General features: G+C 50.2%; 3 protein-coding genes and 1 long non-coding RNA gene across 7 annotated transcripts in view; 1 reads left to right on the top strand and 3 right to left on the bottom strand.

The window, feature by feature from the left end:
* Positions 1–1,413, bottom strand: part of RAC2 (Rac family small GTPase 2) — a 9,875-nt gene extending 8,462 nt beyond the window's left edge. For both annotated transcript variants that reach the window (XR_012994466.1, XM_076328727.1), the window contains exon 1: positions 1,247–1,413. Coding sequence is in view for 1 of the 2 variants with exons in the window: in XM_076328727.1 (XP_076184842.1) it covers positions 1,247–1,281 (35 nt within the window). In the remaining variant the exon portion in view is untranslated. The remainder of the gene's footprint in view (positions 1–1,246) is intronic.
* Positions 1,414–11,505: 10,092 nt separating this feature from the next.
* On the top strand, positions 11,506–31,281 carry CYTH4 (cytohesin 4). 2 transcript variants are annotated; one of them, XM_076328725.1, is made up of 13 exons: positions 11,506–11,573; positions 17,481–17,563; positions 19,894–19,994; positions 20,251–20,317; positions 22,589–22,707; positions 23,091–23,171; positions 23,842–23,954; positions 24,520–24,668; positions 27,786–27,897; positions 28,331–28,407; positions 28,779–28,850; positions 29,694–29,848; positions 30,177–31,281. In XM_076328725.1, the coding sequence occupies exons 1-13, from the start codon at positions 11,555–11,557 to the stop codon at positions 30,247–30,249; spliced, it is 1,221 nt and encodes a 406-aa protein (XP_076184840.1). In that variant the 5' UTR covers positions 11,506–11,554; the 3' UTR covers positions 30,250–31,281. The 2 variants fall into 2 exon arrangements, with proteins under 2 accessions (XP_076184840.1, XP_076184841.1); XM_076328726.1 differs by lacking the exons at positions 19,894–19,994; positions 20,251–20,317.
* Positions 31,282–87,846: 56,565 nt separating this feature from the next.
* ELFN2 (extracellular leucine rich repeat and fibronectin type III domain containing 2) lies at positions 87,847–90,913 on the bottom strand. Its single transcript, XM_076338210.1, has one exon. The coding sequence runs from the start codon at positions 90,559–90,561 to the stop codon at positions 88,135–88,137; it is 2,427 nt and encodes an 808-aa protein (XP_076194325.1). The 5' UTR covers positions 90,562–90,913; the 3' UTR covers positions 87,847–88,134.
* Positions 90,914–91,013: 100 nt separating this feature from the next.
* On the bottom strand, positions 91,014–142,091 carry LOC143160487 (uncharacterized). Of its 2 annotated transcripts, XR_012995390.1 has the most exons (4): positions 141,621–142,091; positions 125,854–125,933; positions 124,471–124,651; positions 91,014–91,211 (listed from the first exon to the last, which is right to left on the bottom strand). It is a non-coding gene; the product is annotated as an uncharacterized LOC143160487 (long non-coding RNA). The 2 variants fall into 2 exon arrangements; XR_012995389.1 differs by lacking the exon at positions 125,854–125,933.
* Positions 142,092–142,378: the final 287 nt, after the last annotated feature.

Genomic DNA, 142,378 nt, shown 5'->3' with positions numbered 1-142,378 from the left:
TAAATGATGGGACAGAAGACATTTAAGAGGAGTTGCAGTCAGAAGGGTTCAGAGCAGGACGTGTTGTGGGGTTAGCCACCAATATGAGGGGAATGCTGCCTTGAGGGATGGCTACAGAGTTGGTGCAATGTGTGAGGGGGAAACTGGGGGGTTAACAGGGCAACAGATAAATGCCCAATGGAGTTATTCATCCAGCTCTAGCTTGCAGCCTTCAGGGGACTTTTATTAGAGGTAATGGTGTTTATCTGGGGCTCTGTCCTTCCTTGTCCCTTCTCCCCGTCCCCTTGCCCCGGCCCCTGAGAATATGTCTAACATGTACTGTTATGTTTGCAGATGTCTTCTTCCCCGGGCGAGTTTTGAAGGAGGAAGTGACTGTGGGGAACAGGGCTGCTGCAAATGTCTCTTCATCTGCTACCTGATAGCTGCCCCAGATAACAGTCTGGCCAGCTCCTAGCTGGGAAATGAATTAACCTACTCCGTGCCAAATGTGGACTCTCCTCCCCTCCCTCCCTCCCCTGCATCTACTCATCCCACAGGGCAAGAAGAGGCCCTGTCCACCCCATCCCTCCTGCCCCCAGCAGTACTGACTGCTTCACTTATTGATGGCTTAGATCGGGCCATTTCCAGGGATCACAGGGCATGGCCAGTGGTGCCATCATGCTGTGAAGGCAAGGTTGTGTTACCTCCCACTCCCAAAGTGGCATACACTTGTGCCTATCTCAGCAGAAAGAGCTCCTCCTTCTTGTCCCCACAGAAACCCCTTGCCAAACAGTCTCCCCACATCTCGATACAGAGATAATGTGCTGAGAAAAGCTGAACACAGAGCTACTGGTGGACATCTCATCAGGACCATAGTGCCGTGCCCTCTCCCAGTCAGTCCCAGTGAGCAGATGGCTTTCAAGGAGTCATTCACCTGCAGGAGAGCACTTGCGCCTCTCAGGTTTTAAATCTGACTCCTGCCTACAGGTTGAATCTGGCAGCAACACCACCACCTCCTGTGCATGGGACAGTCCTGCTCCACTTTCCATGCCCCTTTTGCAGATGCCCTTCAAAATGCTCTCTTCCACACCCTTCCCAGAGGAAGGTCCCTTGCCCTCGGGAGAGAAGGGTGAGAGAGAGAGGGAACGCAGACTGCAGGAGGTCAGAAGCAAAGCTGGGGAATTTTCACCAAGCAGCCACCTTCTTTCTTGCCCCTTGTCACCGCCCCTCCCTCCCTGCATCCACAGCAAACCAGTGGGGTACCTACCCATCTCCCACCACGACACACTTGATGGCTTGCATGGCTCTGGACCCGTGGAGGAAGACAGCGCCTGGGGCAAAGGAAAGTCAGGCCAAGGCGAACAGTAGGGAGAGACGGGCAAATTTGGGTATCAGCCCTTGCGCTGCAGTGAGCGGCAGGTTGCAGGGAGGGAGGAAGTGGAAGAGGGAACTTTACTCGACTCTCACCCTTCGGTCCCTCCTCCCCTCCCACCACAGCAGCAGCTCTGCAGCCGAGGCCGTTAGCTGAAGGCGGGGCATGCATGACTTCATGGCTGGGATGATGGCTGCTGTCATTTTTTTTTTCTCCCCGTGTGTCTCACCCACTCCCTTCCCACCCCATCCCAGTGAACAGCTGGGGGCACCAAACTGCTTTTACAGGGGAGCTGAACAAGGGTTAGAAGAGGGATGAGAAAGTGGAGGGGTGGATCTCCTCCTCCCTCCTTTATCATCCAAACTTTGGAGAAAATGTCAGCAGGGAAGGGAATCTGAAGTGGGAGTAGTGGGGTGATGTGGGGCAATGAAGATTTTTCAGGTCTTCCCAGTGCCCCTGAGTGACAATGGCAAAACATCACAAGGAACAATGTTTTCTGTGAAGGCTGAACAAGGAAGTTAAGCAGCCTCTAGGAAGAAGCAGCCACCCCATGGCTGCTCTATCCCTCCTCTCCTGTGGTGATAAGGTCCTGCCGCACTTCCCCACCTGCCCAGATTACTAGTACCAAGTATTGTGTGAACCTGTGTGTTCACCATGAAGTGGAGCAAATGCATCAAGGGATGTAATGAACTGTTTTCTCTCCGCTGCAAGTACTATGAGAGCCAAGACTGGTAGCTGAGATGAGCCCTTGCAAACCAGCTTCTCCCTATCCACCCTCTCCCCTACTTCTGTGCAAAAGCAGCCAGTGGGAGCTGCTGCCAGGCCTCTTCCATCTTGTCATAGAATCATAGAATCATAAAATCACAGAATAGTTTGGGTTGGAAGGGACCTCTAAAGGTCATCTAGTCCAACCCCCATGCTGTGGGCAGGGACATCTTCAACTAAATCAGGTTGCTCAGAGCCCCGTCCAACCTGACCTGGAATGTTTCCAGGGATGGGGCAGCCACCACCTCCCTGGGCAACCTGTGCCAGTGTTTCACCACCCTCAGCGTAAAAAATTTCTTCCTTGTATCCAGTCTAAATCTACCTTCTTTCAGTTTAAAACCATTGCCCCTTGTCCTGTTACTACAGGCCCTGGCAAAAAGTCTTTGTCTTTCTTATAAGCCCCCTTTATATACTGAAAGGCCACAATAAGGTCTCCCCAGATCCTTCTCTTCTCCGGGCTAAACAACCCCAGCTGTCTCAGCCTGTTCTCATTGTCCTCAGAAGATAAAAGAGTTTTAGAGCTAAGCAGCAAGGAGAAGGAAGCAATCACCCTAAGAAAGAAGAGACAAGGAGCAGAAAGATCCCAGGAGACTCTACTGATTCCTTTCCCTTCTCGAAATGAGGGTCTGCCTCCTCTTCCTTCCTTCTCCTCCCATGCAACGCTAAGTCTGGAAAAGTGTGTATGTGTGCATGTCTGTGTGCTCCAGCCTGAACTGACGAGTGGATGGGCAGGAGATGCATTTTATATAAGAAGGGATGTGGTGACACAGGATTAATTAGAATTTCCAGGCTTTGTCAGGAGGCCAGTTAGACCAAGAACAGTGGGTTTTCAGCTGGGATGTTCCTGAAGGAAGGAACTCTGAGGGAAATTGTTTCTCCAAATGTTGGTGACCTTTGCACTGCTGCAGCCATGGGAGGCTGTTGCAACTGACCTGCTCAGGAGGAGACCTCTCCCATCTGTCACTCAGCGCTGGCCGCAACCCAGAAACCTTCAGCTGTGGAATGTTTCCAAGTCTTGCTGCTATTTCAGAAGCACAAAGCAACCAGCTGTACTAGGTGTTCCCTCTGTGGGTGGTAGGGAAGGGGGTGGAAGGAAACCCACTGGCTCCCCTGCAAGTGAGAGCAGGAACAGGCCATGGGAATACAGGTCAGAGAGGGACAGAAGGGAGAGTGACAAAGGCTGTTACAGGGAGAGCAGCAGCAGGAGCTGGAAAGGGCAGGCAGGTGCAGAATATAGTGGGCCAGGAGATAGGAACTCAGTCAGAAGAGAAGGCAGGTATATCTGGCTCTAGAGAATGCTACTGATGGATGGAGAAAAACCATTGGAGCTCCCTGGGCAATTGGACGCATTGAGAGCTCTCTGTGGGAGACATCTGGGTGACAAGTGAGGGCCCTGGGAGCTGGAGCTGGTAGAGCCCCCAGGGATTCAGGGAGCTCTAGGTCCCTGCCCTGATTGGGCAGGCAGCCTGGGACAGGCAAGCAGGAAACTAACCCCTTTCTGGGCATTGTTGAAACTGCATTTAGAATCAGCTTCTCCAAAGGAACATTTCTGTTTTCACCAGATCTTTTCTCTGAAGGTTTCCAATAACCCTTATGTGCCTGGGGAGGAGCAGGGTGGGAAGAACAGAGAGCGAACACCCGAGGTGGGAAGGATGGGGACTGAGGGGAAAAGAGCTGGGAGAGCTGGAGAATACATTGAGTCTTACCTGGGACAGAGTGACAGTCATGTGAAGATACTGGGGGTAGGGATGGGATTCAGGCTGAGGGAGACTGGATGGAAAGCCGCCTGGTGGCCCAGTAGGACCTGGTGGCAGGGATGAACAAGGACCACTGACCTGCTGAATGCCCTATGTGCTTTTGCCCTTGTAGTCTGGCATATGGGCTTGTGGGACTGGCAGCACGGGAGGGAGTGGGGAAGAAGACAAGTTAAAATGGGTCAGGGAGGAGGGACTGTTGTTGAGACCCCATGTCCAGGTAAGCCCCACGTCAAAGACACTGTAGTTCTGTATGTCCAACAATGAGCTGTGGAAGTCCTGGCAAGAAGGTTATCTCCAACCCACTTCTGGGCAAATTACTTTTGGAAGATAATTGCCTGCTACTGCTATGGATAGTCAGTTCTCGTCCAAGTCAGAGGTCTGTGCTGTGAATCTATAAACATGCCTCCGCTGCCAGTGCCTCTGTAGAGGGACGATAGGGATCTACATAAAGGCTTTCAGGGTGTTTCTTATTATATTCAAATAACACATATTGTAATCACTCTGAGAACAACTGGCACCTGCTACATTAAAACCTCTTGGTTGTACAGGCTGCAGGAAAGGGAAGGAAACTGCAGGAAATAGGCCTGTAACCCCTAACTGAGCACATACAGATCTGTTGCTGCTTTGATGTCCTCTCACACCACCAAGAGGTGCTCTTGACATGAGTTTCCTTCTGCATGTGCAGCGGGGCTGAGGGAAGGCAGGCACCCATGTGAGGTTTCTTGCTCCCTTTGCTGATTTTGAGGAAGACGCTAATGGGAAAGAATTGCTCAGTGAGACAGTTTTGCTCTGAGAGACTTCCAGGGCCCTGGGCTGGGTCACCTCCAAGCGACCTGTCTGTGCTGGGTTTGCACGGCACCCATGTGGGATGGCGGGCAAGGGCAGAAATGCATGATATCATTTTTCTCCCCACAAGGATCCAAAGCTGCTCCATCTCTCCCCCTCTTTCTGTGGGGTTCTGCTCCCTCAGGGAGGATGGGAAAAGGGTGAGGGGGCTCTTTCAGAAATGATGTTTGCACTTCACAGCCCTGCACAGGAGGGCAGGAGCTGAGCAGGAGGCTTGCCCTTCAGCACAGACGGAGTAGCAGGGGGAATCCTTTCCTGGGGGGAACACGAGGCTCATTTCTTTGTGCACACAGGGCATGGCCACAGCAGATATTCTCATTACCCTGGGTCCTGATAGGATTTATTTTATGTAAGCTATCGCTCAGGCAATCCTCAGTGGCCATGAGGCCTTTTCTGTGTGTGCTGGGCCTCCACCAGGGAAGAGAGTAATTTGCTTCAACCTGGCTGGGCTGCAAACTGTCCCCGTTTGCTATATTCCCCTTTTGCGTCTTCCCACTTCCCCATTCACACAGCTTCGTACCATCTACCTCCTGCTTTTAGTTCTTGCTTTGCTGCTCCTCCAGAACTCCCACCCCTCCCCGTTGCTGCCCGCCTCTCCCCTCACTGCTGTGGTTTCTCACTGACTGCCACGCTTGTTTGAAAAGCTCTGCCCTGAATTCAAAGCTCAGATCATAACTGAGCTGGGGCGATGCACCTCAGGCCGTGATGTTCTGCAGTCCCTGTCAGAGAGGTTATGGAGTTGCTTCATACAGGGTCTGTTTTCTAACGTAGCCATACCAAGGGCTTCTCCAGCCTAAATTTACCCCGTCAGGCAAAAGCTTAGAAAAAAAAATGAAGTTTCCGATCCAGCCTCACTGAACACAAACTACCTACATTTACAACGTAACTCATAAGCAACTCAACTTGCAACTTGAGTCTTGGACCTGTCTTACTCACGGGCTTTTCTGGAGACCAGCCCTACTGCAAGAAGATGCAGTAGGGCTGATGTATTCCTGATACATTGTGTCATGGAGGCTCCTCTATCTTCAGAGTGTGACTGCACTCAGCCTTTCCAGTTTGGGGCAAAATAGCAGGTCCACTGCCATCCTCCTACCTGGAGCACTGAAAGAGGTTCACCTCCTCCACCTCTTCTCCGCTATGTACCTGGGTAAGCAGAAGACCATGGCACAGACATTTGGGCATCGAGTTCTTTGTGACGGCTGATTCACACTTGCACTTCCCTCAGCTGAGAAGCTGTTCGCAGACTCTAAATCATACTGTTTTTTTATGGCTTGGCCTTATCTGGTTCTCTGTACTTCTGCAAGTCCCCAGTGATTCTGATACGGGTTTCCATTCTTACAGACATTTTGTTCTCAGCCAGTGACAACCCCCATCTCACTGATACCACTCTGTTACTTAATGGTGATAAATACAGATCGATATCTGACTGTGCATCCTTTCCCATGAGGTGCTCAGATGGTTCAACAACATCTTTCACCTGCCTGCTGTAGAGGGGAGGTAACAAGGACTAGAGATTACACGTGTAAATTCTAACTTGAGTGTCAACTGCTTGACTTGACTCCCTTGCCTGCTAGCACTCTTCATACATTATCAGATGTTAGATATACTATGTTTTGTAAAACCAGATCTAATACATATCTTTACTGGTAAGCTATGGTATCTTCTAGGAAGGCTGCAGCAGGGAAGTGAAAAGAGCTGTTTAGAGTACTAAGGAAATCTATAGCTACTCTGTTTTACAAGACTAATATTTCCTGAACTACCAAAGTAAAATCTTTTGCTTGACTTCTACCATTTTTTTCAAAGGCATAAAGCTTCAATCTTGCTGCACTTCTGAGTCCAACAAAAAAATCCCTCTGGCTCTTCATTCAAGTTTATCAGACTCTAAGTGACCCTCCTGTAATCTTTATAAGAGGGTTTGGGTTTTTTTTTCCTATGACCTTTTATAATGACCATCTTTCTACCTTTAAAGTAGACTCCAGTTCCTTGAATTCATAAAAGCAGTTGAGAACAGACTATTCCAGGTACTCTGCACTAGTAGCTTTACTTACTGCCTGCACGTTTGCATCCTGAGCTACTGCTCTGGCTATCACAGTCTGTGTTGCTCCTCACACTGGACAAGGATTATGTTATTCCAGTTGTTATATGAAAAATCCTGTTACTGTCTTTGCTCTAGTGCTGTTTTACCTTGCATCAAAATACTGTCTGTGCAGCTCGTAATCCGCACAATACTGTGTAAGAAGTGCTACACTTGCTCCTGACACACTGCAATCCCTAAGCCCAACCTGAATGGCAGCCTAAACCTCCTGAAGGGGCTATTGAATTTGTACAGACCTGTGCTTTGTCTCTCTGTGGATAGCTGTGGGAATACAGTTGACATGTTCAGCAGAGAGAAATATATGGCACTTTATCACTGTCTTTATCCCCTTGAAAGTATTAGAAAAAAATTATATTTCCTTTTTATTTACACAGTTATTTTAAGCCTATACCAAGTAGTAGAAAAGTGCACCCACGCTGTTGGTTTGATATTTTCCTTTGTGACCACCGGATATTTCCAGCTCCAGTTTAAGTCTCTGTGTACAGTCAGGGAGCATCCTGGGAGAAAAAATTGTTCGTGGCACAGGAGGCACAGGGAGCAGCCTGGAGTATTGATCTGCAGCAGACTGCCTAATCTGCCCATGCTTTAAGAGATGAGAACTGCTGGACCAGCCTGGATGCCCCCATTGCACACACTCCCACCTCTTGCCTGCACAGCCCCAGCCTGAGATAACCACAGCTGGGAAGGATGTGCAGTGGCAGAAGCAATTGCTGGATCTAACCCCAGTCCTGTATCAGGAGCGCTGATTTCCAGGGATCTGCTTCTTCCTGTCCCTGTTCCAAACAGCTCTGGAGGCACAGGAGAAGCACTGCTTTACCTGTGGGGTGGTGGATGTGAAGGGGAGTGATAGGAGGGGACAAAAAGGGCCAAATCCCACCCCAATCCAACCCAAGCCATATCTGACCTGTCCCAGTCCCCTTCGCTTACCCTGATATTATGTAGGCCCCTCAACACCCCCTCCCACCCAGTCCTCTTGTTCCCTTGTTGACACCTCTTCTTGCAAAGAGAACTTTCTTTGCACCCCTGAGCCGGGTACGTCTTGGAGCAAGGAGTGGCCATTCCCAGCTCTACTCTTTGCCTCATTGAAATAATCTCTATCACCTGGAAAATGTTCTTTGGTTCTTCCTCCAGTCTCCCACTTTTCTAAGGAGTGCATTCCCTGATGAGATATACCCTTGATCTCATCTGGGTTGCTCTTTTCCCAGATGTTGCTGCAGTCATCATAGTGGGGTTTTTTAGTATATAGGCCGCAGGTTTCTCTAGGAGGAAGATGCCAGAATCAGTGCCCAATATAAGAGTCAGTCCCCTGGATGTGGGTGTCTTTCAGCATAAGTTGATTTTTGCTGCATGTCAAATTCTCCTTGCTTAGTCTGTATTTGACCTAGGCTGTATCTATGCTGACCTTATTGACAACACCAGTGGGAGAACCCATGTGCTCTGAGCCACTGGCTATGGGCTAGCTCTGACCACACTGTATAACATTTAAATCTCATCTGCCCTCAGATCCATTTGATGTTTCTATACCCCTGGGGCATAATTAATTTTTATGTGTTCTTGCTTGCTTGCTTGCTTGCTTTTTCTTGCTTGCTTTTTCCTGCTTTCTTCCCCTCCTTCCTTCCTTCCTTCCTTCCTTCCTTCCTTCCTTCCTTCCTTCCTTCCTTCCTTCCTTCCTTCCTTCCTTCCTTCCTTCCTTCCTTCCTTCCTTCCTTCCATGTGTTACTTACCTTAAGGGCATTTCCAGATGCATTGCTGGCTGGGGCAGTGTTGGTATCCACCTGAGTTCACTACAGATCCGTACTGCCTGTCTGGGATGCTCAAGCAAACTGACCTCTCATCTGGGCCTAGGTTTCCTCAAGAGAGGAACTGGTTGTTTTGTTCCAGGGTAAGCCTGGAACCAAACTAATTTGTGCACCATGTGGATGAGTGGGGGACTAAGGACCTGGAGAGGGAGACATACTTACCCTGCACTTTGGAAAGAATGGGAGATGCTCTAGGCTTAGCTTAGTTATACAATCCTGTCTCACTTCTTGTGTACCCTCATGAGAAAACATCTCACAGGTGTTTCATTTTTATATGAAATAGACTTATGCAGTTTTTTAACGGTGCATTTCCCATTCAGACTCCTCTGGTTGAAATAACTGAAAGCATTTAAAGTGCATCAAGGCCAACCACTGTTAAAAGCAAGGCTACCAGAACCAGCAGAATGCAAGTAATGGAGGTGATCATTGAACTGAATTAGTAGGTAAGGTCTCAAAACAGGGCAGTCAGGGATTCCAACAGACAGGCAGGAAAAGCTGTGAGAAGAAGGAAGCATCAAGGAGTTAAGAGATGAAGCAAGTATGGATTAGAGACACAGGTACAGGTTTTGCATTGCTCTCTGTTGGAGTGGCTGAGAGTACTTCTGCAGTGCACAGAGGCATCCATTTTGGTATTTGCAGGGTGCTTGTGGTTTGACCTGCTGTCGTGGTTTAACAGACACATGTATAAGAACAGCCCTGATCAAGCTGCCTGTATATGTCACCTGCCTTTGAGGCAGGCAAGATCAAGTCTTTCAAGGAAGTGCTTTAGGTTGGTGTGTCCGCTTGATGTCAGCTGCAATACTGCTGAAACAATTTTTTTGTGGAAAACAATGATGGAAGGACTGGAGGTGATATGCTGGACCCAGCCCCAGTGCAGTAATTGGGACATTGGGCCGGACTGTGGGGCAGTGAATTCTCCTCTGATGTGGCCCAGAATCTCAAGACAGAAATTGAGTCTACAAGGGGTGGGCTCTTGGCAATTTGTGACCCAAAGGCAGGCCTCTGATAAATTTTAAGCATGGGCATTGGGTGTAATGAAGGTCAGGGCAGACGTGGGTGTAATGGTTTGAAATCAGTTTGCATTAATAAAGCTCGCTCTCTTCTCCTTCCTTTTATCCCTCTCATATAAGCTCCTAGCTGCTGCTTTGAAAATGTTGACACTGACCATGGAAAGTGAGTGCTATATGTTTGCCACTGACTCTTCCTAAAGATCATAGGCAATTTGTGACCCTGCCTACAGCTGCCTGTGTGGATTCATTCTGGATTTCTGCCACCCCTTGACATCTTTAAGGTTGGGATATCTCCCACTCTTCATTGGAGGTTCACTGAAGCACTTGATCTCTCCAATAACAGCACTGAACCTACAACATAACCACAGGTTAGAGCAAATGCAAGAGGCAGAGGAAGGGAGGGCAATCTGTGTCTTTCTTTGTGAGGTTGAATGGCCCTAGAGCAATGGACCTTAGCCAGAGTGTTCAGGCGGATCCTACCTTTCACATCAAGCCTTTTAAAGGGCCAGTTATTCTCTCCAGAGGATCTCAGACCAGATGATCTGAGATGGGGATGTTAATGGGAATGTCGGAAGGTAATAGCTCTTCCTTTCCTAGTGAGTCAAGGACCTTCAGCCTCACAGGAGCCTATTCTAAATGGTGGCAAGTCTACATAGATGCTAGCTCTGACTGCATAACAAGTCAGAGGGTCATTTCTTATTTTTCTACACATGCAATGCTCTTGCAAACTCTACCTTGCTGTCATATGGAAAGATGGTAGGTAGAAGTCTGGACCTGTTTTGCCATCCTGCTCAAGGCCTGCTGTGAGTACAGCAACAGATCAGGGAGCTAAGGATGTAGAGTGCTTCAGAGGTAAGTGTTCATGCATGGAGAGGAGCCGTCCCTCTACAGCTTCAGTCCTGCTAAAGGAGGCAAGAGCCCTGTTTGGGCATCACACCTGGTTTGAATTTTACCTTGAACTATTTATTCAATCACCAGTTCTTCTGGCTCTGACATGGTGCTCTCCTGCATGCTTTTTTTTCCCCACATTGCCTACATCAGAGATCTACCACATAAATCATGTGGCAACCAAATACAACTCAGGGGGAAGTGTGCAGCCTTCTGGGGCTGTGTGGAGGGGATGGAGGAAAAAGAGCACCTCTCTGCCTCGCAGGTGAACAGAGCAGCACAAGTGCCTTCAAAACTGCCCTGCTAATGCCAGCTCTCCCACCAGCAGGAATATTGCTAAACCTGAGAGAGGACTTCATTCCTCCTCGGTTCACCCCATCCTTGCTTACAAGGCTTCCCAAGAAAAACAGTTTGTTAGTGGAAAAAAAAGGAGCCAGACTTAGAGTACAAGTTACTTAGTGGGCACTGAGAGAGGGAAAAGAAGACGACGACTCTCTTCTCCCCTCCATCAACCAGCCTCCAATTTTAGAACGTTCATCCCCCCACCACCTGCTGCAGAAATAACACAGGAAAAATCTTTCCCTTAAAATGAAACCACTTCCCGAATCAGATGGGTTTTCTGAATCAAGAACTTCCTTTTCCCCCCCTCCTCTCCTCAGAGTACCTCAGACAAAAGCCCAAAGTACTATCAGCCTCTCACTGCTCATTTCAGTCCCCTCAAACAGAGATGCGTGCTCAGATTCCCCAAAAAGCTGCTGGGATGGAAATGCATTTGTGGATTTGCATTTCAGAAGTAGCCAAGGAGCCCTTGTTAGCTCGTAGCAGTATGCACATGCAGCGATGCAAGCTCACTGATGCAAGCTCATGAGATGTGGTCGGAGGGACGAGGATAGGAAGGGCGGAGTCACAGGGCAACCCGCCCCCCTAATGCTGCTACAATCTTGGTCACTGGCTCCAAGTTGTTTCAGTTCTGTGAAGCATCTGAACAAGCAGAAAGCAAAGAGGAACAACACTTTTTTTGAAAATATATTGCACTCTTCAGGATGGACTTCTGTCCTGCTGGTAAGCCTTGACCACCTTTTGCCTTGTTTTCTGTGAGGGCTGTGCGCTCAGTTTGACAGGGCAGATCACACCATGAAATCCCAGCAGCTAGAGGGGATGCTGCAGCTGGTGGCTGGAGGAATGAGATGGTGGAAGATCCCTGGCGGTGCAGTTAATTGCTTGTCAGCCTTCAGCATTAGGCATGGTTTTCTTTTTACTTGCTCTCCTGTAAGCAAACTCCTTTCACATCGGGAGAAATTTTCCCACTGATTTAAATGGCCTCCGTGCTGAGACCGTCTACTGCTGTGATCCCTTGTGCTGGTGATCCTGAGCTGAGCTGGAAACTGACTCAGGGGTATCAAGGGAATATATGACACTTGGGATGAGCACTTACAAGCTTTGGCTTCTCTTCATGCAACTCTGGCATGGCTTGCAAGCTCCTCAGTGGTGTTTCCCTACAGGCCCCAGGAGCTGGTTTGCCTTTGCAGAGCCTCTCATGCAGTTGGGCATCCCAGTGCAACATGCTTGCAAGGCTTTTGGTACTGGGGCCTCTCTTGCTTATGTCCACATTAAAGGTAAATGACTGTATTAGGGTTCTACCAAGTCCAAGTGACCTGCAGGTGGGCCTGCCTGGTCCTGAAATAATCTCAAAAGGCAGATGTGGGTGGGGGGAGATAAGTCACATCTGAGGAACTGAGAGAGATCTCAGGTTTTATTTCCTACTTTGGCAGGTGGTGGGTAAAGTGGTTGGATGCAGCAGGGAAAGGCATACTGCCAGACTAAACATTTCTAGCCTCTGGCTGAGGAAGCTCTGAGTTGTGTGTCTGTGCAAAGGCAGCAGATAGGGAGAGCTGAACGGGAATAGGCTGAACAAGGGCCAGGAAGAAAAGCGATCGTCTTGCAATGGCCCTGCTGTGTCTGACTCTCTGTCCTCACAGGCTTTTGTGTATAGGATATAGAGCACAAAGCGAAGGGAAAAAGCAGTTCCCAGCTTCAACAACTGTTCTGCACTTTTTAGCTCCTAGGTGGGTAGCCAAGGAAAGGGCATGCTCAAACCGCATACCAGCTTGCTTGTCAGGGAAATTGGTGGGACCTATGGGAGCTGAGCTCTTTCCAGCATCTGGCTATGAATGTTGGTGAAGGTGAGTCTCTTCAGATCACCCAGCCCTCACCACCTGAAAGCAACTATGGACAAAGCTTCTTCAAAACAAGCTGGGCAGAAGGAGGGGGGGTACCTCATGTTTTGCTACTTATTTTGGGGTGTGCTTTCTACAGAAACTGAGGCTTTCAGAACTGATGGTCTGACAGTCATTCACTCAAGATATGTGTTACTGAGTTAATTATGTCTTAAAAGTTACACACTGCAATAGCACAATGAGATCCTGCTCAGGGACAATGCAGTTTTGCTCAGCTCTGGCTAGAGGCAGAGCCTGGAGACAGGCAATGCCTGAAGAGATGTGCTAGTTCTGACGGATGTCTTTGCTCAGTCCCAGCTTGTCACTTCACAGCTGGGTGGGAAAGGGGGTTTGATGCTGCTCTACTTTGGGAGCCAAGGCTGCTGCCAGATACAGTTTTCCAGTGAGCTTTAGATCTCTGGATGTGTTTGAAGTTGCTCAGTTGTGGCATGATTTTCCTGAAGGTCAGAGGTGCACATACACCTCTTCCTGGAGTCACTCCTACCTGGAGACGCAATGGTCCTGTTAGGTACCTGTCTGCCCCAGCTGTGTGCAGATGAGACCTATGTCTGTGGGGAGGCTGCTCTCCCTGCAGTGGATGTCCTCTTCCAGCTTCCTTCGGGACCTTCTAGTGACTGTCTGGGTGAGGCCACAGAGCCAGTATCCCAAATCCTTGAGCTGGGTGTGTGAAACATGGGAGAGCAGACTGGTACCGTGGTATCATGTGCTAGAATGTGTGGGGTCAGAGCCATAGGGAAAAGTGGCTGGAAGCTACCCTGATCGCAGTAAGTTATCATGTGGGATAAGGGGACCAGGAGACAACATAAATTCTTCTTCACACCTTTTCCCCCATAGCTGGAATGTGCAAATTAAACCTGTGTGAGTTCCATGTTGAATTTCTTCTGACACAAGCTGGAAGAGAACTGTGGAGTGGCTGCAGGAGGGAGACAAATTGGGCTGGAAGGAACTGAGGAGCTGGAAGGCTTCCTATTATCTACCTGGTACCTGGCTGGGGAGATGGTGGTCTATGCTGGAGATGACACAGCAGCCATATCAAAAAAGAAAAGGAATTTCAGGTGAAATTATTCCACGAGACAGCCTCATCCAGGCAGAAGGTGCCCATCAGGCTGCTCTGCTTGTGTGTTGCCGTGGGTGGAGGTGCCCAAACCCTTTAGCAGCCACACTCAGAGCCCTACATTGCCTTGCAAACGGGCCAGCTGAACCTCTGCTGTTACACTGTGGGTGGGTAGCACATGGATGGTCTGTAACAGTGCTACAGATGCAGTCATTCTTCATAACCTTCCCCTGCTGTTTCTGCAGTCCATCCTTCCAGCTCTCCTGGGTAGTCGCTTCCCACTTATCTCTGTGCTCCAAAAGCTATCTTCATATACTTTTGCTTGGGATTGAAAGCCTTGCTTAGCACCTGAACGGCTCTGCACAGCCCTTTGCAATGGGAAGTGAGACCAGCAAACACAGTACTCTTTGCTGGCCACATGAGTACCCAGACTTTTGGGTAACTCTGACCTGCCCTCCAGATGGGGAGGCTGAGGGCATAAGTCACCACAACTGGAATTTAAGTCTGTGTTCTGTTTTGAGTGACAGCACTAAAAATACAAGCCTGGGCAATTAATGAAGAACTGGCAGGTCTGTCTATCTGGGTCTACCCTGAGAGCGGGAAAACAACCTCAAGAGCAGGTGTAAGCCTCACAAATGGATGCTGATGTGCTTTCCTTTCAACGTTTGCTCTCTGAAAATAAATTCCAAGCAGCAACCATGTCTTCTCTGGAGATAATGCTCTCCAGTTTTTTGTCTTGTGTCTGAATTGGAAGACTTCAGCATTGGTTTGGCTGACAGCATCCCCCTGAAACCTGCGGGTGTTTTCATGGGGTGTTCTTCATCGGGGTGAAATTTCCCCCTGTGCAGAGAACCCTGACCAGGGCTATGCTTCATCTGTGTCCTGTCTTAACCCTAGAGGGAAGTGGAACTTGGTGGTACTGAGGACTTTGATGAGGTTGAAGCCGTTCCTCAGTCCCCCGGTGCAGGGATGAATTCCTTCTGCCATTGCAAGCATCTGGAGCGAGCCAGGCGGTGCTTCACTCAGAGTGTCCCTCTCCTGCTGGCTTGGCTCATTCTCAACATGGAGAGGGAAGGAAAGGCAAAGCAGCCTGCTCTCATTATCTCATCTGCTGCTTGCCCAGCTGCCTCTGCTGCCTTCGCTGCCTTTCTGTGGATGGTTCCCCAAACAAGCCTTTTGTGTTCACTTCCCCTAACTGTAGACCCCAATGTGTGCAATAACATTGACGAACAGCCTCAAAACAGCCTTGAGCAGAGCATTAGGCCTTCTGTTAGGGAAGCAGAGTAACATGCAGGCACTGACCTCAGAATTATTTTCCAAGGCAATCAGGGACTTAAGCTTTTTAGGAAACTTAGGAAACCTTACAAGGACCTTCTCTGCAGCTCAATCTAAATTGCTCCGAAAGTTTGATCCATCCATTTTTTTTTCCTCACTATGTCACCCTTTCCTGTTTTTTTATCCTTTGATTCCCTCCCCTTCTCCGCGACTCATATGCTTTTTCTCCCCTGCCCTCCCCACACACACAGTCCTTCCCACAATTTTCTCATTCTGACAAACTAGACAGGTAAATCACTTGGGAGTTGGGGTTTTCAGATGTTCAGGGGGAAGGGGGACTGAGTTATTTACAGTCTCGGTGGGGGTCAAGTGGGTGAGATGGTGTCCTCTGGGAGCCTCACGTCTCTTTGAAATGCTTTAGGCTGCTTCAGTAGGCAAAGAATAACTGAAGCAAAGCAACCAGCCACACCACAGACTTTGCTGATGGGGTGGGGGAAGGGGAGGTTCCTCAGGTATGTCCTGCTACGGTGCTTTTGTGGAAAGAAATACAGGACAAAGGGTCTTAGTGGTAATTTGTCAGGGAATCACCCCAGTGATTCCACAATTACCAGCCCCTGTAGGGGTGAGACAGATAAAGCTGGGGACACCAAGAGGCTGGCCTTATCTCCTGCAGATGCCAGAACGGCAGGAGACATAAAGTAAGCTGAAAGACCCAGGCACAGCTCACAGGCGCAGGGCTGACATTCAAGGGGAAGTCAGCAACCTGTCTAACAAGCAGCAAAGCCACTGCTTGGGGTTTTTTGTTGTTTCTTTTTATTTGTTTGTTTTTTGTTTGTTTGCTTGCTTGCTTGCCTGTTTGTTTGTTTTCCCCTCACATACAGATTTGGCTGTTGTGAGCTGCTGGATGCCACAGGTTTTCCTCCCCTCCTGACCGGCTTCAGCAATCAGTCAGCTTCTTTCAGCTCTTCACTGAAGGCTGCTTGCAGAGCTGGGAGGGGACATGAGTCTTTCCCAGCCCTGGCTTCATGCTGGCTCCTTGCCCAGTGCTTTCCTCCCAGAGGCTCAGCAGCCTCTCCCCAGGGAATGCAATGCTTGAAAACAGCGGGAGGAGTGACGGGAGGGAGGCTGCAGCCTGAGAAAAGTAATAGGACAGACTTAGCACATGGAAACCCAACCAGCTGGGAGGATGGGGGAAAGATTAGGATTGGGGAAGGCAGGTCTCTCTGAGCTGTTGTGGCCATGACAGGAAAGAAGCATATGGGCTCTGAGATGACTGCCCTTGTCCCCTTTTCCTTCTGTCTGTCTTGGCTGGTTCCTTCCCCTTTTTTCCCCACTCATATTTATAGCAGTTATTTTGCATGTGAGATCCACACTAAGAGACTTTCCAAGGCAGCTGGCGCCACTTCTCCTTTTTCCAGGAAGACGGGAGGCCCGGGGGATTTTGGCTTATGAAACAGTGGAGCAGGGCATCCAGAAACCTGACCTGCCTTCCTGGGGAAGCTTTGTCTCGCAGGGTTTAGGTGCAGCAAGGACGCTGTCTGCAAGTTCTGCAGTGACCTCCCAGGAGCTCCAGTGCTCTCAGCCTTGTGTGAGCCCCCTGTTTTTTCCCTAGGGATCACCATCTGCTTTGCCTCTCTAGGGCTGCAGCCTCCTCTTTCTCCTTGCTGAAGAGGCTGTGCTTCACCTAGATTATATTTAGCAGCAGTGCTGTCACCCCAATTCTTCTATGTCTTTCATGAATCATTTTGTGGTTGCCTTGGCTTTGCTGGTATCTGTTTAACTTCCTGTACATTACAAGGAAGCCTACTCGTATTTCTGCATTGTCTGTAGTCCACAGAACAACAGCCTCCCACAGATGCTCCTTCTTCAGCAAGGCTTTCATCCCCCCAGATCCTGCCCTCAGTCTTGAAAAACCTCAATTCTCTCTCTTAAGCCATTTCTGATTCTAGCTGTGGTGGATCAATCCATGAAGCCAGTGGCTTTTCATGAAAGGTTTAGATGTAGATGAAGTATTTAGGTCACAGCTTTTCAGTACATAAAGATGACTACATAAAAACCACCAAAGAGCATTTGGTAAGACCTCTTCATTGTGCTTGCGGTGAGTAAAATCGGTTGAGTAGGCAGGGTGGGTTGCTGCAGGGTTAGATCAGAGGGCTACCAGCACAGCGGCTGGCTGCTAGGAAGGGTATATGGGTCTGTGCTGCTTGCTCTGGACTGAGAACCATTTGCAGGGCAAAGCTGAGGTGCAGTGGCTGCAACAGCAGGGAACATAGATGCTGAAACACAGAAATCAGAGTTGCTGTGGCATGACCCTAGGAGAGGATAGGCGCTGAGAGGTTGAGGCAGCTTTTCTTGTGATATGTTGGCCCAGTACTATTCTCACAGGCATCTTTGTTCTTCCAGGGTCAACTGACTTGAGTGAGGCTGAAGAGGCTGAAATAGAGACAATCAAGCAGCACAGAAAGGAGCTTTTGGAGGACATTAAGGTAAGGACCATCCTGTTCATCCTGTCTGCCTAGCCTTCTCAAAACTGTCTTCACCAAGGAATGTCTCCACATAACAGTCCAGGCCATGCAGAAGTGCTCCTACACAGGAGACATTTGCTCTGGTATGATCCAGGTTGAATCCTGAACTTCAGGCTGCCCTGTCATATTTGCCATCAGTGTACATCCAACGTGTGGTACTCTCTACTGCAGGAGTCATCAACTACCCTAATGAGATATTTGAGAAAGGCTGGTCAGATCATTAGCAGGGATGAGCTGGGATTGCATATTTAGGATTAAGAAAATGAGTATGACTTTACTAAGTCATACTGGCAGGGATCTGGCTCAGCATTTATGATTATTTTAATTACTGATTACCTGCTAATGACATATCAGTCCTAGTTACCTGTTGCATCCCCCTGTGTTTATCAAACTTTTGTTTGGTTTGTGGACCTCTAAGAAGTCCTCCATGAAGGTTCCTGTCTCTTTAGAGAAGTGTGATGGCAGGACCTTCCACACAAGTTTCCGTGGTTGAATTTGCTTTTCTTCTTTTCTTTTAGTAGACCCAAACATTTCTCCACTGACTCCTAAAATGTCTGAAAATGACAGATTCAAAATCAGTCAGTAGTATCGCATCACAATCATGCATGGTGCCATACACTTTCTATTCTGTTCTGCCTCCACCACCATGGACTGTGGTCTCCCTTTTGAGAGAGCTTATTGCACTGAATCATTGGACTTGCACTGGTTTTCCCCCAACATGAAGATGTCCAGATGCCTGGGGAATAGGTGCAATATTTCCTTGCGTAAAGGATTAAGCCAAACTACCTATTACTTCTCAGACTTCCACACTCACCATCTCTGCTGCAAATCAGAATGGTGAAGGTCTTGTCCCTTCTTGCAAAACAGGCTATGAATGTATGTGAATGTGGTTTGCTTGTGTGTGGTTCTTATCTCTTCAATTTTCAGAATAGGCAATGGGCACTGTAGGAGGCAGGATACTTGAATAGGAATACTACATTTTTTACCCACTATGGACAGAGAAAAGCTGCTAGACTATACAGACCCGTATTCTAAATCCCAAAGCCATTAACCAATGGGGTATGCATTGTCCAATGGAGCAGGATGAGTTTAGGTGAAAGAGTACCTAGAACTGGAGACATTTTCCCAGGTGGATTTCTTCAGAAAGTATCTAGCAATACCCTTTAACACAAAGACTTCAGGGGGTGTCTGGTGGGGGGAGAGGAAGGAGGGGAGAGGATGGGTCTAGACTTGCCAGTTACACTGCCAAAAGACAGCGGTGAATAAAATAACAAAACTGATAATCATTTGAAATTCAGGAACTAAGATCACGGCTTTGTTACATTTGTGCAATACCTAAAGCTTAGTAAGGAACACTCCCAGCTCTGGAGGCTGGTGAAGCACAACAGAATGAAGGCTAGAGCAAAACTGAAATCCAGAAACTCTTTTAAATTATGGGATATTGGAGAATTTCAGTTTCTCTATCTGGCTGCATACTGCGGCCACATCCTCACTTCTTGTTGAGGCAAGGTCTGTCATAAAACAACCCTTCTTCCCCTGCCTATTCTGGTTTGCATGGGGAAGAATTTGGGTGATTCCTGGAAAAGAGCTGTGATGCACTCTAGCTCTGAGGAGGACCATAACTGCAGGATGGAAGCAAGGAGATATAGACATCTTCATTTCCTTTGTAACACAGAATATCCAGCCAAGAAGACCATGGTCTGTCATGGGCCTAAAGGAAACTGAATTCTACAATTGATTTTTTTTAAATTTGGCAGTGATTACTCTTACTGCTCCTCTCTTCTTTCTCCGCCTAAAGACAGGTATCTGCTCAATGGTATCTGAATGATAGGTACTTTAAAAACTCTGTGTTTCACAGTGTGCCACTTCAGGTTCATATTGACCTCACAGTTACTGGTTCCACTTCCCCTTTCCTGGATGTGTAGCAGGGCTATGCAAAGTAAAAGCTAGAAGGAAATGGGCACAATGGAAGGACTCTCACATCTGACATTGTTTGAGGAACTGAAATCAGCACTGGGGTGAGTTCTCTGACACTCTCCACACTGGCTAAGCTTGATTTTCCAGCCTTGATTGACAACAGACATAAGAACATCCTTCTGCCCCTCTCTCCCATTTCATCTGGAATCCAGTAGGGTCACGCCAAAGCAGTGCCCATTTCATAGACATCCTTGGCTGGTCATGACATCTGACCTGTCCTTTTCCTATGATTGAGGGAAGAAGTAGGACATGCTCTGTATGTGTCTGCTAGTTTTCCCTCCATCACCTTCATCCTCCTGATATTTCTTTTGCAGAAGCTGAAGGAAGAGATTGCTGAAGTGTTTGCAGAGATTGAGTGCTTCCAAAATGCAGAGGAGAGGCAAGAGGCAGACAATAATCCTGGGGAGCAGACCAGGCAAGTGGGACAAGATGGGTATTCCTTTGTTTACAAAGTCTCTCTCTTGATGTTGAGAAAACAAAAACAACGATGGGATTTGGATCACAACAAGGACAGGGAAATGAGGCCAGGAATTCCATTCTGTCCTCTGAGTTTTCTCTTTATTCCTGGATAGTCAGACACCTGTCCTTGAGATATCCGAGTTACCTTGTGAGTGAATTGAAACATGGCCCTTTATTCTAAGTTTCACTTGCCGCCTTCTTTGTGTTTGCAGCAAACTATCGCAGAGGGATAAACTTCTGTCCCTGGGCCGGAAGAAATTCAACATGGACCCTGCAAAGGTAGGATTTGCTCATTCCACCTGTGAGGAGAAAGCTGGGAGGAAGAGTTTCTGTTGGCTACTGGTCCACTTGCAGCCACCCATGTCAAAGAAACTACGGCATGGGACTGTGGGGCTGGTTTCCTACATCACTAAGGCTCCAGTTAGTAGTACCCTCCATCCTGTCCCTGAATAAAGTCTTCGGATATGATCAAGCTGTGTTGCCTCCCCCCATCATGTGCCTATAGGCCATCCCATCAGATGCAACCCAAAACTAAGAGAAATAAAGGGAGGATGGTTTAACACTGCCAATGTGTCAAGAAAGCCAAATCTCTTTCAGCCCAGCTGTTCTTGCCTGTGAGAGGCTAAGAATTGGCCACAGTGTGATAGAGGAGGATGAAGTAAGAAGAATGTGAGAAGTTTTGAAAGTGTGTCAGGTTTCTTGGCTCATTCAGAACAGAAGAGGACAAGCTGCCTCTGTCATTTTGGAAGTAGTTTTGGTTTTGGTAGTACAGGTTGGACTGTGGAGTGAATCCAGGTTTTCCACTTTCTGGGACTCTGACCAGTGGGGTCCAGACTCCATAGCCTTCAGCCCTCTGCAGAAAGCTCTAAAATCATCATGATTAAGTAGAGAAGATGTGAGAAAGACAGTTTCCTCTTCCTTCCTCCTCACTGGTGGACCATTTTTTTGAGCTCTGTAAGGAAAACCACAAGCTGCGATTGAACGATTGCTCATCATCAGCTAACCCCCACATCTTGGGTGGCTGCTGGTCTGAGTGACAACTTTTCATGCCTTCTCCTCTGCCCTGCTGAGACCCTCAAGATGCCTTGCCCAGTGTCCACACCACAGCTGGAGTGCTTGCCAGTCCCCTGGACATCCCTCTGCCAGTGGGAGCTGTCTCAGAGCAGTGATATCAGTACTTACAGCCTACGTGAGAGCACGTTTCATTTTGTCTTTCTGTCTGACCTTGGTTTGAGGCCCCAGAGGCATCTCTCTCTGTGGCACTGTGCCATGTTGTGCAGAAATACCTGAACTACTTCTGGCCCCAAACCAGTTTAACTTCATTAGTTCAATGCTGATCAGCCTAGTCAAAATATTATACGATCTGCTTATATTATGCAGATCTCTGTTTATTGCTTCCCTTTTGCTACATGCCATAGGCTGAGAGGTGCTACGATGCAAGGAACTTTCTTTGCCACTCCTTGCTAAGGTTACACTTCATCCATGCAATGCTGATACTTTGAGTTCAGAGGAGGTAAGCGTTAGGAATCTGGCTGAACAAAACCTTTTAGGAGAAACATTTTCTTCTGGAAAATGAAGCCCCATTATTACCACAATGCTTTGTAAAATTAAATTGATCCTACCGAAATTCCATCTGGGGAAAAAGGAAGGAAAATAGTGTGGAAAAATCTCACAAATGTTTCAATTTCTTCCTTTGAAACTGCTTTTTCTTTGGGGCATTTTAGAAATAGTTTCTTACATATTACAAGGCAAAGTGAATTGATTCTGTTGAAGTAGAACATTTTGATGGACCTAAAACAATTTTCATTCCTTTATTGTATTTTGTGAAGAATATTGCAATGTTGTCTGGAGAGTTGCAGTGTTTTTAGATATTGTTAAGACTCTGAACAAAGCGTCAACTTTCTGTGACTTTGAAAATCATGAAATTCCCTCTAAAATAGGATGTTGACTCTTTGCACAGCCCAACTCAGACCCTCTATATTCCTTAAAAAACATATTCCATCCTTACTGGCTGGGGAGGATGGAGCTGAAAAGATTGCAGACTTCTTTGTTCTGTGGCATAGAAGAAAATTTAGGAAAAAATAATTCTAAGTTGTCTCAAGCCCATATTTTTGTCTGAGAATATTTTTTTATTATGTTTTCTTTTAAACAAACATTTTTTTCTTTGTGTTAAGTTAATTTGGAAAAAAGGACATTTAGAAACAGATCACTAAGATATTTTGACTGAAAATGTTAAAATGAACTATTTTGACTTTGCCTTTTTGGTCTTTTAACCTACGTTGCCCTTTTTTGTTTGCTTGAGTTTCCATCCCAGTGAGACATTTACCCAAATCTAGGGATGAAATGGAAGTGGGACTGACCCACTATGGTGGATGAAGAGGGATGGAATAAATGTGGGAACATGGCTGTGGTCTCCCATAAAGGGGCTGCGGAGTAACAGGAGGCAACATCATCAAAGCCAAGGAAGGCTGATATCAGGGTGTTGGGGTCCTGCTTTCTCATCAGCCCACAGAGCTGTCTTACTTCACTATCTTGCTTCTCCTCCCCCAGGGGATCCAGTACCTGATTGAGCACCGGGTATTGTCCTCAGACCTGCAGGAGATCGCCAAATTCCTCCACAAGGGTGAAGGCCTGAACAAGACAGCCATTGGGGATTACCTGGGTGGGAGGTGAGCAACCCAGCTAGGATGAGGAAGCCCTTTGTAGGCCCTGTCCTGCCTGGCCCCTCCCAACCACCATTTTAGATGACTCCTGGCAGACATCAATCAGGTGCCAAGGCTGAACATACCTCAAACTGCAGTGGGCTGGGTGGGCAGTACAGCCTGGGGGGGGGGGCTTTGGCGTGTGGCTAAGGCTGGCTGTATGGGCTATCTTTCCTCCTGCCTGTAATGGGGTCAGTCTTCCCAGACAAGAGTGTGCATCTTGGCTTCTTGTTGGTCAGAGGGGAAGTGGAGACTGGGGTGGAGCCGGGTGCATGTTGTCACACCAAGGGGCATCCAAACTGAGCAGGGTCAAAGCTCTCTTCTGACCTTTTCCCTCTGTCCTCTCCCAGGGACTCCACAAACATTCAGATCCTCCAAGCCTTTGTGGCATGTCACCAGTTTGCCAACCTCAACCTGGTGCAGGCACTGAGGTGAGTGAGCATGCAGGACGCAGGGAATGGAGCAGGAGCCTGCTCAGCCACTGGGTCTTAGCACCCAGGAAGGTTGTGAAGCCCTGCTGGGCTGAAATGGGGCTTCCCAAGGCCCTGCTGCATATGTTGGCTCCAAGGCTGTTGCTCTGTGAGGTGTTAACACCTTTTCCTGGGGGAACTCTTTCATGGCCCCTTGACTGGATTGGCCATGTGCAAAGAAGATGGGAAAAGCAAAGTGGGTCACTGTGGCTTCAATGGCTGGGGGGATGGGGCAAGTTATTTTTTGCACCAGGAAACATGTCTGTCCACAGTGCCTGTTATGTCAGTGACAAAGTGACTCTGTCTTAGGGCATCTTGTTTTCTTATAGGCCAGCCTCCTGGCAGGACTCTTTCTCCTGAGGTCTCTGCTGCCTTGCAGGGCACTCATTAGGGAAGAGGAGCCATGATTTCCAGGATGCTTAGTTCTGCTTCCTGCTTTTAGGGTGTTTGAGGCTGATGAGCCCAGGCAATTTCTAGAGAGAGGAGCAGAACTCTTGCTTCATGCACTGTGTTGTCTCCCCCGTGTGATGGGATGACTTCTTTTATTTTCATGGTGTCCCATGGGTTGAGGGAAGGGATAAATGTCCTTGCACCCAATCTGACTAACTCTCTGTCATGCTGCTCCTGATAGACAGTTCCTATGGAGCTTCCGGCTGCCTGGGGAAGCACAGAAGATTGACCGGATGATGGAGGCCTTTGCCAACTGGTACTGCAAGTGTAACCCTGGAGTATTCCAGTCCACAGGTAGTTATGGGGAGAAAAAGGCCTGTAAAGCTGAGCTCCACTGTTTGCTAGAGAGAGGCACCTTCCTTTTCCATTCACAAAGCACAGAGGGCATCACTTGGAAGTGTAGATGTTTCCTCTTAAGCTGAAGGAGGCAGCCCAGTTCCTGGGAAGCTTTTCAATAGGCTGAGGGTCTTCAGTCCTCCTTTTGCTACTGTGCTTCAGTCCATCCCCATGGGCAATAGACTTGAGAAGTGCTCCCAGCCCCACATGAGGTATAGCTCATCGCAGCAAGAGTAGGACTGACAGACATGGGTCTGTAGAAACTTTCTTGCTGGCAGAGCCATTATCGGACCAGATCTACCCAACTTGCCCCATTACCCTGAGGGGATGGAATCACCTCCATCATAGGAGATCAACTCTGTCCCTCTTTCTCCTAGCAGAGGGGACATGTCCCTTTTCCTCCTACAGCTGAGAGGATGACACTGTTCTTCAGTGACTGGAAAGCAAGCCACCTGTTAGGGTATGGATTGATCTGCCTTCTAAGACAAGTGCCACCCATCCTGGTTTTCTTTCTCCTTGCCAGATACCTGTTATATACTCTCCTTCTCTATCATCATGCTTAACACCAGCCTGCACAACCCCAATGTGAAAGACAAACCCCCCTTTGAAAGGTTTGTATCCATCAACAGAGGCATTGACAATGGAGGGGACCTGCCAGAAGAGCTCTTAAAGGTAAGAAGACCTCCCATTTTCTTATCAGTCATAGAATCACAGAATAGTTTGGGTTGGAAGGGACCTCTAAAGGTCATCTAGTCCAACCCCCCTGCCGTGGGCAGGGACATCTTCAACTAGATCAGGTTGCTCAGAGCCCCGTCCAACCTGACCTTGAATGTTTCCAGGGATGGGGCAGCCACCACCTCTCTGGGCAACCTGCTCCAGTGTTTCGCCACCCTCAGAGTAAAAAATTTCTTCCTTATATCTAGTCTAAATCTACCCCCCTTTAGTTTAAAGCCATTCCCCCTTGTCCTGTTGCAACAGGCCCTGCTAAAAAGGTTGTCGCCATCTTTTTTATAAGCCCCCTTTAAGTACTGATAGGCTGCAATAAGGTCTCCCTGAAGCCTTCTCTTCTCTAGGCTGAACAACCCCAACTCTCTCAGCCTTTCTTCATAGGAGATGTGTTCCAGCCCCCTGATCATTTTCGTGGCCTTCCTCTGGACCCGCTCCAACAGGCCCGTGTCTTTCTTATGCTGAGGGCTCCAGAGCTGGACGCAGTCCTCCAGGTGGGGTCTCAGCAGAGCAGAGGGGCAGAATCCCCTCCCTCGACCTGCTGGCCACGCTTCTTTTGATGCAGCCCAGGATACGATTGGCCTTCTGGGCTGTGAGTGCACATTGCTGGCTCATGTCCAGCTTTTCATCCAGCAGTACCCCCAAGTCCTTCTCGGCAGGGCTGCTCTCAATCCCTTCATCCCCCAGCCTGTATTGATACCGGGGGTTGCCCCCACCCAGCTGCAGGACCTTGCACTTGGCCTTGTTAAACCTCATGAGGTTCACACAGGCCCACTTCTCGAGCTTGTCCAGGTCCCTCTGGATGGCGTCCTGTCCCTCTGGATGGCATCCCGTCCCTCTGGCGTGTCGACTGCACCACTCAGCTTGGTGTCATCTGCAAACTTGCTGAGGGTGCACTTCATCCCACCGTCTATGTCATTGATGAAGATATTAAACAGTACCGGTTCCAATACGGACCCCTGCGGGATGCCACTCGTCACCAATCTCCATCTGGACATTGAGCCGTTGACCACTACCCTCTGGATGCGACAATCTAACCAATTCCTCACCGACCGGACAGTCCACCCATCAAATCCATATCTCTCCAGTTTAGAGAGAAGGATATTGTGGGGGACCAAGGCCTTACAAAGGTCCAGATAGACGACATCTGTAGCCCTTCCCGTGTCCACTGATGTAGTCACTCCATCATAGAAGGCCACTAGGTTAGTCAGGCAGGACTTGCCCTTGGTGAAGCCATGCTGGCTGTCTCGAATCACCTCCTTTGTCCTCCATGTGCCTTAGCATAGCTTCCAGGAGGATCTGTTCCATGATCTTCCCAGGCACAGAGGTGAGTCTGACTGGCCTGTAGTTCCCCGGGTCTTCCTTTTTTTCCTTTTTAAAAATGAGGGTTACGTTTCCCCTTTTCTCTCTGGCTTGGCGTCCATTGAGAAGCAAAGGTCCACAGATCTCAGTGTAATAGAGGCCTACTGACCTTCTGCCATACAAGGGGAAGGGCTGAGCGAGGAAAGAGAGCAGTATGTACAAAAGCAAAGCTGGAAAACATGGAAACTGCTTTGGAGAGGGGCTGCACACATGCTTTTTGGTGAGAACGTGAAGCAAGAGAGACGGGGCTAGAGACATTCAGGGAATAGCAGTATCGGTTTAAGAAAGTTTGTGCTTTTAAGTGTGTCCGTGTGAGAAAGGAACAGATACTGTAACTGTGAGAGAGGAAGACATGAGCTGCGGGTGTCTGTGTGTCGTGTAGGTATGAGGCTGTGTGAATGGGGCACCCACCTCTGTGGGAGGTAGCTGGGCACCTGAGTCTTTTGTCCAGCTTTGAAAGTCCTAGCCCCCAAGGGGACTGTCTGTTTCTTGTGTGTCTCTGTGTGTGTGAAACAATGTCACCATGGCCCAGATTATGAATCCCTTTCCCTTGTTCGTACCTAAATGTCTCAGCTGACTCCAGTGTTCATATCAGTCAGGATACCAGTGCCTGACCTGTCTTACACCAGGATATATCTTTGAGTGAGTAGAACCAACAAGCCCCAAATGAGTGTCAAGGTCTCTTCCAGCACCTTTTCCAGCATCTGTAAAGCTCTCAGCAGGTCCATGGTGTCTCTGATCCCAGAGGATGAAGATGCAGAGCGGGGAAGACAGAAACAGGGGATGTATCCATTAGCAAAGCTGGAGCTACCATTTTCCCAAAGTCTCAGCAGGCATGGGATGTGCCCTATGAGGCAAGGTAGAGGTGGGCAGCCTGCCTACATGTGTCTAGCTTCACCCAAACAACCTGGGGCGAATAACTTGTGTCTTGTGTCAAAGAGGCTGCCTACATCCCACACCTGGGTTTGCTGAGCAGCATCCCCTCAGGGTAAAGGCTTTAGATTTTTCTCCAGAGTGTCATTTCTTTCAGGCAATTTGAGGGAAATTGCAGGAGCCTGTAGTTTCAGGTTTTTTCTTGGCTTGGGATTTGTGTAATAAATGATGGCAAATCCAATGATGTGAGCAACATTCTTGTATCCCTTGAAAGCTAGTAACCTGCCTCCCTGTCACTCTGCTGTTATGAATGTCACACTGTGTGTCCCTCAGTGCAAAAGCCTTGGTTCTATGAAATGTGCCTCCGTGTTGTCATGCAGATGTGTGTGTTGGTCTCTACATACATGTTCTCAGCAGAGTGTTTGGCACCACCAACCCAGGACCTAAATGGGGCTACAGTCTCTGCCGTGTTGTGCCCCCCGCAGTGCCTTAGTACTATCCACAGCGGCACTCGTGTGACATGCTGGGTTTGGTCACTGCAACCTGTCTTGATATGGGTGCACACTTTTGTGCCTGTGACTTTCCAAATTGGGTCTCTTTTTTTGACACAGGATGCAGGAAAGAGCTGGTGATCCCCCTTGAGACCCTGTGAGGTGTAGACTGAGGGCTATTGTACCCCCAGCGCTCACTGCCCGCTCCCCTCCCCACTTACCCGCCTGTCCCTGTGGAAACAGAGTGATGAACCAGATGGGCCTAGGAGAGTTGTGTAATCTGTCTTTCTTTCTTTCTCTTTCCCTCCCTCTTTCCCCCACCAACGTTCTGGGGCAGAATCTGTTTGAGAGCATAAAGAACGAGCCATTCTCCATACCAGAGGATGATGGGAACGACCTCACGCATACTTTCTTCAACCCTAACCGTGAGGGCTGGCTCCTGAAACTAGGTAAGGGGGAGGACACCCCTAGCTCCTCTGAATTCCCCGCCTGCCTGCTTCCCATCACAAACCTCCCCCAGGAACCCACCAGCGTCTCCGCAGTTCTTCCCTCCCGTCTGCTGCGGTGGGGTGAGGCTGACACCTGCTGTTGAAACCAGCCGCCTGCTCCTCCTCCCTCTGCTCAAAAAGGGACTCAAAAAGATATCCCTCACCCCTCCCCATTCCCAGCCCCATCAGAGCAAAATTAGCTCCCTGTGTGTGGGTGTCCACCATACGGCATCACATCAGCAGTGAGCGCCACGGTTGCCTCCTTGGGGCTGGTCTACAGGGAGAGCTGGGAGGGTATGCCTGTGTGTGCATGTCTGGAGCTTGCGGCAGGGCGGGGGGGCTGGAAGGACAGAAAAATGTGTGACTAATGGCTTTTGAACCTCACCGCCTTTAGGAGGACGTGTGAAAACCTGGAAACGCCGTTGGTTCATTCTGACTGATAACTGCCTGTACTACTTTGAATATACCACGGTAAAGGCTTAACTGCCGGTCGGAAAACCATGTCCTGGGTGGTTATGAGCCTCTGAGGGGCCAGGGAGGAGCAGAGGGTAGGGGGCAACTCTTTCCTTCTACCCTATGCTCCCAGACTGAACTCAGACCTCCCTTCTCTCCTGTGCTGTTTCCTCGCCTCTGGTCTTGAGGAGGAGAGAGGCTGGACACTGCAGCTATTGCTGTGATCTCCTGTTAACTAAGCTCCCCATTGTGTAAATGGAGGGGGGTCTCCCCAGGCATACGCTGCCCTTGTCACCCCCACAAAGGCACACGTCTGGGAAATCAGAGAGGCATAGTGGCATAGATGTGGGGAGCATGTTGGGTGTTCATTCATGTTTCCTTGCCTTCAGGACAAAGAGCCTCTGGGCATTATCCCGCTGGAGAACCTATCAGTCCAGAAGGTGGATGATCCCAAAAAGCCAGTAAGTCTCCATTGCTTGGTACTCTGCCAACACAGGCTCTCAGGTGGTCAGAGGGAAGAGAGGGTGTACACACCCTACTCTTACCATGCTTCTCAGAGGGAAGGTGCCATTCCAAACTGCCTTGTCCCCCCATCTAAACATGATGGTATCTAAACATGATTGTATTTTACCAGGGAAGATCTGGTGTGAACGGAGAGCTGTCCTTTGGCTGGCTGTATTGAATGTTTTCACATGTGTGTGTAGGGGTGCAGAGATGAGTGCACACAGCTGACTCCCTACTCATTTTGCACCTGGAGATGTGGGTTCAATTTCTCTCCCCAGGACTCTCCATAATGACTTACAGCACATGTAGACCAGGCAGTGCTGTGATGTTAGGAAACTTGCCCAGGAAGTGATGCTCTTTGTCTGTGCATCTTTTGTGGATACCCACTCTTTCATGTGTCATGACTCTGGGAAAAGTGCCTTCTATCTGTGTGGTGGCAGGCAGAAGAGAGGATGTTGCATCTACTTAAAAGGGGGAGAGATCTTCATGAGTGGAGCAGAGTGACAGATCCCAGAAGGTGTTTTCTGATAACTGTTGATGCTCCATCTCTCCATAAAGCCTGTTTTAGTGTCCAGTCCTTCCCAGGAGGGATGTATTTACCTAAGAGGGGTGACTTGGAGATCTAACTCATAGGGGGATTCTTGGGGTGGGGAAGGAAAAGCTCTGTTGCATTTCAGAGACAGAATGCTCTCCTCCCCTTTGGAAGCTCTCTGAGCCTGTCACCCATGGTTGAAGGCAGCATAGTCTTCTTGGTCCATCCTGTCCTCCCCTACTGCTCCATTTTATTCCCTTTCTGACAGAACTGCTTTGAGCTCTTCAATCCCAACTGCAAAGGGCAGAAGATCAAAGCCTGCAAAACAGATGGGGATGGGAAGGTGGTTGAAGGCAAGCATCAGTCCTACAAGATCTCAGCAGCCACACCAGCAGAACGTGATGAGTGGATTGAAGCAATCCGGTGAGGAGACCAGAACTGGAGGTCTGAGCTTGCCTTTGTTCAGCCCCAGGGACAAATGGTCACACAGTTCATTTGGTTACTAGAGCTTAAAAAAGGGAGTGGAAAGAAATGTTTGCAGTCTAGCAATGGTGGTACCTTTTGACTTCAAAGAGTTTCAAGGTCCCTTCTGGAGAATCTCTAGCCACAGCTAAATTCTCTGCTGTAGGTCTGCAGATCTCCAGCCCTACATTTTGGTGAGTGGTGTCTCTGTGCAAGTTCAGTTAGGTTGCCTATGCTGCTTTCCAGCATTAAATCTCTTACTTTTGCTCCCATTTCCTCTTATTTCCAGGACCAGCATCACACAGGATCCTTTCTATGATCTGGTCTCTGCCCGTAAGAAAAAGATTGCCAGCAAAAACTGAGCCCTGACCTGGTCACTGGCAGCAGGAAGATGTAGTTGTTGGACAGCTTCCCTCACATGCTGGGCTCTTCCAGTGAAGAAATTTGGGAGCATTGGTTCCCTCTGCCTCCCACTTGGCAGGAAGATGACTGACAGGACAACTTGCCAGATCTGCTTCTTCCCTTTCCAAACTGAAGGCAGAGGCGCAGGGTGCAATCCACTGAGGACTGTCAGAACCGTGGGCATGGCGTTTCCCATGTCCAAACATAAAGGCTCAACAGCAACTGGCCTTTGGGTTCTCCCATATAGCCCCAGGCATGTAGGATAGGATCTGAGAGGAGACAAGAATGTCTCCAGAATGTCTCCAGTCCATTCCGCCATCAAACCAGGCCTAGGTATTTTTCTGTGAGGAACCATGTAGATGCTCTCGGAGCAGCCAAGCATGTTCCAGTCAGTTGCAGTGCAGAAAAGCCCCAGTGGTTTCCCTTCCACAAACAGATGTGTAGTGGTTGTGGAGAAGGGGCCGCTGACTTAAGACCTCACTGTGAAACCAGAGGCCAAGGGAAGATAAGAAGCCCTCTGTTCAGAAGAGAGCCCTCTTTACCTCTTCCTATAGCCATGAGGGCTGTAATCCTGGTAAGTCCCTGCTCTATAACTGAGTCATAGGTTTTAGAAAGTTGAAGATGTTGGATGGGGAGATAAGGGGTAACTGAGCGCAGAGAGGCTGTAGGACCAGGGAAGCAGCTCTCGGTCTTTTGTCTCTCTGTTTTGAGACTCAGAGACCACTACAGGTCTCCCTAGGGAAGAAACCCAAACACTAGCTCTCCTCCAGGCTGATGGCTCCCCAACAAAGGTTGCTTCCTTGTACCACCCCAGAGGCCTGGGCTTTGTATCTGAAAGGCCTGCAGCCAGAAGGCATGAAAAATTGGAGGTGCATACACACCACACACACACAGACACAGAGGCATTCCCATCTTCACACATTGGTTTCATCTGGAGTCTGGGTTTTTTTGTCTCTTGTGTAAAGAAAGAAATAAAAGTGCTTGAAACAAGCCCAAAACTCAGGGTAACATGATCGTTTTAGTGATAAAGGCAGAGGATGTGAGATAGAGTGTCATGTTCCTGTGCCTAGCAAAGCAGCCTGAGCACCACCGCAGCTCTGCACTGCACCCAAAATGCAGGCAGGCTGAGCGCGCGGCACAAGCAGGCAGCTGTTGGGCAGCGTGGGAGGGAGGAATAGTTAATGGGACAAGAGGAAAGATGCAGGGAGCTGTAGCACTGTGAGCTGGTAACAGCACAGAGGCAAATACCAGAGACTCGCTAGAGACAATTACACCTGCAGGGTTAAAGGACGTGATAAGCTATTGCTATTTCATCTGTTACCTTTCGGGTCTCTTCTAGTAAACACTGGTGCTGTCTCAGTCCCTTGCCTTTTTTCTTCCTGCAGAGGGCTCTATCTACCATGCAATCTGCAGCAGGGCCAGCACGGCCCGATTATTCATTCTAGTTATTTTTGTCCAAGCCACAGGAATGTTGAATTAATTTCAAGAGACAGGGAGTGTATCTCGGAGTTGAAGCACGCGCTCACCCCAGAGAAGGAATGTGAAGGTTTTCTTCTGCTCACGCCTGCAAATGTCCCCTGCATTGAATCTCTTTGTCACTGATGTGATACGGAGTGAGTTTGCTGCCCACTGTTCTAGAGCACATGTGCTCACACACATTCACTCTTGCTTTGGGTTCAATGCAGGGAGGCAGGTCGTGTCCAGCGGTGGGAGGAGAAGTCAGAATACGGCCCCTTATTTTGGCAACATCTCCAATATATGTAAGAGTAATATAAATATGCACTTGATTGGTGAATGATGCCCCAGAGCCTAGGATTTGGGTGAGAAATGTCTGTTCTAGTGCCTCTCAGGCTTATGCTCTGTGTGACAAAAGCCATCAAAATGCAGCTTGGAGCCTCTCTTCTACCCACAATCTGGTCTTGGGTGAGGGAATCCAGGCTAAGCCCTCCCTAGAGTTTACCTGGATCGTTCTTATGACAGCAGGGTCTATCCAAGCTCTTCCCAGTCCCTCCTCATCCCAAATCCTTGCAATTCTCTTCAGGCTGCCTATGTCCTTTCCCCTCCCTTCTTCCACCAGATATCCGTGCACTGCAGAGCAGAATTATTCTTAGTGGGGACAGGGTGTGAAGGACAACTTGTGAGAGGCAAAACAATGCACAGAGACAGGCAATTGTGTAATTCCCATCCATAAAACTAACCACAAGAGTCAGGAGGAGATGGACCAGGTTTCCTCTCTCCTAGAGAATGAGGTAGAGAAGGACAGTAAGTTTGAGTTTCCATTGCCTTTCCTTGGCTCCAGCACAGAAAATTCATTTCCAAATTCCTTGCTATACCATGTCCCCGTCTCCTCAGTGCCATGAACACAATGGTACCTGATGTTGCCCACCAGCAGTGCAACATGTGCACTCTCCAAGTGATATCCCTGACCTCATGCCTGCTGAATAGCAATGCGTTTGGTATTGGCCAGGGTGTCTCCGGGACAGGTCTATAAAACTTGACTATCCACTCATATCCGTGTGCTTTGACAGCCGTGCTTGGAGCCCTTGCAAATTTATGACGGGAACGACTTGTGATACTAGAATGGCACCACCAGGGAATGTGTTGCTGGCCGCCATCACACATTCCCTTTGCTGAGGGCAACTGCAGCACCATACACGTGAATGCATACACACAGACACACACAGAGCCCTTCAAGTGCTAAATCTGACAGATTGCTCTCTGGTAGATGTGTTCCTCTTTCTCATCATAGGCAGCGTATGTGGCTCACACAGACATACACACAGAAGACTGACACTTATCCCCTGCCTGCCAAAGACTCCTGCACACACCCAGTAATTCATTTTCATAATAAATGTCCATCTATTTTAATAAAAGGGCTGGGAGGAAAATACTGCAGATGTGTGGAATAGACCACATCGCTGCATCCTCCCCCCCCTTCTTCCCTTCCTCCTGTCCCCTGTTTATCAGCTCCTTTTTGGAAGGCTAATACATTTTTAAAAGGCTTTCTAGAAATTGTTTGCAGTGACAGAGATGGAGTAGCTGCGAGGAGAGCCAGCAGCCTCATTTAGTACAGCTTAGGTATCTAGCAAAGGGTAGAGAAAAACTCTGGGAAGTGGAGGGGAAGAGCGGTGTATGAATGGAGACAGACTGGACTGAGTTATGGATTCAGAGCCGACCAAAGGGCATGAGCTGAACCTGTCTTTTGCCAGGGGGTGAATGCCCTTGGTGATGGGAGCGCATGAGCAAATGGAGGCCTGTGGGAAGGCAAGACTCTGCAAGCGAGTTGGCCAGGAGTGGTGCTCAGTGGTGGGGTGGGAGCACCCATTTGAGATACGGTCCCTTCCTGGCAGGCCTGAAACTGCTCAGCTGTGTGTCACACACCCTTCAGCACAAAGGGAAAATCAAGCAGCTCTTTTCTGCTAGCTAAACAGGGTTATCTGGAGTGGGACTGCCAGCCTTTCAACTCCTTCTGTGATACACTGTGGGAGCCCCCACACCTCACCCCTCCGCAGCAGTGCAGGGATTGCCACCAAGAGGGGTCAACAGGTTTGCCAGCTTGTCCCATAAACCTGGAGGAACAGAAGCTATTATGAGGGCCTCAAGGGGATGGGAGCCAGTCTTCATACCCTCTGGGATCAGATACTTGCATGGAAAGGAGCACAGCCCCGCTGTATGGGAGCTGGTTTGAATGGTGCAGTCAGATTTGTGGGGCCAACAGGAGCAGTTCTTCCTGTCTCCCATTCTTTATGTTTGGTGGCTGGAAAGCAACTCATTACCTGAGGGTGGGGGACACCTTGCTGCACTTCCTCCCTCTTAAAACTTTCTTTGAAAATGCATTTCACACAGAAAGTCCAGAGCACAAAGCTAAAGGGGAGGATGGCTCTTCAAAGGCACCATGGCCTCTGTGCTGTGCCTTGTTCTGTCTCACTTCTGTTTTCCAGCCTGACAGAGGGCCAGTCTCGGGGGCTGGAGGAAGCCCAGGCAGACCGGGGTTGAGACCTGATGAGGGTTTCTTGGAGTGTCATTGCTATCACATCTGCAGTGGCTCTGCTCTAAGTCCCTGCGACAGGGGCATGCAGCAGTCTCATCTCACCATGCCATTCCCACTCCTGCTGTGGCCCTGCGATGAAGATGAATGTGGCCTGTCCCAGGTTATCACATTCACGTGTGCGTGAGCTTGTATACAGACATCAGTTTGCTCCTGAAGGCTGATGGTATTGGGCTAACTGCAAGGAGGCTATGTATGGTGGGACAGAGGGGTCTACAAGGAAAAAGTCAGGGAGGGTGGAGGAGTCTGGGTCTTGTGTGGGTAGTTGATGAAGAAGGGCTTGCAGTGACAAGAACATGGCTTTCACCTCAGCTCCAGACCAGGGGCGGCACGAATGTCAGGAACAAGGTATGGCATCCCTTGAACAGCCTGAGACCTTTACTGCAGCCACTGTGTCACACCACCAAGGGGCACTCCATATCTCAACAGCTCTCCTCTTTCCATGGGGTTGAAGAGTAGTGTCGCTAGACCTGCCAGCCCAACACTTCAGGGAGAGAGTGGAGATGGTGCAAGGTGGCTATCACATCTAGGCCCTCAAGGGCACAGCATGTGCAGGGAGAGGACCATATGCCCTGCTGGCACAGCATGTCTTCGCTCCTCTACCTTGCTGAATAAGTGGGGTTACATGTCCCTTTCTGCATGTGAGTACAAACACAGGTATAGACGTGTGTGTGAGTGTGCTGTGTCCTGCACACTCAGTCACATATACCCAAGCACATCTGTGCGTACACAGGTACACGCACAGTCCACATGCATCCCAGCCCAACGCCTCTCCTTACCCTCTCCTTGCAGAAGGGCTCTGGCAAAATAGTCTGTAAGGGAAGAACAGAGATCACAGAGGTGCAGGGAAGGGCAGTCCTCGTGGGGTTGGACAGCAAGCAGTATGTGGGGAAAGGGAAGCAGGACAGACCGCAGTGAGGTCTACAGAGACCATAGGACTCCTGCCCCATGGGGGCTACACTAATGGGAACACAGCCCTCCACCTGGGACAGAATTTGGGGAAGGACTGTGTCATGGTCGTGGTGGCTATGTTAAGGGACATTACAAGGTGAGGCATTTAACAGTCCCCTCTTCCTTCTGAGGTACCAGGCTGACCTTAAGGCACCCTCAGAAATGACATTTTCTGCTGCCTCTTTAACTATGATGGGTGGCAACAAGGTTCCTGGGGTTAGCTGAAGAGGTGGTGATTTGTGCAATTAATGTCTAATCAGTTCTATGAATATTTATTGCTAGTCAGCAATCTCCTGAGTGACAGTGAAGACCCATCTGATTGGAATCACATTCACAGTTAAACCAGAGCCGCCTCTGGGGTTCACAGGCGTCCCATTGGGGCAAAAGGCCCAAAAGGTATAACCATCCTACTGCACATGGGAGGCACAGGAACCACAGGCAAATTTTATTGAATCCTTTTTCAGGGGAGGAAAACCTGAGGTTTTAAAATTGACTGGCTGGGGAGAGACACCTTGAAATAGTCTAATATATTAACAAACTTAACCCAAGAGTGAGTTTGAGCTTGTTCTTTTTTTTATTTGTGCTCTCTCGTTTATCTTCTATTGCAACATGGGAGAGAAAATAAAAGGGAGAGAAATATAAATTCCTGCAACTGTTTGAAGAGTCATGTAATAGTCAGAAATTTCTTGGAGCTTGTAATTGACCCTTCTTCCAACATGGCATAAAGTATACAGAAAGCTAGTATTTTATTTCCTCAAGAAATACTACTGTTTGGACTTTCTGTCATCATCAGAATTGTGACACTTCTCAACTTTGCCCATATTTATGCTCCTTTCCAGAATCCCCCATTCTCCCCCTTTGCTTTCCCCCTGCTCTAATCCTTTCACCTTACCTCTGTCCCTGGCCTCTCTTTCCCACGGTGCCTTCTGCCCTCTGTGCTTTGCTCATCCCTCTCCATAAACTCGCCACTGTACTCTCACCTTCAACAGATCCCCCTCTTCCCTTTTCCCGACGAGCAATGCTGCCTCTCCTGCTCTCCTGCTCCCCTGACAGATTCCATTCTGGGAGCTCAGTCTGCCTTGGCAGAGCTCTGGGAAAACTCCCTATTATCAGTGGAAAGTGAGTTGCTAAACCTGAGCCAAACTCTTCAGCTCCTGCCGCTCACCTGCAGCTTGGGTTTGTGCTGGAGGCACTGCCAACAGCCTGCTATTACCTAAATGAAAAAGATACACAGCCCTCCCCGAGAAGGAAGAGACACGGATAATAGTGATTTGCCCATTGCCTGCTGCCTTCTGACTGGGAAAAACACCCCAAATTCCAGCAGGGCTTCCAGGACCAGCCCTCAGTCGAGGGAGAAGGACAGAGACAGCTCTGCACAACGAAGGCCACATTTTCACTTTCTGCATGGATAGGATCTGTGGCTTTTGGTGGCAGGGTAAGAGAAGATCCTCCGAATTTGCACCACAGTTGTCCCCTTCCTCTCATGTGATTATGCTTGGCCTTGAGCCAGTACAGGACTGAGAAAATACAAAAACGGGAGCCAATAATAGACCCAGAATAAACAACAAGGTGTCAGGGGAGGAAAGAGAAGGGAGGATTGGCGAGCCTGAAATCATTATCATAGTGTATGAGGGCTCTGTTCTGCAGAGCTCTGTTTTCCTTGCTGCAGCCCTCGACTTTCCTCGCCAGCTGCACCACTGTGCTCTGGAGCCGTGATTTCAATATCCAGGAGCTAATGGGCTGCTTGGCCTCCTCTCCAGAGGGAATTCAGCAGAAGAAAGTGCGCTTCACACACAAAGAAGCTAGCGGGACTTCAAGGGAGGCAGTGGGAAGGGGCAGGGGAAGCAAGCAGCTCAGAGCCACGTGCTGCGGGGAAGAAGTGCACTCAGAGGTTCCTGGAAATTCCAGCTGACCCTAAACCTCAGACATGCCCAGCTTCACCTCACACGGCTTGGTGCCCATGCAGTGATGCCTTTGCTCTGATACAGTTAAAATTCATGTAATGATAGACAACACATCGGTGTGTGTAGACAACCGGTAGTCAACCAATGGTAGACAACCAGTAACGAGTGGTGTCCCTGTCCTGGGACAAATATTATTTAACATCTTCATTAATGACATAGATAGTGGGATTGAGTGCACCCTCAGCAAGTTTGCAGATGACACCAGGCTGAGTGGTGCAGTTGATACACTAGTGGGAAGGGATGCCATCCAGAGGGACCTTGACAGGCTTGAGAAGAGGGCCCATGTGAGCATCATGAAGTTCAACAAGGCCAAGTGCAAGGTCCTGTAACTGAGTCGGGGCAATCCCCAATATCAGTACAGACTGGGTGATGAATGGATTGACAGCCACACTGCAGAGAAGGACTTGGGGGTACTGGTGGATGAAAAGCTGGACATGAGCCAGCAATGTGCGCTCACAGCCCAGAAAGCCAATCATATCCTGGGCCACATCAAAAGAAGCGTGGCCAGCAGGTCGAGGGAGGGGATTCTCTCCCTCTACTCCGCACTTGTGAGACCCCACCTGGAGTACTGCGTCCAGCTCTGGGGCCCCTGTACAAGAAAGACATGGGCCTGTTAGAGTGGGCCCATTTTCATGGGCCATGAAAATGATCAGAGGGCTGGAACACCTCTCCTATGAAGAAAGGCTCAGAGAGCTGGGAGAAGAGAAGGCTCCAAGGAGACCTTATTGTGGCCTTCCAATACTTAAAGGGGTTGTCAGGGCTTGTAGTGACAGGACAAGGGGCGACTATTTTAAATTGAAAGAGGGCATATTTAGATCAGACATAAGGAAGAAATTTTTTATGATGAGGGTGGTGAGCACTGGAACTGGTTGCCCAGAGAAGTTACAGATGCCCCATCACTGGAAGTGTACAAGGTCAGGTTGGATGGGTCCTTGAGTAAACTGATCTAGTGGAAGATGTCCCTGCCCATGTCAGGGGGGTTGGACTAGATGATTTTTGAAGGTAACTTCCAACCCAAACTATTCTGTGTCTATGAACACATACACATACACACACGTTCCTTTTCCACTACAGTACCCTCTTATACCCATTTACCATTTGACCACATCTCATCTTTCCCAAGCTAGACCAAAATATCACAACTTCCCCAAACATAAAATTGGACTTTAAGAAAATCACAGGATTTTATCTGAATGTCCAAGGGACACTTACCTAGTTATATTTCGAGGATATTTTGTCCCTCTGGAGAAGAGAAAGAATCATGCTTCCCTCCTTCCTTTTTTGTATTTAGTATGAGAATTAAAACTGTCGTTTGATTCCACTGACTCCAGGTGCTGGGGCTTTAAGGAAAACACTAAATATCATCATGCTTAGGACAAAATGGTGAGATTTTGCATCGTTTCCATGCAATCCTTTCATCAGACACCTCTACTCCTGCTGTAAGGCATGCTCTTACACTCAGATCTTTTCCCAAATGCTTGCCCTCCTGTGTTCCCCAGCACCTGCCCAAAACATCTATGCACCACGTGCAGCTCTGCTTAGTCCTTTGCAATCACACACAGAAATACTCTTTTGTTTGTTTGGTTTTTTAGGAAAGGCCAATGTTTATCTTGCCACAGCACAAGATACAGAGTCTCTTCCCAGCTTTCCCACAGACACCTCCATGATTCCCAGCTTTGCTACAGACTCCTCCATGATACCTCCTCATGCCTGTTTCCTAAATTCATCAAGGAAGCAGCTATAGCATGTACTCTGAGGAAAATCAAGAACTCAGAAAGTGTTAGAAAGTGTTCAGCATGCTGCTAAAAGATCCCACGTCATTCAGTCTGACTAGGAGAAACCAAGGCTACCATTTTCATGTCAAATCCCTACACTTGCACAGCCCACAGCTCAATCCAATTCTGAAAAACCTCCAGCCCTTTAGCTGTGGGATACTACCCAGCTACACTGTTATGCTGTGGGCAACTCTCCCCGCTCCAGTGCCAGGCTTGTTGGCCTGAGCAGCCAACACCCAGAGCTGCAGGTGAAACCATGGGGCTCTGGTAACCCTTAGCAAACCCATGGGGTCTTTGCTGTGGGGGAGGAAGGAGAAGAAGAAAGCCTCTGTCCTCTAGGCAGGTTTGAGAGCTGCTGCATATTTTCTCTCCCCTCCCCTGAGCAGGCAGGCTGCTCCTGTGAGCTGGAAATTGCTAAGAGATTGAAAACCTGTTGCTGTGAATTTCAGAGATGCCTGGCAGGGGCAGCTGGAGCAACGAAGGGTTCAGTGTATTAAACTTACCATAGTAAGCCATAATGGGATTTTGCATGCTGCTGCGAGCAGAATACCCAAACCAGCTCAGCACCTCGCCTCATCAGGTATGCTTTCAATACCTCCTTCTTGCTCCAGTCCTTCTCCCCCCACCTGCAGCGCGTGTCCCAACCCTAAGGCTTTGGAAGGATGTCTATCTGTACAGGAGGAAGGGGGGCTTTACCCCTGGGGCCCACCCAAATCCCATGGGCTTGTTGGCTTTTTCCTCTGCTCCTCTTAGGAATGTGATAAGCATCACTTATAGGTGGGAATATGTCAGCGGTGAAGGGGACGGGGCAGAATTGCTCCCTAGGAAGAAGGAGCAAGAAAGTGAGTTTCTGGGGAGGCAGGTCAGACGTATGTGGAAAGGAGGCTTGGGAAGAGACAGGTCAAATGACAAATGGGACATGAAGGAAGGGCATGGAGGAAAACTGGGAGGAGGGATGCTCCAGGGAAAGAGCTGGGAACAGCTTGGGGGAGGGATGCCTTCAGAATAAGGAGGGTGTGGACAGGGGTCCGGGAGGAAGGGTACCCAGGAGATGGGGCTGTGAGAGGGCAGGCACTGGGTCTGAACAGGGGTTTGCAGTCTGTGGTCAGGGGAGCACAGGGGTGTGTGGGTGTGTGTGCATTTAGAGGGGATATCTGCACTATTTCCCGTAGGGTAAATTTCTCTTAGAAAAAGTCACTTTGCAGTCAGGAAGCTGGGATTTGCTTTACTGGATCTGCCTCTCCTCTGTAAACCATTTAAGAGAGTTCATCTTGTTAAATCCCCTGCACTGGAGAAGGTGAGGAGATCAAATGCCTTTTGGGGGATAGACACTCAGCAAAGCTGTTTCCCTACTGTTGCAGTGACCCTACACCACCACCACACTCCACCACCCTCCACCCAGTTCAGGCTGTAATACCTAAAAGGAAGAAAACAGCATGAGAAATAAGGGTGGATGTGAGAGTGAACCCTCCTTCCGTCTTGCGTTGGACTCCGGGGCTGTGTGCTATCACCCTAGGCTGATTGTGCTACCTGCCCAGCTCTGCAGCTGCCCAGAAGGGGTGAGAGCAGGGAAGGCCTGGGGCTCCCTCCCAAACCCTGTGGCCTGGTTAACTCACAGCCACCCAAATCTATTGGTGAGACCCAGGCTTTGCAGCAGGGAGAACATATAAAGGGCAAGGGCCTGAGATGCCTATGCATCAGGGAGATGAGAGGTGGTGGCAGGGCTTGCACAACTGAGGAGAAGCCTGATTAGTACATCTGTTCCTGCCTTACTCTCTCAGTGTGTTTTGGGTCAGGAGTTCTTCACCTCAGGCACTGCAGTGGTCTCTGTCCTATTGAGCTGACTCTGGGGTGCAGCTCAAAGGTTGAGGAACCGGCTTAGACCTGGAGTATGGGTCTGCTGGGAGCCCAGGATGGAAAGGAGGAGTATGGACAAAATTAGGACTGAAAGAGAAGATTAGCGAGGAAGAACAAATGAAGGATAAAGTGAAAAGAAAGCAGGCAGATCCACAGAGAGAGGGACCAGGGCAGCCTGTGTTCACATTTATTTAGCGGTGTTGCTGTGGACTCCCCCTTTGCCTGATCATTTTAGCCTGAACATGTATTGGCCACTCATCAGAGCATAGAATATGAGGCAGGAGGAAACCACCTCATCATCAAGAGAGGTTTTGACTGCCAGGAGGAACTAGAGCCCAACAGCCCCTTCAGAAACTCTCTTAAAAGCAAGAAGGATTTTTCACTCCCTTACCTCTTGAGCACCTGAAGGCCAAGACTTCACCTTTAATTAGAAGGCAATAAATTCACCTGTGGAGAGCTGAGTCTCAGACCTCCCAGTGTTGCTGGGGATTAGCTATTTAATCTTTACCTTTTCCTTATGTTGCCTTTATAAAATGGCTCATTATACTAGAGTAACCCTTTGCTTCTCCATGGGTTGCCTCATCTACTGAGCTGCAAGCTCTTTGGGGTAAGGCAGTTACTTCAGCTGCACAGTGCCTGCATGCAATGACACTGTTATTCTTGTTGGGGCTACTGGAAATAATCCTAATACACGTAACTGAGAGAGTGGACTGCAGACTCAAAGATATCTTCTTCATCATAAGCACAATCACAGTTTGATTCACCTTCTGGAGAACCTGACTCCTACCTACGTGTAATTTCCTTCCTATTTCCCCCTTGCTTTTCCACTCTTCTGAGGCTTTGCCCACTCTCTCTTTCCATGATTACTCCTTAACTCTCTCCTGAGCTCTTCAGTGGAATTGTGCTTGGCTGTCTCTTGGCCAGCGTGGCTTCTCCTTCACTGCAATGAGGAGGTAGGCAGGGAGAATAGGAGGGAACTGTCAGGCTGCCTCTGGGGAACCTCCCTGCCAAACTGGTTTGGTTTATCTGCCATCAAGATGCATGCCCCAAAAGCCCATCTGACCCCAGGGCTTGGCCATCGTGACAGAGTCAGAGCTAGCCTCCCTTCCTCTCCAGCCCCCTCAACCCAAAATATAAGCCTGAATTGAAGTGAAAGAGAAGTGGATTAAAGTAAGGGAAGATTTGTCAGTGTAATTTGGAATATTTAGGGTGGCCACCTCTAACACAGTGAGCATTAGCACAAGGAAGGTGTGAGGCATTTCTGTGCACACTGCTCCCTTCTAGCCCAGAGGAAGCCAGGAAGGCACCTGAGGTTTTGCTGTGAGTAAGCTTGCAAGGAAAACCGCATTGCTTGGGTCACTGACAACTTGACTGGCCAGAGCCCCAGGGGCAATGCTCCCTAGCTGGCTGGGTAACAAGAGCATCCGTCTCCAGTGCTGGCAGTGTGGCAGTCAGCCACTTGGCGAAAAGATGGATCAAATCATAACACAGCAAAGGAAAGCCTGGGAGGGAAATGAAGTCCAACTCTGTCAGGCCAGGCTACGGCTGCTTAGCAGTAGAAGGACGAAACTCAGTTGGGTCTTTTCTTTGGCACCCTGGAGGGTGAGGCCTGGGTATGGATAGATAGGGATGAATCCTAGTGTCACTATGAGCAGGAGAGGGTTGAGGCATCATACTTACCCCTTCATTAGCCTTCCCTCCCAGAACCCAAATTAGACACCAGTTGTCACCACTGATGTGCCAAAACCCCACCACCACAGATACAAGGAAAGGGCAGGGCAGATTGTGGGGGAGCAGGGGTGGAACTAGCGAAGGGTACATTGCTCCACCTCTCCCTAAATGCTCTTGTCTTTCCCTTTTTCCTTTTGGTACCCTATGTGCAGTGGTGTCACACCTGCTCAGTGAGGAAAGGCAGGTGAATCCCTTCCTTTCACCACCTCTCCACAGAGGGTCTCCAAGGGCTGGGGAATGGCAATATCTCATTTGCCAGTGCTCTGCCACAAAGCAGAGAGGCAAGTCATACCTGACTGAGGATGGTACTGCCACCAGGACAGGCTGGAAAGACCCAACTCACAGGGCTCCAGCCAGCAGCCAGCCACTCCTGCCATATCTCCACCTCACTCCACTCCATGGGGCAGGGGGACATGGCTCCATACCCAGGCTTCCTCCTTCCCTTTGAGGGATGGGCATGCCTCCCTTTGTTCTTCTCAAGGGCAAGGCACCATTGGGCATAGAGGAGGGGAGCAGATCGGTGTCGGTGTTGGAGAATGGCTTCCCACCTAGAAACAGGCATGCTGTTAGCAAACCGCACTGCACAGGATTGTCATTGAGAGATGTGGGGTCACAGGAGTAAGCTCCCTGACAAGAGGAAAGGGCAACCCTGTACTCAGCACGTACAGTCTGTTGGCCCTAATTTCTCCTCTGCTGTGGGCTCTGTGTGCCAGGATGAGATGCATCAGGAGAGGTACCATTTTGCTAAATCTTGAAGCTGACACTTTTAATATCCATTAGCATTGCTACTCTGCCAGAGAGCATTAGCTGAGATACACGGACTGTTCCCCCCCAGCCCCTACCATCCCTCCTTTTGTCTCCCCAGTCCAGTCTGACTGCTGTTCCCAGTACCAACAACATCAGTTATCTCAGGTTCAACCCCACTCTTCAACAAATCTGTCATTGCCGTCTTCCACTCCGCTCCTTTTCAAGGATTTTTGTGTCTTGAGGAAAGTGACTCCCTACGCTATGCACATGGACCCACACCCAGACACATACCTAGCAAAGGACAGAAGGCAAGACTTACTTTCTTCTGCCTCCAAGAAACAGGTATGAAGCACTAAGTAGAGCAAAGGAAGGAAAAAGTTGGAAATACAGATTCTCACATTCCCTCTTGGCTGCATTGCAGGGGTCAGCAGAATCCCCTGCCAAGATTCGTTTTTGAGGCACTGTGCAAATGAGTTGTCAAAGCCAACCCTGCCATCCCTCCACTAGCTTGGACTCCTGAGCATCCAAAAGCAGAATGGTTGGTGCTTCTCTGCAGGGGATGAACAGAGGTGAGGAAAGTGAGTAGGATTTACTCTGGATGTCTGTGACCAGGTTAGAAGATGGAGCTGGCCCTCTATGCATTGGTCAAGCTGCCATAGACTCAGCGTGCTACTTGCCGAATCCAAGTGACCTGAAACAGCTTATACTCAGATAGTTACACTCCACTCTCCTCTACCTGAACAGGAGGCCATATAACGACCCTTGGCGTTGGCTCTCCCTCAAGACAGGCATGAACCTCATATAGCAGATTGCTGATTTGCACAAGCCATAGCCATGCTCAGGAGTGGGCTAACAATTGCAGTGTGGATAGCCTGAGAACAGTGCTCAGACTGTCCTGGATGTGTTCCGTATAGATGTAACCCCAAAGAGCTGTGTCCATGGGCCTTCAGAGTCTTCTAGGCATTGAAGAGTCTTTGGGAAAAGGGAAGGGAAGAGAAGGACAAGCAAGAGAAGTGCTTTCTGCAAAAGACTTTCTGGGGAGATGGTTTTAAGTGACTCAGGCAAAGAAAGGGAATGATTTTGGGAACAGTGCAGCTTGTTCTGCACTGTTTGACTGGGCAGCTGTCAAACATCAGAGACAGGAGGAAGATTATATCAGGATTCACATTTTGGCTGGGTGACTATGAGCACCAATGCGTGTGTGTAACCAAGAAATGTCAAAGGCTGCTACAGACCCATGTGCCTTCACCCACAGTCATTTTGATCTACCTCCTAGTCTTGATATCAGGATCCATCTTCTTTTCCCCTCCCATCCACAGAGGTTCAGAGAAAAGGAAAAACAAGTCAATAGTTACCCAGTACACATAGCAAGCCAAGATCAGCACAGTACACTACAGCCATTATACTATCTCAGTGGGGAAGTACTGGGGAACATGTTTGTGGGCATCTACTTAATGATGGAGAAAGGATTTGGTGGGAGTACAGTATGGTGTACTTATATTTGTTTGTGTTCATAAAGAATAAATACCCCCGTTTGCAGTAAAGCAAGTATAAACGTGTTTCTGGTCACCCTACAATACTGACAGTTTTCTCTCCTCTCTTATTTTCAGGTGACACTGTCCTCACCAGACAGGTAAGAGTAGCAAATATGTATTTGTTATGGCTGGAAAGAAAGATGAATGCTAATTGTCAGGGACCAACAAGAGCAGGACTGCTCCATCAAAAAGGGTAAGTCAGGAGCCAAGGGTAACGTAAGCATGGGCAAGGCAGTGATCCCACAGGCTGGAGTGAGATACCATACTACCTGAGCAGGGCTAGCTATAGCAACAGGATCTATTAACAGACTTAGATAAACCAAGATGATGAAACAGATCTCAGATCCATTCAGGAGCAACACAACTACAATATACCAAAAGTGGGTGCCTTCGCCTGAGCTTAAATAGACCTCCGGAACCATGGGTAGAGAATGTGTGGGTGGAAGCCCCAGGTGAGATTGGTCAGGGCAGTTAAGACTCATTAGTGCACTCAGGGCCCTGACACTAATTAATACCACTGAATGCCATGCTCTGAATATGTTGGTTATGGCAGTTGTAATTGGGGTGGAGGTTATACAGTTATATTCTAGTGTGTGTCTATGATGAAGAAGTTTGTATATGCACAATCTATCAGCATACTGGCAATCACTGTACCTGGAGAAGTAGTAGAACACACAAATGTGCTTGAGTGACCCCCGTCTAGAAACATGCTAGGCAGATTGTTAAAGAGTTTGTAGCTATGCTAGAAAGTGGAAAAAAACCCACAGATTGGGTTTTCTTGGAGGTGGGGAGACACTCTCTGTCTGGGACCCACCTTAATAGGATATACTAAGGAGACTCTCACTTACAGTGAGAAAAAGAGGAAATAAAAGTTTCTTCCCTGCAGGCAGATGATATTGTCACATTGTCCCTATGCAGAGTAGAAGTAAAAGAAAGAAACACAAAGAAAGAAAAGAAATCAACAGGTGTTAAGGCACAGAGGCACGAGAAGTCTGAAAGGACCATAGACACGGAAGAAGAAGAATTGGTTGGAAGCTCAAAAAAGTAGATAAGTGTTCATCAAAGCACCTAGAAAGACAAAGTCTTTAAAAGGTGTTTGTGCTGGTTTTGGCTGGGATAGAGTAAATTTTCTTCACAGTAGCTAGTATGGGGCTATGTTTTGGATTTGTGCTGGAAACAGTGTTGATACCACAGGGGTGTTTTCGTTACTGCTGAGCAGTGCTCACACAGAGTCAAGGCCTTTTCTGCTTCTCACACCACCCCACGAGCAAGCAGGCTGGGGGTGCACAAGAAGTTGGGAGAGGACACAGCTGGGACAGCTGACCCCAGTTGACCAAAGGGATATTCCATACCATATGACGTCATGCTCAGCATATAAATCTGGGGGAAGAAGAAGGAAGGGGGGGGGGGGTGTTCGGGGTGATGGCGTTTGTCTTCCCAAGTAACCGTTATGTGTGATGGAGCCCTGCTTTCCTGGAGATGGCTGAACACCTGCCTGCCGATGGGAAGTAGTGATTGAATTCCTTGTTTTGCTTTGCTTGCGTGCGCGGCTTTTGCTTTACCTACTAAACTGTCTTTGTCTCTTTTCTCACTTTTGCTCTTCTGATTGTCTTCCCCATCCCCCTGGGGGGGAGTGAGCGAGCAGTTGTGTGGGGCTTAGTTGCCGGCTAGGGTTAAACCATGACAGTGTTACTATGTAAAAATAATTCTGTAGCGAAGCATTGGTGTGAAAAGTCATTATCTCACGTAGAGGTCTCTTGGCAGGACATACAGCGCTTTGGCAGCTCCATCCCAGCCCCATACAATGGCAACTCTAGGCTACCTCTTGTGACCAACCCTAACCCTACTTTCTGTTTCAGGCTGGGACTAAGACTCCACCTCTGGCCCACACCACAGACTCCCTCTCAGCACAGATCTCTTGGCAGCACACATTTTGTTTTGGCTTTCCTGTTTTAGACCCACTCCAACCATACCTCTAGTCCTTACTTTTGTACCTTTTATCCTTTTTACATGATGTAATGGATTCTCATAGACAGGACTCTTAGCCATGGTCTTTGCAGTACTAAGTTCATCTTGAATCCTCAGATAGTTTTCTTAAAACATCTGAAATTGCAATTTGATGTCTCCATTTGATGCTGTCTATTGTTTTTCAAGGCAGAATCCAGCTATTTATCTTAGGAGAATGAGCTAGTATTTGCAATGTCTCCTATCAACATAGTGTTCAGGCACTAAGCAGAAAAATCCCTGGGACTGCAAAAAGCCTGGAACTGCTTCTTCTGGATATGGATATGCTCAAGTCCCCTGGGACAGGCCAGAAATTTTACTCCCCCAAACCACAGCCTGCCCAAGAACATGTAAGATCAGACCTGGAGGACAGAGAAGGATAGAGGGTAGAGTGAGGAACTGTTGCTGCCTGGTGTCTTTGTCCCCTTGTTTTGTCCTCAGTACCGAGATCGTTGTGAGACCATCTCCTTGTCTTTGATTGTTCTCTTCCCTCACTCCATCCCTTATAATGGCACTCTTCTGACAGCTTTTGATGGTAAGGCTGGAAGGAAGGATGGTTGGGTCTGGATTGCTGGAGGTTACTTGAGAGTGGCAGGACTTCATGCCCTATTGCCTACAAGCCAAGATCAGGGTGGAGGTACAAGCTGAGGCTGATGGATGAGAGATGTCTGGATACAGCAATACAAAGAGCATGAGCAGATGATGCAAGGAAGGAAGAGGCAGGAAGAGTTGTGGAGTCCTGTCAGACCCCTGTGATGATACTGGGTCAGGGCGTCACAATGGAGCCAGGAGAAAATGGGCAAGAAGGGATCTAGGCCTTTATCTGAGAAAACCAAACAACAAAAGCACCAGCCTGCAAGGCCTTTTCAGTGGGCATGCCAGGCAAATCATGGGACAAGGGAGAGCTCCAAGACCAGGCACACCACTAAATGCCTAATTCCTATTTAGGCACCTAAATTCCCATTGATTGGAAGGGACTGTAAGTGTGAATACTAGAGTCATTTGTCATTCCTTCACTGTGGTTTGTAAGGGCCACATTAACACAGAGACAGACAGACAGAGTGAATAATTAAGTAGCTCTGAATTATCTCCAGTTTAGCAACATGTTCCTTTTGTCCTCAGGAAGGATTAGATAGACAGCACCTTGGTGCTGACCTCTAAGCTCTACCAGGCAGCCCAAGGTTAATTTGCCTGGGATTTGAAGCAACTGCTGTCAATAATATAAACCTCAAGAGGTGAGTAACGGGCTTCCTCATGAGATTTTTGGTTTTTTTTTCCCCCCCAGCCAACCTGTCTGCTCCTGCACCTTTAAACCCAATGAAGGAATGAGTAATTTTTTTCTAATGATTGAAAGAAGGCAGATAAGAGGTAGGTCTTCAAATTAAGAATCCAAGACTTGATTGCAGCTTTCATCATATTTTTCCATTTTTTTCCCCCCCTTCTTCCCAACAGAAAATAAATTGCTTCAATAAATTACATCTTTAATCTGCATAGGGGACCCAGCAGGCTGGGCTCTCCTTTTAATACGTTCTATTGCAAGATAATCAACCCCTTCCTCTCACTGCATGGAGCAAACTAATAGATTTTAAACAATTCCATTATTTGATGATTTCTCCCATTATTAATACAAATTGCCTCCACTCGCTTTCAATTAGAGCATTTTTATTTTCTAATAAATCCCAATCACATTCTCTCAAACACCACCTAAACATGGGGAGATTACCGCACTTTCCATTTAAACAAAGAACCCATCACACTCACATGCCTCGCCTCCCTCTGTTTCTCATGACTCCTTCTTCCAAACTCTTCTTCCATTTTCCCCTCCTCTCCTTGTCAGCAGAACCCACTTATTTTCTTCCCCTACTGCTTTCTTCTAAATCAATGTCCCTATCTCTGGTGGTGAAGTCAGTAAGGCCACCCATTAACACTATCGATTTGTGCTCTCCCCTATTATTCTGCCTGCATTTCTAAGAGTGACAGAGCTCACAACTGGTACAGATCCCCTCTCCAAGGCCTCCTTTCTCTGTCCTGACACATGAAAATGAGATACTCTGCTAACCTTCAAGTGAGGGTTGCCTCTGTCCCAATGGCAGCTCTGCTTGCAACATCAGCTGCTGTTCCATGTACAGATGTTTGTGATGCAACTGTGCAAAGGTACCCCCACTCTGAAAGCAGAACTTCTGTGGTCATTCAAAGTGGAGGGAGTATCTAATCTGGGGCCAGTTGTAGCAAGGGTTGCAGGAGATTCTGTTGCTGCTGTTACCGTGATTGTGTTGATCGTGCCCAATTGCCTGCTCTCCTGCATAGACTCTTGGCCAGACACCTTGGCTTTGGAGGTTTTCACTCACCTTTTTGGGTCGCTAACCACTGAGGTTATCCCAGCCTTGAGCACTGATGTGCCATCGCTAGACACTACACTTATTTCTTTGCTGTCTGTCTCCAGCAGCACCAAGAGACCACCGTTCAAAAGAGGCAGGGAGGAGCTGAGTGCATGCAATAATACCCCATCCACAAGCCTGGGACCCTGAGGGTAGCAGATGGAGAGGCAGCATTGCCACCATTATCTTAAAGCTGAAGGACAAGGGTGTGATTTGCCCCACAGGTCTGTGACAGAGCTAAGATCTCCCAAATCCCACAGGGCTGTGATGCTTCTTAATCTGAAGGTCTTGGGTTGATTTTTTTGTTGGGGGTGAGGGGTTGTGGTGTTTGGGGTTTTTGGGTGAGGGGAAGCATGCTGAGACACACAAATAAAGGCCACTGAAGTGTTTGTGTGAAAGAAGTTTGAGAAGGTGCACCAGGACATGATGACACAGTAAAAATATAAGAATGGCTATCTCAGGGTGGATCAAAGATCTAGAATCTTGTCCTAAGGAAGGAATGCTTAAAAACATATAAATACAAAATATTATCCCTAAAATGGAGCGCCATCTTTTCAGAGGACACCAACTGTTGTACAAAGCAACACAAACTCTCTTACTGCTACCAATCGAGTGCATTCCCTAAATGATGCTGCTTAGAGCAGACAGGGGTGGCATTCAGCTCACCTTTTAATGCAGCTGCTTCTGGGGTGGAACCTGATGCCCTGTTTGCTTCTGTGGTGCAGCAGCATGTCTGCGTGACGGGGGGAGAGAGGAATGATGATTCCTGAAGAGGTACAATTCATCGCAGAGGACGTCTGCACTGCCAGCTAGGAGTGGTCTGGAGACCCCTTCTTTATTTAATGCTGTCGTAGCACAGTTTAGCTTTCAGAAGGGGGCACCACTGAATCCAGTCCAGCAGCTGGATAAGACTGGGTGTGGGTGAGGGGCACCATGCATGCTCAGTACACTAGCAGTTCTCCCGCAGTATGACACCTGGGTGCTCTGAGGTGACTACCACCAGCCTCAGAAGGTTACCAAAGGAGTCCCAGCTGCTGTTCCCAGGAGACAAGGACACAAACAGGGCATAGGTTTCTTCCTACAACCCATCTTTTTACTGCTGCTGCCTGTCCTCCTGAGAGGTAGGACAGTGGATGTTGTCAGCTGCTATGGCAACCCTGCCTTGTCTGCTGTGCTGGTTTGGCTGGGATAAATTTTCTTCACAGTAGCTAGTATGGGGCTATGTTTTGGATTTGTGCTGGAAACAGTGTTGATACCACAGGGGTGTTTTCGTTACTGCTGAGCAGTGCTCACACAGAGTCAAGGCCTTTTCTGCTTCTCACACCACCCCACGAGCGAGTAGGCTGGGGGTGCACAAGAAGTTGGGAGGGGACACAGCTGGGACAGCTGACCCCAGTTGACCAAAGGGATATTCCATACCATATGACGTCATGCTCAGCATATAAATCTGGGGGAAGAAGAACGAAGGGGGGGGGGTGTTTGGGGTGATGGCCTTCCCAAGTCACCATTATGCGTGATGGAGCCCTGCTTTCCTGGAGATGGCTGAACACCTGCCTGCCGATGGGAAGTAGTGATTGAATTCCTTGTTTTGCTTTGCTTGTGTGCGCATCTTTTGCTTTACCTATTAAACTGTCTTTGTCTCAATCCACAAGTTTTCTCACTTTTACTCTTCCGATTGTCTTCCCCATCCCCCTGGGGGGGAGTGAGCGAGCAGCTGTGTGGAGCTTAGTTGCGGCTAGGGCTAAACCACGACATCTGGCAAGGAGCAAGGAAGGATCAGAGTGAGAGCAGGGATGGGAAAGGGTGTGGGGATAGAAGATCTCCACAGCCTGGTTCAGGGTAATCAATATGCAGAGATCATTAGCCTTCACCATCCTTCATCACTGCAGAGCAATTGGGGCTGTGTGGCAGCGGCGGCGGCAGAGACTACTGTGGGGTGGACAGGTATAAGGATGGGAAAGCTGGGTTCCTGCACATTGACAGGCTGGCCATAAGCTCCACATGCATGGGCTTCATCTCCTTCTGCACTTTGGCCACATTGCTTGCAGTGTGTGCCATGCAGCACTCCCCTCCCACTGGCTCGCACCTCCACCTCGCCTCTCTCAGCCTGCTGGGTGACACACTGCTGTTGCCCACCTACATACGTTCTCCAGGAGTGTAATTTCTGTGCTCTTCCTTGACATGCACAAAGACACATCTTTGCACCCACCTGCTGGCAGGTTTGCAACACACTGACCAGCCCTGCAGCTGCAGAGCTGTGGAGGTGTGGTCCCTTATCCTGATGTAAACCCCACTCTGTGCCTGTGATCCTAGACGCACGCACACCTTACATGCACACAGAAAGCACAGCCCCGCGCACGCATTCCCAGGCTTGACCTCTGCCACATATGTTTGCATACACTGCCACAGCCAACTTTCCTCCTCCCCTCCCAGGCAAATTTGCTCAAAGCATTTGAGTTCCCCAGCATACACACATCCTCCCCTCTGCCTTGATACTCCCTCCTGCCATGCCAGCCAGCGCCAGCCACCCACGCAAAAACACATGCATGCAGATCGAGAGCGACAGCAGAGCCCTCAGTGAGCTGCTGGAGCAGAACAGATGGCTTAGCAACCAAAAAAACAGTCATTCGCTCCACAAGTTTCTTCCTCAATGTTCTGTTTGTTTTCAGAACACGTTTGTCACCAGAATAAAATCCAGGCAAGATGGGCTGGTATAAACACCCCAGCCTTGATCCCACGAGGTGTGAAGTCCCACGTGCTTTTTGCACCCTTTTTTTCACAGATCCCAAAAAACTCTTCCTGAGGCATCTTCCCCCCCTTTCCTACTTGCAAATCCCGCCCCCCCCAGCATACAGATTAACTTCAACTTCCTTGAGAGACAATACCCCCACAAACTTGTCTCCTTGTCCTCAGCTGGCAGGCGCCCTCCATACTTTGCAATGCTCATTTTTCTGTTTCAGGTGTGCACCTGACCCAAAAGAGCACTTTGTCTCTTATCTCGTGCTGGAGTCACCTCCCTGAAAAGCGTTTGCTAAAGGTCTGAGGAAACCACATGATGGATGGGGAAACTGCCAGATCTGTGGCAGTGGACATAGCACCCATCAGGTAGCACATGCTGCTAAAAGGAAGGGTTGAGGGTATGTTGCAGCTTCTTCTCCCCTAAAGTGAATTCCTGACTGGGATTTGGGATAGCAGATAAAGGGGGATGCGTATGAGTGAGGTGAACCTCTGTCTCTCACAGGCAGGAAGGTTGCTGTCATAACCTTTTGATGCCCTGCATCACAGCCAAGTGGGAGCTATATCTGTTCCCGAACACACACGTCAATTATCAGGGCTGTCTTTATCCAGGACCTATGGCAAGGGAAGGGAGAGTCTTAAACCCTGCCCCGCCACAGCTCTCTGCCTGCTGTGGGGGCTGGGGGTTCCCTATACCTGCCATACATCAGCAACTGAGCTGTCCTGTCCATCACCAGAGACTTCTGGTTCATGCTGAGCTGCAGTAGAAGGCAGGTCTTTGACTCCCTCTAGTGATGTATCTGGAATAGGGCCTCACAGACCCACTCCCCCCACAACTTCACCAAAAGCCAGTGCTGGACACTCAAGATGCAGGGTCCAAACTCCCCTGCCAGCTCAAACCAGGCTGTTTATACAAGCAAGGCAATTAGCGGCTCTCATGTTCATTCCCACATTGACACTTAATGATGATGCCTCCTGGGAGAGCTCACCAGATGCGTGGGATGGGAGGGGGAAAGCCCCGGGAAGGCAAACAGCTGGCTCCAGTGCAGTAGGAGGAGAGGGGAGCTGGGTTTGGTTGGGGTCACTCTATACCTTCTGGACAAATTGTCTCAAACCTTCCTTCCTCCCCTTAAATGGGAATCTCTGCCCTTGCAATGTTCTCCACTGTGAGGGGACTGCACATCTGTTTCATCACTGAGGATGGGCCCCAAAGTCCCAGAGTGCAGCCAATTAAGAGCCATGCCATGCACAAGCTGCCTTTGTATTTCTAGCAGCGGCTGAGGTAGTGCCCTCCACGCACGCCACTTCTCCTTACTCCCCTCCCTGGGAAGAAAAGAAAACATAAAATGCTTCTGCAAGATGAAAAAGAATCTTTGAAAAGAAAGGCTAGATGAAGAGGTAATTGACAAACACAGTTGGTGTGAGGACAGGCAGGGAGAGGGGTGGGGAGTTGATGGGTATGGAGAGGCAAAGGGTTGTGTCAATATTTCATGAGGAGGAAGTGCTCCTGTGCTCTGGAGGCTGGTGTCCTCAGCCAGTGATGAATGGCTATCCAGGCCAGGGCAGCGGGGAGGGGAGGGTGTCAGAGCATAGCTTGCTTCATGTCAAAAACATGGTCCAGGCAGGCAGAAAGTGTGATGAGATGGGGACCTGGGCAAAGGAGGGATGGAAAGGTTGAAAAGAGAAACTGGTCCTTTCTGGGAAATGAATGGGGGCTAAGGAGCGCAAAGGACACAAGGTGCAGTCTCTTAACCCTAAAGAAAAGTTGTGCTCCCACGTAATTATGCTAGGCCATGCTTAGCTCTGACTGAGCCATCTTTGTTATACTTAGGGGATCATACTTACTGTCCCACCTGCACTAAATGAAGTCATTCATGGTGTGTCCAGCTTATAGGACAGAAAGTTTTAGTATGAAGGCAGAGACAGGGCCCCTCCTGTCTACAAACATGCTGTATGTGTTTGTGTATTACCAGCCTCTGCTGAAGGCTCGAGATTGTCTCCTCTGTGAGATTCAGTTGTGCTCCTGCAAAGGCTACCTCTAGACTGGACTGCAAAGACAGGCTGCAGCATACCTTGGTATTCTCAGCCCACGTCAATGAAGCCAGGGAGACTGTAGCATGCCACGGCTCCCTGCCTACCTGTGTCCCTGCCCTGCCACATCAGGCAGGCACAGATGATGTGGTCTCACCACACATGGGTTCAGCACAGGACAGGGGTACATTGCAGAGCAGTGACGATAGCTAAGAAGTGTTCTGGAGTGCTGAAGCTCAAACATAGCCTAAAAGAGCTTTTTCTTTGTCCCCAAGGGCCGTTCCAGGGGAGGAGGACATGAACAGCAGCCTTGCCACCACTGTGAAATTGTGAGCAGTTGTGCTACACAGCACAGCAACAACTGTGAAATCCCAAGGGGAGTCACAGATTTGTTATACTGTAATGTATCTGGGTCAAAACAGGGCAGGCAAGGGGAAGTGACAGCAGAAGGAGAGCTGAAATCCTTCCTCCCAGACTGCCTCCCCGGTGAGCAAGAACAAGCACCCACAATGTCAAGCAGACTCTTGTCATGACCTGCTGCTGGAGCTGTCTGGCTTTTGCCAAAGATGGGGAGACGTTGCCCTTGCCCCAGCACTTGCTGAGTAGACAGGGTCCCTGTGGGCTGCCCCTGCACCAGGCACTGTGGTAGCTCTGCCTGTCTCCTCCTTTGGGTTGCAGCAGCCTTTGGAGGTCTGCAGCTGAGGCCAGGGCAGGGAGGGAAGGCCACAGCCCAGGAAGCCTAGTGCGGGCCACTGCCAGCTCTGCCATGCCATGTCAGGGCAGGGCAGCCAGAGATCAGAGAATTGCACAGCAACAGATAGGCTTGGCCCAGGTGCCAAGAACTGAAGAGGAGGGGAAGAAAGACAGGCTCATTTTGTGTGCAGGGCACTGCTTCCCTCCCTCCGCCTCCCATGCTTTTAGCTGACATGCTTTGAAACCTCCTTCCCTCCTTCCCCTCCAGTTCCAGCATCCCTTCTCATATTTCCAGGAGGTGATTGTCTCCTCTATCTGTTTTTCTCAGCTTCCTCTTTCTCCCAAATCACTGACAAGGGGCTGCCTCTCCATATTGGATAACCCTTTCCCAAAAAATGGTATTGGCCATGCGTTATTGCGTCTATGGTCCCCAGACACTAACCACAGTGCCATCCTTTTTCTGAGTATCCTCACCAGCTGCCAGGCTGAAAGACCAGAGAGAAGTAGGAGCTCCCTCGCAAAGTTAGTAGGTGCTTAAGATACCAGGAAAGGGTCCTGATCCTTTCATGTCTGGTCCCATGCACAATCCGCCATATGCCCCTCTCATCTGGTGACAACCAGAATTTCCCTTGCCTCCTACTTCTCCCCCCTGCCTCCCAGCCCTGCTCCCTCCCTGCAGTGGGGCATGGTCATCTCCCTCCTCCATCATCGTGGAAGATGCCAGCAGGCTGTGAGAGCACGTCTGGGGGAAGAAGGCTGCATTTCCTGGCAAAGTCAGTCAAGGTTTGGCACAGCAGATCAGCCCTTGGGTCTTCCCTGTGTTTCATCCACCATTACTCTCACGCCCCTTCTCCTAACAGGCTTCCCCACGGACGCCACCTGACATGGTATACAAGCTGGTATTTCTACCACCACAGGGCCATCTTCATTTTTGTTGCCTTTTCCTCCTTGATGCCCCTATAAACAAAAAGCTATTATCACAGAGGGTCATTATGGATGAATGATCTCCTGACAGCTCCATTTACCAGGGGATGGGAAGGAAGCAGAAGCCTGCGTGTGTGGCAGTGGGGGAGGCTGGAGCTATGCTCCAGCTGACAGCGGCATTCATCCACAGAACTGTGCAGGACCTAATTAATGTGCAGGAATGCTGCCCGTGGCAGGTAGTGCCACAACAGGACATCAGCAGGGAGGCAAACAGACCGGGAAGGAAAAGAGGAGAGGGTAGAGAGACAAGTGGAAGAAGAGGGAGGGCAGGAGAGGAGGGGAGAGGTGAAGAAAGGCAGGGCGATCAGGACAGCCCACTGCTTCTCCATCACCCTACAGGTGCTGCCTCCCCCTGGCTTCCCTAACAAATTCCTAATTGCAGCGGCTTTTTGCTTTTCACCTGGCTGGTGTGAAGTGACAGCCCTTTTTGTAATGTTAATAATGTCTTCAAAGCCCAGAGCAGCAGCCAGACCCCATGAGGGTTGGTGAGAGATGCAGGGGCGTGGGGCGGGGAGAGGAGTGGAACAGACAAGGATTTTTTACTTTTTCATATTAATTCAGGAATCAGGCTTTTGGTTGACACAGAGTAAACAATCCCACTCCAGGTCTGGGGAGCCAGGCCTTGGCATCCATGGGCACACACCTGGCTGAAGGCGAGAGGACAGGGACGAGGAGCCTGGAAGGGGAATGGAGCCATGTGCACAGGCATACATAGGTGGCAGGCGGTTTTGGTGTGAGAAGGCCAAATCAGCCCATTTCATATAGTTGAGTGGGTGATAAAAACCATGATGTGGCAGGTGGAGACGCAATGTCATACAACAGAAAACAAGCTGTACTTACAGTGACTGGATGAGAAGGGTGGGAAAGACACTTAGTGATGTGCCTATGCATGTTTGTTCACTGTGCGCACGCTGCTTTGTGCCCACATGCCCTGTGCACCTATACATACAGAACTCTCATTGCCCATGTGCTCAGGCTGTGTGTGTATGTCCACCCACCCTGTGTGCCCAGTTGCTCAGTGTAAGCCTGTGGAAGTCTATGTGGCAGCCTGGGTTTGTGCCTGCAAGGTGCTAGCCCAGGCTGCTGTTGCACAGTTGTGAAGCTAAGTGTGTGTGTGTGTGTGCACACATGCGCACAAATATATGCTGCTTCCCTTCTATACCAGCTGAGTGCCCAAGGAGCTGCAGGGCATACGATATCCGGACAGCAGCTCTGTGCTCATGGATGCTGTGAATGATACAGGCTAGCTGTGGCAGTTCTCAGCAGCTCAGGAGAAGGCTCTTAATTTGCACAGACAACCGGTGCTGGGGGCAGTTGGCGAGGGGCTGGAAGCCAATCCATTGTGACAGCTGCTCTGCCAGGGGTGGTTGGGGGCTTCTCTCTTCTTGTTTTCACCACAAACTGGTTACCTAGTGTGAGGCTAACAGGGCCGCTGCTAAATCTGACAGAAATGGAATCTAAGGGGACAAGCACAGAGTGCATTAAGCAGAAGAGCATCAGGAAAGCGAAGCACTCGAGAGCTGCATGCTTCTTGGTTCATGCGCTACTGATACACACTCCTCTTCTCTCATGCTTGCTTCTTTTCTCAGGGCACCTCTTCCCTTCTATCTTCCATTGCTCTTCCTCTTCCTCCCCACCTCCACCACATCCTTCTTGCCTTTTCCTGAGTACCTTCCCTCCATGGCTCCACTGAGCACCCAGTCAGGATACTGTGAAAGCTGGAGCTTCCAGTGTGGCTGGGACTGGCCCTTTGGATATCTTTTGGCAAAGAAATCTGAGAGGGACTACAGTCACCCCCTACTGTTGCCATGCTTTCTTCAGCATCCCTGGTCTTAGCCACCCTGGGAGCCCCAGAGCCAGACAAGTTGCCAGCTATCACAGAAAACTGCTTGGTTTCTGCTTCGCAACAGGCTCCTGACAGTACTGGTGAGCCTCATGCTATGAATAAGGGAGAAAACAGTAATAGCTCTGAGCCTATTAAGGAGATCCAAAGGGGCTGTGATGCCTCAGCATAAAGTTCATCCTTGTGGATAGGTATAGGTAACAGGGAGAAGGGCTTGAGAGCAAGTACGGAAAACCTAATGCTCTGGATTACTCTTGAAAACCATCCTGCGTCTGCTCTGAATCTTCCTAGCCCCCTCATGCCCTACGCTGATCCCTTCTCCACAACCTCCCTCTTTTCCTTCACTCCAGTGCAGGAATGATGGTCCTTTCTCTGGTCTCACAAACCAGTTGGAGGAGCCAGTGAGGACCCAATTTTCTAGCTCCACAAATACTGGGAAAGAAAGAAAAAGAGCACAATGCATGACTTGGCAGAGGAAGCAGCTTTGTCACACAACACCCCATAAAACTCATGCCTGACAGAGTTTCTAATGCTGGAGTCATTTAAAACCACGGCATCGTATTGGGTTAAATTGATGAATAGCACTGAGAGAGGGGACAGCCTAAAGCGCTGAATTGAGACTCTGCCGATTACAGGCTCCCCCTCTTGTTCACATTCTGCTCCCTCTCTCCACTAATGGAGCCTCATCTCTTTAATCAGAAAGTGAGGGCTCTCCAGGTTACTGCCTGAAACGTTCAGAGACACTCTTTAGGGAGACCCAGAAACAGCAATGCTTGGCTTGGAAACTCTTCAATCAGGAGAGGACAAAAGAAAGGAAAGGACAAGGAGGTTCAGAGCATTCATACGTGAAGTGTTGTGCCTCCTCAGTTGTCAGTGGCACCAACAACAGCCTATCAAGTTGTTGTTGAAGCACAATGCCACGCTGGACTTGGCCAGAAGAGTAATGAGTATAGCAGTTCTCAGAAAAGGCCGCCTTTAAAATGAATGAAGAGAAGTCCAGGGCAATGACCTTCTCTCCTCCAAAAGGAGGGGACTCCTGGGGCAGCATAATGGAGGCCGTGGGAGATCATTCCAAGGCAGGGTTCTGACCTCGCTGCAGCCAGCGCTGGAGGTCGCATTGCTGGGATCAGGCTAACCCTTTCTCAGAGCCTTTCTTTGACTCCCTGGTTTCATACCTTCTCAGCCTAGTTTGCCGATGTAAAGGACAAAGGGTTTCTAAAGGTATCTGCCTGGTTTGGTGTTATTTCCTATCTTGTGGTGATCTAAGTGCAAAACAATGGCAGAACATCCCACAATCCTGTGAAAATCCATTTTTTACTTCCATTCTGGGATCAGACCCTTTGGCATTCAGACTCTACCCTGTTACCTGTGTCTGCACAGTGCCAAGCATGAAAACTGTGAGTTGCCTCACCCCCACTGTTACTTTGACCCTTTCTCTTCCACTCCTCCCCGCTGCCCCATCCTCTTTTCCTTGCAACCCCAGAACCCTGTCCCCTGCTCTGCCACTGCTCCTCAATGGCTGCCTTCCCCCTTTACCTTCCATTACCAACCTTCTCAGATTCCCCTGCCAGGCACTGTATTTTTCCCAGTTTGTTCCCACCGCATTTTTTTCCTCCTGATGTTCCCCAGGGAAATCTCCTTCTGTTCTTCGCATCGTTTTTCCTGCAGGTGCAGGACTCATTAAGTACCAAGTTTACTCACTAAGTGTCAAGTTTTCTTCCTCACCTCTTCTGGCCATGTGTTGGTTGGGGACACAAACTCCTTGGGGGCACCCCAGCCATGGGGTGAGTATAGCCACCCTCTGCAGATCTCAGCCCAGACAGCCAGGAGGAACACAGGGATCGCAGCCAGGCCAAGCTTTAATTGAGAACTGAGCCAAAGTAAACCCACCCAAGAACTGCTGGAAAAGCTGCATGCCTAGTTTAGATAGCTATGATGTCCTGCGTGGCTGAACACACCTTTGGCATTGCTGTACTTCTGCAGTGAGCGGGTGCAAGTTCCCTTGTATAAGAGTAGCCTTGGAGTGTGGGAGCACAGGGAGTCTAGAGGTTTAGGAGCCCTGCTTGATACTTGCATGCCTTTTGAGTTAAGGGTGGTTCACCGAGTTTGGTGTGTGCAGATGGGATCCCTCATCCCCCCTCAGCCTCCAATGCCCCAGTATGAGTGACACAGTCACCTGCTCTCCAGTTTGCATCACAGTAACACTCTCTGCATCTTTGGCATTTTTCAGGTATACCCTTCTCTCAAGTATCAGGGAGTTGGGGTAAGGATACAGGGTGACAGGTGAACTCTGCATGTGGAATAGCAGGAATTTCATGTTACGACCATGTAAAATGTTTGGAAACAAGGTGATCATGGAGAAGTCTGTAAATCAAATGCCCCATTCAGAGTTACAGAGGTGTTTTGGCTGAGGCTTGCAAAAGAATCCTGCTGTGATTTAGGTATCCAGCTCCCAACATGGCTACCAGTCCTCTCTCCTTTAACTTCCAGCCTCTGACTCAGCCTTGTCCTGTGCAACAGAAGGTCTGGGTGGCCATTCCTGCTCCCTCTTTTGCTCTCTGGGGACAACACAAAGTCAGAGTTCAGCAACTTTACCATGTAGCTCCCACAGTCTCTGCCCTCCACCATCACTAGGATGCAAACACAAGGGTGGCAGGAAGACTCCTGATGTGTTGGAGGGGAAGCACTGGAATATAACTTGTGCTGCAGGTGCTTCAAGGGAGGTCTGCTGAAATAAAGGCAACAGGGAACATATAAGACTCCTAGAGAGCTCACAGTAGGTAGGCTAAATAGAGCAAGGAGTTGTGCTAGATACCAAAAGGCAGAGGGAGGAGGGCTGGAGTGGGGAGGGAGTTAGCAGAGGTGACTGGGGAGGGCACCTTCCCTGCTTGGCTGCTGGCAGGCACAGTGACATCAGCCCTCCTATGAAGGGACCTGACGACAGGATAATTTCAGCTGTGGCATTTTCTAAACACTAGCTGTGCTGATGAGCAGGGCTGCTGCGATGAGCTGACCCTCTAGAGAGAGTGCACACGGGGCTGGGCGGGGGAAAAGGAGGGAGAACCACAGTTTGGGACAGGAGGAAAAGAAAGTGACTTAGAAATGTTGTAGACTTCAATCTCCTCTGCTCGGTGGCTGCTTTGAGGGACGGGGGAACAGCTAGAGGCAGAGCCAGGAGGAAGACACTGCCACGCATGGTCCCTGCAGGTGGTGAGATCAGCAGCTCTCTTGTCAGCCAGATGTCTCCCTCTCAGAGCTGGGACTGCTTCCTGAGGCAAAGTAAGCCTTTCCATCCAGGGCTAAACCATCTGTGACAAGTGTCTGCCACTATGCCATGTTCCTTCTTTGAAAGTTTCCAAGCACCCCAGCTTTCCTAAGGTGTTGGTCCCCAATGTCCTCCCTTTTGCTCTGTTTTTGCTGGATATTCTCCCTCCTTTACATCAGCATGAGCCCCACCTGATCCTTAAGCAGAAAGGGACTCCTAGAGTCTCCTGATGCATCATTTGCCTTGCCCAGGGGCTCCTTAGATGGCCTTTGCTTCCTGAGGTGCAGAGACCAGGGTGGGAGCATTGTCTCAGTGTGTGCATCAGGGGGCTGCTGTAAGGGACAGGGCAGGAGCACTGGCTCGCTGTGTGTGAGTAACTGCAGGGGTGGTGTGGGAACGCTACCAGAGAGGTAGCGTTCCCACACCGCCAGGGAAGAGATGGCAAGCAGTGGGCCCCATGCAGTGGTCCCTGCTCCCCACAGCTGTTGGAGGTACTGCCACGCTCGCCCTGCATGCGCCGTAGTGTGTGGGAACTCTGTGTCCTTCCAAGTTGGTGCCTCCCCATCCCCTTTGGCTGTGTGTAATCAGCGCTGTGCTCAGACAGCATGGCCTGATTCACTCTTCATCTCAAGGCTCTTGCCTGCCTGTACCGTTCACCGCTCTAATCCTGATGAAGAGAGAGGCAGGGCAGGAAGACCCCACACCTTCCCAAAACCAAGATCATTTTCCCTGTTGACAGTGAGAACATTTGCCTTTCACCTCCCTTTCCCTCTCTCTCCTCCTCTCTTTTTGTGTGTGCTACATTTTCTCTTCTAATGAGGGCAACACCTGCTTCCCAGCCTCGTTTGAATCCCTGAGCATCCTTCCCCAGTGAGTGCAACAGGACCTCAGCGAAGGGATGGAAGGGCAGGTAGCCACCACTGGAGGATGGTTCACCTGTCCAGATGTTGGGTGCAGAGGGTGAACCACTGCAACAGCTCTCTTGGCTATGGGTGGGAGCAGGGCTGCTTGTGCAGGAGACATGCAAAACTGTGGCCTCCAATCTCTGGGTGTTTGGGATCTAATGCTCAGGTTGTCATACTAATCCTCCAGAGGTTATTTCATAGCCTGTGCACTTCAAGAACCCATGGGAGCATAGGCCTGCGCAGCCTATTTAATCTGGGGGACACAGATTTAGTACACATGCCACATCTACACTTCTTAAGGCTCTCTGGGGGATCCTCTGCTCCTCCAATTACCTAGCCAGCCAGCTCGAGCAAGGGATGCCCAATGTGTCAGCTTCTAGCTGCGTAGGACAGGCTTTTTAGGGGGAGCTATGAACAGGGAGCTGGGGGGGTCACTCTGCCTATTGGTGATCCCTAGGAGCCTGGGCTATGACTTGTTCACTGCAAGGCAAGTCCAAAGGCTGAGCATTTGTGAGAGTGGCCCCAGGTACCAGAGAGCCCATACACAGCTTTGCTCTGAAGCAGAAATCCCCATCTTTTCACTGTGCAGACTTGGATGCGCCAGCTGCCCAGCTAAACCTGGCAACTGTGCTAATTGGGAGCACAGGGAGAGGGGCTGAGACGTGTCAGGGAAAGATGGAGTGACTAAGAGAGCAGACGTCAGTGGTGGCATGGAGGGGACGGTCAGAGGGAGAGGGGAGGATTGCATGGGGGGGTGAGGAATGGCAAAGAGGCTGAGGAGAAGGAGGGGCTGAGCGAAGCAGAGCATTTGGGAGAGCAGGCGAGCATGCATCAGAGCTGCAGGGACTCAGGGAACGGTGTCACAGGCAAGGCTGAAATATAAATGGAAATTCTCACTGAGCCAGATCAATGCCATATTGGTCAATGAAAAAGGGAGGCTGGAGGATTGAAGGAAAACAACACAGCCAGGGCAGCCCATCCAGCACCTTCCCAGGCACCCTCAGTAGCATTATCCCACCCCACCAGTGGAGGCTGCCGAGCAGAGGGCTAGGCAGTCAGCAAACTGGAGGGAGAGAGGGGCACTAAGTCATTACTTTGTCATTAATAAACCAATAAGGAGAATTAACAAAGACACACAGCCTTTTTTTGGTTTCTTTCTTGCCTTTTCCCCTATCCCACCCCCCCTTCCTCCCTGATCTCTGCCTGGACAGCTCTGGTACCCGTGGCAATCAGCTAGCCCTCCTTTCCCCACCACCCCTACCCCCCAGCCTCTGCCTCCTACAGGGTCTGTTTCGTGTACTCGCATTTCTCATTAGGGCTCCAGGAATCCATCAAACATGGGGCTCTTACAGCCCCAGGTGCTAATGCACATATGTGTTCCTTAACAACATAGTTACTGCTTCCCTCGCTCTGGTCCTAGAGGGGCTGGAGAGGCTTGGCATGATTAAGTGTTCTGCTCTTGGAAGAGTCGGGCAGCAACCTGTCCAGCAGCTGTAGGCAGTCAGGTTAAGGTGACAGGTAGGTACGGGAGCAAAGGGCATGATCTCTTAAGTCAAGAGAACTGTGGTCTCCCTTGCAGGATGGGCTGGTCTCTAACTCCCCTAGCTTTTGCCCCCATGGCTTTCTCATGGCCATGTTTCATTTAATTCTATTTTCTGCTTGGCCACAGCTCTGCACATCTACCAGCCCAAGTCCCACAGTCACCTCTAGCCCCTGCCAGATCTGCCTTCGTCTATATCTCCTTTAGCCAAGCTGCCTTCTCCTCCCAAATTCTTCTTTCTCTTTATCTAACACCTTTCTTCTTCTCCCACCTCTCTATACACCACATTTCACAGCACTGGAGAGGAGTCTTAGAAAAGTCAAGGTGGAACAGTGCAAATTAGCCCCAAGGTCTGCCCTTTCCTACCATCTGTCTTTACCCATTGCACATTCCCCTGTGTCCCAGGAAGAAAGCTTTCTCCAGAGCATAGGGGAATGTCTTCTCAGACAGAAATATAAGTGCTGAGAGTATAAGTGTTGCCATGCCATTGGGGCCTGCAGGTTGGAGACTCCAAGGACTGAGCTGCCAAGAACAAAAAGACAGATGGGTGGATCAGTGGCCCCTTTCAATCTGGATCTGCCATGGTCTCCTAATGCCACAGTCCTGACCCTTCCTGTCCACCCACAGCAAGATGGTGAACCTCTGGCTTTGAAAGCCCCAGAGCCTAAAAGCAAAAGGGATGCCACTCTGGGAGAAACAAGAGCACTTCACTGCAGTGTATTTATTCACATTGAGATCTTTGTGTATTTCTGGTGACTCTATATGGGTTACATGTATAGAGAAGCAAGCAGAAGTATTTCCATTTGATAGTGCTGAGGCTCACTGTGGCATACCACCAAACCTAGATCCTCTGTCTGACACTGATGCCTGACAGAAGTTCTCCCTAGGGAGCAGGGAGCATCAGAGAGTCCCTGTGTCATCGCCATGACTCTGCTTTTGTGAGCACCACCGTGCCATGAGACACAGAGGGTTCCCACTTGGTGTAAACAGCAGTGACTCAGCTCCTGCAAGGTAGAAGGATCATACTACATACAGGCATTTCCTTAGAGGGAGAGAACATGAGTTTTGTGGGAGGGTAACCCTGCCAAAGTCAGTCCTATGAACACGGACCAGACTTACTGTCCACATCAGAACCACTCACGCAAGTGCTAAGGGGTTGCTGGTGCTCTGTGGAACGGAGGTCACCTGCATGGGGCACCTTAGCAGGCCCATGGTCACACAGTTTGGATGGAGCAGGGCCTGTCCAAATGCCTGCTTCAACATGGTGTACCAGCAACACCAAAGTGGGGCTCTGTCTAAGCACATTGTGGGCACAATAATTCAAGCTAGAGCCAGCAATATGGACAAACATGGCCTGCTCCGCACCTCGCAATGCAGTCAAACCTCTACATGGCTCTACCAGTATAACATCTTTCCCCCTCAACTTGAAGGTCAAAACCCATTTTTCCCTGGGAGGCCAGAGCTCAGGAAATGCATTCCACTTTGCTCACTTGGACCAAAATTGCCCGAGGAAGAGATTTCCCATTTGCCCCAAATCTGTTCAGCATCTTTGTCACCCCCCCTCCACCCTCCCATCCTGAGAAGTGAAACAAGAACATCTCCCTTCCCTGCACAGCACCCTCCCACCCCTCACCCTGCCTGCCATCGGTCCTCATGCACATCACAGCCAGTTTCTGTGCCGTTGGAGCTGTTTGTTTCTCTCTTGATTTTTCACAAGTGATTATCGAAGTCAGAATTTGTCACCCACAGAATGAAAGGAAAATGAACCTTCAATCACAGATGCAGATCTACCTGCTGAGAAAGAAGAGGGGGGCATGGAAGGGAGAGATGAGCAAGGGAAGGGAAAAGCAAGGAGAAGAAGGGCATGTGAAATGGAGGGCAGAAACCATGAACAAAGTGAGCAAGAATGCAGACACAAAACACAGAGAGAAGGCGGGGGGAGGGGGGGGGAGGGTGGAGAGTGAAGAGGCTGAGATGGAGAGACTAAGTGAGGCAGAGCAACTAAACATAAAAAGTAAAAGATAACATGAAAAATGGAGGCGCAGGGTAGGAGAGATCACTGTATCTGGAGATGGAGCAGTGAGATTTCCTCGTTCTCCTTTCCATCCCATCTCCCGCCTGATCCAACCCCACTGCCCTTATCTCTTCTGACTCCCAGCAGGACTGGTCCCTCTTTGGTGCTGTGAGGTGATTCTGCCTGCCCTTGAGCCTGTGCAGGGGCAAGGTAACCACCGTGGTCTGGCTCTTCAGCAATGCCTTGTCCCTGTCACTGCCCTAAAGCATACCCACACACACACACTTGCACACAGTTATTCATGTCTCTCAGATGGGAAAATGGTTATCATACATCCTCTTAGTCATCACTTAGCAATGCTAAACACATTTAGTGCTTAGTTTTCCCTCATCAGTCAGGCCTTCCTTTGCCCCTCTATCTGCTGCTCTGCCCTGAATCTTCTCCATTTTCTCTCCATTTCAGTTAATAAGCTGCCCAGCCAAGCAGAGCACTCCAGAGAGGGGCCAGCAGCTCCCTGTTCCATGACTTGATGCTTCTTTAAGGACAACCATTTCCCTCTCTATCCCCCCCTACTCCATTCCATCTCCTCCAAAGAGCAGCTATGGATATTGTTTTGTAATCTTCTCTACCCTTCCTTTCTCTACCACCCTTGCCAAGCCTAGCAATTTGCTTCCAGGTCTCTCAATGGCTATTCTCCTTTAAAGAACCAGTTACTGGTGTCAGATGAAGAGGGGAAAATTTTGAGTTCTTGAGAATTATGTATAAAAATATATGTGCTTCTCTAAAATAAAAGGAAAGTTGTGGCTGAGAAAAGTTTGACAATAAGAAGCCCCTATACAAACAAAGCTCAAAGACAAAAAACACCAAGTATTCCAATTATCATTTAAAATTCATTATGATAAGCATATTTCAGTTGCATGAACCCAAAGACCTTCCATTATACCACAGTATTTGTGGTGTCACATGCTTCACAAGATGTTTATCCATCTATGCCTTCCAGTAGCTTCCAGGAATCTGTTCTTTTAGACCAGTGCTACCCAACCCTCCAGTAGTCCAGGTTGCAGCCCTGAAGTAACCAAAGCCCAGCAGTGCCTTCCCTATTGATTGACTGGCTGTGTACCCACAACATAGTCAGATTTGGCCTTCTTGTAGCTTATATGTGCCCAAAGTGACCAGACAGATAGGGGCAACAGGGTGAGGCAGCTCACTGTACACCTTGCCTCAAAAGCTGCAATGGGACAAGGGTTTGTCACGTATCCCAGGGAAATCATAGTGAGAGCTGTGGAAAAAATCTACTCATTCGTTGTGCGGCATTAGCAATATAACGATCCAAAGGGCTCCAGCACACAAGCACAGAGAGATGCTGGACTGTACAGTCACGCGCACATCCCCACTGGGAAGGCAGGGGGGAATCCAGAACAGGGCTGCGCGTGTCTGACAGGGATGAATAAAAAAGATGCTGCAAGTTTAATGATTGTTAGGGAGCCTGCATTTGCTCGTGGATAAGGACGGAGGATCTGACTGGATTTTGAATAAGTTCTGCTACAAACGGATCGAATGTCCTTTAATCAGGTGGATTTAGCTGCTGCCTTTCTTTAAGATGGTTCCAGGACACAATTAACCTCCTGTATGCAGCATTATTGGTCATCACCTACACATAGGCATACACCACTTCCCGAAACAAAGAGGTACGTGAGAGAAGACCTGTGTTTGAGGGAGGGCTGAAGAAAGCAGTGCAGTCTGATAAAAGGATGAGATAACAGACAGGAAGTAAAAAAGCACTAAGAACAGCCTGAAGAAAGGTTTTTGGGCAGCAAAGAAATTGCCTCCTATTTTTTGACTTATCAAGGCAGCACTTTATACTTCCTTGGGAAACAGAGGGTGTCCCCAAAGAACTTCCTAGACCCATCATTAATTTGCCTCCTTAAAGGAAAACAAGATACAGGAGTTTGAACTTCAGCCAACAACTTGAATCAAAAAGTTGCAACACATTCTCTGGGCATAAGCCTAGAGCAGGGATCCTGTAATGTACATCTTCTCACCCTACAGCACACCTCCCATTAGGTTCACCTCTTCTCAGCACTTAGCTAGCCCCAAGTGAGTGGCCTGGCTGGGGGCTCTACTCTTTCTCTCTCCTCCACAGCAGCGTTTGTGTGCACAACAGGTCAGCAGCAGCCAGGGAGCAGACACAGAGCTGCCCGTGTACCCATCCCTGTCTTTGGATGAGCAGAGGAAAGAGAGAAAAGGAGATGACAGTAATATTTGGAGTGGATGGGAAGGAACTCACCCGGACCCTTGCCATTTCTCTGTACACTGACTTTCCCATCCTCTACCTCCCACTCCGCTGCAGCCAGAGGGATGTTTTCCCTGTTGACTTCAGAGGCAGCGGGAGCCAGCCACTAATTAGGATCCAGTATGACAAAGCACAGAGTAGCCTGACACTGCTAGACCACAGGCGCCTAGAGGCAAAGGAGACAGCGCCTGCCCGAGGATCAGTTTCATTAAGATGAAGAACATCAAACAGCTTTCCCTGAACTGACATCCATCTGTCAAAGGAGCCTGCAAAGAAAGGCAGAGCTGACAGGGGCCCTAAGGAGAATCTCATTAGGACAGTTTTAGAGGGGCTTCTTGATGAGAGAGCTGTGGGGACTATCTTCTCCCTCCCATCAGGAATGGCTCATGCCTGTCAGTTTGTTGTCTCCGTTCTCAGAAGCTGATCAGGATGGACAGGTAATACTGATGGAGGTCACGGGCATGGGAATGTGACCACAGAGGAGGCACTGGACAGAGGGAGAAGTAGTGGAGCAGGGCACCACAGAGCAAATGCACAGAGGCAACATTCAAGGCACGACTCACATTTTGGCTCTGAAGAGAGGGAGCTGCTGTGAAGGGCAGACTACTACAGCAAGCACCCCAGGCAGTGCCGGGCTGCCCAAGAGGAGCCTGGTGGGAGTGAGAGTAGCATCTCACCTCCTTGTGCACACGTGCACACTATGCAGAATTGAATACAGTTATCCTACTTTTTGTTCATAGGATTTGGGCATAGCTTTCACTCCAGACACATCTGCACATCCCTAGAGGCTCATCAAGATCTCAACCCAGCTGAATTAACCCACAGCCCAGCCTGACAGGTAGGGATATGCTTCCTCTCTCGTGGGGGTAGTGATGAGGAAAGACTCCTTCACTCCACAGACAACAGCAACATGCATGTTTAGATGGAAGAGGTATAACTCCAGGGACATATGGCTCGCTGGGTCTGAGCTACAGCCACATGACTAACATAGACCAATGATTTCTGGAAGGCTTAAAATCAGGCATTTATCTAGCACTGTAACTCTCTCCTGAGGCACTCCTGCTGGTAACTGCATTCAGACACTTGCCCTGCAGTACAATGAGAAGGCATGTGCTCAAATACCCCAGCCAGCTCTGATTCAGTAATCACAAGTGTTCGTTAGTGCCTGCAGGGACATCCTACTTACTAGGAGTGGTCAGCTGGGCATTACACTGTGCTCAAGTAGTTCACCAGTCTTTAGCCTCTAGAACTGACCTTGCAATTGACTGCTGCACAAGTTAGTGACATCATTCCATGTCCCTAGAGGCTCACATGGGTGATATCATTGCCTTTTGTTAAAAGTTGCTACACACAATCTCTCGATGTAGAATGAAAGCATGATGTTTTAATTTCCTTAGAAAGCTCATGCTGATGGTCTGTCTTCTCAGTCATCCTTAGGGCTGCCACACATGACCTCATTTTTTTATCTAAAGCAAGAGTGGGAGACCTAAAGCCCACCTGCAAGAGCTCATGGGCCTGGGACGTATCACAGACACTTGACATGCTCAAAAGACCTGCACCCGGGCAACACAAGAGATGCCCCTGGCACAGACCAGGGTCTCTGCATATGTCATCACAATCTCAAATCAAAGATACAGCTCACAGGCCATATTCCCAACCAGCACTGAAAGCCACATGATGTTCTCACTTTGTGTTATTGCTGTGCAGTGCTAAGATATGCGTGAATTTGTGACCAGCTAAAAGGTGTTGGAAAGACCTGCTCTGTCCCCAGGAAAGAACAGGCTGATCAGCCCTGCACCAGGACTTTGCAGTGATGACATCACCCAGGCTTTGAAGAGCTCTGCCGAATGATGTCACATGGTACCTCTGAAAATCTGCAGTCCTGATGCTGTCCCTGGTTTTAAGGGTTAGCACAGACTATGTCAGTCAAGGAGTGAGTCAGAGGCCCAAACACTGGTATTCAGTGCAAGGTCACCCACCTGTCTTCAGCTTCTCCTCCAGAATATCTCCCACTGGTCCTGTGTGGTATGTGTCAGCACTGAGCAAATGTTTTGGATACCCCAGCACACCAAAAATGGCTCTGGGAACCAGAATCTCACCCTTTAGATCCCTGAAGGCCTGCAGCAATGGTGCCATCCCTCATCTCCAGAGCCTTGCTGGGATGCCTTTCTTCCAGCTTTTCCTCTCTTCTAAGGACAGCCATTCAAATGTGGAAGGCTGTTCCCAGCACCTGGCTCATGCTGCTGTCCCTCCAGCTGGCAGAGAGCTGAGCTGCATTTCACAGTGCGTGAGCACTGCAGAAACCCTTGTTTTACCACCACAACCCTGTTTCCCTCACCCCTTCAGGGCTTGGAAAGGATCTGTCACCAAGCCCTGACCAAAACTAAGGAGTCTCTGAGCACCAGATAGCAAGCGATCCTCTCTGCAGAGGCAGCAGGAGCAGGATAGCTGATGTGTTCAGGCCAACCAGGTGCTGGGAAGGGACACAATCTCCCTGAGACTGGGAGTTTGTGGTGAGATGGGACTGGGTCTGGCTCGCTGCAGGACCCAGCTGTGCTGCGCTGGCCATTTGGCTATGTGGAGGAGCCTCCTGCAAGCAAGAGGAAGGCTGCCTGCCTCCTGCTCCAGTTACAAATAGCACGAACACATAGGCAGAAGGACTGGCTGTGTGAGCAGTACAGCAGCTGCTGTCTGTCAGGGCCTTTGGACCAGTCCTGTTTGGCTTCCCAGTGTACATGGAAGGGAAAAGGTTTATTCATCTATCCCATCCTCCCTTGCTCCCATCCTTACTATCACAGCCCAGCCAGGTGGTGGTGTAGGCTTGGTGGGGATGGAGGACAACCACTATAACAGGGAAGGCACGTGTACAGACAGGAGGTTGTTGCGACTCCCCAGCTCCCCCTCACATCATTGACTCAAGCCAGAAGGGTCAGTGCACAGCTCTTAGGACTCCCCATCGCCACCTGAAACATGCCAACCCACTGCAACTCCAGGCCCCCAAAGTGGCCTCCCAGGCAGAGAGGGGGTTGGAGAGGCTCCACTTCAGCTCACCCATCTCCTTCTGCCTGGCTTTCATGCTCCTGCTCACATGCACGCTGTAGCCGTCTCCAGCTCTCTCACACAATCTGTCTCTCACACACACAAGCTCTAACACAAACACAAAGGCTATAGGATACATGTCTCTCACGCATTCTATAGGATCCCTCTCCCTCACACAGTGTCTGTTTCACACTGTCTCTCTCCCTCATGCTCGTGCTTGCATACACCTCTTTTTCTTCTGTCTCTGTCTCTTTTTGGCATTGGTGGGAGTTTCAGGGAACAAGGCTCTGTCTTATTCACGCTGTTTGCAGTATCTCACTCCCTGCTAGTCTGTACCATTTGTTTTGCTATATTACTAATATTTTCTTTGCTCAGGGCTCAGTTCCCTCCCCTCAAGGAGGAGCTCAAACGCTTTTGGCTTAGCAAGAAACATGTCCCAGTTCCCAGGACTCACCAGACATGCCTTCATTTGCAGGTCCATGAGGGTTTTGCTTTAGACCCTGCTCTGTTTGGCTGTATTACCTGTCAGAAATTGATGCTTCCAGCATGTGGCAGGTTCACATGAGTCAACCTGAACACCAGGTGATCTTAATGCGAAAACAAGCTATACAGTAGCAAAGATCAGCTCTGAAAGACTAACTGTTGAACTGCAGTTCAACTGCCTGGAAGAACAGCTGATCCTTTTCTTCCTTATTGCTAGTGTGGATTATCACAGTGGGTACCCGTATGCAAATGGATCATCAAACAATTCCTTAATCTTCTGCTTCCTTTTCTTCCCAGCTCACCAATCAGTGTAGGGTACGCTGTTTTTACAGCTGGGTCTTTGTGAAAATAAGAATTCATATTTTAACAACAGTGCTGTTCTAAGTGTGATGTCTGAAGACTGTAAGAGTGGCAAGGTTTGTAGAGAAGGATCAGCTATGATACAAGCAGAAAGAAATGGACAGGGTGTCAAGCACACAAGCAGGTCTGGAGAAGATAAATGCAGCAGGCCCAAAGAAGAGCTTGTCCATTTTTACATTTAATTTGGCTTGTCCAAAAAAAGACGTTTATCTCCCTCTATAAACCTTGCCTCACCAACATTGTTGCAACTTGGCAGGGATCAGAAATGCACGGATTCCTCGCAGCAGCATTAGCCCTCTTAGAGGTGCATGTCTCTAAGAAGACAGAGGAATTTCAGTTCCATTCTTCCCAGTTGGCATGAACCTTCCCATGACTTCAAATAGACTTAGACCTTCCATAGTGACATTTACCTTCCTCCAGTCCTCAGGCACTTCTCCCAGTCACCATGAGTGTTCAAAGATTATTTAGAGTGACCTTGAAATGACATCAGTCAGCTTCCTTCGCACTGCTGGGTACATCCCATCAGGGCCCATGGACTTACATATGTCCAGTTTGCTTAAGTATTCTCTGATCCTCTCCCACCAAGGTTAAGTTGCTCCATATTTTCCTCTGGTCTCTGGGGCCTGGCATTTCTGAAGGCCAGTCTTGCTAGTAAAGACTGAGCTGAAGAAGGCATTCAATACCTCAGTCATTTCCATGTCCCGTCTCACCAGGGCACCTGCCTCATTTAGCAGTAGGCCCATATTTTCCCAAGTCTTCCTTTTGCCACTTATATACTTATGTGTTTTTGTCAGTTTTAAGGTTCTGGACAGTCATGGGGAACTCACCTGGAGGCTTACTCAGAGACACTCAGCACTGTGTCCCACAGACAAGTAGTACAGAGCGTACCTACCATCTGTTCAAGAGAGGATGTGAAGCTGACTGCAAACAAGGTCATTGGCACATCTAGCATAGACCTAAATCTCCCAGGATCAATCCCACAGGGACTTTCCTGTCTCAAGACCTCTCTGGGTTCAGAAGGGGCTTTAGGTCATGAAGCTGTATGTTTCAGCTTCTTCCTTGTCTATTTTCACCAATAAAATCCTGATTTCTTCTATCCTACCACTCCACACACACTCCTGTGTCAGCAATTGCTGACATCAGCATTCTCATCATGAGGCAAATTTTGCTGCTAGGAGGATTCCACCGCCCTGGTACCATGGCTGTCCCTCTCTCACGTCATCTGATGTGCCTGGCCTTGGTCACAACACCTGCCAAGGTGCTGACCAGGGTAATTGTGAAGACTCTGGTGATCAAGGCAAGCATGTCTCCAGGGCTGTCCTGACTTATATGTTTTTACTTGATGAGAAGCCCAAGCTAAATGTAGTTCTTTCTCCTGTTCATTTGTCTGATTGCTGCTGTGTACATTTAAGCTTTTTTCTACCTAAGCATCCCACTTGCCCTTTCAGTCCATGCCAAATAGTTACAAGGCCTCAATTTTATGCAAGCGCTTGCTGTGTGCTGGGGGAACTGTCAACAGCAACTGCAGAAACTCTGTTCTGAAACCAAGAGTCTCACTGCTGCAATGTTGGGAAGATTCAGATGCAGCTCTTTTCCCATCAGGTCTGTCAGATGATCTTAGCATCAGGCTAAGAGTTATCTGGCATTTCAGACCACTGCAGCAGCCTTGCTGGGTAGATCTTGGCGCAAGGCTGACAGAGGTTGAATAAGATGTGCCAAAATGCAGAAGAATGGATGTACTGGATCAGCATGAAGGCCCTTCTGTCCCAGTGTTCTGTCTCTGATGATGTCCAGGGCTGGCTGGCTGGACAAGAACAGGGCATGAGCTTTCCCTGTTTTCTTTCCCCTGATACTGGCCATCAGCAGTTTAAAGACTTCCAGAGATTTGGTTTAAACACTTTGGCAAGGAGTCTCACAAGTTATTTCTGTACTATGACCTGATGTTTCCTTGAATTTTCTCTTAAACCTGATGCCTCATCATTTCAAGGATACTCGATGTTCTCACATTGCAAGGAATAGTCAATATTTTTGCCCTGCTTGCCTTCTTCAGACCATCTGTGATTTTAGGATCCTCAGTGGAGGAGAAGATGCAGACAGCTTTGATTCATGCTGATATGGCAATTTTTCTGCTGCTGTTCCACAAAATATTTCCTTAATTTGGAAGAAAGGTCATGTTCCCTGAGCAGATAAATTTGCCCTATCTGCCTGGTGGTCACCTGGTGATGATCATACAGAGACCAGAAAACACGTGCTTTCTTCCACTGGGCCTTTTTCTTGCCTGAGACGCTAGCAATGGAGGAGTAGCTATGAGGGCTGCCTTATCTGGAGGATGAGAAACCCTGACATCATGGCTTTCTGCAGGGAATGTTGCTGGCAAGAGCCTCCTGGATGTGCACTGTCCAAGGAACTTTGGTGCAGATCCAAGGAATCTCTTCTGTCCAGATTGTTCCAGGTGGTGTCAGCAGAAGCTGGGAGAAGGAGCTGACCCATGAGGGGAGTCCTCTCCCACCCGCCAACCCCCTTCATTTATAACAGCAGGTGGGGAGAACATGCTCCCCATCACACACCAGAGGAACCCTGCTGCATCTACAGAGCCTGATCATGACAGGATCTGACTCCAGAACATCACAAGTTAGCAGCACAGCCATAGCCTCTACATTGCTTGGAGACTCTACGTCCCAGACCATACCACTCAGCTTGGTTTGTGATATCCTGGTAAAGGAGAGAGATCCGGTGCCCTGCAGAGCAAGACCACACACTCACAAGGTCTCTGCTAGAAGGCACACTCCATTGCTACTGCTCTGCCACTGTCCCTTTCCCAATCTCCTGTCTGTATGCAGCCTCACTCTGCCTCAAGTCCCAACATTGCCCCATCACCACTACATGAAGTGCTGTCTCAAGCACTGACAAAGCAGATGCCTGCCTCTCCATCCTCTGTTCAGCTTGATGGATACCAACAGAGGCATACAGTGAATTAGCCTAAGACACAGCTGTAGAACAGTTGGTTCAGCTAGATCCCAAGACATTTTTCTTTTAATTGGACATCTTATGTCTCTCACTGCTGCACTCGGAGACCTTGATTTTCACCTGAGATCTTCCTATTTACTAGGAATCTTTGGAGACTGGCTTCAGGGCTCCTGCAAGTGAAGCAAGAAAAAGTCCCAGTTACCCTATCCATGAACAAGCTGCTAAAAATACCAGAATCATGTGGGATTAAGCCTGTGCTTGCTGTACACAGAGATATGGTTTGTTTAATAGATCACTGCAACACAAAGGTCTGAGGGATTCATTGAGATTTTCTTTCTCTGCCCGCCAAAGCTGCTCTCTGACTCAGCTATTATGTGTTGAGTCAAATTCTTCTTTGCCCTGCTTAGAACCTATAGTTGTGCTGGGTCTGTCCCCTGCTTGTAAGAATAATATGTTACTTTCTCTTCTTCAGTCATTTCTGAGGTGATGCCTGTGCCCAAATCTATTGGACTTCCTCTGTACTACGGTCTTTGTTAAGAAATTCCAGCCTGTGGGTGACGCCCAGACACTGCAGTAGGTCATCTCTGGGATCAAGGTGTGAGAGAAGTTGGTTACAGTTGAGAGCATTCAATAAGGAACCAGGAGAGACCTGGGGATCTGGCAGGACCATCTGTAGAGGAAGGTGCCTGATCCCTCATGGAAATACTTTCCAGGGATGCTTTGAGTGTTCACCAGATTCCTATTTCTGATGGTATGGCACCATGTTGGAATGGGCCTACCCCTGCCCTTCCTACCCCACAATCAAGGCCATTTCTGGACGAGTCACAACTGGGGCAATTTGGGCAGAGGCATCATCTCAGAAATGGCTGAAGCAGAGAATATCCAATTGCTTGGTGGGCTGCATTTCCCTTTTCCTTTCCACATTTTGAAGGGCTGTACTGTCACTTTATTTCAGCCCCTCTTTAATATAAGAGCAAGGTTCAGTGTCCAGTAGGCTCTGTATTTTTTCCCTAAAATTAAATTTCTTTCCTGACTCAGCCTACAAGCACAAAGCTGGGAGGAGCTGTGTGTGTGTGTGTGTGTGTTTAAGAGACATCCTAAGTTTGTTTCACACACTGATTGTATCTCAGCTGCATCCCAGATTCCACCTTCTGTCAACCCCAGTGCAGTCTAGGTTGGCCCCACTGCAGCACGTGTCTGGCTGAGAATCTTAGCAGGACTTTCGGTGACACACTGATGCAGAAATGCTCAAAACCCAGTGGTGAATACTTGCTCAGACAAGTTTTGCCTTTCTTCATCCCTTTCTGACCAATGAGCTGGCACTTTTTTGCCTAGTTTGTTGGGTTTTTTCCACCCCATATGGTCAATGTTTAATTTTTGGTGAACAAAGATATTTTTCACATTCCCTGTGGGAAACCACTTCCTTGCAGGTTTGGATGGCTCAAGATGTGAGGAATTACATCAGATATTATATGAGAGAGGAAAATATGTGGACACGAAAGGAGACAGAAGGGGTTGAATGGAGGGAAAGAAATGGAGACATGGAAAAAAGACAACAAATGGAAGGTGGTGAGTGAAAGCATCAGGAAAGTGAAAGAGAGGAGAGATGGAGGAAGTCATGATTCCCTAAGGAACAGGGAGGTGAGGGACAGTGAAGGAAGGTGGAGAATGGAGAAAACAGGAAAAAAGGGAAGTGTGAAGGGAGTGGTGGGTGGGAACTGTGAGGAAAACACAGTATGCAGGAAAGGAGGAGAGAGGTGACGGCCTAGAAGATAAAGCAGAGGTAAGAGGAGAACCCGTGTCCTGTTCTGACAGTGCTTCGGATGACTGGCTGCTTCTCACAGGTAAGTGGCCAGGCAGAAGAGGCCCGGAGGTCTAGTTGCCATCATGTGTTGTCTCCCTCCATCCGCCACACTGATTAGACTTGGGACTTAGTGATGTGGAGAGAAAGTGAGGGAGACAAATCTCTTCCATTTCCCAAAGACACTTCTATGAAGTTTATCTGGGGGATAAGGTATGTGACTTTCCAAGAGACCCAGAGAAGTCCATTCCTCCCCCAGAGCCAGAAGGGAGTTCTTCAGTTTCTTCAGACCCAGGAGTTCTATAACGGTGTTAAATTCACAGATGTAGTGACCTTGAAGTTTATACTCTTCTGTGGAAAGACCCCATAATATGCTGGAGTGATCACTCCAAGACCTTCTAGCAACAAGAGAAGGTTCTTATTCCTCTGAGAGGGTACAGGGGTGTAGAGAGGCTGTGCTGGCAAAGGCGATCTCTTCAGAACATCCCTACATAGCAACAATTGCAAGTAGGAAGGAGAGCTGTCATCTAAACCTTCCTCACAGGCTGGCTAACCTGCTTCAGGCAGTTTCACCTTCAGGCACACTGACTGCACAACAGGGCTGGAGAAATTAGTGCCCCCTTCTCCGTTAAGGATCTGGGTGGGGGTGAGGGAGCAGTGTCTCCTCATCATCCCCAGAGTCAAAAAACCCAGCACTGGCTGAGTGGAGACAGGTGCAGACAGAGCAGCTCTGGGATGATGGGACAGCAAAACCTGGAGAATCATCTCTCTCCCTCTCACTCCACCACTGGACTGGTGCTCCTTTCCACTGCACACTCAGTCACAGGCAGGCCGACCTTCTTAGAGAAGCAGGAAGGACCCATGATGCCTTCTTACAGAAGCAGGCTACACATGCTGGAGCAGAATTGTCATCTGGCAGTTGTGGGTAGCCGAGTGCCTTTCAGAGATCACTCAAGCCTCGGTTTCTATGGATGTTGCCCTGGCAAGTTCTACCTTCCAGCTCAGCTCCCTGCAGCAGTGGAGGGAGGAATGAGGACCAGTGAGGGACCTGCCACCCAGCTACCCCTTCAACATCAGACCACAGCTCCATAGAAGTTTGAAAACCTCCACCTCCACCACATCAGGACCTCAGGACCAGCTCGGGCTGATCTGCCTCCTCAAGGCCTCTTTTTACCTGCTGGGTTTTAGAGAGCCACTGCTTTTGCTGCAGCAAAAACTGAACTCCCATCAGTTGGTGCTGAGAACTGGCTCTCCCCCCTCAGTTGCATTTTCTCCACCATCATGTCCCCCCACTGCAGTCTGTGTCCAACCTTGCTTCTCACTCTTCTGAGCTGTTTGCTCCACCCCAGCACCTCTAATGCCGCTAAGGAGCTGGAACACCCTTTTCCTGGCCACCACAACCACCATCCTTACTCCTCTCCTCTCCCCCAAAGGCACCGTTCCTTACAATGGCCCTGAAAGGAGGGCACCGTCCTCATGGAGTATGGTAACATAGCCCTGGAAAGCCTCTAATTAACCCTAATTATCTAATTCACAGCTTCATCCTGGCAGCTCCTGCCACAAAGTGCTCAACAGACAGTGTCAAAAATACCAATTATCACCCTGGCTGCCACTTGAGAAGCAGAGAGAAAGAGAAACGGGTGTCACGGGCAGGAAGCCTGGTGGATGATGGTGACACAAGACAGAGACAGAAAATGTATGGCAGAGAAACAGAGGCAACAGCTCTCTCCCCACCTTATCAGGAAGGGATGAGAAGCTGGGATCTCGTGTGTCTTCTGGCCCAATGCCCAACCTGAGCAAAGCCCAGAATGAAACCCCTTTTCCTCCAGACGAGCAGATATCATGACACTAAGCAACCACTTTGCTTTGACTGAAGGCACTCATACGCAACAGGTACAGCCACTTCAGCCTTTATAGCTTTAACCTGCTAGGCCTAGCACCTCCTTGCCCTGATGAATCTGCCCTATGACACAGTTTTGCTTGGCTTGGCCATTTTTGTCAGCTGCATCACTGTCCTGCAGCTCAGGACCTTGGTCCAACAGCGCACAGGCCATTTTCGGCTGTTAGGAATCCCCAGTCATCCCCACCCTTAAACTCACCCCTGGATAAACTCCAGATGTTCAAGAAGGGAAAGAACAGAGTAGAAGGAAATCCCCAGGCCTGTGTGAGCAGGTAACAGCAGGCAGCTGGGGCAGGCTTGTGCCTATTTGCTCACAAGTCTGCAGGCAAGCCTGGCTCTTCCTCATGCTCCCTCCCTGGCTGTGCTTCTCCCTACTTCAGCCACTTCATGCCAGAGGTCCTCAGCTCCCCCCTGCCCTTTCTTCAAGCTCCATCTTGTTATTCAGGTCCCGTTTGTCCCTTGATACTCATGGCAGAGCCTCCACTGTCTTTGGAGCTGGAGCAAGACAAGCGGGACAAGGCACTGGGCCGGAAAATTGGGTGCAGAAGTTGCAATGAATTCTTAATGATGCCCTTTCTGGCAACATATACAGAAAGATGGAGCTGAATGCTTTTATTTTTTAAAGTGTTTCTTATTTAAAAAGTGATGAGGCTTTTGATCCATTTGCCACAGTAGCATTGGCTGGGCCCCTGCTTACTTCTGCCTTACTTAGCAGGAGCCACCAATACAGCTCCTTGGATTCACTTTCGATGCCATTCGTTCCTCCTTTGAGGATGCATGTTAACTGTCAGTCCCTGAGTAGTCTGGCAATCCCACTGCAAGAGGTATCATATAACTGTGTTGTGAGAGACAGACCCTGTCCCAGGGAGCCTGACGAGGGAAGGGAAGACACAGATCCCTGTTGGATACTTGGGAAGCCAAGGAATGGAGCAGTTCTGCACCCTGCCATAGCCCCACCAAGCCTGTGGCAGAACCTTGAGTTTGGCCGTACAGTGCAGCACCAGTGATACTAATCCATCCATCACCTTAACTATGTATGTGAATCTGTTCCTTGTGTATTCGAGTCCTCCTTCCATTTCTCTTACCCTTTCACTCCTAAATATTTCACTCTCAGGCTGTTCGGGTTTGCCTTCTCTCACTTTGTGTTTTCTCCAAAGATGAGAAGGGAGATGTACAGGTTTTTCAGTGACATCCTCTGCTCCCCTGCTAAGGATGGGCATGGTCTGTGCACTTACAGTCCCAAATCCCCCTGGGCTCTGTGTGGATCTGTCTGTCCTCCAGCTCTGCATGACACACACCTTTGTGTTTTAATTGAGAGTGCATCCAAAACCTGGGGAGAGATGTTGGCCTAACCATTCCCTAGCCTGCACTGCTCTCCTCCCTTGAGGGACAGCCCGTGGGACAAATGTCAGCAGTGTGACCCTCACACCCTCATCCATTTTCTCACTGCCCTTCAGAGCTGTTGGTTACTGGTTCCATTGGAGCCAACATTATCTGGAAAGGAGAGATTCCTCACTCTGGTCTCTTAGGCTTGGGCTGACCCTGAAGAGTCACAATTGCTCAGGGTCCCCAGACACTGGAGCTGCCGAGAGCAGTGGTATCCCCTAATCTGACCTGGCTATTGTAAAAGCCACCAGGATTTGGACAGGAAATCAAGGCTCAGAAAGGATGTTACCTTTGCAGTGGAAACAGGATTCATCTGCCAGGCTGCAGTTCTACCAGAGATGTTCTTCCAGTCCTGATAGTCAGTCCAGAAGAGGGCAATGTTGCCCACTTGCCTGTCCGTTTCACAACACATATGCACATGTACGTGCGCACACATATGCAAAGAGATCTCAACTGTCCCTTATGATTTCCAGCAAAAGGCTCTGTGGCTAAGTCAGTTCTTCCTGTGCTGCAGCAAATGATGCCTTGGATAAGTTACTGAACTTCATGGGGGAGAAAAAGAACCACATCAGCAGGAACCAACCACAAGACAACACAAAATGGTCTTCCTGAGTCTGCAGCCAGCCTAAAACACGAGGCTATGCAAAGCTGCACTGTTCTTCTCCGTGATGGGTTTGCTTAGCAGGCCAGCTCACGCCAGCCACCCAGGTGACTCCCTCCCTCACGCTGTCCACTGCAGCCACTTCACTGTTCACAGCACAGCGCTGGGCCTTTCTCCCACTTGATGACGCAGCCATCATGGTCCACCAAGCAGGTTCTGGAGGCAGAGGTCAGTGTGGTTTACTGCAGGGACTACATCAGTTGGACACAGTTATATTCAGAGGCACTTGAGAGAACAACTCAGACTCCCAGACGCAGCTCACACCTCATCCCTTCCCCGGACACACTCCGGCTCACGCAACCCTGTGCAGAGCAGAGGACTCCCAAGGTCTCTGACTGGAATCAGCCAAAGACTGCCTAAATACAAGCACTGCTTAACTCTTTCATCACAGACCATTTTGGCCCAGAGGGCTGACTTCAGTGCCTCCATGTCCCCCCAGCCCAACAGTCCCCACCTGGCTTCAGGACATTTGTGATTACTTCAGCCCTGACAGTCTTCCCTTCCCAAAGCTTCCTGTTCCCCCTAGACAGCATTTGCAAATACATCTTGTCCTTTCTCATTCCTGTGGCAGAGCAACCAGATGAAATGCAGGGACTGTGGAGACAAAATCGAATTTAGCAACAAAATAAACAGCATGGGGGCACTCTACTGATTAGATTACGCCTCTTTATAATTTATGCATTCATTGCTCCCAAGGTTTGAGATTGCCTGTCTCAGAAGGCCCATATCCCTGCACTGCAGAGATGCACATGCCAGGAACACCACCTTGACCCAAAGATCCAGCTTTCCACCAGGCACATGAAGGTCTGATTAACCCCAGCAGAGCTCCTCTTTGTTATGCACCATTGTCCATCCCCCAGAGATGCACAGCCTAGCACCATTCCTTCCCACACTCAATCATTCTTCCCAAGTCCAACGAAGAACATGTCAGACTGTGAAGCATCTGCTTGTAGTAGCATCTGCCCCTAAGGCTGCTCTAAAATCAATTCAAGCATTAATAAGTCATCAGCTACTGCAGCACATATATCCAGGAGCTGAAAGTCACTGTTGTGTCCATATTCACAAACCGCTAGGACCGTTTATTCCTATCCCTCCCTACACTAGGAGCGGAGGCTATGAACTCAGCACACCCAAGAAGGAAGCTCAGAAGCCATGGTTAGACTCATCTGATCAAAGCTGGATGTGCAAGGGCAAAAGAAGAAACCCTCTGAGCCAAGCAGCAGTACCACTCTTGGGAGAAACTAGAAATGAGAAAAAACAGGAGGCAGAGAAGAGATGAGACATGCAAGGGAAGGGCTGCTATGTCACCATACACAAATTGGCCTAATTATGTGTATAAATGCACCAATAGCCACGGATTTGCTGGCTGTATTCTTGACTTTAAATATTCATGCTTAGGAAGAGCTGAGATCAGGATATCTGCTGGTGGATTAGGCTACAGATTGCTCAGTCATTACCCATGGCCAAATCACCTGGCTTGGACTGCCTTCCTCCAGAGAGCTCTGGAGCTTGGGCAGAGGATGCCTCTCACCACCAGCTGAGGATTTGTTGTGTAGGTGATGGGCGAGGAAGCGCTGCCCTATACCCAGGCAGTGCTGTATGCATGCCCAGAATGGGGCATAAACTGGGTGCCAATCGGTGCAGGAGGGGACCGGTATCATGACAGAACGGAGGACTCGGTAAAAATGAGGATGTGTCCAAACAAGGCGATACCCAAGGGCAGAGAAACAGTGTGTTTGGGGGGAGTAGATGGGCACTGGGTGCCTGGGAGAATCCAAAATCCTTCTCCCACGCCCTGACCCAGCTTTCTCAGTTTCTCCCGTACCCCGTTCCCTCCCATCCCATCCCACCTCCTCTACAAGACAAGGCTGGGACAAATGGACTCAGAAGCAGCTTTTCATATTTTTTGTTTGTTGTTTTTTGGGTTTTTTTGTTGTTTTTTTTTTAAATAAGAAATTTATTGCAAATATAGAAATTGATTTTCTCCATACAGGAATCTCCGAGTTGAGGAAAAACGATTTCGTGCCATTCAGTTTTAAAACAGGAAAAGAAAAGAGAGAAAAAAAAAGAAAGAAAAGAAAGAGGAGGAAAAAAAATCTAGAAGAAAAGAAAGAAAAAAGAAAGAAGAAAAGAACATAACCGCAACTCAAATTTGTCCATACACAACCGGGGGGGTCACAGGGTTGTTACAGAAGGAGGAACACCAAAGAGGCCACAAGGAGCCAGTCCCAGCAGCTGCCTCCCAGGCCCTTCCTTACATTCAAGGGCTGATACCCCCAGCTCTGTGCCCGGCAGCTGCCCGCCCCTTCCCACCCCCTCGCCCCAGGTGCTGTGCTTGTGGATGGACCAGCTGTACCAGCCCTGGCGGGTCTGGCCTGACCCGGCCGGCCTCTCCATCTCCTCCTGGGAAAGGTGGAGAGCAGGCGGCGGGGGCAGGCCACCCAAGAGCAAGGCCTCACAGTGGCGGTGGTAGTTATGGGGGAGGCAAAGGCCAAGCCAAATGCATGAGGATGGGGCAGACGGAGGGGGGACCGTAACGGGGAGAAGGGGTGATTTACCTCCCAGCAGGGCAAGGAGGAAAGGAGGTGCCCACCCAGCGGGAGAAGGAGAAGCCGGGCAGAGATTGCCCTCTCTCCACCCAGGGACAGGGGGGTGGGTTGGGGCAGCCCTGCGGAGAGCTGCCCTGGTTGGACTGCACGCGGAGAGGTATAGAGACGTCTCCCCACGGCACATGGCAGGGGAAGTCGAGGGGAGGCAGACCGAGAACGCCCCTCACAGTACAAGGCCAAAGCGGCTGGAGTAATGGGGTGCGGGAGTGCGTGCGTGTGCAGGGGTGAGGCAACAGACACTCCCCTCTGCCCCTTCTTCGGGGAAAGACCCGAAAACACCTGCCTCAGCCAGGGTGGGCTGGGGGCAGCTGAGGTGGGGCAGGCTCCGCCAGCCCTACAAGAGACCCCTGTAGCCCAGTGGAGGGTGGCACTCTGTGTCCGTCCCACACCAAGCCACCCTGAAGATGCTCCCTCCTGCTCAGATTGTGGGACAGCAGCAGGCTGCCCCCAGCAAGAGGACACGGCTCCATGAGGCTCTTGCGTGCGGTGTGCTGAAGGAGGTGGTGGCTGTGGAGGGGGTGTTCTCCAGGCTCCCGGAGGCTGTGTATCCTTCCAGATGCAGCTGAGCTTTCCAGTCAGCAACAAGCATGGCGAATGTGCTTTCGGGGCCCTGGGTCCAACTCCTGCCCGTGTGGCAGCTGCCCGCCCTGTAGCGCTGAGCTCTGCCCTACAGAGAGGGGCGACAGCTCATCATGAAGTCTGCCCAGCTTTTTTCTTCAGGCACTGCTGACTTACTCCCCATCTCCTCTCAGACAGCCTCCACTGCTACACTCAATCCTTTCTCTTGCTGGTCCCTTTCTCCCTTTACCATCCCATTCTTTCCAGTGTGGCCATCTCTTCCCCTGGTCTTTCCAGCCTGTCCCTCTTCTCCCCCCCTCTCCATCTCCCTCTACCTGTCCCCTCCTTGCCTTCCCATTCCTTGGTCCCACCACATCTTCCTCACCCCTGCTGTGTCTGCCCCTCCTCTCTCTTCCTCAGCTCCTTTTCTCCCTTCCCTCCTGCATCTCCCTCTCTTTCCCCCAATCCCGCCTGGCAGAGCCTCCTCCAGGAAGGCAGGCTGATTAGCATTGCAAACACACAGAGGCCTCCTCAGACCGACATAAATCTTCATTTGTCAGTCATGAATATTTCACACCTGCCTCGGGAGGGATTTATTCAGCATGGAAGAGTGGGGAGGGGGAGAGGGGAACGTGGCACTGCAGCATAAGCTGGGGCAGCACCGGCAGGGATGGGGAAGAGCTCTGCCGCATGGGAACAGCACGCCTAGGGTCTCACCTTCACTCTTCTGGGTGCAGGAACCTAGCCCAGGCTACCCCCCTGAGCCTGTTCCTGGGGGAATAGAGCAGGTCAGCAACCAACCTCATTCCTCACCATCTGTGCTTTCCAGTGAGGTGAACTAAACCCCCGTTTTCCCTGCCAAGAGTCACCAACTGAGAAATAAAGCGTGAAAGGGGCTGGTCCTGGTTCTGACCCAGGGACCCACTTGGCCCTGGGAGAAGGCAGGGGTGAGGGGCTCTTGCCAAAGCCAAGCCATAGAGGGCTTAGAAACTTCAGGCAGTCTCTTGACGCTTTTTCTACCACAGAGGCCTTAAAGGTTTCATCATGCCCTGCCCTCTGCCAGGGACACCCATGGGAGAGGAGGGGTAGAACAGACCTAATCCAGAGCTCCCTGCAATCAATGAGAGGAAGGTGGTGGTGATTGCAACCAGCTCCACGTCAAGCTTTCACTGTATCAGAGGTATCCCTGCAGCTGAAGCACTCCTTGTTCCTGCAAGAATAGCCTTGCTTCTACGTTTGGGGAAAGAGCAACCAGGGCATGGGGATGGTAGTGACCATTTCTCTTATGAGATCTGTCTTGATGGGCCTCACTACTATTTCTAAATAATTAGGAGAAATGATGACCACTAGAAAGAGCAGGCCTTTGGTATACAACACATCCCCCTTCACGCACACGACCCTGAAAAGCAGCTGAGAGACCACATTTGGGGCATGGGGAGGGGGACACTGGAAAGAAAAAGGAATGTTTTTTATGGGGCTGATTGGGTTGGGTTCTCTTTGGGGTGTGTTCCCTCCTAAACTGGTAGGAGTCCCTCATAAAATCACATCAGGGATGAATGAAAGGAGCAGGGAAAACAGGGACAAGGACGGGAGAGACTTTGGGGGAGGAGGTTAAATTCCAACAAACTGGCACATACACAACAGGTGTTTGCTCAGAAAAATACAGTAAAATCGTCATGCAAATAGAACGTTAAATCTGCTTTCCTCCGACAGGGCTGGCATCACTTTGCGAGGCCTCGTCCCTGGGGAGGGAGCAGGACAAGGAAGAAGGGAGGAGGAAGGAAGGTAGGACACTTTGTTCCCCTTCCTTGCCCTCTTCCTCCCACAGAACAGTCCATCTTGTGCAAACTTCACCCACTGGTGTGGAGTGGGGGGCTACAGTTGGGAGAGAAATGGTTTGTCCTTCCTACCCAGCCTTACCCCCACCACAGGCAAAAGAAGGGCCTGATGATAGCTGTATCCCTGACCTTTCTTTTCTGCCTCTTTGGGGTGATGGGGGAGGGAGCAGAAAGCATTACAGGTTAACGCTCCCCCCAAAAGTATAGACTGAGCAGAACTGATTACAAGACCATACAGCAGAGAAGCACAGGGAGGGAAGAGGTGGGGAGAGGAACAGGACTCCATCCCCCCGTGCCTATCATCCCCCTTTTCCTGTCCAGTGCTGTGCCCCAGCCATTAGTCTTTCCTGCTTGGATGGTTGCCACACTGGAAGACCGCTGGGCCTGCTCCATGTCGTAGCTGGAGAGGTCTCTGCTGTGCCTAAGCATCTCTCACAGCATTTACCTGTCTTGATTTGCTGCATTGTCCCAACATGGAGGGACACCTGGCAGCAGTGATGTGACTTCCCTTCATCGTCCTGCACATACACACACGCACATACACACACGTGTGCACACACACCCCTTCCTCTGGGTTGGACTGGCTCTTACAGTGTGGAGTCAGTCCCATAAATACCTCTGGACTCAAGGCAAAACGATGCTTTGACTGTGGGGAAGCAGGCTGACAGTGAAGGAAGCTGAGGCAATGGGATCAGGACCTGGCTTAGGATTGTTACCATCAGCATCCCTACAAGGAAGGAATCCCACAGATCTTCACAGGTTTAGACCTTGGGGATCCCCCCTCTGGTTTTCACACACCAGGCTCTGCCTACTGCTGCTCCTCACTTACAGAAGATGAAGTCATGTCACCTGTGGCATAGAAACCAGCTCTCACAGCTGGCAGTGCTACTACCTTACAGATAATGGGCAGGTTCTCTGCAGGCAGCATGTAAATCCCTTCCAGAGAAGCTCCTACACCCTCATCCTTCTCCCAGGGCCCCCAAAAACACTGGGGCTTCTGAGGAGCGCCTCAAAAAGGAAATAGCCACTTAGGAAAGGCCAACACAACACAGGCCCTCACCCTCATCCTGATAGAGGTGAACGATTGTCAAGAATTGGGGTGTGCAGCTCATGGAGAGGAGGCCCACCGTGCTGCACAAAGATGCACTCAGCAGGCAGCACCCCTGTCTGACAAGAAAACTTTGGGGGAGATGGTGCCAGATTTGTGCTCTGTTGGGCTGCTCAGAAATGGGATGAAGTGGAGAGGGCAGCAGGCTCAATCCTAACTCTGCGGCAGATCTTCTATCCAAGGGACAGAGGTTGGGACCTAGCAAGTGAAACCGGGTTTTTGCCAAGACATTAAAGGATCCCTATGAAAAGTTTGTCACAGCTAACTGTACAGAGGTGGAGGATTTAGGACGTGATAAGTTGCTCTGACTCTCATGAGGGCCTCTAAGTGCTCAAAGGAGCACTGCCATCCAGAGGTTGGTATCCTTTTCTATCCCAGCACACACAGTGTGGCTGCACACACAAAGGGAGCTTCTCCTGGAGCCATCCCTCTTGGGCTACTCCCAGGCCCCATTCTCACATCCTTTTTGTTTCCTGTGCTCCTGCCTTCACCCTAGGCTGTCTCCTATCCACACCAGAGTGTCCACGGCCTATTCAGGAGGAAGCCACTTAGTGGCTTTTCTGTCAACCCAGTGAGGTGAGCAACTGAAATCCTATTCTTCACATCCACCTGCAAGTGAGGAGGACGGGTGATGCTCTTCTCACGCACACCCACCCACCTTACACTCCATGGTGCAAGTCAGTTGGGAAGAGCTGAAGAAGCTTCATGTAGAACTTGTTCTGCTCAGCTCCTCTCTAGGTCCCTTCCTCATACTAAGGGAGGCATGAACAGAGAATACCAACCTACTGCACAAGGGTAGCCTGAACATAGATGTGTATGGTGGGGAGGACCTCTGACTTGTGACACTCGTGGAGACATGGGAACCCTTTACACCTCTGAGAGACTGGACCTTCCTGCCTTTTCCTCCACCACTTCTTGAGGACCTGGCTTGCCATGCCGAAGAGCACATTCATACGCCTCCACCAACTGGCAGAAAACTGGCTCTGAGCAGGCCTGGAGAATGTCCATCACTCCAGAATTGCTGGTGTTCATCAGCAACAACATGGCAGGAGAAGGGAAGGAGGAAGAGCAGCAAGGGCACAGAGCCTGTTGTGTGGCAGGTCCTACCTCCCTTGGTCATTTGCATCTCATCTCCTTCCGAGGAGGAGGATGGAGGTTCGTGAAGTATCTAGACAGCAAGTGCAAGCCTAGGGAGCCCTAACAGTGAAGGGTAGGGAAGAGGAAAAGGAAAAGAAGCGAGAGAACTTCTTCCAACAAATCCCACCTATCTTGGAAGGGGACCAGAGGGAGAGAAAAGCCTCCACTGCCAAAGGAAATAGGGGAAAAAATAGTGATGGAAGATTTGGAAAAGTAGGTGTATCAGGTGGGCAGAGAAGCTTTCTAAACCAAAGTCCTCCCCTCCCACCCAAAAGAAAAATCAGCCCTCAAGAGGAACAGAAAGAGCAATAGTTCACAGCTGAGTTTCATGCCCAGTGAGTGTCCATCCCTGCCCTTCCCCTGCCACCCGCTGCCACCCCATCCCAGGCCATTCCCACCCACCCGCACTCCAGTGTTGTTACCACCATGTCAGAGCAGGACACTCCTCCCAACCATCTGCAGGCAGAACAACGGTCCCCATAACACAGTAGAGACAATTCGGCGTGTGTGTGTGTCTGTGTGTCTGTGTGTGTGAGAGTTTTCTGTTGTTGTTGTAAACTTTAAGAAACGATTTTGTCAGTTTTGTATTTGTCGGGAGTATTTTGTTGTTGGTTTATTTTTCACAGTCAAGTGGCATATTTTTTTTTCTGGTTGTTGGGGGGGGTCTTGTTTTGTATTGTTTCCTTGGAAAGAGCAAGGGAGAGTCACAGCTTCTGCTGAGCAGAGACTCCTTTCCAGTAATCCAGGATGTCATGCAGATCCTCGTCCTTGGCAAACTGAACTTTCTTCCTCAGGGCATGCCCAGCCGCCATGTAAACCTCCTCCCTGTGGTGCTTCTTGTAAGGCCGGAATCGCTCCCAGATCTTGTGGGTGCTCTCTGATGAGTACTCAGGGCTGGAGGAGTAGCCCGAGAAGTAGTGTCTGGGGGAGAGCTGGGAATACGTGGAGTCTCGCTTGGACCGGGAGAGTGGCTTGAGGAATGACACCCGCTGGCTTAAGGTGTCAGCACTTTCCTCATAGTACAGGGCCGGGAAGGAGTGACGGTGCTCACTGCAATGGTAAGAAGGCTTGACCTCCAAGTGGTGGATGGTGCCCGGAGACACCAAGGGAAGACGATCCAAAGGGCTGTTGAGTGGGCTGCCCTTCTCAATGTATTTGGAGTCAGACTTGCTGAGTGGTGGGTGGTCAGGCACATCCAAGCTGAAGACCTTGGCGCTCTTGATGGAGCCACTAGAGGAGACACTGCAGGTCTTTCTGGCCACCGCAGCATCAGCACTGAGCTGGCGCTGCAGAGGGTGGTGGGAGCTTTCCTTGTAAGGTGGGGAAAGAAAGCTGGGCCGCTCTAGCCCACCCGAGGAACTGGCTGGGATGGACTGGCACTCAAAGGCCATGTCTGAGTCAACACCAGTCCCACCACCCAGGAAGGAGGCTGTGTCCAGCTTGAGGGCATCAATGCAGTTGTTGATGATCTGGTTGACCTTGTCTACCTCCTTGGCTATAGTAGAGATCTCAGCAGCTGAGCCTTGCCCATTGTCAAGCTCCCTCAGGTCCTCATCCCGCTGGGTTCGTTCCAGCCCATCCCCACCACCAGTCCGCACCTCAATGTAGTTACCTTTAGTGGTGACTTTAGGAGTCTCCATCCCAGCCTCCATTGACTTTGATGGGGGCAACTTCTCCCCAATCATGGAAGGGATGGAGGACATCCGTGTGACAGGGATGACTGGTGGCTCACCCAGCTTCTGGGAAGGATGGACCATGGTACTGGTGTCAATATCTGATCCATAACGCATTTCCAGGATGGTCTTTTTGACGTTGAGAGACTTCTGTTTCTCCTCCTGCATCCTCCGCTTCCGCAGGCAGTAGTACACCACTCCCAGGACAATGACCATCCCAAAGAGGCAACCCAGCGTGGTCATGATATAGTGGGTGGTGGTTGAAGTACTGGAAATAGGGTCCTCCCTGCCTTTGCTCCGGGTTGCAAAAGTCAGGCAAGTGTGGTTGTAGCGCCTGTTGTTGCGGATGGAGGCCACACAGAAAGTGTAATCAGTGTGGGCCTTCAACTTATTGACAGTGACATATTCCTTCTTGCTCTTCAGTGTTGCTATGTCAGAAACGTAGCTGTTGTTGTATTGGACCAGCACATACATCTTACTGTAGGGCATGGGGATGGTTACCATCAGGATGGCTGAGGTGATGGTGACATCATGGAGCTTGATACTGGGACTGAAGGAGGAATCAGTGGTGGAGGATGCTGGAGGCTTGACTGAGAGGAAGTCCCCAGGGCTGATGGCTGAGCCCTCATCCAGGTCTCGCTGGGAGTCAGGGGTATAAGGGGTGGGGTTGACCCTGGAGAGGGAGGGGATGGTGCCACCTCTGCACATGGACTGGAAGATGGTGATGGCATTGCGATTGTGGTGAGGCCGAGGTACCAGGAGTGGGTACCCAGCAAACTCCCGTGGAGTCTCACACTGGAGCCGGTCATAGTTCTTGGTGACATTGTTGAAGAGTGCCAGCCAGTTAAGAAAGCTGTAGAGGCTACAGTCGCAGTTGAAGGGGTTGCCGGCCAGCTCACACACCATCAAATTGCTCAAGCTGGTGAAAGTGTTCCCCTCCAGGCGGCTGAGACGGTTAGATGACAGGTCAATGCTAATCAAGCTGGGGCACTCAGAGAAGGCAGTAGGGGTGACCAGCTCAATTAGGTTGTGCTGCACAAAGAGGAACTGGAGACGGGCCATGCCCCGCAACATGCCCTCTGTCAGGTTGGTGAGTTTGTTGTAGCCCAGCTGTAAGACCTGGAGGTTTGACTGGCCCATGAAAGCCCCATCCTCGATATAGGAGATCTCATTCTTGGTCAGGTTCAAATCAGTCAGGTTGCCAAAGCGGTTGAGGGAGGAGTACAGCACCACTTTGAGCTTATTCTCGTTCAGACGCAAGTCATGCACCGTGCTGTTGATATGCTGGGGGATGGTCTCATATGGGGGCTGGTTCTGGCTGCAGATGGCCAGCCACACATAACCTTTGTCCCCCTCGATCAGCCAGCAGTCACCTCGCACAGTGCCAGGGGAAAACAAGCAGAGCAGGGCAGCTGCCCACAACCCCAGGCACATCATGGTTTGCAGTGGTGCCCTCATCAGGACGGAAAAAAAAAAAACACAAAAAACAACCCCAAATCTCAGGACCACAGTTTCCTTTCCACAAAAGGAAACTAAGGGGCAGAGGGAAGAGAAAGGGGCAGTAACTGGGGTTTAGCAATGGAAGGGCATAAGCACCCCAGTCCTATTGGGTGTCGTCACCATTATTTCTTCTTGCCCTCTGGGTCAAGCCAGGAGCATGGAGCAGAGGCAACATGTGGAATCTGCTTCCAGCACACCCAAAAGCTATGAATGTGGATGATTGGTCTGGAAGGGAACTACCTTGTGCTTCTTTTCTAAACAAAAATTCAGACCGAGGATAACAAATCTTCTTTGATGCTCATGAGCGACTTGCCCACCTTTTCCACTTTTCTCCCTCCCACCCCATACCCACACTGAACCCACCCCAAAACAAACCCAAGTCCTCCCCTCCTCTAGTCTTCCCCCGCCCCTCCACGGTGTGATTTGGAAGAACAAGGCAGGGCTGCCTCCTCTGTCGCTCACGCTCCCTCGGTTCCTCTTCCTTCTCTTCCTTCTCTCCCAGGTTCCCTCTGAGAAGCTTCAGAGCTTCAGATCAAACATGTCGAAAACAAAAATAGAGAGAGGGAAAGAGCAAGTGCGCATGAGAGAGATCCATCTGTCACTGGAATCTGGAAAAGAAAGCACACAGGAGACAAGAAGAGGCATCAGTCGGAGGGGTCTTTGAGATAAGAGCATAGATAGCAAAGTTTCATGAGAAGAGGGAGATGAGGAAGAGACAGCATTATGGGGGGTGCAAGCAAGCGAGGTGTGGTACTGATAAGCCTTTGAGAAGGGAACCCTCATGACATACAATCTTGTATCAGGAGTATGCAGAAGGGTACCCAGGCTCCCTTAAGTAACGTGATCACAGCCAGGGACCTGGGGAAAGGCAGCAGCATGGGGGTAGAAAGGGAAGGGGAGGGAAGGTGAGAAACATAAGGCTGTTATTGCGGACGGATCAAAACTCCTAATGTAAACAAAGGCAAGCCCCAAGCACAAGCAAAGCCATGGATTTTCAGCTGACTGAAAATGATGTACACAGAATGCATGAAGCAGGGAAAATGCAGACAAGCCTCCCCCCCTGAAAAAAAACACCACTTTTTTGTTTCCTTCCTTCCTTGATGCAAGAGGGATAAATAATTCAAGCCACGTGTAACCACTTGTGCTCTAAAAATTGTTCCTGCCTCTTGGTGCAGGGACAAGGCTGTTGAGGTGAGCCAGCCTGGCTTGAGCATGCTGGGGGTGGGCAGGGTGTAGGCAGTGTGTCAAATACCAGCCTCCAGTCTCTCACCCAGCAGTGCCAGCGGTCCTGAGCTGGAGCACATCACCCACCTACCCCCCACCAAAGAGAGGTGCACAGCTTCCACCTTCCTACTTTGCCACCTCTCCTTGGGGGCTATGAACACTGCCCCTTTCTGGGAAAGGACACCTTGCAGGAATCAGTGGCAAAGTGACATTTGCTTCAATGTATTTCTGGGCCCTGGGCAAGCTCCTAGTTCTGACTGGGAAGGGCAGCATGGAGCACCCTTCCCTCTGGCTACAGCTTTCAACCCTTCTCCCATTGTGCTGAGACAGGAGCCTGGCAGGGGTGTCCTCAGGCAGCGCAGAGGAAATAATTTCATACAGCATATAAAACATGTGGGCACTGTGCTCTCTTTTTTTTTTTTTTTAATTTTGAGGAGAAAGAAAACAACAAAAAACAGAGAAAAGGATTCTTAGTTAATGAAACATAAAGATCCCCTCTTACGCCTTTTATTTTGGGGGGAGGCTGCTCACTAAAGATACCGCTGAAGCTTTTGCTGCAAAAGCTGAACCAATTTCTAGCACAGAGACACAAAGGGCAGAAATAAAATGAAGGAAGATAAATGGAGGAGGAGTGAATCCTTGAGGAACAAGGCTTACATCTGTGGAGAAATCTGAGCTGATTTGGGTCTGTGGAATTACCAGGCCAGCTGGATTAAAGGATCAGAGATAGTGTCACAGAGAAACACTTAGATATTCAATAATCCAAAAAATAAAGCCAAGATGGAGAAGGGGAGGGGGAGAAGAGCTAGACCAATGGAAAAGACGGAGAGAAAGCCTCTGTTCCCCACAGTTCATCATCCGAGGCCGCCAAACTCATGTCATTTATGGTTGTCATATGATGGCCTCCAGCTGCTGCCTCAGCTTTGCATCAGCCAGCACTGAAGCAGAAGTCAGAGATTTTTACAGTCTGTTGCTTTGTTTCTCAGCCTTATAATCCAATGAGAAATAATTTCCTGACACTGTCTCCTCAGATGCATCAGATAGGAGGCACATCTGGCTCTCCACAGGTTGGGACCCACAGGCCTCTGATATTCCCCAGTGTCAGTCCCCTGCCTTGTCCCATTTTTTCTGGAGGTGACTCCATGCAGAGATACAGCCAATCCCCCACACTATCTCTGTCCCTTTACCTTCCTCTCTAATGCTCCTTCACTTTGCCCAGTCTCTTCCACTGAACAAAAGAGTGGCAGATACTATCATGCTTTTTGCACATTGGTCCTCAAAGTATGTCGACCCCAGGAGAGGCCAGGGGCAGCCCCTGAGCAAGCAGTGAAAAGCTTAGCCTGGATTTCAGCTAGCACCCTTCTCTGAGCATTATGCTTTGGCCTGTCTGTCTCACCTCACCAAATACCCTGCACAATATCCGACTCCATACAGGAACATCCCAGCCCCCTTGCTCTGACCCCTTCTGGTAGGGCAGGCTGCTCCAAATGCTGTGCTGAAGTCATCATTGCCTGCTGTAGCTTGCTCATGGTGCACAGGGAGAAACTCTGAGGCCAGGACCACATTCCTCTGCAGCAGCCCCAGTAATCGCTGAGAGCCACCCCATCCCACTCAGGGAGCTGCACTCAGGAAGCACAGAGAAGGCTTGGAAGGGGAGATGTCCTAGCAGCCTGGAAAGGAAAGAGGTGGCTGGGTTAGGGGGTGGATGGAAATGAAGGTGGTGTTTATCCTTGCTATGTGTCAAAAACAAGGGCACCATGCAGAGAAGATCTGCTTCCTGTCTACCTCCCACCTTGTCTGTGTAACCTTGCCTCAGCCACAGGCCAAAGGAAGGGCCAAGCCATTCCTCAAGCCAAATTCTTTGGTCCCCTTGGGTCCCCAAGGTGACTACGTACAAGAAGTACACAGACCCTGCCATTCTTCCCCCAACAGCTCCTGTCTCCCTGCTATTGCACTGGTCTCAAGGGCCCCGAGGCCAGCCCAGTCTATGGCCTCCTCCACCCCTGCCCATGGCCCAGGACCCCATTTCAGCTCAGCCTAGTGCTGTCAGTCCCTGCCGCAGCAATGCCGTAGGAGTGCTGGTCTCCAGCTCCACCACAGCCATGCCCTGCCCTTTAGGGAGCAGCTGCTCCCTGGCACTGGCAATTCACAGGCAAGGGGAGGCCAGGGATGGGGGTCAGCACCATGCCCTCCCTCAACTGTCTAGAGCCAAATGAACATAAATCACATGATAGCGTTGGAGTCCACCAACACAAGGAAGCAACACTCTGTCCTTTCTGCTAGCCTGAAAGGTGCTGACAGTGGAGTTGGCTGTTTCCCTCCCTTGCTTCTCAGGCAACAGAGCAAGAAGACACAGGGATGGAGGGTGGGCAGGGAGAGCAAGGGCAAGCAACTCCAGCCCAGAGGAGAGCTGAAGAAGGGGGACACACGAATTGTGGAGAGCCTGGTTTGGAGGGAGGCTGTGGTTACGGGTGAGGGGAAAAGCTGGGAGATGGGATCTGTTTTATAGGGCAGGTGCAAGGTCACCACCCCCATGTGCTGGGCCTACCCAGCTGTAGGCTTCCAACACTCTTCAGTGTAACCCAAGATGGCTCTTACAACATGCCCTTGGCCCCTGGCCATCCTCACGTATGCAAGAGCATTAGGGAACAGTAATGGCATTGTGCCCATGAATGGCTGTACCCTCCTGGGCTGGCACAAAGTCAACCCATCAGCTCCAAGGTCCCAATGATTTCCCTCTGGCTTATTCCCTACTAATGGATGCCTCAATGTTATTGGCATTTCTTTGCACCAGAGTGTTTGGAGAAGAGCAGAAGCCCACAGGGATGATTCCCCTGTTCAGAGGGGAGAGCAGGGAGGGCAAAATGGAGGGAGGAGAGCCCCAAATCTGAGTCAGGAGCTGGATGTCCTGATAGCCACAGACAACCCTTTCGCTCGGGGATCAAAGGGGGGTGACACAGGAGTACAGTCACTAGTTAGATGGCCAGGTATAAGGGCAGGTTAAAATACAACCACTGAAAGTGTGGACAGGCATGATATGAGGGACAGAGACAAGCTGGGGGCTGAGGGAGTGGAAGGACCACGACTGAGAGAAGATACAAGGTCTAGGGGCCACGGTGTAAAAAGGCAACCAGAAAAGTCACATACAGCAGCAATTTGGGCCTGAAATTCTGACCTTGTAAACCTTGTCCTCCTGGGTCCCAGTGCACTGGAAAAGCCAGCACTTAATTCTACCATTGCTTAAACGGTGCTACGAGCCTCCCATTAGAAATGCATGCATTAAAAACCTGCCAAACACTCTTGGCTCCTCTGGGGACACCCCGAAACCAGGCCAAAGCTCCTGCTGCTTTCTTAACGCCTTGTGCAGCAGCTAGGCATCAGCCTTCTTCCCAGCTCAGTGCACTGCCTGCTCCTGGTGGGCCTCAGGGCACAAACACCATCTCCAAGGGGCTCTGCCTCCTCGCTCTTGGCTTCAAGGTCCTTCCAGGATTTCTCTAACCACTTTCCGAAAAAGGGGCCTTTCCCAGGGGCGCCTGGTACTGGGAGTTAGTGCCTTACTTGAAGGCACTCTCCACACCTGCTGGATAGTTTCTGTAATACACACTGGTCAGAGCATCACTGCAGCTGCTTCAAATCACCACCCAGAGATGGTCCCTGCTTTTGCCCCTGGCTATAGTGAAAGGACAGTGCCGTGGGAGAAGCTTGCAGCATGGGTGTGGCACATACACAACAGCAGCACCTTCCCTCTCAGCCCTGTTACTTCCAGGGATGCTTACTGCAGGAGTTACTATCAAGTCATGCAGCAAAGAACCTGTGGCTGTGCCCAGAGGTGCTCCAGAAGCCCTGAGAAGTTTGGGACCAAGAGAAGAGGGAGCAGGAAGCCTGATGACCTGTGGATTTGTGACATGGAAGACATTTGTGTGTGTGAGAGAGAGAGAGAGAGAGAGAATGTCTTCTACTGCAGCTTCTCTGATGTCCACCAAGGGTTGAGCTCACACAGCACTCTTTCCTTTAATGGGGCTCTGTGAAGGTTTCTCTCTCACTTTCTCTCTTCTCTAATTTATCCCCCTATTTTCATGAAACACATAAGATCTCAGCATCTCTGAGATCCATCCCAATGTTACATTTGTTTGAAATTGGCCCTGTAGCTTCAAAAATCTAGAGGACAGAGGAGCTGGCTTAGGCAGAAACATAAAAAGAAAAAAAAAGCATAGAGCCACCCTAGAAAGTCATGCAACAAAAGGTGTTTTCATGTGACTAACCAGACAAAGCCTTCATCCATTACAGGGGCTGAACTGGTATCAGTGGGTCCTGCTGAAGAGTGGCCGCTCAACGTTAGAGGCTCTGTGAGTTCTGGCAGAGTGCTACCGCAAGAGAAATCTCGTGGTTCAACTCTGGGCAGGTTCATTTCACCATATATAAATCCACAGTGTGTGCTGGGAGAAAAGTCATCCCTCTAAAAGCTGGGCTGGCCCTGCCATGGCTGGGGAGGAAGCTCGCAGCTCCCAAACTCCAGCTATCCCTGACACAAGGAAGCCCAATGCACTAGGATCCCAGCAGGACACTGCGGTGAGGAAGCCCACAAAACCACACAGGATCTCAGCTGCTTCTCACAGCTCACTGCTGCAAGGATGCTTGCAGCGCTGGAATTCCAGCCAGCAACGATGGGGCCCTGCACAGAGGAAGGGCAGAGGGCTTGAGATACAAGCTGTAGGACTACCCCAAGGACATGCTGCTCTGCAGTCCTGCCCTTTGGCCAGTTCAGGGCATGGGAAGAGTTCAGGTGTTAACCTGAAGTTGCCGTCTGCCATACACATGCACCCAGGCTCAAGCAAATGCACAGCCATTGACTCCAAACCTTTGCTGGGCCAAACAGCTTAAGGACCAACCATGAAAAAAACCAACACAATGCTGTATATAAAACCCCTGCTCTCCCATTGCACCTCCCCAATAGCGATTAGATGCCTAATTTGTTAGGCAGCAAGAAAGAGAGAATGGGAAAGCTCAGGGGAGAAAAATGAAGCAGCTCAGAAGCGTGAAAGAAAAGAGAGAGCTTTAGAAGCGTAAATCTTATTTTAGAGTGATAAATATTGGCAGAAAGGTCTTTCATATGCCAGTGGTTCCCTGGCAGGCCAGAGATCCACCTTTGTTTTCCAAAGTGAAATGGTTACCTTTTATATTAATGTGATTATTGAGGATTAAGGGGGATTTGCATCAAGCTAGCTCCACCCAGACAGCCCGCAGCAGCAGTCCACGGGAGTGTGTGCATGGGGGTAGGCTTGGGGTAGCCTTCTCCAAGTAGAAGAGGATATCAAGAGATTACATGTTCCATAAAAAATAATAGCAGCAATAAAGCCACCTTCATTGCTCTCCCTCCAGGGCAGAGGGGGGCCTGGGAAACATCACTCCCCTTGGTGTCATCCCATGAGCCCAGACATGATGCAGTGGAAAGGCTTAGAAATAATTCCTGTTGGCAATGGGGAGGGAGCATGGGGTCTGTGTGACTATCTGTAGGGACCTGCCATAGGGAGTGCAACAGCAAGACTGGCTCAGCTGGTGCACGTGCATGGGTGTGCATGGGTGTGAGTCACTGTAGAGAAAGGGGTGGCAGTGTCGGCTCCGGGGGTGCAAGGCGGAGGGGAAGTATATGCAGAGGAGTTGCTATAGGTGATGGGGTGGTTGTGCGGGCCGGGTGTGTATGTGTGTTAATCACTCTGTGAAGCAGAGAATGAGTGCTGACTCCTGAGGGGGAGGAATTGCCATGGGGAACCAGGCAAAGCGCTGGTTGTGAGTGTATGTGTGTGTGCATGTGTGTTTCCATGAAGCAGTCACTGTGGAGAAAGGGGTGGGAGTGTTGGCTGTGTGTGGGGTGCCGTAGGGAATGGGGTGGGAGCGCGGGCTGCGCGTGGGTGTGTGTGGATCACGGGAGACGACCATGGTTGTGCGAGTGTGTGTACGGGAGAAGGGCTGTAGGAAAAGGGGTGGGAGCACTCCTTCTGTTTGTGTCCCCCGACATGAATCACTGTAGGGAGCAGGGTGTGAGGGCTGGCTCTGTGCATGTGCGCGTGGGAAGGAGTCGCTGTAGGGGACAGGGAATGACCTCTGCTCTCTGCAAGCTGTCGGGGGGGAAAGGGACAGGAGTGGCAGCTCTGCATAAGTGTGCATGCGAGCTGCTGCAGGTAACAGGCCAGGAGTGGGCGCTCTGGGTGCACGGGAGGGAGCTGCTGTAGGGAGCAGGGTGGGAGCACTGGTTCTGTTTGTGTGCGGGGCATTGCTACAGGGGAGGGCAGCATGTCCGGCATGATGCCAGGAGAAAGTCTTGGGCTGTATGTGATGTCACTGCGAAGACCTCCATCCCCTCAGGGTCACTGTAATGCCTCTGCTGTCCTGTGCTGGCTTTGCTGCCCTATTTCCTACAACAGCAGCTTCTGGCTTTCACCAGACTGGCTGTGAACGGCAGGTCCACAAGCTATTTGAGAGACGCCCTCACTCAAACCACGCATACCTCCAGTATTTCTGGATGCTAAATACATCCCCAGCAACCCATCTGTGCCAGTTTGGAGTGCCTCCAAACATGCTACCCTGCAGGTAGGGCAGGGAAGGGGCACGGAGGGTGTTAGTCCTTGCGTTACAGCTCACTACTGTCTCTTGCTGGAGGGACTCAGAGCCTAAGGAATTACATAGGTCCTAGGCTGGCTGAAGGTAGCAATCACTTCACAAGGTGCACTGGCGGCCAGTTGTCCTGTGGAGGACACCTCCAGGCCTGCAAACTCCTGTGCGCCACAAGCACTGGCATTCCAGCATCCTTCAACGTGCTCTCGCCTTCCAGCCAACCTTCCCCTGGGCGGCCATCTGAGAGAGGTTCCCTCGCCAGCAGTGAGACCTCTCTCCAAGTAGGTACAAGCAGCCACCCCAGTACAACTCCAGCATGAAAACTCCAGAGGTCAAGCCACCATTCCAGTGAGAGGAAGGGGCTGCCCTTGTGTGGCCTTCCCAGCCAGGGTGTCTCTGACAGTCATGTGTCGTTACCCCAAGTCATTAGTCTGCAAGATGCCAAAAGACAGGGCAGCTCCTGTGGCTCAGGTTTCCCGCAAATGGAGAGTCAACCAGAAGCAGAAGCTGTTACAGATGGTGGCTCAAATACAGCAGATGCAGTCCTGATCTGGTGTGGGGCAGAAGCAGAGGAAAGGTGTGGGGGGACATGGAGAAGCTTTCAGGTGATCCAAGAGTGAAATGCTGTGGCAGCACAGGCTAATGTGGACACTTCAAACCCTCCAAGCTCTTCCTCTGGTCAATGTGTGCCTGGATTCAGCAAGAGGAGTCGCCCTACACCGGACAGGACCTTATGTTTCCACATGGCTGCTTCCACCTTCCCTCCATCCTCCATCCTCCACCCCCAGGCAATGGCACACCTCAGCCCCGCTGGGGAGGAACCCTCCTCCCGGCCAGCTCGCCCACCTATATTTCAAGCTAACATCTGACATGCATTTTGACACAGCCGTGCCTCCCCTCTCTTTTCCCTACTACCTTGCCTTGTTTAGAGCCTGTTTTTTTCTTCCATTGCCAAAACACAATGACTGTTATAATTAACAGATTATCTCAGTGCGACAGCTGCAGTCCTTTGAAAATTAGGTTGAATAACAGGATCCTGCCGTATGGTAATTTCTTTTCATCTCTCAAATATTTTCTCTCTCTCACTCTTGTTTCTACCTCATTTCTTTTTTCCTTTCTTTCTTTTCTCTCTCCCCCCCTCCTACCTTTCACCAGCTCCCTGACTGCATGAGTGGTATCTTTGGGGTGAGACAGGCTGAAGGACTCTCTCTACCTTCATCAGCTGTTTTCATTCCTCTTCTTTAACTACCACACCTCGCAGAGAGGCAGTGTTTGCAAGTAGGATCATAAACATGTCAGGAGAAAATGTGCCCACCAGAGGCCATGATCAGGAGCCCTCTCTGAAGCCCCACTGGCTCAGAAAGGCAGCCCAGGGAATTGCATGGGAAGGGGAGAAACTGGGATGCAGTAGCCTGAACCACTGCCTGCAACTTTCCCACGGGGAGCTGAGTGCAGCGGTGTGGCTGAGTGGTTTGTACTGAGCTAGCCAGGGTGCTCTACCCACCCACCTACCCGTCCGCCTTCTTGCTGACTCAGTATCTGCCCCTGACTCACCATTTGCTCACTGAATGGGGACTGGCAGTACTTATACGGCATCCTTCCCTCTCGCTAAGGCAATAGCTCTGCCACTTACCACCCCCTCTCCCCATTATCCACCTACATCTGTCTCTCTACCGACTCAATCAACCCAAGCCAGTCAAAAAAGCAGCTTGCTGGAAATTCGGGGTTTCAAAACCAAAATAAGAACTGGTGCTGCTCCCAGCTGGACCCAAACTAAAGGCTCTGGAAATCTCCTCCTCCAGGACTGGAGATCCCCTGGGCCCTGCTGCAAACTGTCCAATTCACTAAGTGGCTGGACTCCTCTGCCTCCGCTTGGGCAGACGTGCTAGCACACAGCATTTCAGTCTGCGAGGATGACCAGCCAGATATGTGGGACGGGTCTGTTGGGATGGCGCCCTGGATTTGGCAACTGAAAGGTTTCAAGTTCAACATGTTCTGGACTCAAGAAATCTGCAACTTTGTCATCGACTGTACCAGGAGCATTAGTTAATTATCCTCGATACCTGGCTTGAACTCATGCAAAATGCCTTGATCCTGCACTGCTCATTTCAACCATGTCCATAATCTATACAACATTGTCTGTTACAATTAAACACTGCTTCTTCCTCTTGAAAAACAGGTCAGTATTCCTCCACACCACTCATCCCTCGTGGCCTAACCCACCTCTGCAGAGGCTAGCTCCAGCTGAGTCCTGGGCCTCCGCCTGCCTCCTCAGCACAGCCATTTCCTCTCCTCCCATGGAGTTCCACCTCATTTCTTTCTTTAATCCCGACTCAGTAGAACAGAAACACTTTGTCACCATTATTCTGCCAAAAGCCAAGTAGAGTCTTTTAACAAACACTCATCTGTTCCATTGTATTTCAGCAGTCTCCAGTAATGTTCCTCCTCGTTGTCCATGATCTCTCTCTTTTCATCCTTTGCCACCCTCACCCTGCATTCTCCCTGTGCCTTCATTCCAGGCCCTGTGTTGTCTCGTGGCACTTACACCACATCTCCTCATTCATTCACTGTCACTTATCCAAATGCTACCTTCACTTATTAATTCTCCTTTTTTCTAGTAGCATCCCTCCTCTGAGTGCTTTGTACAGTTCTACTTACGTATCCAATAATAGTATTTTCCCAATGAGTGAGTCATATACCCCTTTGCTGACATTTAGAATTCTCCTTGTTCTTTGAAACACGTTTATTCATTCCCCCTCTCTACAATTATATATGTCTACTCATGGTGTTGCATTTCCTACAGCAGCCGTGCAGCAAACAGATGATCCATGCAAATAACCCAACAAAATAATTGTCTCTGCTGGTATCTTGTCATCCTCCATTTTAATTATGTCGGCCAAAGCTAATCCAAGCTATGAAGCAATCAAAAATAGGGGACAACTTAACTTAAAAACCACCTCACCCCTTCCTTTGCTCTTGATGAGTCCAGATTTCAATCTTTTTTTTCCCACCTATTCGTTGCTCTGCCTCTTTTGATGCTGTTAGTAGCAGAGTACATGGAGGCTGCAATTGATATTGGGCCTCTGGTTTCCTAGGTGCTGTAAATATGTTCAGGGAGAAACAAACTTTGCTCCAGGCTGTTTCCAAGCCGAAAGGACAGAAAAAAGGAGTATCACTCAGCTAATAGGGGCATGTAAATGTCTTACCCACTAACCCCGGTAATATACTCTCCATGACCAGCAAGTGATGCCACATCCCCCTAAGTCTCTCTCCAGAGGCTTCATCAGGTAGCTCTAGCAAGTAATTCATCTGGCAGTCCCTCCTCATTCCTCACCGTAGCCCTTACTCCTTCCCCCACACTGTTCTTTGCTTCTCTTCCAGTCCTTAGTCACCCTTGCATATGCCATATTTTATTTATTCCTTACTACTCCTCTTAATCTGCATAGGCCAAACCCTAAGCTCTGTAGTCACCCTGACTCATTTCCTACCCAGGAAAAGCAACGATTTGAATCAGTGGGAAAGCCTATGATGTCAATCTGGACAGAGACTGATACTGCACGGGGACTCCTGCATGATTATTTCTTGTTCCCTTCTCACTCATTCAGGTCTCCATTTAGCAGGTCTCCATTTAGCAACATACTTAAGCATGCACCCAACTGTAAACCTATGCAAGCCCCATTCAGCTTCTCAATTGCTTTCTTCTGCAACATCTGTGTTGATGGTTCCCACATCTTCCAAACACAACAGATTCTCCTTCTGTGCTTCCTCTTCCTAGCCTCTTTGTTACCCACCCACCAACATCCTTTCTCTCACTTTGAGAAATTCAGACTTTTCCTTTTTTTCCCTTTGCTTGTTTGGATTTTCTTATTTTCACTGCTGCCCGGGGACTCCAGCTTGCAATTTCACCTCCGTTTTCCTGAGATTGCTATGTTGAATAAAACACTGACTTCCCCCTCTGCTCTCCAGTATTCTGAAATATCGAATTGGGCCATTGAGGAGAAAAGCTATTGGCCAGGACTGCTGTCTCTGATACTGAAACAGAGCTGGCAGTAATATTTACAGGCTACTCTGAAAGCTCCAGGGATGGCTTGTGGCCAAAAATGATAATATCCACCCCCTCTTTTTTTTAATGATGTCTTCCTATGACTCAGTCTGGTCCATAAGTCAAAATGAGATTTTTTTTCTTAACCATCCTCCCTTTAAGCAATGAGAACAAGATCCTAAGAACAGAACACCGTAGCATCACGGACAGGATGGGTTACGTCACGAGTAATGCAACTTGGGGTGTCCTTGGTGGCTTTAAAAGAAGCAGAACAAAAGGCACATGTCCTCTTTCCAGAGAAATGAGTTTTGGTGGAGCTAAACTGGCAATTGCCTGAGTTTTCTAAACTTAGTTTTATCTGTAAGCAAAGCAAGAAACACGTGGGAAGCAGAGACACCATGACCTCAGGGGCTCATGACTTCCTGGGCTCAGCAAGGAGTTACCGTGCCCTTTATTATCCACCATTGTACGGAGGCAGAGTCCTGAATAAAGGGGACGGTGTAGGGAGAACTGTGACAGCTGTTTCAAAGTGGGACTGTGGCGTACCAACGCAGCCTGCCCACACACTCTTACCTCTGCCTCCAGCTATACAGTCTGCAGCAACAAACAGCCATTCAAACGGTTAATAAACGAGCAGTTCAGCCAGAGACCACTTAATTTGCTCCTTGCCTTCTTTGTCTGCCGGTGGCAGGGAAAAATGCATGTTTGGAAATTGGCAGTGTTGTGTATAGCATTACCAGGCTGGAGTTATACTGACTGCTACAGGGGGAAAAAAAAAAAAAAAACAACAGGAGAAGAGGGGAGAAGGCTGAGAGCTGGGGAAAAGAAAGGTGGAGTGGGAGCCGGGGAGAGCCAGGCAAGGAAAAAGGGAGAGGAATGAGACGGTATTGTATCCAAGACTAGATACTGTGATGATGGGGACATTAAGAATATGACAGATAGGCAGGAAAGGAAGGCAAACAGACAGAGGCAGGCACAGAGAGACAGAGATGAAGGAGGGAGGGAGAAGGAAGAGGGAGAGGCAGAATTAATTTGGGAGGAATATACTGAAAACATAATCTTCTCAACGGGAAAAAAAAAGAGAGAATTAAACAAACAGCGACAGGAAACTGGGAAAGAATAACTTTTTTTTTATGAGCTTGTTAACATTTGTGAAGTTAAGTAACCCTAAATTTATGCCATTAATTTGCATGTATTACGTTTTTTTTCTCCGCTGCCAGTTTATAGTCTCTGTGAAACCTTTAAAAAATGGCTTTTCTCCTCCTTTTCCCTTCGCTTGTGTTAATTAAGGCTTGTGATATATGTATATTTTTAGACTGCTGCTGTTCTCTAGCATTTAATCATCAAATGGCCCTTTTTGCCTTTTCTTTGGGCTGCTCCTGCTTCTTCTCCTCCTCTCTACAGAAACATGAGGAGGCCTGTGGGTCCACCCATCCACACTGATCTGTAAGCATGCCTAGAGCCAGGCTAGGCTCCTACCAACCATCTCCTGGTGAAACAAGGCGGCTGTCACAACAGGGAGATGTGGGGAGGATCTTCAGCCGCTGAAGAGTTAACAGCTCCAATCAACTCGGGCAATCACATTGCCATGATGAAGTACACTGTATTTACACATTAGCAATTACTGGGGAGCCTTAAAACTGGATTCTCAGGGGAAATCCAGCCAAAGAACACAGATTCCTAATGTAGGTTTGTGGCCAGAGCTGGGGGAAGCACAACTGATGGAGACACTATAATCGCCTGCTGGCAGAAAAGGGGATGCAGGTTGTTCTCCAGGGCTTTCGTAGCACCTAGAAATCTCCAGGCTAGGACGTGCATAGAAAGTGCTGCTGTAGAAAATGCAAGTCCAGCTTCTTCCCTCCATCCAGAGGACTGCCCCACACCCGTTCCAGAGACAGCTGGCCCTCCTCTCCTTCCAAGGACTCTTCTTTCTGGGCAGACAGATCTCTCTCCTAAGCACATCGCCGACTTTGGAAGTGCCCAAGGCCAACACAAAGCGTAGCTGGTGGAGCCCTTTTGGCAGCTGTCCCAGCGAGCATATTTCTGAGCTCAGCTGGACAGGAGCCTTGGTCCTAAATGTGCTTTGATTGCTTTGCTCTTCTCTAAAGGCTCTGTATCTCCCAGCTGTAAGCAGAGTTTGCTGAAGCAAGAAGCAGGTTGCTAAGCCTGGTTTGGATGTTGTTTGGTCTCTGGTGGAGCTGACGGGACTCGTCTTGTTAAAAGCCAGCTGAGCTGAGACCACAAACACTGAACATTGATTCAGACCTAAACACCCGCCATGGGAGACACAGCAACTTGAGCAGGGAATAAAGCGATTGCTGGTCACAGAAAAGATGGTGTTCCCTTGTCCCCTCTGGAGGAAGCTTGTGATCTCCTTGGGGCTCTGACAGGCATATGACAGGTCTCTGAAGGGTCTCTGCTGAACTGGAGTTGGGAAGGAGAGGTAGGGGAGACAGACCAGGCTTTCCGCACTGTCACTATTATTTTGTCATATGGGGGTGTTGAGCACCAGAGAGGATATTCTGATTTACTCCCTGGCTTACCGTTGCTGTGGCAACGGGAGAAATACAGGCCAAACCAGGCTGCATCTGCAATGTGGTGGTAATAGGGAGATTGGGTTCCCATGTGTTTGTTTGTTTGTTTGTTTGTTTGTTCAGCTGTTTGCAGGAGCCACATGGTAAAAAAGCACTGTCGTGTTGAAAAGGGAATGGGGTCCAAACTGTACCCAGACAAATACACCCTCCTTTCATGCAACAGCAAAACAGTCATGCATGCAGTCATATTCATAGCACACAGCCTGAGGAACACCAGCACATACACGTGTCCTCTCTTCCCACCACACATACATCTCTGGAGCTGGGGGTCCCCTAGCTACTCTCCCACTGCCCCAAGAAGCTGGACTTCTTGTTTCATAGATGCGAAGCCCCTGTGCACCTGACACTTTCTAGTAGGGCTCTGAAGCACAACTAAGAGTCTGGGGCCCACCAGCTTGTGTCAGCAAGAGAATCTCCTCTGCCATCGAGTCCACACATCCCAGCTAGCCATGATGCTAAGGGGTCACAAACCCCACATTTGCTGAGCAAATACTCCTCCATGCAAATACTCCTCCAGCACATCATAGTGACTAGTTCTTACCCCCTGAGGAGATCAACAAAACAAACTCAGCCCTGTCTCAACAGTCATATCCTCAGTTGGGAGAGATGGCCTCCATTCCCAACATCAGACTGAGCCCTCCAGTCACATAAATTGGCCTGTTGCAGATGCCAAACTCCAACTGTGACACCACCATCTTATGAGTCTGCCAGCACAATTCCCACCCCAGAAAGCAAGCTGTAGAGCAGAATTAGGTACAGCCTCTTTCCCTCCCTCTCCTCCAGCCTGCTGGGACCTGAGTATTCTCAACCTGAACTGTGGCCTTTGGAGAAAGGCTCAATGTCCAATGCATCCAAAGTACTGGCCCCAGAGATCTCATTTGGGTCAAGTGGAAGGGATGAGATTATTTTTTCAGCTGCCCCTCAGCTTCAGAGCTGCTCCCTAGAGAGCTGGAAGCACAGAATAGCCTTATAGCAAGACAAAGTTGCTATTCAGTCACATCGTGATCTGTTCTTCCTTATCCCACAGCCCATAACAGACTGAGGCTAGCCAGAGTGCAGGGGAGAAATGGCCTGATGTCAAGGCAGGAACAGGGTTTGGCTGCCCAAGCATAGAGAGGCCTTGGTGTTCCTGGAAACCAGACTCCTAATCAGCTTTGGGAGTCCTGTGTTGCAACTTTTGCAATGAAGAGGCAAAGTCCATGGCAGAGATAGATTGAATTTCCTCAGTCTGGCAGGGCAAGGCCCTGTGAGGTGGGACGCCTCTATGGGGACAGTGCACGTAGGGTCTGAGACACTGCCAAGACAAAGGGTGGCACCGAAAGGGTGGTGATGCCCGTAACCTGTTGGCTGCTGCTAGTAGTGACTTGAAGGACATTGCGGTAAAAAAAGGGGGTGAAACAAAGACGTTAAGGTTGAGCTGGAAAAGATGAGGTGGTGGAGATGAGAGGCTCTGCAGACATGAAAAACTTCTCCAGAATATTGTGCAGTAAGGAGAAGTCCAGCTCAATCCCAATGAGGACAAGACAGCTGCAGGGCATGTGTGGTGTCTGCACGTGTGCTACAGGAATGCTGTCAGTTTGCAGAGTGCCTCGCCACCCAGGGCCCTGTGCATGCAGGAGAGGTGAGATGGGGTATAGATTCCCCTCCTTTGACTCCTGGCTGCCTTTTCTCACATTATTCCTGAGACCCCATCTGGCTCCACTATTTTTACACACATACACAAAAAAGAAGACAAAATAAACACTTAATTTCTAACCTAATCAGCCCTTCTCTCACTAATTAGCACCCTCTGAGCACATCCACAGGCTGTGAGAGATACTCTGGGGCCGATAATGACCCCCAACCTGCAGTTGCAGATGCTGAAGGGTCAGCAGAGCCAAGAACAAGCCAGGGGGAGGCAGGGAGCAGAGTGACCTTTGCCATTTGTTTTTTTCTCTCCAATCTGGGATGCTGGAAGGGGGATGTCTCTTTTTTGGCAGGATCCCTTGTGTGTATGTGTTTTTCGGTGGGAGAGGGAGAGTGTGTGTGCGCGCGTGCGCGCGCACGCATGTGTGCCGAGGAGGGGGGAAGCTGGAGAGGTTTGGAGGGAGGGGACTGGAAAATCCTGGCACTGAGCCCAAACCTGAAACACATGCCAATTTGTGCCTCTTGCTGGTGGTAATGAAGGGCTCCGTTCAGGACACACGGGACACTAATTAAGGGGCTTCAAAGGCGGCTTTCTGCAGAGTGCTCTCTAAAGGGGGGCTGAGGGGAGGAAGGAGCACAAGAGGGGGGTGTTCTCCACTCAGTGGAAGACTTCTGGCTCCTAGTGCTGCTGGGGAAGGCACTTTTTCTTTCTCCCTGTCTCCCATAGCAACTCCTACCCATGAGAGCTACGAAGGTGCAAGCATCTGGCAGCTCCAGGCAAGCCCTCAACAGCTAGCAGGCAACGCAGGCTCCGGTACCAAGCGTGTGCTGCTGTGGAGAGGGGAAAGCTCCCAGTGGAAGTGGAGGTACACCATGCTGAAAAGAAGCAAAGGTGGACATAGGGCATGGCAGAAAGGGAGAAAAAAAGAGAAGGAGCTGGAAGGGAAGAGGCAGGGACTCAGTGTGATTGGTTTGCAAAGGTAGCACCTATGGGAACAGGAGTTGCCCTTAGTCTCCAGGGATTTGCAGGGAATAAAGCTCTGGATCACCACAGATCAAAACTCCATGGCTGAGTCTTGTCAACTGCCTCCCATGGGGTTATTTCTCATGAAAGACTGGATGGTGCAAACTTTGTGAATAGGACAAAAGGCAGGACAGAAAATGTGCCTCCAATGCATCAGTCTGGGCACAAGGCTCTGGGCTTAGCTGGGCACCAAAGACCAGCAAGCACTGCATGGGCACCCGAAGAGCTCCAGCCTGCTTCCAGGAGCTTCACAGACCATGGCCCTACAACCTCTAAGCATTGCAGATTCACTCATAGCTGTAGCATTCCTGTGTCGGAGGGAGGGGGCCAAGCCACAGAATGGGTGATGTGACTCAGCCCTGGCCACCAAAGAGAGTCTTAGCTCAGCTCTCCTGCTTCCTACCTGGTACCTTAACTGCACACCTGCCCACCCTCCCTCCACGGGAGTAAGCATGAAACAGCAGCTCTGGTGGAAAACAGGCCTGTGCTAAGATTGATTAAACGGGGACAGAGTGTGGGAGGAAAGAGAAGAATAAATTGGCAGAGAGAGCAACAGAGCGTTAGTGAGAGACAGGAAGAAAGGATGAGTGAGAAGGATGGTGAGGAAGAGAAAAGAGAATAGAGAGTTATCTACGGATTATATTCACTGGACCATGCATCAAGCACAGAGAAAAAGTGAGGGAAAGAAAAGAGAGGTGATATGAGCACATGAGAGGGAGAAGAAGTGAGAAGAGACTCACAAAGAGCAACAGAAGCAGACAGCTGGAGAGAGAAGCAGTGCTTCGCTGATCCTGCACAACAGCATGCTCCATGCCATCACTCAGCACACCACGAGCTGCCAGAGTGCCCCACAGCTCCCCTTAGTTTCAGAGGGAGCTGCCTTCTCTATGCCAGGCTGTCTCAGCACCACGCATAGGTCACCTGGAGACAACTGTTTGGGAGTCAGGACCAGTCCTGCTACGGTGAGCCATGGGTACACAATATTTAACCAAGGTGAAGCAAAAGGCTAGCTGAACTCACCTTTCAGTAGTCCTCTCATGCTCCTCCACAACTGTCCAGGTCTGTAGTTTTTCTGACCTTTCTGCCCTCTCCTGTTCACTATCCTTCTGTACACCAACCCACACTTAACCACTTATTCCAGATGATCTGCTCCGTGTCTCCCGTGTTCAGTGTCACCCAGCCAAAAGCACGGCCATCTGCAGCCCAGAGCAGTACAGAAGGGCTGTGCCTACCGCTGGAGAAAAAGAGGGAGGAAGCTCACCCTGGGAGAAGCACCTGGGGTGAGACCGACTGCGGTGTGACTCAGGCCAGCGACTGCCCAGTGCAAGGAGAGCAGTGCAAGGCAATTCTTAACATCAGCTCTTGGGCAAAAGACTTCACCTGCATATCCAGCAATTCCATGTCTGCTTTCTTACTGCTGCCTAACCATGAATCTCACTGCCCAGCCCAAGCGGTTTCTGAGGAGAGGTGGTCAGATTCCTAGGCAGACAGAGTCAAAAGGGTTTGGATGCAGAAACACATCATGGTGCTGGAATCAGCCCCAGAGCAGGTCTTGCAGCTGCCTGGGCTGAGGAACACCCTGGGGTCTGCTAGGATCCGCAGAGAAAAGAGATCAGCCTCAAGGAGGTGCAGACAGAGTCTCAGATGTAATTGCAAGATACAGCCTTGGAAGTTCTTAGCTCCACCACCAACTCTTGAATCATGCAAGTGTTACAACCACAGCACAGTCCAGGGCACTCGTGCGCCCTGCCTCCTTCCATCCCACAGGCTACCAAACACTTCCCATCAGCTGCTAACAGCTGCTGAACCTTTACTAAGAAAGTCACAAAAGGTCTAAATCGAATGGGAGAACAGAGATGATCACCAACCTTCTGACCATGGGGGAAATAGCAGCCAGGATTTTCAGGTTCACAGAAAGATACCAGCCTCAGTTTCCATGGAGGGAGGAAACAGGGACACTCTCCAGCCTCCCCTTTCCTCTCCCAGTTCTTCCGTCTCCCCCCCATCCTTCTGCCCTGTGCAATCCAAATTGCCATGCCGAGGATAGATAAAAAGGCAACTAGTGAATCACTCTTATTAAGTTTGAACTGATCATTAGGAAAAAAAAAAATCGAAAGAGAGGGAGAGAAAATCAAAGCTGGGATTACAGGCTTAGCAAGCATGAGTGCATATTCAGCCTACACTCTTCTCTTTGTGACTCTGTCACACCGGTAGACTGCTAAGAGAGTTATACCGTTACTAACATGACAGCATTGTCCTACCCAGCCTGGATTAGAAATCCCAGTGGCTGTGTGGAGGGGAAAAGTCCCTTGGCAGTGGCAGGCACTTGGCCTCACGATGCCTTCCACTCACAGCATGCCGGCCAGGCAGGGAGAAGTATTCAATTATCACACAGGCTCTGCCTTTTCCTAGGCCAGCTTTCTCTTATTGTCTGACTGCTTTCTCCCTGGCCAGTGATGCTTGAGAAGTCTGTCACGCAAGAGAAACTCAAGATGGTCCAGGCAATTCCTGAATCAGGCAGACTTCTCACAGCTGACCCCCTCCTCCTCCTCATGAATACACAGCCTTCTCCGAGTATGGATAGGCTGCTTAATCTGCAGGCGGTGAATATCTCCTTCACAAACACTGGACCTCCAACAACTGCCTGGAAAACTGGATCTCCCTGTTCCCTGCTGGGCTGCGAGCATCAGCCAGTTGTGATTCCTTAGCACTTCTCTGGCCTAAAATCATCCTACAGTCTACAGAGCTGAGACTGATTGCTCTCATTACTTTCACTTCTTAAGGAGGACTCCACCAGTTTTTAAACACATTAAAGACGTGTGTGTTGCCCTAATGCAGTTCTCAAACATCTCCTTTGTTTCAAGTAACCCCCCTATAAATACCACTCAAAACATCATGGCAATCAGATCATCAGCCACGCTCTCATCCACTGCTCATACCCCTTGTGATGTCCCTGGGGTCTGTGATCCCTCACTGGGATAGTGCCGTTACAGTGTGTCTGTGAGCTGGCACAGATTGACAAAAAAAGGCAATAAATGCATCACCCCGGCCAGGATGCAGAAAGAGGAAGGATCATTGAGTAACATGCTCTCTCATTGCCCTGGCAGCAGCCAGCATCTCTGCTGATGTGGCCACCAAGGATTTGGGGGACCAGCTTTGGTACCACTGAGGGAAAACGAAATGGATGCTGTGTGAATTGGCGGTGTCAGTCCCTGGATCTCCAGAGAGGGAAGGAGGAGTTGGACTTGGAGTGAGAAAGGCAATGAGCTGAGAGGAGGAGAGAATTGGGTATGCAGTGCCCGGAGGGTGAGGGTCAGGACCAAGAGCAGCAGAAGGAGCTGCCTATGACAGCTGCTCACCCAGATGGTCTCCAGTCTGCAGCCTTCAGATCTTGCCTTAGCTCCAGCCCCATGGCTGGTGCTTGTGTCCTCATCTCCTCACATCCCTGCTCTGCAGCCAGTAAAGCCACTGGTGGGGCAGGCTCTGTACCACTGCAGGAACTGGGGCAGGGACCATTCCTCATTCATGGTACCCCAGTACTACTTCACCTGTCCCAACCCAAAGAGACAGGAAATAAACACATTTTTCTTTCCAGAGCTGCCCCAGGGCTAGGCTACAATATTTTATGGCCCAGTTCTTAGCCTATTTGCATTTTGTGTTTTTACTTCAACTGCTGTTTGTTTCCAGGCATTTGGGATGCCTAATGATTTTCAAAGCACTGTTTATTTTAATCCCTCTAATTTATTAATACATCGGTTGGCCTCGAAGTGCCTGGGAAAGAAGAGTAAGGAAGTTGTAACCAGTGCTTTGAATAAAGCATCAAACTGTCATATGATCACATCAAAGCAACAGCAAGCAGCTCACTTTGTTGGCTACATCATGATACAGCCCCATGGGTCCTCCAGCCTGATGTCAGGTTTCCTCATACATGTGACCCTGCAACACTACCAGGCTCACCAACTCCAAGGATGGAGTAAAAAGTAGCAATGCCCAGAGGCGGCTCCCCATGAAAAGTCTGCCCCTTCTCACCCTCCCACGTGTTGTGAGAATGTAACACGCCGCCATGGTGCAGATAATATAAACCATGCTGACATCCACGTGGATTTGCAGGCAGTGTTGTAATCTTCCAATAAATCAAAGGTGCGCTTGGCTTCCACCCTCCACTATACTCTCTTCAGCCCAGTGCTCTGTGATGACGATACAGTTTCACACGCAGGGCAGTCCCTGGAAAAACAGTGAGCATAAACACTGCTAATCATGCAAATGAGAGGGCTTTGAATCTCTGCTAGTCAGTCCCAACAGGAAAATGTCAGATTTCCTCAGCACCAGAAAGCAACTGACGGGTCCTGAGAATCCTAGGGGCTGCCCTCAGATAACTCTTCCCATCTCCAGGAAAGCGGTGAGTGTGCCCCATCGTGTGTTCATGAACCTGCCCTCATCTAAGTCAAGGCCTGAAGACCACAGTCTTTTGCAGCTGACAACTTCATAGCATCCTTACAGCTGCAAAGCCCACGTGCTCTCAGCGGTCCCACTGAGCTGAAGAACCCCTTTCTCCCATCTCACGCCTGCTAAGAAAGCTCACAGCAGCACAAGTTGCCTTACCCATTGCTACTGCTACAGCTCTGATAGCTGCCCTGTCAGCAATGAACATGTTAGCCATGGACCAACACTTGCCAGGGACACACCACTCACAGAAAGCAGAAGCCTCTCTCTTCTGTAGCAGCAGGGCTTCCTGCAAGTGTACATCTTGTGCTAAAGGGCTGAAGTGATTCCACAAACAGCTCCGTGAAAGCAGCCTGAAGTTGCTGCTGATTGTCATGATGAGTTAGTTGTGCTAGATGTCCTCCAGAAGCACGGTTCTGCCTGGGAATAGGCAATGACTACTGTTTACAGGGGGTGAACACATCCTGCCTGAATGAGCTTAATGCAACAGCCAGCACGGCTGTCTGGCAAGGGGGGGCCACCTGCACCAACGTTCTCTTTGCACTGGTGGATAGACAGACAGAAACAGAGGTGCCTCAAGAAAGATGATGGTGGGATAGAAGCTCTTTCACCCAGGATGCAGGAAGGACAAAACAGTTTTTGCAGTGCCAGTTGCAAAGCCATTTTTGGAGTGGCTCCCTTTGCTAGCAAAGATACACAGGTTTTGTCACTGCCGATGCAACCTACGCAGAAGTGTGCCCCAAGCTTGCTGTGCACCCGTCCAAAGGCAGGTGCCTGCATGCCCAGCAGCTGAGATGCAATACGTTTGCAGGACAAGTACATCCTCAGCAGTGCCAGGTCAGACACCTTCCTGGGACAAGCGGCCACAGCAATAGATTTACTCCCTTCCCCACCACAGATTAGGCCTGCACCTCCAGGGGTAGCTCCAGTTCCTGCCCAGACGTCACTGCTGATCACTCACCATGCATTGCCGTGTCCCCAAACACCATATTAATATTTTTGTTTCTAAATCATGTGCTTTACTTTAAAAAGCCCTTCTTTTATCCTAGCTGCATCTCCCAGCTGACAAATAGGAGCCCAGGGACAAGGGATGTCTGCCACAGTGCCCGCTTGCTCCCTGCCGCTTCGCAGGGTGCCAGCCCGCCAGCAGAGCATACCCCTCCTGCCTTTCTTCCCTGATTCCCCACACTCCCACCACCTCCTGCCAGCACAAGAGGAGCCCCCTGGGGAGGCACTGAGACTGCTTACCCTCCTTCCTCTCTCCCATCTCTTCCTCCTCCTGTGTGGACCCCCTGATGGCATCTACCCACTCACTGGGAGGGACATCAGAGACATCGTGCCTGCCCTGCCTCTGGTACTCAATACCAGTTACCTTGTTTTGAGGGCACTGTCAACCACTCCAGCAGCCTTCCCCTCCCACCCAGCCCCCCAGAGCCAACAGGAAGAAAAGGGATGGCATGAATCCCAGCTCTCTGCTGTATGTTGTGGACAGGGCGTTATCTTCACCCTACAAAGCAAGGGTAACTCTTGGCATGCTGGGAGAGGTGGTGCTTGTGAGCACTTAGGTGATAAAGTCAGGTTATTACCTCCCTGCCCTGGCAAGGCACCTTGCTCTCCCTCCTGCCCATCTCTGCTGGGGCAGGGAGCTCCCTGCTTTAGCAAAGCCTGATCTCCCAGCCAGCTCTCCTAGGCTGCAGAGGAGATAAAGATCTTTGAAGCAGGATTTGAATTGAGCCCTCAGCTTAATAATGTCCCACTTAAGGAGAAAGCCAGGGTGAATTAACCCTGATCTCTGCTCTCAACAAGATGCACCAACAAGTGATGAGGACTTTGGAGAGAAATAACAGGAATGACAGCAGACAAATCGGCTCTCAGAGCCTTCCTGAGAAGAGCATAACCAGCTCATGTACTTAAGGCCAAAACCCTTCTCACTCTCCCTGTAGGTTTCTTGGTGTCTTTTCTTCTATTGCCTCTATGATCCCTCAGCAAAGAGCACAGCCTCGGCAATGCAGCCCCAGCAGGGAAGTCCAAGAAAGGCCAAACCCTCCAGGATCATGCCTTTCTTACCTAAGAGCACAGGCAAGGGCCATCTGGCCCCAGGATGTTTTCTCCAGCAGTGACAAACACTGAGGACTTGGAAAAAGGAGCAGAACCTGGCCAACATACAGTGATGCCTCCCCAGGTTGCTCTCCCAGACAAGTTGAAGCTGGTGGATTTTGGGAGTTGGATGAAATTTACTATGACTTTACTAAACCTCACAAAATTCTTCCATAAAGATCTTGCCCAGTCTCCCCTTTAACTGTACTTTGTAGTTGCACTTCATAGCTACATGCCAGGTGCATTTCTGGTGGGAAGAAAGGGGACAGTAAAAGGCCCATCCATGAAGGAAGAGACTGTTCTGCAGTCCTTCCAGTGCAGTGTGTCTCTGTAGGCAGGGAGGAGGGCAGGTCTTCCTCCTCCATGCTCCTCGGTAGGAGTGAAGAGTAATGAAAACGCTGGGAAAGGCCAGTAGCACTTGGGTGAGGCATATGGGTCTTTGCGTAAGAGGATGCCAGCCAAAATGGAGAGACCATTACTGCATTCGCTCACGTTCGATGTATCCGTAAAACTGGCTAGTGCAAACATCCCATTGTGAATGTTCACGTGTGACATGACTCACAGTGGTCCCTGGGACGTGTCCCCAGCCCATGAGCATGCGAGCCGACCCCACAGGGTGTGCACGTGTGTGCTGCCTGGCTGTCAGGGCGCCTGCCCACTGGGGAACTTTCCATCTAAACCAGCTGACAGCTGCTCTCCTGAGTCTCCTGGACACCAATGATGTTTTCCCTTTTCTAATCTCCCTGATGTAAATCCATTCACGACGAGTGCCTAGAGACTTTTAATTCCATCGGCATTAAACTCACTAAAATCTCTATTACCAAAAGCTTTTAGGATTTTCCCCAGAATCTACAAGTCAGGTTTGTAACATGACAGAACTCCACCTCTCTAGGGTGTCTGAGAAATTAATTTGTGCTTTCTAAATGCCAGGATCACTGACCAGACATTTGAAGTATCCCCCTTCCTGTCAGTAAGCTCCAGTTGCTGATAGGACACAGCCATTCCCCGGTGCTGAGCTGTCTTCTGAAACATCCATAACAGTGTGAGAAGAGCCCCCACCCTGTAATAGGCAAGAGCAGATCATCTGCCACAGGAGAGCGGTACCAGAGGTTCACAGATGCTGTATTAAGAGTGGAAATGGTCTATTGCAGTGGTCCCTTGCTGCACTCGTAGAGCAAAGGGCTAGCAAATGCATCACAACACCGATGTTCCCCAGTACCGTAACAAGTCAAAAGGTAGTGTGGTCTCATCTCAGCGCTGCACACAGCCAGGTACTGTAAAAGCACAGGGATTATCCAGCTACACCTCAGTAGAGAAGGTTGCTGGATGCTGAGACAAGTTGAAGGTGTTGGTGGTGGAGGGGGGAAGACAGCTGTGAGTCAGTGAGCCAGGTTTCTAAATGCTATAATACTCCAGAGATGGTGCATTTATCCTTTGGCCCTGGAGGTTCATTGGTTGCTGTAATAGAGCAGAGAGATGCAATCATCTTCCGATCCCAGAGGTCTTTTTAGGTGCTATAATAGAGTAGTGGTGATCAAGCCGTCTCCAAAGCCTTGGGGTTGCTGGCACGCAGCAGGGGTGACGTCAGCGTCTCCCAGCCCCCGCAGTCCCCAGCTCCTGGATTCCAGGAGAGCTGCTGGAGATGTCGCTTCCACCCCAGAGGTTCGCAGGGGCTGTTGATGTCAGCTTTGAAACACTGCCAAAGTTCCCTCTGGCAGTACAGGAGCTTTTAACCCAGTGGAAAGGTGTGATATTGACCCCAGGTCTCTTGGCACTGGGACGTGAGCCCGGCTGCTCCCACTCTATCCACATCAGCTGCAGTGGGTGTAGCTCCGAGCTACCCACCAAAACAAATCACAGCTCTAAGAATACAGGAGAGCTCAGAGATCCAGCAAAGAGCAGCATGCAGAGATGATCCTCAGTGTTTGTTTTCCTGGCTTAAAAACGTTTCCCTGCGCAAGGAGTCACTCCACTCACACCTCGTGGGCTGCCCAGGAAGGAGACATACTTACAAGGAGTCTGAGATTTGTGTGTGCTACACACAAATAGCTAGAAATCAAACTCTGAACAGGCTCAGTTAGCCAAGCTGTTAATGACTTCAGCACCCTATATCATGTATTCAGTAAAAAAATGCCAAGAACTGGGACCGTGCTCCTGGGTAGGGGACGCTGTAGGACAGGGAGGAGGTGTTTATAAACTCAGCTCCTTACACTGAAGAGAGGAGGAAATAATCAGATAAGGTTTCAGAGTTTCTATAGGCTCAGGGATTTCTCTTCTCCCTGCAGCCCCAGCAGATTTTTAATTCTGGGCTCCAGCTTGGCCTGGCACATGGAAAGGCTGCAATACCCTGTTATCCTGGCGCTGATTCCCACATCCATAGCTCAGGCGGGAGGTGGAAGCATGGGCAATCTCCCAGGAATGTCTGGGAACTTTCCAGGTTAGGTTTCTGATCGCAGGCAATTTCAAGAGTTTAGGTGGTTTTGCATTTTTTGCATGTGTGTTTGTGTTGTTTGGTTTTCACTGGAACTGAGTTCAAACTCAGAGGCTGAAAACCCTGCTTCTCGCTATTGACTTCGACATGATCATGCCGGTTTATGTTAGAAGAGAATCTGACCCCATTCTTCCCTGAGCTTGAGGATGCTCCTGAATGCATGTGATGCTAGGAAGAGTTGGGACATGAACAGAATTTCACTGCTCATGTCCCAGCAGGTGTTACTAAGGTAAGGTGCACGCTGGGGAACAACCATTCCAGATCAGAGAGATGTCCACACTGACTCTCATGAAAGACATCACCAGATTTTTGGGGGGAAAAGGTGGAAAAACCTCAAAGCAGACAGATGAGGGAAAATGTGCTCCTATCTTCATTTTCTTATTGGCCGCTATGAGTTGCAGGTTAATATAGGCTCTGAAGTCTAAACCTGAAGGTTCAGGCTCCAAAATTGGGCTCGTCCTTAGTTAAAGCTCATTTGTGTATTCTTGCTCTCCACAAAAATACACAAGCCCGCTATGAACCTTTCTAAATTCTTGGTCCTGACAAAATCTCATGATGTAGAGCTCCACAGTCCAACCTTGTGAACCTGAATCCCATGCATTTTAATTTCACTGTGCATTCCCTCACTCCTGTGTGATGAGGAAAGGAAGAACAGATGTACTCATAAGTCTCATAATTTTTTTTCCTTCCAACATCCACTCCCAGTCCACTGTCTGACACCGGCAACTCCTGTCTCCTCCATCTCTTCACCTGGGGGCATTCACAGGCTTTCTGTCTCACCTCAGAGCCCCTTCAATTCTCCAGCATCCCTTCGGAAACAGGCTGACCCTGGTTTGGCGTGCAATTCCAGATGAGGCAGCACCGCAGGTGTACTGAGAGCCTCGCAGCTCTTCCAGAGTACTCTCTACCCACTGCCTCCACAGCCAAACAGCTACCTTGCCTGCTTGAGGGCAGCACAACACAGGGCAGAGCTCTGCAAAGAGCTCCCTGACATCCGCCCACACTTTCATTTGGCTGATATCCTTCATTCAGGACCTTTGGGGGTACCTAAAGAGTTGTGAGTCTGCCCTGCAACACACATTACTTTGAACATATCAACACTGAGTTTCATTCGCCAGAGCGCAACGTATTCACTTAACTTAGCTCTCTTTCCTCGGCATTTCTCACAGCCCTGTCTGGCCACAGCCAACTTAATAACTTTGTCTCATCTGCAAATTTTCATACGACATATCTCTCCTCCCACCTTTCCAAGTCATTAAACAATACAGTAAATCACATGGGATTCAGAAGAGAACCTGGAGGCCAATTAACCTTTTGCCATGGTGAAACTTGACTGTTTAATCCCCTCATTCTTTCAGTCTCCTACTCAGTTTTTGATCTATGTCAATATTTTGTCTCTCACTACTTAGCTTCTTTAGTAGCTCTTGTGCAGTATCTTTCAAAAGCCTTTTGGAAGTCTAAATACATTATATCAATTGGTTCTCCTTTATCCGCTGCTTTATTGACACATTCAAAGAGTTGTAGGAGATGAGCAAGATGCATCCTCTGCGGAACCCGTGCTGGTTAGGCCCTATCAGACCACAATCTTCCAGATGTCTTCAAGCATGGCTTTTTACTTATCATTCCCACCAGTTTACCAGATACAGATGCAAAGCTTACTGATCTTTAATTCCCCGGATCATCACTGGAGTATTTTTTTAAATATAGGTACAACATTTGGTCTTCTCCAATTCCCCGAATCAGTAGCTTTTTTTTTCACAAGAGATTGCATATTTTTGTTAGCAGCTCAATCACTTAAGCTCCTTCCAAACTCTCGGATTTAACCATCTGGACTTGATAACTTATTGTTCGGGGAAAAGGGGGGAGGTTTTGTGGTTTTTTCAGTGGGTTTTGGGTTTTTTTATGATTGGCTTTGTCCCAGCACCCATTATTCTACCAGCATGGTTTCCAACAGTTCCTCATCTAAGCAGATATGGGAAAAGAATCTCACAAACACTGTTGGTAGGGACAGCTGATATAAGAGAAATGATAAGAAAATTCAGCTCCCCAGCAACATCCTAAAAATGGAGATACTGAGTCACTTTAAACACAGGAGGTGACTGGAATTGATCAGTGAGAGTTTTCTTGGATAACTTCCACCCTGTTCTGACCGACCAGGCTAGGTTTGCTCATTTGTTTGGGTCTCTTGCTGAATAGTGATTTCCATCTTGACCCCAGAAGACTCAGGGCAGGAACGGAACTAGCTTGATTATATACAGCCTAAGGTGCAATAAAAAGAAAGTGACCTCAGTGCTGGGGGATGCGTGAACCTGGGAGGAGATGAAACCCAGCAAGGATGAAAAGAAGTAAATCAGAAGGTGAGCAGAACAATGCTGGGCTGTTAGCTCAATTGATTGCCTTTCAACTGAATCAGCCCCAAGACATGAAACACAATGGGAAATGCTGGGGAACTCAAATAAGTAGCCCCATTACGTGAGCGTTTTTCTCTTTGTGCCGGGCTGGTTATCAATAGCTCTCACCATGCTGGCTGGCTTTAAAGGGCATGGGAGTTCAGATCAGGGCACAGCCTGATGGCCCTGATATGCCACTGACTTTCAAGCCACGTGGCCCATTGGTCCTACAACAGGGGGACAGGGAGGAAGCTCAGGATGGGCAAGAAGCACCCCCAGGTTTGTGTCACAGGTACACCACAGTGAACACATGACCGGCTGTGGGTACATGTTCACCTGCAAGCCTGTCTGCAAACCAACACTGGCATTCTAGCTTCTGGCAATCTTCTGCAAACTGCCACACTCCCATCAAAAATGACACTCAGAACATCTGTATGAAATCCACGTACCCTATGACAGACCTGGCATGGCTACCTTACCTGACGGATAGGTACTCAAGTATATTTCGTAAAAGAGGAAGAGAAACTTCCATAAATCCCTCTTATTAATTGCTGCTATTCAGTTCTTATGGGACATGTTGATGGGGCAATTGTAGAGAAAATTCTGCCTCATGTAGCGTGTTGAATTAATTCCTGCAGACACTGCCTTTGTGAAGTAATGTGGCCATAAGTATTTCTGGGGAGCAGTCTAAAGACAACTCTGTGGCTCCCTCTAAGACCTCACCAACATCCCTCCAGTACAGAGCAAGGCAATTCCCAGCAGTGCTGGGCGGCACACTCACTTCCTCTGGCTCCACAGGACCAGGAGGACAGAGGACATGGGGAGGGGTTTCTCAGCCATGCTTCCTCCTCCATATCGGGAGCAGAGGAACATGCACAGGAGAAGACAGCTCAGAGCAGGAAAAGGGAATCTCAGGCTGGTTATTCCCTGGGTTAAGGAGGTGGATGGGAGATGAGCAGTCCCCTGTGCAGAGCTTGTCCTCCTGCCACAGCTTTTCAGACCACATCCATGCCCAGTACAAATATGGTCAGGTCAAACTCTAGCCTGTATTATCTATACAACAGACTTCCACACCACATTGCCACCACAGAGACATGCTGCTTTCTTCCTTCTACCCGTCTCTTCTTTTTCTTCTTCTGCCCTTTTTCTCCCAGTTCTTCCCTCCTTCTTAGTGTCTCCATCCCCTCCATACCCCTATATGCCTTGCAATTCCCTTTCCCTCCGCGACACCTCCCTCCACTGCCTGCAGGTCTCCACCTCTGAGAAATGAGGCAGGGCTCACACCTGATGAAGCACAGCAGGGATGAGACAGGGAAGAAGCGCAGGGGAGGAAGAGGTCTTCTTCATCCCCCAAGTTAGCACAACCCGACTCTCCAGCCTGCGACCTGACCCCACACACCAAGCACAACCCCACTGCAGGTGCCTGCTTGGGCTGGGATGAAGCAGCATGGACACCCACACAGATGCTGTGCTACCACACGCAGGCCAAGCTGGGCAGGTAGGTAGCACGAATCCCATCCAGCTGCTCTTCTAGCAAGTCTCCTCATGCGCACGAGTCACACATGCATGTGCATCTCCAGGCTGTCCTTTGCCGCTCATCAGTGCCTGTGCAGAGGGTACAGGGGGAAGGTGAAGTGATGGGGGCTGGGGATGGCCGGCTGCCAGTCATGGCCTGTACCAGGGTCCCCTTTGCTCCCCTGACACACACACAGACACGCGGCGTGGCTGCTCGGGGAGGCCCAGCCAAGAAACCTGCCCTCCGCCGCTGAATCCCCACTCTGTTTCCCAAGTGACAAGCCACAAACTCCCTTTCTCTTCCCAAACAAACAGAGGCTTGAGTGAATCACTGCCTCGGCCCTGGCACACAGCACCCTGGTCATTACGGATTCTCCTCCAGCCTCCAGCCCCCCGCGAAGGTCAGCACGCAGCCGTGCCAGCAGAGAGTCTGCTGGCTGCACCTCCCTTTCCCCACAGCATCCCTCTGTGCAGCCTGAAGCATCATGCAAATGGTAAGCATGCCTTCACATCCCCCTTCCCCATCCTCCTCCTCTCCCCCAGTGTTTGTGGCTACAGCCTGCCCCACATAAAGGTAGGGGAAACTGAAGCACAGCATGGTGACCGGTGAGAGACCTCGCTGGTATTAGGATTCAGGAGTCCTTAGCAACAAGGTTTTGTAGGCAGTGTCATCTCTTGGCTTCACACACCCCCCAAAAGCTCATCTTGCTGGGCTTTAAAGTAAAGCTGGCTTCAGACTGCAAAACCTGGTCAGCAAATGCTCCTCCTTATCACCAGAGACTTGTATACGTCCACACACAAGCACGAGGCGAACCACCCCTCACCACCTTCCTGCCCTTTTTGCTCCCTCAACACCACAAGCACCTGAGTGACAGATCTGGAAAAAGTCCCTGCAGAGTAATAGTAAGGGTCTGCGCTTGTACTCTGTCCCAAGTGAGCACCTGCCTCCGATGGCGCTGTCTTGGCTCCCGCCCATGGTGCAACCCCATTTTCTGCCAACATGATGCTGTGAGGAACGACAACGTGTCTCCCGGTCCCCATGCACTGACCACGGGGCTGTGGGGTGGTCAGGACTGGAGAGCAACATCCTCCTGCTGAGACGACGCTTCCCTCCCCTTCCTCTTCGGCACGATGCATGCCCTCCTCCCAGCTGGTGTCATCCTCTCGTCCCCGTGCACACATTCTCCAGAGCAGCAGGCAGCATGCGAGACACTGCTCAAAAGCCCTTGGGGAGAGCCAGGCAGAGATGTGGCCACCAGCCAGAGGACATACTTGTCTCTCTAGGATCTCCCTGGACCTGGGGTGGTGCTAGGAGAGATGGAGCTACAGAGAGCTGGGTTTCTGCCTTGCCGTGCATCACTTCTCAAGGCACCCAGGAGAGAAGGGCTGTTGTAACTCCTGAAAGGGGAGGGCAGCTGCCTGGTGTGGGACATGGCTTGCTCCCTGCTAAGACCGTAATTCAACCCTCTTTCAAACTGGCTTGCCTGACAGGAGGGACTGAACCAGGCTGGCTGCAGCGTGCAATTGCATCTGTCAAATTAGCCAGAGCGCACACGATCCGGAGTGCATGCCAGATGTGGAAGGACAAACAACACTCGAGCCAGCATCAAGCTAGAGTGGTAGAGAGATAATACCCAATGCAATGTAAACCTTGCCAGTACAGAGTTAAGCCAACATTGTTTTCTAAACAAATCTGAAGCAGCAGAGTGAGTTCATACTGGATCAGCATTTTCTACCATGTAGCCGCAGCAGTTTTGACCCAGTACCAAGCTCCCTAGAGCTGGATTTATTGTCTTGTCCACCCTGAGTCAGTGCCAAAGCCATGTCCTGAGAGGGCTGAGGAATTTAACCAATGCCAAATGGCTTCAGAGGCTCCATCCAGGAGGAGCTTGCTTTCTGCAAACTCCCCAATAACAAAACCGAGTGCGACTGCATGGTCACGCTCCCTGTGGGGCCCCGGCCAAGAGGAAGAGTGACACATCAACAATGCTACAGTCACCCCGTCACCCGCAACACATACACACACGCACACTGAAGGGTGTGAACCACAGGGGAAAAGATCACTTCACAGTATTGTCAGCTGGCAGCAGAATCCAGAAACGATCCCACCAGTGAACATCAGCCCTTCCCGAGGCTGCCCAAAGCTGCTCCTGACCAGCACAGCGTGCACCGAGGGGTCACGAGGGATGGGAAGTGCTGGAGAGGGAGTGAGGACGGGGTGCTGCTGAAAGAGGGAAAAGCAGGGCTCAGGGATAACCCAAAAGAGGAAGAAAAACAGCTGGCGCCACCAGACAGAAGTTGAAGGGAACGGTTTGGGTGGAGGGGGAGGTGTCAGGGTGGCTGGAGAGGGGGACACCGGGGAGGGCTGACAGGAGGGTCATGCAGTGGCAGCAGGGAGATGCACTGGAAGATGCACCCTGCTTGTTGGCATCACCAGCAGGTGGGACCTGGGCAGGAGGGGAGCAACCCATCACCTCCTTCAGGGGACACCACACCAGCACCACTGCCAGGGCTGTGCTGCAGCATGGGCCCTGCCGGCCCCTTCCCCTTGGAGAAATGTGGCAGCCCCAAAATCTGACTCAGAAAACCACAGCATCTGCCAGAGTCTGTGCAGAGCCTGAAACCACAGCCTGGCAGGTGTGAACCCCCAAACCTCCCCTCCAAAATCCACTCCCCAGAGGATGCCCTCTGCCCACTGCCTTGCCAGCAGCTCGTTGCTTTAGGGTCTTATTCTGGGGAAAGGCACCTCCAGGGACATCTGTGCTCCTCGAGAGCCAGCAGCATGGCTGGGCCTGCCCAGGCAATGGGAGAAACAGCTGCTCCCTGCTCCCCTTCCATCCCCGCACCGCAGCAGCTCCAGCAGCACAGAGACATTGCATGGAAATAGTGCAGCTGATCTTCCTGCCTTCCCCGCAGAGGAGCTGGGGAAAGGGGCACCAAGGGCAGCCCCAGGTGGCGGGAGGCCCTTTCAGGTGCTCCCAAGAGCTTTGCGCCCCAAAATGGGTCAGGCTCGGCACAGGGCCCCTTCTCTGCCTGTGCAGGGCACACAGTGTTCCCAGCTTATGAAACACGGTCTCTGGCAGGAAAACATCCCTTCCAGCTGGGCAGGAGCACCAGAGGACAGCAGATAAGCAGTGACAGAGCATGCCCATCACCCCAAAAGCTGTGCCAGGCTGGGCTGGGTATTCAGAGGAGGTGCCTGGCTAGGAATGGAGGCCAGCGCCCTCCGTGGGGAATCGGGATACCCAAAATATCCGTGAGATGAGGAGGGAGGAGGAACTCCCCCTGCATGCCCCACTCCCGGTAGTGTGATGCCCACTCCTGCTCTGCTGCAAGCTGCATCCCCAAGGGGACCCAGGCCAGGGTCACGGAGCTCAGCCATGCTGCTGACCAAACCAGCCTGCTGCTCCACTGCAGCAGCGTCAACCTGGCTTTCCCTTCTCCCGAGAAACAGGGGATGGGGGCAAAAATGCCATAGGGAGAAGAGCAGACAGGCGTGTGCCAAGGGAGGGATGGGAAAGGAGGGGAACGCACTCGGGACTGCGTGCAGGGGACCCGCAGTGCTTCCCCCTGCTGCTCTGCAAACAACCCCTCCCTGCACACGCATGCAGAGCTGCAAGGAAAGGGGGTCGGAGGGGAGGGAGCAGCTCTCCATTATGGGGGGGGAGGGCTGATGAAAGCCTAGATTTTGTTCACAGCATAGCAGAAACCCCTGCCTTTCCCCTCCCTCGCACCTCTGGGGAACAAGCAACGAGAGGGAGGGAGGGATGGAGAGAGGCACACAGACACAGGTGCCAAGGTTGGCTTACCTCACGGTGCCTGTGCTGGAGGTGCCCGGGTGCGCCGGAGGTAAATCCAGGGCTCTGCTCTCCTCGGCGAGTGCTGGGAAAGGCCTCTCTTCAGTCACATCAAGGAGTGGCCTGTGAATAGGTGCTCCAGCTCACTGCTGGATTGAAGCTGCCATGGATTCATTGCGAACGACTTCGCCTTCTGTGAGGAGAGGAGGAAAGGGGAGGGAAAAAAAAAAAAGGAAAAAAAACCACCAGCTTAAGACTTGGAGGGGAGATTCACTTCTTTCTTAGGTTTCCAATGGCAACTGAATATACCACAGATGAAGATCCAGAGTGTGTGTGTGAATGTGGGGGGGGCGGGGAGGGAGGGAGGGAGGGACGGAGAGATGCACAGCTGCTGAGTCCACAGGCAGTGTGGGGTGTGAGCTAGCCAGGGCATATCAGTGATTATGGGAACAGACAACTGGACACAGGCAGCAGAGCAGACAGACAGACGGATGGAAAGAGATTTAAAGGATGGAAAGAGGATGGCCTGTACCCTAAGAGCCTTGCTGTCCCGCTGCATACAAAAAGGAGACAGCACCTGGCCCAGTGCAGGGCAAGGTGCTGACAGAGCCGCGCCAGGAGAAGGTGAAGTGTGCCTACACACACAGCCGCACGCACGCAGACACACCGCCTCCCAGCCCTGCTCACATCACCCGGGCACACCCCCCTGCGAGCACGCTATTCACACTCAGGCTGCTACACACATGCTGTACACACACATACACACACACACACTCTCTCTCTCTCTCTCACCGGCCTTTTCATACCCCCACGCACCACCCTGCACACATCCCCTAAAAATTCAGAGTCCCTCCAAAGGGTGAGGTGCTTCCCTTCTTCACATACATCCTGTACCTGCAAGGTTGCACAGCTGTATTAACATGCATATGCGATATTTCAGACAACCATCACACAACCACATCAACTCCACCCAGCCTGTTCCACCATTCATATGAGTACACAGCAAAAACATTTATATACAGCACAGCGAATATTGACCACTGCACAAATGCATGCTGAATATCTAAATATATCTACCACACACAAACTCCTGACCACTTATACATAACTGTCACTGCACAAATGCACATCATTTAATAAGCCCACCTCCCTAACAAAGACCAGAAAAAGTGCCATGTACACACACACACACACAAACATCTTTATCAGTGCAAAAAGCACACCAGCATATCACAACACACACATCTATAAGAAAACAAAAGCACATAAAACATCCTCAAGCGCTTAGGAACATAAGCCAAGCAAGCACCACAGGCTGCATATCACACACAAATATACTATGCTTACGAATTGCCTGCAGCATACAAACTGGTCGCATCAGATACTGTTACCTACCTAACTCAGCCCACACAGTGGCATACCATCCTTCTGGATCCTAAACGTTAGCCCCAGCACCGTCAAACACCAGCCATATTCTGTCACATGGAAAACACAAATACTCATCAACATCCAACACAGGCAGACAAACACAAACTACACATGAAACGCAGACAGCCAGCATCACTCACCCAAAAAAATGACATTCTTGAAAGTTATGAAGCTGGAACTCACTTTGGAGACAGCTGTATTATTCTGTGCACCTGCATGGGTGCACGTGTGCACACACACATACCACTGCCACACCAACTCTGCTTAAACTGCCTCCATCTCTGAGATCTTCCCTTTTTTTGCACTTTCTCTAGTTCTGCCCATTCTCCAATCTCCCAGCAAAGCCCATGTATCTGTCCGCTGACACGTGTTGCAGCTCCTGGGGGCAAAATCTCTGGAGCAGAAAGCCTGTAAAAGCATCCACACTCATCCCTTCTCCTTTCCGCCTTTCTTCTGCTGTTAGATGTGTGCAATTTGTATGCAAAGAAGAGTACAAGGTCCCACCAGCCCCGAGTGCTCTGAAATTGGCTGATAGTGGCATCAGGGGACATGACTGCAAAACCTAAGCGTGGTGAAGAAGTACATAAACCCTTATGGGAAGCAGAGATTTGGCCAGGAAGGCGCCAGCCTCCCCCAGGACCCAGGAGAGACAAGGAGATGCACGAGATGGGTAAGAAGGGGCGAGGGAAGGAGGGGAGATCAGCCTGGCACCAGGGACAGCACGGCGAGTGCTCTGCCAGGCTTGTTTAACAAGCTCGGTAGTGTCACAGAGTGATCCTGTGAGCGGATGGCGGGGAGCGATCAGGGTTCGGCATCAGGGCAAGCGTGTGTACCTGCGTGCCCCTGGGAAACAGGAGAGGAACGGAAAAGCATGAGGTTTTGGCGGGGAAAAAGCAGCTGGGTGCGGGTGCAACTGCAGGCATGTGGTGCAGGGGTCCGTGGCTGACTGGGGATCACTGGAGCAGTGGGTGCTAGCACAGGTACAAAATGAAGAGCCCATACACACGAAGGGGCAGGCATAGGGGTGCCTTGGACACAGGCAATGCAGGGGTTGCAGTCGGGTCTAGCCCCAGCCAGACTCACAGGCCTTCCCAGCCCTTCTCTGGACAACTCCTGAGCAAGTGGATTATCCCACATTATCCTGACTCCTAGAGAAGTCAGGAAAAGAGGAAGAAGTCCCACAAGCTCTTGTCATGTGCTATTGGACGGACATGGGCTCCAAGCACGTACAGACACACCTCAGTGTAAGTCACCGAAGCATACATTGCAATTACCTCTTCCAGGAACTCCCTGCCCTCTCACACATAGTGTGCCCCAGCACCCTGCTTCCACGGCTCTTCACCAAACACCCCCAGCCCCCTTCCCAGCGCATGCAAGCACACCTTCCCCACCGTTACTCAGGCATACAAACTCTCCGCTCCCCAAAGCCAACTACTTCACACCTTCCCCCAGAGTGCTCCCACCTTCTCACGCCCACACCACACGCATGTTCGTGCGGCAGCACAAGAGGAGCCAGAAGAAACATGTGGGGAAGCCCCCGCCACCATCTCAACCCCCCCAAACCACCCCCTCTTCCCCTCTACCTCCACCACCGCCACCACTCACTTTTCAGAAGTGCTTTGAAGGAGTAAAAGTTTCCTCTCTCTCAGCTAAACTTGGCCCATGCACCCAGGCAATTTCAGCTTGCTAGGAGTGTCTGTTCCTCAGCACTATGTTCAATTGTACCTGCATGCCTCTTCCCACAAACATCCATTGTGCATTACAGGAGATGAATAATGCAGGCTGAAAGAGGACAAGTGAGAGAGCCCTTTGGGCCTCAGCAAGGCACGTGTACAGAGCAGAGTGGAGATGGAGCTGCCTCATTCAGTCAAAGCTAACAGATGCTGCTCAACATGGAAAAGCCACCACGGCCTGAAGTGCTACTTGGGTTAGAGTACGGTCATGAGGGCAATTTAAAGAGGCTTTTGGACTCAGGATTTCTAATAGGTGCTGAGAAGTAACGCAGAGGTGTCATGTGTGGGTAGGCAAGGAGGATCTTCATCTCCAAGATACTTAGCACTGAGCTAAGCAGCTGAAGAGAGCCACTAGTGGAAAATGGAACCATCATCCTAAACTGACCTTCAAACCATCTGCTTCTGTGCTTCAGGGGCATGGAAGAAGCACCACAACTGGCTAAACAAAGGACAAGGGAGAGTGAAAGCAAGGCAAACAGGAGCCAAGGGAGATGCGTATGTGCATTTGCACGTGTACATCTGTGTGGTGTTCATCTTGTCCATCTCAAGGGGATGCGTTTGGCCTCCCCTTCATGTGCCTGTTTTGTGCTGGCAAGCAAAGAGACCTGGAAGACACAAAAACACGTGTCTCAGTGTTGCCATGAGTGAGTCCCTCTGCGTGGGATAATGCTGAGAGGGGGCAACATGGACAACATGGTGTCATGTGTGCACGCGGGTGTGCAGGAATGTGTGGCCTCTGGTGAGCAGCTGTGTGTCAGTGTTGTGCATGTGCTTGCTGTGGGCAGTGGACTCCAGGTATCGATGCATGGAACGTCTACATGTACGTGTGTGCATCCAAGTGCTGTACTATAGGGTGAACAGTGCGTATGTGTGCAAATCTGTTCTTTGCTGAAAACATTGGTGCATTTGTGAGGTGTCATAGGGAGCAATGCGTCCTCTGTGGGTTGTGGTGTGTGTGTGTGGCAGCATTCATGCCTCCGTGTGACACCAGTGTGTTACTGCACACCTGCAGAGTGAGCATCCTTGTGAAAGCAATGCTATGAGTACAGCACAAAACTATGGTAAGTGTGCACGTGCCGTGTGCACCCCTGGGTGAGTACAGGTTTGCAGGGACGGGATTCCCCTCTGGGTGGAACAGTCGTCTGGCTCCTGCACTGCCTCTCCTCCTGGTCTCTGTTTTTCCTTTCTTGCCTTCCCTCAGTTCCCCTCGCTCACTGGCAGCAGCGTACTCTGCCCTGGGAACCAACTCCCACACACCAACACACAGCAAGAGAACTCCTTTCCTTGCAGTTCCCTGGTATCTTCCCGTACCAAGAGCCAGAAAGTGAAGAAAAACCTCACTGGGCAACCTGAACTGGACCTATTCCAGTAAGGAAGCTCAAGGTAACAGAGTGAGGAGACAGCGGTCCCTATAGCCGGGAATATAGAGAGGCTCCTGCAGCTACAGTGATACCTGTTTGACTTTCAATTCCCCAGACAGAATCACCCACAGCTAGGTTTGGTGTAAGAAACCTTTCACACAAATTGCAGTGAGCACAGCTCAAACTCACGCCTCTGGAGCCAAAGCAGAGTCTTAGCTGCTCTGTCATTGCTCCCACATCAGAAGGCTAAACCTTCAGCCAGATCCCACATGTACTGAGTAACCCCCAGGCTAGGATCCAAAGCATGGAGCCTGCCCACTCGGAGCACCTCCTGGGGCAGTTGGACTTGAACAAGAAGAAAACCCCAAAGCCATTTCTTTATCCCTTTAACCAATTCTGCAGATCACTACCTTCCTCCCAAACACCCTACCCTGAGCTCTACGTGTTTGTTCTGGGGCTGATCTAAATTACTCAACTCCCCAAACTGAAATGCAAACAACTAGCCTCCATTTCAGGCTTTGCTTTTGCCCTATATCCCAGTCCGCACCTATTCCCTCTGGAGGACGAAACTAGCACACAGGAACCAGATGTGGAAATATGCACACCTTCCCTAGAAGGCTTCATGGGCTCCCAGCAAGACCCAGTTTCATCCAGGCCCAGGATCTCACAGTTTTGCCTTGAAAATGAAGCCTAACACTTAAGCTTCATCTCTTTTGCCTTGACTGCAGTCCCCAAACATCACCCAACCCTATACATTGAAAGCCTAGCCTCTAAGCTCAATTTTGCCCCCTTTAATTTGTACCCAGGTTTCTTCTGAACAGAGACCCAGCCTTTCACCTTGTTGCTCACCGGCAAGGCATATTTATATCTTTACACATAAGAGTGCTCAGTGCCAGATCCCTTCCCCAACGTTCTCCCCACACCATACAACAAGACAGGCTGGGAAAGTCCGTCTCTCTGATCCGCTGGGTAGCCACAGCCATGACCCCACGATACAGGTCTCCAGGAGCCAGGCCAGGTTCTTCCCAGTTTTTTTTCCCCAGAGAGGAGCCCTACTCACAGCTAACATAGTTTGGGTGACCTTTTCACTGCTGGCAATCACGACCGAGAAAAATAGTACTTTGTGTTAATATTTAAACGCCCACTACAAAAAGCACGGGGCCAGCCTCAGCGCCTATTTGGGGCTCCCCCTGTGCAGCACCACCAGCATCACTACTCCACTTGCCCCAACTCTTCCCTCACCTCGGGGTCTCTCCCCCTAGCCCTGCACCCTTCTCTTCCCTCCTCGGCTTCACAAGCAGCTCCTGCCAATGCCTTTCCTGTGTCCTGCCTGTCCTTGCCAGCTTTCCCGGCTCCGCTGGGCGTGTGGAGAGCGAGCCCCTGATTACCATTCAAGCTGGATTCTCATTAGGCAGAAATGCCCCTCCAGGAGATCCATTAACAGTCCATAAGGTTAACTTAATCCAGCCAGTCTTGTGTGGTCTCTGCCCAAATTCCCTATTACATTAACAATCCTGAGCCTTAATTAGCATGTGAGGCAGAGGTGGCATTATTAATGGAGATAATACGGAGCATTAAGAATAAACAGGCCAGGCTGTCTCTCCCCCACCATGCATGCAAATCCTCTTCTGTGCGGAAATGGTGTGAGCTTCCCCCATGGGCAGCACACACTGAGGGGCTTGGGTGCCCCAGACCGAAAACAAACCCTGGGACGTGCAGCCAGGCTGGTGCAGGACAGCAGGGAGGAAACAGGATCCCAGAGAGACCCTTCATCTGCTCGGGAGAAGAAGGGCTGCTAATGAGAGGACGACAGTGTGGCAAGTCCTGTGAGGGAAATCCTTGCACTGAGGAGCAGCCATGTCCCTGTCTAATCCAGCCATCCCATCTTTCTGGGAGGCTTGGGAAAGCAAGGCCAAGATTGTGTGATTCTCCATTCCCTTGAACACTCGATTCACGCTGCCATATGTGTGCACATAGGATAACACAATAGGTGTATGCCCTTGAACACGATGTGCAAGGAGGGCTGTCTGCCTGATGGGTAACGGGCTGTAGTAGCTGGTTGCAGCCGGGAAAGATGCTCCTGACAAGCCTCCTTTCTGACCACAGAGCCCCAGTACACTGAGAACACGGTACAGGACAGAGAGGGTTCAGGTGAAGGAGGGAAGCAGTCACTGGTGGGATCAGAGAACAAATGGACTGGGGCTCCTGCTCGGCACAGATTCACTGTGTGGTGGGGAAGGGACGGGCCCCTCTTGGGACAGGCTGGTGGCTGGGTGCACAGGTAGCCGGTCAAATCAGCTTGGTCATCACAAGTGAACGGGCAGCTTGGTGCAGACCCTCTCCCACCCCAGGCAGAGCCAACCGCTCCCCGGGGAGCAGATGCCCCGGATGGTGCTGCCGGCAGCAGGGAGGCACTGGGGAAGCAAGGGCCACAAACTGGTCGGGGCTGCACAGTGTGCCAGCCAGGCTATGCGAGGAGAGTTCACGTATGGCCTGCTGCCCTTCTGTCATCCTGCAAGCCTGACACTTTCTTCTAAAACATGTACTTGCAAAAGCATAAGACAAAACAGGGGAGGAGGGAAGCAGAAGAAGCCAAGCCAAGGAAGCAGAGTCTAATGATAGCGCCTCTGGACTGCTAATTCACACCTCCAGCAGCACCCAGCAGGCTGGGGAGGGAGTGGGAACCTTGCCACGGGGACCTGTGACCGCAGGGAATGACATCCTGGCTTATTCCTGAGGCCTGACCCACGCTATTCCAGCTGTACATACCTACGTTGTGAACAGTGTGTCCCTCTAGGCTTTGCAGAGAGGCTTGCACTGGGGGCAATGATCCCTGAAGCACAGAGCGATATCCCCTGTGCCTTGTCCCTAAAGCACCTGGCCGGCGCTAAGTAGCCTTGCTTAGCAAAGAGCGGTGCTGCAGGCTGAGACTGCTCTCTCCCCGGGCAGCGTCAGGACTGTGCTCACCATCAGCCCAGCTGCCTTCACGTGCCCAGAGGCGCAGTGGGCAGCAGGCAATGATGGAGACCCTGAGCAGAGCCCAGCTCTCCCACTTTCCAGCACAGCAAGCTCCCACCCCCCTAGGCCCACCAGCCAACCCCTGCCAAATCCATTTGTCCAATCTTGCGCTTTCTACTAATCCTGTTGAGCCATTCTTTAAGTTGCTCTGAGGCAGAGATAGAAAATACAACCGATGCCTTAAGAAGCTTCCCCTGACCTTGCTCAATTCAAGATAAAGGGCTTTGATTTAAAAAATTACAGTGGGGGTCTGCCACTGATCCATCGCGTGGATTAAAGGAAAACAGAGACATAGGATGCAGTCAGTGTTAGGTGAGCAGACAGGGAAGGGAAGAAAGGTTACAGCCAGCACGGGGGAGGAGACAGAAGAACAGAAAGGACAGAAAGAGAGAGGGGAGGCAGAAAAAAATACCTTCTCCCTCTCCATCTCCACACTTTACTGGCAGAAAAGCTTTATACACACATGGTGTGATACAACATGTCCCACCACCTTCCCTGGTCTGTAAGGAAGAACAAGGCAGCTGCACTGTCCTGTGGTGTGACCAGGCTGGGAACAGGCTGCTGGGACTGGAGAAGAGCTCCTTGCCCCGTGACAGGCACCCAGTGGGGAGCAGAGACTGAAATCTCAAGGCATAAATGGCTGCTACAGAGATCTTGCCCCACTGTCTCTCCTGATGCTGTTCAGGCCTTTCTGCCTTCACCCCTTGCTCCTTCCTTCACACCAAACCTCTCCCCTCATCTCCTCCCCTTGCTGACAGTACTGTCCCTCACTCTCCCTGCTGCCTGACCTGGCCCATTTGACAGCATCTAAGCAGACTTTCCACCACTCACCTCAGTCCCCTACAGCCCTTAATTCAAAGGTTACTCAGAACAGTTTTCCTCTGTAAGAAATATCGTAAGGGCTAATGAGGGCACCTTCTTCTTTCCCTGTACCCTCCAATACCACAAGGTTGTTGCACCCCATCAGAGCCTTTTTCTTTCTGGCATGAGCCTGTTTCCTCCCTCTGAACCTATTCTGTTTGAAGACCACTCACAAGATGGCTGATGTTTCATTTTCATTCATCTTTTCTCCATCACCTGGCTGAGGGCCTCAGCTAGCCAGGAAATATGAGAAAATCTTAATTTCAGCAAGGGTTTTGTTGCTAAATCTCTCAATCTGCCGTAGAAGAGCCTAGTCCTGACCTGGGAGCTGACTTTTGGGTACCCCTTTCAAGTGGGTCAAGATGCCCTTGTGCTGTGCTTAGTTAGGTCTGAGAGCCTCCTCATAGGCAATCCATGTCCTCTTACCTCCTCCTCCCACTCTCCTCCACTGCCCATCACACCAGCAGAATATCCAAGCCATATTTTCCCAAGATCCTCGTGTCTACAGACTGTCCCACCATCAATCTGCTTATCTGAACATCCTTCAGTCAGAGCCCCAATCAGATCTCCATCACCTCTGGCATTTCAATTCCCTCACTCGCTCTGTATTGACCAGTCCCAACTCCTGCCTGTGCTGACCTCCACTGCCCACGCTCAGAGAAGCTAGCCCCACATCCTGAGGTCCACTTCAAAATTCCCCTTCCTATTTTTCAAGCCTCCTAGGATCCTGCCCAGTCCTGTCTTGATGGCCAAGGGCACCCTCAACGGGTTTCAGAGTTTTTGCCCAGCTTCTTCAGCTCCTCCTACACCATGCCACTGCAGCTGACACAAAAGTCTTCACCTGTGTGGGACCTGGCACAGCTCATCTCTGCGATGTCCCTTCCCACCTAGCAATGCCCCATGTCCTCCTGTCACTAAAAAGCTGCACTGTTGTAGCCAAGAAAGAGGCAGCTGATAGATGCAGAAAGATGAAAGGTGAAGGGCTACTGGAAAAGAGACAATAGAGGCCATAAAATGAGACAGGTCTATAAAACCACAGATGACACAGGAAGGGTAGAGGGGACATGTGTTAACTGTCTCTTCCCACCCAAGAATGAAGGGTTAGGAAATTAAACCAGCAAGTAACAGGTTCAAGATGAATGACAGGAGGTCTTGCATTGCACACTGCATGTTTACGCTGCAGAACTTCCTACCGTGAGATTTTGTGGATGCTAAAACTTTACCTGACTTCATAACTTGGCTGGACGAATTCAGGGAAGAAACAAATCCATAGTACAACAGATCTTCTAGCACAAGGTCCCTCAGCCACACATCACTGGAGGCTAAAAGAGTGTCAGAGGAAGTGTTCCTACACAGTTGTCCTGTCTTTATGCTCTTCCCTCTTTCAGCCACTGTTGGAGATACTGGACCGGAAGGATCTCAGACCTGGCTCAGTAGGGTCCTTCTTATATTCCTATGGCTTTCCATAGCCAGGCTGACCCCGAAGTCATGGGCAAATAGTAGCTATGAGTAACAAGATCATTTTGGTGCATTAGATCATATTGGAGATGGATGGACAAGGGAGCAAACAACAGAGCCCATTCCAAGCAGGATTCTTTTTCCCTCTGCCCTAAAACTGGAAGGAGGTCTGAGGTCATTTAAAGCAGTCATCCCAGTACAGATCCTTGCTGGGAATAACATCTGTGCTTGTTCAATGCCTTGTTCCAGATTTTTTAAGACCAAATCCCCTTTCCCCGTCAATAAACACAGAGCCCTTTCAGCAGACCATCTGTAACAGGGCCAACCCCCCTGAATTCCCTTCCATTTCCCTGACCTGTCTATCATACTATTCACAGCAGCCTCTCCACACTAATCCTTTTATTATGATCTGACTCAATTTTCCTGGCCTGTGACTGCAATGGGGGAAAAAAGGAGGGGTGTTAATCCTTCTGACCTTGTTGTCCCAATTCTGGAACACCTGTGACTAGGAATTCAGAGGAGGGAAGTCTGATCCTCCTGACCCCACTGTCCCCATGCCAAGCCATCTTTGCCTGGAAAGAGGGAACCACTTGCTTTGGTAGGTTCAGCCTGTACCCTCCTAGAAAGTTGTTGTGGCAAAGCCCCTTTTCACCTACAGGCACTTCCTACAGGATTGCTTCCTAGACTACCTCTCCAGCCAGAGAGGATGGAGAGATGGAGGGAATAATGTCCTCCACCTCCATCAGACTCCATTTACTCATTCCTCCTGTACTACCTCTCTGCTCCCTCAACAACAGTGTCTGCAGGTTCTCCCCAGCCGTGAGACAGGGAATCAATAAAAGGTGAAAGACAATCAAACATCTCTCAAAATCTTCCTGGCAATGCTGCATATGAAGAAGAGGCCTTGCAGATCACTCCACCTCCACCACTGGCCAAATCTAGCTTGTTCCCTCCACTCCTTTTCACCACCATGTGTTCCCTTGCTGCAAGCAGTTGCGCCTCCATAAACCTGCCAAACTATTTCATAGTCGGTCTGAGCACTCACACCAGGAAGCTTGCATGCATCCTCAGAGCCAGCCAAATATTCTCCTCTTTGCTCAGCCTCATCCCATACCTCTGACTTTGCCCATCTTTTGCCACCTTAAATAATCTCTTCCTTTCCTTGGTGTTTACAGTCCTCAAATACTTGTAAACTGTTATCATATCATCATTTAGCCAAGCTCTACATATTTAGTTCCTTTAATCTCTCCTCATAAATAAATCCCTCCAGCCCCTTCATCATTTTTGTTGCTCTTCTCTGAATTCCCTCCAATTTATCACCCTCCTTCAGCTAGCATAGCACCCAGGTATGAATACCAGGTTTTCCAGACTGGTCTCACTAAAGCCTTGGAAATAACATGAATCGGGCCTCCCTTGTGCTTCAAGGCTTGATGTTTCTGGATGTACTTGAGTACGCGGATGTCAGGAACGCTAACTCACTTCATACATGTGGCACCAGGTAATACAACTCAAGACTATCTCTTAAAGCACAGGACCTCTCCCCAGGGAGAGGAAGCAGATCCATGAGAGGTGGGGAGAAGAAGATACATGGACAGGTAGGATAATCGCTCTCTACAACTACCTGAAAGGAGGTTGTAGCGAGGTGGGTGTTGGTCTTTTCTCCGAAGTAACAAGCGATAGGACGAGAGGAAATGGCCTCAAGTTGCGCCAGGGGAGGTTTAGATTGGATGTAAGGAAAAATTTCTTTACTGAAAGAGTGGTGAAACATTGGAACAGGCTGCCCAGGGAAGTGGTGGAGTCCCCATCCCTGGAGGTATTTAAAAGACGAGTAGATGAGGCACTTAGGGACATGGTTTAGTGGACATGGTAGTGTTGGGTTGACGGTTGGACTCGATGATCTTAGAGGTCTTTTCCAACCTCAATGATTCTATGATTCTATGATTCTATGATGGGTGTCCTCCAGCTGAACATGGTGCACAACTACAAACACATACTTACACACCTCGAGAAGAGACATCAAGTCCAAGAGATGGAAAAGGTGCATACACACACACATACACGTGCTCACTCCACAAATAAACACACATACAATTACCTGCATCACACACAGGCACATATGCAAATGCGCACAGGAACACATATACATGGATAATACAGACGAAGCTGAGGAGGGAATGACATACATGCGCACACAGACTTTGTGCACGCACAGATGTAACCTGTGCATACAAGAGGATAGGACAGACAAAGCCTAGCAGAAAATGGTTCTCTCCCTGTCCACAAACATACATGTTCTCATGCATAAACCAAAGTTCCCAGAGGAAGGATAGCTCATGGAGTTCTCATAGTAACCTAAAAATACACAGGCAGCTCTGACCCATCTGGCCTACAGATTGAGCACATGAGCCATGGAAAGAATGAATACAAACATATGACACCTTGCCTTAAGGCAACTGGTAGCCTGTACACCATCCTGAGACACGGTCTGCACAGGTATAGTGCCTTCCATGGTGATTAGCTTATCACCCAAGCCATTCAGAAGTGAGGTGAGTGCTGAGGAGTATAGAGGGGAAGGAAGGGACTTCCCCACAGGCCAGTTGTGGCAGAGCTAGGGATCCCTCCTGCTACTTTGTGACCCCCTCCCCAAGTCATGTTACTGATGATCCTTCCTCCCAACAGTATTTGCTCCATCTCTCTGCTATCAGACTAACTGACACCCATAGGAGTCAAAAGCACACACAGTTTCTTGCAAACAGTCCTTCCCCTACAGCTGACCAAAACCAGATGGGTGTTAACCTTGTGTGGGGGTGTCTCTGTGTAGGGAAGAACATGGGTTCTTGGCCCCCAGACACATCTTCTCACCTCTGTGAAATTCATGTTGCACCATCAGCTCCCCAAAAGCATCGCCTGGAAAAAAATTCTACGCTAAAGGGCTGAAAAGCTGTAGATGCATTCCCCAGGGTGACTGCAGACAGGAAGGAACAGCCCCAGCACATCAGTTGGGTCAGCACAGGAGGATGGATGGGCCTTACCTTCCAACAGCAGGACAGATTCTCCTACAGGGTTTTGATCCCGTGCCTATCTCCGTGGCATCTGGTGCTACGCTATAAGGCACCATATAGCCACTGTGTCTACCCAAACCAGGGCTGCCTGGGAACCTTAAAGACTCCCTGCAAGAGGCAACATCTAGGGACCAAACCCATCAAGTCATTCACCTCAACCTGGCTCCTAATAGCTTGTTTCCCACCCCTTATAATGCCGTGGAAAGAGTGACAACTGCCCTTCCCTCCTTCTGTACCTCAGCTGGTCAGCTGGAACTGGGTTTCCTCTTGGCTTATGAGTGTTGAGCAAATGAGGTCATTTCTCTTCAGTGGCAGAAAATTATGGTCAGTCCTGTCCGTGAGGAAAGCGGTTCATCTCAGGCAATGTCTAGGTACCCCTGAGCTCCCAGGAAACCAAAGAACTGCTACAATCCCTTAATGAGGAGGTCAGGGAATGGCAAAGCAAGCCACAAAACTAACAACAGCTAGGGAGCACAGGAAAGCCAGGACACAAATACAGCTCTGCTAAAGTGAAGCTGTAACTGTTGCCAGACCATCTCGTCACTGAAGCAAATACAACAGCAGTCCCACAGTCATCGTCACCTCCAAAGTGCCACGCTTGACTCATCTGGGGCTTTAAATACAGCCTTCATCTGGTTCACAGCTGCAGGAAACCCATCCTGACCCAGCAGAGAGAAAGGGCTGGAGGTGGGTCACAGCCCTTTGGTCTGCTCCCTGAGCTTTGCACTCTCCCCTTCCAGACCAAAAAGAGGACTTCACCCCCCTCAGCGTGGGAGGTGGCTCCCGTGCGTTCAGCCTGCCTCCCTCCAGTGGCTCAACTCCACGTCTTCCTTCACCCCTCTTCCCACACGGAAAGGCATCAGGGGACACTGAGCTCTGCCCCTGCAGAATCCCAAAGAGAGCTCAAGCACCCACTGTAACTCAGCATCAGGACCAGCCTGGACAATCCCCACCAGCAGAACCTGCAATGCTACTGGGGAAGCTCCAGCTTTCCCCATACCTGCCGGCAGCCTGTGATCCCTCACTGTCCGGGACAGCTCTGCTCCTCCGTGGAGGAGAAAAGCAAAAGCTCCTCTGTTCCCAGAAAAGGGGATATTTTCCTGGAGCACATTTGCTCTGCTCGTGTCCTACTCTGATGCCTGGGCATGGGTGAGGGCTGCAAGAGTGTTTGGGGGACATCACATCCCTTTCCCAGAGCAGGGTGCCTCTCATCAGCTCACAAGAGTGTGAGGACAGAGGTGTTCCCTGCATGTCCTCTGCCCTCCCTCACACTAATAAAAGAAACAACTTAGCCCAGAGCCACACTTACAGGGGACCGAGGGAAAAACACAGTATTTGGGATGAGGGAGAGAGCAGCCGGGTCTCTCTCTCTCAGCAAATGTGCTGATATTTTCTGACACAGCTGCTGACAGCGCTGTGAGGTTTCAGCAGGCCCTGGTGTGACCACTAGCTTTTTTCCCAGGCGAGCAGTGCTCTCCACCACTCTTCAACAGGGTCAGATGAGGCAGCTGCACTCTGCCTGGAGCTGCATCTGGCTTCTGACATGACCCAGGTAGGAACAAGTATCACGGACATCATCACAGCTATGCTTCCCTCCCTCCTGCCTTGCCCCTCTGCCTGTGATTTTTACCTTTCTGATTTTAACTGCAAGCTGCCCCCCAGCAAAAACTACACCTCCATATGCCCCCCTTTGCCAAACACCCTCTCTACCCTCCAAGCAGCTTCTGCTCCACAGCTTAGCTTTGCACCGGCACAGCAGATCAGACAGCATATTCCCAAATACCCACTTTGCCTGGAGCTGGGTGAAGAGAGGGAAAGGCCACGTATCCACAGTTCTTCTCTTGGTGTCAGTTTTTGACAGGGGAAGAGCAATGAAGGCAGCTTGCTTCATACTGACAAATCTGCATGCTCGTGGGCTGGATGCCCTGAAAGCCGACCACCTCCCAAAGGAAAATAATGGGGTGAGGAGGGTGACAGGTGGGGAAGGGGCTGGGGGAGGGGAAAGGTTTCTAGGCTGGGGAAATCAGTGGGATTAAAGTGGCTGTTTCTCACCCCCAGCACCGCATCGGCACCCCTCCACTCCCTGCAGCTTCCTCACTGCTGCTGGTATGGTCTGCACAGAGGGGGGAGGTGAGAGGGGGGCTGTATTTAAATATATTAATAATGCATGCTCCATGCAAATGAAGCTTCCTTTGAATATTACATTAGTGATGTTGTCAGCCTGCGCTTCCCGGGACCCAGGAGTGATGGTGTGTGTGGGGACCGGGGTGGGGGGGTGGAGGATGCAGGTCACCAGAAATCCCCTCATAGCCCGGCACAGCCCCTTTTCTCCCCCTCCACCCCAGCTCCCCCACATCACACACACTCCTGCTCCCTCCCACCTCTTGGTGCATGACAAATTCCTTGGCTCGCAGTGTGCAATGCAGCCAGGCTCCCCAGTCCCCTAGGCCCCCTCCAGGAACATGGACCCCCGCCTCCTCCCCACTGCCTACATAATCTTTACCCCCCCTCCAATCTCAGCAATCCTCTCCCTGCTCCATAGCTTGGTTTATAGCTCCCTACCTCCAGGGTGGGGAGAAGGGTTGTGCTCTCCAGCCTTTAGGGGAAAAGGAGAGGGAGCAGCTCCTAAGTCTGGCCTGCACATGTGCACCCACTTTGTGTGCACACACCGGCCCCCAGCAGCAGACGCTTGCATGAGCCCAGAGTGGGTGCTAATGGACCGCAGGCAGTGCACGGCTGCAAGATGCACGCGCCCGCAGCGCACGAGCGATGCTCTCCTCCCCATCGCGACACCTCCTTCCCTGGGTGCTTGCAAGGATGTTTGCAAGCATATTGTTTGTGCACAGCCGCCCCCGCCTCCGCACACATACACACATGCAATACACACACGTGCGCTCACATGCATGCACGCAGAGGTAGGGGGGAGCCACACCAGCACACACACAAGAGGGCATTACGCACAGCAGCTCCCGAATATGCTGCCTGCTGCAGCATTAGCAGATTCACGCTGCCTTTCCCCAGCCAGATCCAAGCTCTGGAATGGGAACAGCAGCAGCTGTGCACTCCTGCCTGTCCTGGGATGAGAACAGGATGCGTCTGTTCATCTCTCTCCCCCACCCCCACGCCTCCTCCTTCCCCCTCCTCTTGCTCCCATTCATTCATTCAGCTTCTCCTCCCCCCATCCCATGCCCCAAAGCAGGAGGATCCTGATGCATAAAAATGTGGGCATGCTTTCTCTGGTGGAATAAATGGGCACACAGACACCCTGCAAGCAATGCATATACACGTACGTATGCATTCAAGTAGCTGTCCTGGGCCCCTACATAAATATCCAGCTCCCACCACCACCACATGCACACACACACACCCGACAGACACCACGCAATGACTTTTCTGCAGCCAGCCAGCCTCCCAGCAGAGCAGTGTAAAAGCAGAGCAGAGATTCACTCACTCCCCTACATCCAAACCAGGAGAATGTTCACACGCCAAACACACACACACACACACACACACACACACACACACCCCACACACACACACACACACACATCACTGTCTGCAAAGGCTCCCCGACAAAGTTTGCAGAGAGGCAGGGAGGCTGTGGGATGAGGCTGTCTCCTTTCTCCCTCCCATAACTGCAGGCAATATACGTATATGTCTGTGTATCTATATCTGCATATGTACTTGCATGTATGTGTGGGGGTATATACATATACCTATAGCTATACATATATATGTATAGACACACAAAGACACACACATATATATACGTACATATACATGCATCCCCTCCTCTTGCAAGGTCTGAATAGAAGCAGACCAGCCAAACCCAGCTGTGTGCAGCAAGCCCTGGACCTATTCAGCACCCCGATCCTAAGCGAGTGCACGCGCGCGCACACACACACACACACAGACTGAAAGGGAGACCTGTCTCCCAGCCTCTCTCGCTCCCATCACCCCATGTGGGCATTATCTCCCCCCCCCCGCCCCCGGCCACTTCCCCATTTCTCTTGCACTCACCCCTTGCCTTCATCCTCAGATCAGAGACATCCACCCCCCAGGGAGTGCATGGGCTGGAGGAGAAAGGCAATCCATCTATCCTGCCCTTCTCCCCCGCTCGGTCCTCCCCCTCCAACCTCAGCCGCTTCTCCAAGAGGCGACACAGACAACGAGGAGCCAACAACAGGCGAGGCAGCTGCACAAGGACTGCACACAAAAACGTGTCTCACACGCACACATACCTGCTTCTGGAGGGGCGATTGCTCCCAGTTTCCATACGGGGCATGACAGAGACGAAGTGGAGGCACAAATGACCCCTGTCTTCCAGCAACTTGCAGCCCTGCGGGTGTGTGTGTGGGGGGGTATCCCCCACCTTGTGTCACCCCTTGGAGCTGTGCTGTCCCCTGCCCCACAGCTGTCTCATTCCCGGCTGCACCTAGGCAGCGCTCCCAGCCACGCACACACACGATCACGACAGGCGGGGACGGAGCAGCAGTCCAGGGAGGGCACGCACAGCCGGAGGATTTGCTGCCTTCGCTGCATCCGCATCACTGGGGGAAGAAGGCAGAAAGGGCTCTATTGGCATTTAAAACGCGAGTGATTAATTCACCACAGGCTCGGCTGATAGGGCTCTGGGACCAGAGCCGGCATTGCTTCTCCCAGCTGGGAAGGCTGTGACAGGCAAAGGTCCCTCTCCCATGGAGCCAGCTCCGAGCTCTCCTTGCCTGTACAGCCACCGCTCCGGTACAGGCGGAAAGGGGTGGGCCTCCACCAGAGACATGAGCACGCATGCAACAGCTGCTGGGGAACTGCACGCCTCCGAAAACACACATGCACACGAGCAACAGCTGCTGGGGAGCTACATACACACACACAATTTCCTTACAACAGCTGCTGAAGAGCTACACACAACATGCAACAGCTTCCCAGGAACACACACAAGCACCAGCTGCTGGGGAATCACACACGCACACACGCACAGAGGCTACAGCTTCTCAGA

This window comes from Aptenodytes patagonicus, chromosome 1 (assembly GCF_965638725.1).
Source record: "Aptenodytes patagonicus chromosome 1, bAptPat1.pri.cur, whole genome shotgun sequence".
Taxonomy (NCBI): domain Eukaryota; kingdom Metazoa; phylum Chordata; class Aves; order Sphenisciformes; family Spheniscidae; genus Aptenodytes; species Aptenodytes patagonicus.
The sequence above is the reverse complement of the archived record's forward strand: the minus strand, read 5'-3'. Positions and strand labels throughout refer to the sequence as shown.

Excerpts from the sequence above, each read along its gene's own strand:
- CYTH4 (XM_076328725.1), top strand. Across the intron at positions 17,564-19,893 it reads AGCTTTTGGAGGACATTAAG|AAGCTGAAGGAAGAGATTGC; the intron begins GTAAGGACCATC and ends TTTCTTTTGCAG. Across the intron at positions 24,669-27,785 it reads TGCCAGAAGAGCTCTTAAAG|AATCTGTTTGAGAGCATAAA; the intron begins GTAAGAAGACCT and ends GTTCTGGGGCAG.
- ELFN2 (XM_076338210.1), bottom strand. The coding sequence starts at position 90,561 with ATGAGGGCACCACTGCAAACCATGATGTGCCTGGGGTTGTGGGCAGCT.